Genomic DNA, 110,020 nt, shown 5'->3' on the forward strand with positions numbered 1-110,020 from the left:
AATCCAATTATTTCAAGGGGACTATATATGAAATTACAGATCAACATAAAAAAGGGTACAAGATTTCAGCCTAGAAAAGAGAAAGTCTTCACTCAGTGTTTGAAATAATGAACAAAAAACATCTCGCATCATTATTTCTTAAAAAGTTATCATACCCACCATTTTAGCTAAAGTCATTAAAAAAAGATGTGACACTTGTCTATGGTAAAGACCTAATAAACTTTTAAAAAAAACCATGAAAATATTTGGTGTAGTTTCAAGACCAGACTTAGTAGTATCTTCTGCAAACTGTGCTTGACCAGTGTCTGTGTGTACATCTGAGCAAAGGAGGACTACTCTGAATGCACAAATGAGTGTACAGTTCCTGAAACACTACTGTCTTGCTTTCTATTATTTAGATAGTATAATGTCTTTCTAATCAGAACTAATCTATAAATAATATTGACTCATATGGGTATGCTCAGTATATCCATATTCCACAGTATGAAGAAGAGACTGAGCAAGCTACCGTGCACTGACTAACGAATAAATAGCCTAAGGGCAGCCAGTCCATGCCGCAAGATCATACCCTACATGTACTGTACAGCACTCCGTTCACCTGCCAAATTCTTAGTCTCTTTTTGTGCCCCAGTTTCCCATCTGTAATAAAAAGAAAAGAAAAAAATAACCACACTCCTAATAATAAAATAATATTCCAATAACATTCCTACATCATTGATTTTTTTTACATTAATAATATAAATAATATAAGCAAGATTGAGAGACTATAAAATACTGCAGGGACACATTGCCTTAAATGGAAAATCCAAGCCAGTCATAAACTGTTCGCCTTTGCAGAAATTTGTTCCTATGCCCACTACCTACCTCATTATTTAATTATTCAAACGGCTTCTGACAAGAAGAAACTGAAATTGGGTACATTTGCATTGTATTAGCAGAGAATCTTTTATTTTCAAATTAAAATCCATTTTGATCTAACCCGTTGACACAGTTTGAAAACATAACACGTGAGTGGAAGACTTAAACTGCTCTGCTTGCTATTTCGTCATGGCCATGTAAAACCTATCATTTTCTGAATAAGCTTCCTATAGTTTAGGTGTTCAGCAGCCAATGCAATAATATAAGGACTACAAAGTCTTATTTCAATTGATATATCAAATTGATCTCATGTTTTATATTTTGTCGTAATCACAAGTTAGGTCAATAGAATACTTACCTAATTCAAAAGAAGATAAAATACCCCCAGGATAACACCCTCAATACCACCAAAGGAATAGGTTTTATACAAGCATCATCAAATCTCAGCTCATAAAATTCTCAAAAGCCACACGAGGAAAAGCTGGCACTGTAACATAACCCAGATGTTTAGTTTCTAGACAAGGACCAAGAAGGAACACAACTGCATACTTAGGGACTCCGGTAAAGTAAGACCACAGGGTGTGAGTGGTAGTTTGAGGCAGACACACAGCTACAGTTACTGAAACATAATTACAGCAGCCCTAACTATATTCTCATCACATCCAAAGAAACCAACATCACATGTAACAAGACCACTGAAGTTGCAAAGTCAAGGACTCAGAAATTAGGAAATAAAAATTAGGGCTATGTGCTCAATTTTAATGTGGTTCTTTTAAGCAAATGACTCGGATAGTAATTTTAAGTACAAGAACATATATGCTGTTTTCCATAGACTTCTGCTTCATTCAGGATGGATATATTCCATGCTCTTTTCAACCTTTTCCATAAGCCCTATTTTTTCTTTTACAGTGTCCTGTGAAACTTTGCACTTTATACTAAATTCACACAACTGTAGTGTTTCCCACAAAAATATTGCTCATCTGTAAAAAGAGAAAATACTGTTATCCTTGGTTTACCACAGAGAACCAAAACAAAATCAAAGCTAAAATTATTAAATATCAATTTCTGTGAAAAAAAGCCAAACTTTAATTTGTTGCAGCTTTCAATTGCTTTCTAGTATTATAGTTGACCTCTCTGTTGTTCATGCACTGGTGGGGTTTTTTTGCAAAGTACCTCTACACGCAGCTGCAGGTACTCATTTTGACACCAGTGATGTTAGGCCTGCCTGGGCAGCTGTTTTGCCACACAAGACCGTCTCTCCGAGTTTGTAGCTCTCTGCAGCAAGGTTTCATAGACTTTCTTTGGATGGATGCCATCAATTATGGTAGTGACGAGCAGGAGAGAGAACATCAGTGGCTGATCTTCCCTTTGTTCCAGCTCAGTGCTACTCTGAAGTCATGTATCTGTCCTAGAAACTCACAAAAAGGCATACATGCTTTCATGTGACAATCTCATAATGCGCATTACTTGCTGTTTCTTAACTGTAACGCGCACAACTACCATCCAGTTGGGCCATACTACTTAGCAGCCAGCTACTCGAGGTCAGCAAAATAGGTGGTACTGGGATAAGACTGGGCTTGAAGAGGACTTTTTATAAAATGCTCTTTCTGTTGCATCTCCCTTGTTAGCACTTTGCCATGTCTGCTTTGAGTTTGCTGACTTCCTTTTTCGAAATTTCCAGACAGGGTTTTCATCATTTGAACACTGACTCGATACCTTCTCATTACAGCAGTATTTAATTCACTAGGTATTCTGCATGTATTCAGTTATTTCTCCTAACAGTGGTTTGCCTGCTTGCTTCTCCTTCTTCCAATATTTCTTTGGCCTAGTGTGCAAGAGCTCTCCTTTCAAGTACTATCTACCTTACCCACTGAGAGTCACACTGTTCATTCTGCATTTAAACTCACATCGTTTCTGAGGACTCACCGCTCTCTTCCACTGCAGTCTCACTTGCCCTGACCATGTTGTCTCAAGAGAACCTTGCACCTTTTGTTTTCACTTTTGTGTAAATTAGCCTGCTACCTGCTATCTAACACCAGTTCTTCTAACATTACATTTTGGTGGTGGATTTAGGTACTTATAATTTATAGGTGCTTATGGCTTATAAACAACTGTAGATCTCATTTTTGTCTTTATTACAGTATTCTTGTGTAATAAATGTAGCTCTGTTAGAGTTGACAGGTTTAGGAATCTGACAAATAAAACGTGTCAGTTTAGTTGTTTTATCCCTACGGTACTATTTCCTCTACATGGTCACCATCAATCTGGCTTGAAAACGAGATTTCTTTTTTTTCCTTTTCTCTCTATCCCTTGCTCTCACTGATGCTTGAAATTTTAGAGCCAAGGTGATACCATCTGTCACGATGTACAAGATCTTTGATACTGAACATACCGTTCTACTTTTCCAGAGATGTGTTCTTGCTGCTAGTACCAAAGTTTTGGGAAAAGTAGCCTCTACTAACTAGTTTTCACAGTGGATTTCATAGAGGGTTGACACTACTGTCTACTGAATGGAGATCCACCTCTACTCTCGTGTCTGTAAGAGAAGCTGTTTTAGAAAGCTCTGTGGTTAGCTTTATACTCATGAAAGGCTTTCGATCTGTATCTCATGAGTAGTCCTAAAAAGATTTATATACATATATTATACCACTGTATATTGTTCCTTTTCCTGTATCACTTGTAGTGCTTAATAAAACCTGTAACGCGGGATTTCCTGTGCAGCATTCATGAACACTACAGACCAAGTAAGACTGCTGTGGCCAGCCTGGCCATCACACTTCCTAAGTTTGTGCCATCTCAGAAGAGCACTTTATTTGGTGAGATGTTAGCTTGAACACACAGTACTTTTGTCAATAAGATAAATGTGATAAACTTTATGTATTGCCAACACTTTTACAAATCACACTTGTACTCAGAAAACCTGTAGCTCATGCTAAGCTCTGTGGAAAGCCTGGGTAGAAACATTTCTCACTGATTTCTCACTGATAAACATTTATGCAGTGGACAGCGCTTTGTCCCTTCTGGGACTTCTCCGTCGCCGCTGTCTCACCAAGAGAACCCTTGAGGGAGAGGAAAGCGCTGCTGAGAGGAAAGCACTCCCGTCAGCGCCCCGGGCAGCGGCGGGCCGGCGCGGGGGGCCCGGGCTCCCGCTGGCCTTCCCCGGTGCCGCCTCACTCACGCACCCAGCGCTGCCACCTCCCACCTCGCTCCCGCCCCGGTTTCACCGGCCCCCTTTTCCCGCCGGGGCGCTACAGGCGACCCCGCTGCCGGCGGGCCCAGGCCATGTCCTTGCTCTGGTGGTGCCCGGGGCTGGCCCAGGCGGGTCCCCGTCCCCGCTCCCACCGCGCAGCTCCGAGGCCGTGCGGGTGGCGCCCACCACCTGCGCCCTCACGGCGGCGCGAGAGAAGCGGGCGGGGGACGCCTCCAGCTGTCCCGGGACGGGGCTGGCTCCTCGGCGAGCTGCCCAGCTCGGCAGGCGCCGAGGCCAGGCGGGACGGCCCGTGACGAGCACCAGGTACCGCCGCCCGGGGCTGCCCCTCCGCAGCGCTCACCTCAGCTCCCAGGCGGGAAGGCCCCCGGCTCCTCGCTCACTCCATGCCCGCGACGGACGGACGGACGGACGGACAGCGGCTGCCGACGGTGCCTGAGGCAGGAGACATGGGGGGGAGAGGAGAGGGGAGGAGAGGGGTGGCCCAGCTGGCCCCGCCCCGGGCAGCTCCGGCCCCTGTCCCCACCCCAGGGCGCCAGGAGCGCCGAGGCGGGTGCGAAGCAGCAACCCCCCGGCCAAAAGCCGCGGGCGGGCGGGGGGCAGAGTCCGAGCGCCGCGGGCCGAGCTCCGCGGGACGCCGCGCAAGGCAGCGCCGAGCGCGGGGATGGCCGGCAGGGGCTGCCCCAGCCGCCTGGCGCCGCTGCTGCTGCTCGCCCTGCTCTGGCCGGGCCGCGCCGCGGTGGCCGAGGTAAGCGAGCGCGGGGCGGAGGGGCTGGGGCGGCGGGACAGGACGGTGGCGGGGGTCCCGCGGCGGCTGCAGCGGCGCCTGGGGCAGAGCGGGGTTCAGCCCCTCGGCCCCCTCTGCCAGCGCGCTGCGTTTCGGCGGTGTCAAGTTGTGAGGAGGAGAAGGTGAATTGATTGTGTTTGAAATTATAAGCGTCATTCGCGCCAGGTCCATCGCTCCCGGGGACGGTGAGGTGCATCTCGCCCAGCCGTGAGGTACCGTTACCCTGCGCCGCTGCCCGGCGGGGAGAAGTACAGGCGGGGAGGCCCCCGCACAGGGCACTCGGTCACCGCCCGCCTCAGGTGCGAAGGGGAAGCAGAGCGTGTCGGCGGCCCGGCCGGGCCCGCAGGGCGGCTTCCCGCGCTTCCAGCTGGGGGGGTCCCGAGAGCCGACGGGGGGGCCGCGGCCCCGGCCCCGCCGCGGAGGCCCGTCCCGCGGCGAGCGCCTCGCTCCGCGGTAGGCGGTGGATGTGGACGGCGGGGCCTGAGCGGTGCTGGGTGTGGATGGCCTCGGAGGTGAACGCTGTCAGAGCAGCGCTTACCGTCTGGACCACCTGTGCTGCCTTCGTTACAAACTCACTTTACCCTTTGTCTTACAGGTTTAGTGATGAGTGTGTGGCACCGTTTGGTCGGTAAATTCTCCTAGGTCATACTGTAGTCTCTGCCGTTCCTTTCTCCTCTCTCTGGTTATTACATTTAGATTGTACATTGCCAAGTGGGAGAAGAGCAGTCAGCTGTGAGGGTAAATGGTTCAGTGTCTCTCTCAACATCTCTGGCAGTTGCCAAACAGAAAACTGCCAGTTTCAGTAAATTTCTGATAGACATCAAACACAGGAAATTGCCAGGTTCAGTAAATTCAAATTCTGTTTCTCCTGTAATAGTCAGCAGTGTTAATTTCTCCTTCTATGTAACACAGTACATCAAAATCCTTTACTGCCTATCAAAACATTTTGCAGTTCACCTTTATAAGGAAAAAATCCAGTCTTCTACATCATTGTTAAAATAGAGCCACATCCTGTTGTTATTATCTGAAGCAGATTAATTAGTAATAATGTTTCTTCTAAATTATTGCAGCTCTTTCACTCACTCATTCTGGATAAAGGGTCTGGAAACAGAATAAGCACCTCACCAAACATGTTTTCTTTCATGGCACTCTAACATGCCGTCAAGTTTAGTCATTTAACAAAGACTTAATTGTTTTATTTGTAATAGAATTAAAATACCTCTTGATTCTTATGTAGAACAGATGTACCAGATCTATTTGCAAAGCACACATTTTCTGCGGAGTTGTTTCAAGCACTGTCTAGATGTGATCCTTACTCTAAAGCAAGATGTGGAAGATGAATAAACTGAAGACCTGCCTCTCTTTTCTACCCAGTTTGCTCTTCTTTATTCCATTCTTCTTTTCATTTGCTGGTACCTCGCATCCCTTGCCGTTGGTGCTCCTAAGAGGTGGACATCACTGTGTCTGCTTCTGGATGGCTGTAAGCAAGCGCAGTCTGAGTACCAGGAACTCCTCCCCCTCTCCCATCACACACACACACTTTTTCTAAGCCTCTGTTCTGGCTGTGTTGATCTTGTCATCCTCTTTGGTGTTTTTATCCACAAAGGAAGCGAAAAGGAGGTGTATTGACAAGTAAGACCCGACATATGGCCCAGTAAAGCATTTCAACGCATTTTAGCAGCCTCAATAGGATCTAGAGTATTTGCCAGTCTTGCAGACTCACGTACCTTAGTTCATTAGCAGCCTTTCTGCTTCTGGTAGATCATGAAGCTCTGAGATAACAGCTTTCTAGAGTGTTGTCATTACTAGATCCCGTTTACACTTAGGTCTTAAAGACAGGGTTTGGGATGGTAAGAAGTGTCTTCTATAGAAAGCTTGCTGTTTAAGTGAAGTTTGAACACAATGTATTGGTTCAGTGGTGCTCTGAAAATTCAGTGCATCTCAAATGTTGTCTGAGATTAGTTTAAACTAGAATTGCCACAGTTAACAGATCAGTTTGACTCAAATATCATTGTCTCTGTTCTTGTATGAAAATGCTGCTATTTTTGAAAGAGAAAGTCTAAAAAAATTTTCTAAATTATGGAGGAAATAAAAACTTTTTTAAAAGCAATGTTATCAAAACTAATTAAATATTAGTGGCTAGTGTTAATTGACATGAGATGATTGATTAATAAGTCAGTGCATCTTGGCTGGACTATCCATTGCAAAGAAATAGGTACTGTTTGTGTTTTAAAATTGGTTTATACTTTCATATGAAAACAAATTGATATTTGACCAGCAAGCAATGTTTTTGCTGCATTCATAAATTAAAAAATGTTTCAACATAGAAAAGTTTTAAGTGTATGTCTCTTAATAACTCAATAAGTAGTTTATTCCCAAAGACAACAAAGAAAATTATTGATTTGTGCCTGCTGCTCTTTATGCAGCAAATTTTGGTCCTCACAGCCCTTCACAGAGTCCAAACTTCCCTGCCCTTAGGAGGCTGAACTTTCTGGCACCTGCTAGGGAGTATTATTATCTGCATTCTTGGCCACTGGCATGCTCTAATCTTCTGAAAACTCAGCAGAAGTAGCATCTTCCCATGTCAAAGGCTTTTCAGCTTGCTTGATGTATTCTTTCACTCCAAATACTGATGTTATAATTATTTGGATTTTCCCACTGTTCGCTTAAATACTTTAGAAGAATAAAAAAATTATCAATATATTACCTCAGGGAACAAGATCTTTCTCATTTCCGTTTTTTTCCTCTTGGAAAAAAGTTGACTTGCTTTCTCATTATTTCATTTTGTTTAACAGCACCTGGAGCTGGTACTGTCTTGCTGTACATATACAATCCAATTAATTCTCCTGAGTGTGTCCTATCTTTTGGTAGCATCTATGTACTTCTTGTATGTCTTGAAATTAAACACTATTCTGTAAATGTTCCGTAAAATTTGCTGTTTCAAAGGGCATTAATAAGAAAAATACCTAGGTCAAGTTCGTTTGTACTGAGTCAGTGCTGGTTCTTAGTGACATTGATTGTTTTTATGATGGTATCATGTTAGCCTGTGTTCAGAACAGGATTAAAGAGGGTTTCTACTTGAGCAAGTTAGCTGCACACCTCATGTTACTATGTTTTTTTGATTTGCATTGTAATACAATTGCAATATTTTGTTAGCTCACAGGATAAAGTTAAGTGCTCTATATTCTGTATTTGCCTCAGTCATTACTCTTTCTATTTTTTCATCACGTGCTGCTGGCAAAGGAGGAGAGACAACAAACTCAATGACTATAAGGCTTGAGATAATCTTTTTTGTATCCTCTTTCTCACTTATTGTCTGTGACTAGATGCAAGTGTTCATATTTCCCAATTAATTTAATTTTTTTACAAATGTTAGAATTTGCATGCAAATACTTATAAACTAGTCTTTTCTTCTTCATGCAATATTTTTTTCCTAATTATATTCAGACTACATTGCTGTCACAAATAGATCGTAATACATGGCTCTGGAAGGAAAAAATGCAATTCTAGCTCAGCCATGAGCATCTCCAAGGCTGGTAAGAATGGGATGCAGGCTGAATTGCTTTGTTTAACTAGGGATCAAAATGTTGGAGGGACAAACTGTCACAGTGAGAATTTTCCTTCTCTGCTGGCCCTTGGAAGCACCCAGGTTCTTTGTCACACCAGGCAGTGGAGAAGGGAAGATGTACACCTGAATATACAAAAGAGAGTTCACTGAGCACATTAGAAAAACAAGTCCTTTGTCAAGTGCTCTCTGATTTGGTTAATATGATCCCAGCTCTGAAGTCAATGGGGGTGTTGCTTTGATAATTGGGCCAAATTTATTCTAGAATGTTCTGATCTTGATTGCCTCTATAATTAGTTGTAATTCAGCCACCATCCCCATAGAGAAACAGGCCAACAGCAGAGCGCTGCAGAGCAATGCTTTCCCTACTGCATAAATTAGCAGAGTTGCCCTAATGTTTGTGCATCAAAAATTATGGAGTTCTGCTGTTTTATACCACATGGAGGCTTGGCCTGATGGCCATGAAATGTTCAACATGCTTGTGTGTTCGCTGCATCATGCAACTGAAAGATGAACCTGCTTAGATGATCTTGGTAAACATCCCTGAAACCTGAACTGCTAACACTTGATGTATAGCCTTTTTCTAACAAATCTACAAGGTAAATACACATTTAAGCAAAACTCTATAGTTCAAGTTATTTTGCTGACTGAATAGTATCATTAAAATGATCAAAGTAGGCAAGCAAACACTGGTTCTTTCTTCATTGCTTTGCATTTCATATAGATGTAACAGCATTTTATTTCAAGATCTGTTCTAGCAATCTCTTCTGCAGTACCTAGAGCTGGTTTAGCATAACATGTCTTCGAAACAGAATACTTTGCTATTAAATGCAACTAGTATGGGATGTCCGGTCATCTGTTTTACTGTCACATTCTCACCCTGCCACCTAACAAAGTAATACTAGAAGGCTCAGTATGTTGGCATGGATTACAGGAGCCTAGGAGGAAGGTGAAAAATACAAAAAGGCTTTTTTCTTCTTAACTGTTTTCAGCCTCAGTCTCTTATGCACACACTGAAAAAGTTCATTTTGCCACTCCTACTGCATTTTTAGTTCTATTTTCGTTGTTTGTCTTTTTTTTAAATTAGCAGTTTTGTGATAGGGTACAAGTCTCACAGGTTTACAGGTTTTCCATTTGGCCTGGCTCAATAAAGGCTTTTAAACTAGGGCTTTATGCTGCATTTTTCCACAGATCATTTTGGAGGAAGCTGCGAGAAAAAGTAACCTCATTCTTTTTTTTTTTTTTTTAAATCTGTGAAATCACAGAGCCTTTCAAAAAAAGGAGAAACCAAAACATGTGCAATAAGCTTTCTCTGAACAAGCTACTGTTGCTTTCATTGCTGTTTGCACCACTTAACAGAAGATGCACACCAGGAATGTTATGAATATACAAATATACAGGCCTGAGGAGACAACAATTATAGTGAATACCATTCCCACACTTAACAGTTGGGAAGAAATACAAATTGTGTGATGTAATGCTCACCATATTGTGGTAGGTAAGCAAAAATTCACTAGTTAAATGGGCTGTATTCTTTGTTACTAGATTGCTCTTTTAAGATGACCCTCTGTTAGGAAGGAAGAGCACGGATGAATAAGCTGATTAAACACCCTTAAGAGTTTGCTACACAAAACAAAATTCTGTGGCCTGAATTGCCTAATCTTTTTTTTTTTTCCTTGTGAAAAGGAAGAATACTTATTTCTTTTCGTCCCTGCGTCCAGTTCAAGGTCAAGAGAAGAAACCCACAGAGATGGGGTTTATGGGTCTGCCTTTGGAGATTTTACCCGCCCAAATATATTGTGAACGGTTTGGTCCAGTTTCTGATAGTCATCATCACAGTGACTTTCATCCTAGTGAGATTATTTGTTGAGTAAGCTGTCAGTCATTATAAACAGAAGTATCAAATTTTTCTGTTTTAGCAGAAGAAAGCAAACCATCATTCTCTCTGTTTAAACAGAGAGTAATTCTGTGCCTTCTCTTTAGAGACCAAAAGCAATTAAAAAAACCCAAAAACCAGAGATTCAGTTGAAAGCCTCAAATTACAGTTTTCCAAAACTATACAAAACATGCCATACACAGGTACTGAGTAATTTTAGGCAGCTTCTACAACATGGGCCTTAGCGGTCATCACTGCAGAGCTCAAACAATTCGAGTTTCTAAATTACAACATTTTCCCTATTTTATCCTAATGCAATGATGATAACATGCAGCCACAGTGAAGATTGCTAAGCCGTACTGTTCTCACACTCCCTAATTCTTTACTGTCAGTGAGTTGGAGAGAAGGGAGAAGCTCCATGTAATTAGTTGTACTGTATCTGCTTGGACAAACATATGGTTGGCACCATGGAAGTTGTATGTGGAACTATGAGCAAGGTGTCAGGATGGCATGCTTTCATAAGGATAGTATGAACAGCTATGTTACAGTAGTTTCTTGGAACTTCCGTACGGACAGGCTTGTTCACAGCAAAAAAAAAAAAAAAAGCTATACAGTAAGTATATTACAAAAAAAGACCTGCAGGGTGTTTTATGGATTTTTGGTTTGTGTTTTAGTGTTTGGTTGTTTTGTTTTTTTTTTTTCCCCAAGGACATAATTTATTCCATTTAAACATAGGCAAGAGATACCAAAGGTTCTAGGAAGTTCTAGGAAAATTTTGTTTCCATCTGTTTTATACTGTTTTACTTAAGGTTTTTTTTTAATTGAGATAAATATGAATAGTTATAATGAAGAGATATGGCAAACACTACAAAATTATTATACAGAGTTCTTACTGAACAGGTTTTTGCTTTAAAAGCTAAAAGAAGTTTTTCAAAATGGTTTCAAGCTCTTAAGTAAAAAAAAAAGTTTTTGTACACACGTGTCCTTGACCTAATAGGAAGTTGTTTAAATGTTCATCTGCAGCAGCTTCTTCCATTTCTCCATACCAGTCATTTACCATAGCTGGTTTGCAAATACCATTTTAAATATATCTTTATATTACATAAAAGAACAAATTCCTTCCAAAAGAACTCCTGGTAGTTTAAAATTAAGGATAGAAAGTAAGGAAATTCTTACCAAGTTCAGATAGACATGTGTTGTGTGTTCATGTTGTGTGATCACAAATTGTCTATCTCTAAGTTAGACACAAAATCCTGCTTCTGTGAAGTGTTATGAAAGGTTTTTCATGTGTTCATAAATGATTACGACTTCTGCACCTCGCACTCAAAGCAGCAGATAAGCACTAAGACAAGGTCTATGTTACCAAAGAGGGATATTGACTCAGTAGTTATTCCCTGAGCAAAGTTCCCATTACAAGTGTTTAATGGAGCTTATTCAACAACTGCGCTGTCCGTAGCGTAACAGTTGTCTTCCACTGTGTCTGTTGAGATCCTGTCTCCATACGTCAGACATTATTGACCAAGTTGTTTATTAGTTAAAGTTACAGGTGTATTTCTTTATAATGGAACGTCAAAATTAAGTCATTTTTGTCAGGTGCTAGGTATTCAACTGGTTGGCAAAATGCTGTGAATTCTGGTAGCATACATGGCTGTTAACAGGAGTCTTCTAAGGTAAGAATGTCTGGCTGCTTTCCAGTTCACAAGTGACTACACAATGTTTCAGGGTTTGGGAACTGACATATTTTCCTTCATCTCATCATCTCCTATTTCTGCTCTATGTTGTCTATACTTATTGAAGGCTTAATAATTTGGTTTTGTTGTACTGGTCCAGCACTCACTAAAAAAACACAAAGTTCTTCGTGGTCTTTGATAATTTTAATGAATTCATGTTTGATGCTTACAATGCATGAAAAACTTCCAGTATACAGATTGTAATTGTGAGACTGGTATTTTGTTTTGATAGCAATGTTTTGGAGCGAGGGAACTTCATTCTCCACTACCTTGTATGCTACATGGTGATTTACAGTTGTGCAACATGAGGAATGTGCTGCCAGGGTCATGTAACTACTGACCATGTCTAGATAGAATTACTGACTGTACTAGTCTAGCCAAGTATCCTAACACAGGTGCATCAGACTCAGAAAAAACATTTTCCTTATATAGACTTTTCCACAGTGGGAACTTTTTTCTATACAGCTGTGCTCTCAGATCCTCTGCTTGAGCAGGTTAGGATAAATTTTCAAAAATATAACTGTGTCCAAGCTAGAAGCTTTAGCTAGCACCATAGTGTCCTTCATAAAATGCAGCATTTCACACCTCTGTGCAGCATACCCACCCCAACATAAGTCTGTAGAGTAGCAAAATGTTAAAGCAAAACTTTCCACTTAGAGTAATCGTAATGCTTTACACCCACTTCTATCAGATGTAATAGAAAACATGTAGTAGACAACATTAGAGAAATGGGCCCTTTGTAGGTTTAAGCGCTATATTAGCATCAGCTATGTGAGCAATATTATTATTCTCTGTGCTCAGTTGTAGTTTATAGACACAGCTGGAATGTGTAAAATGATTGCTCTGCACTGAGCTCAGGAAGAATTCAGAAATCTCAGTGTGTCAGCAGCCCTTGAAAATTCATAACCAAGATTCTTAAAGGAGCTGGCTCACTGATATGTAATTTTTAATAAGTATTGGAATTTCAGAGAAATGACAGAAAACTGGGAATTAGCTGGTAATTTACTTCTGCTTAGACAGGACCAATGTGATGACCTGCATATTTGTAGGCTGCTCAGGATACCATTAATGAGCAGAAGGATGGAAAAGAAAAACAAAAAAAAGCGGTATCACAGAAAAATAGATCTCGTCCGATCTTGTTCTGTGTTTTGATGGGGTTCTGATTTAGTGATCCTTGAAGTTAGAAGATAAAGCCCTAATGGCAGGATAGACGAGATGCTAGAAAAAGTCAAGTTTAAATGAAAAATCAGGCTTGCGTTTTTAAAAATGAGCCTGATCAGCCATTAGAACCACCAATGAAAGTGACAGCTTCACCACCCACTTGACAGAAGACACCTGGGCTATTTTTACTGTCCAGAGTAATTAATGGATATCACTTGCACTGCTTTTAATTCATCTTCAAATTCCTCCTGTTGCACAGTCATCTTTCATTTATGTTAACCAGGATTTACCTCTAGAATCAGTGGAGTTCACCCATGAAATTAAAGATCAGTCAGGCCAAAAGTGTAAATTTAAGCCCTACTGCAGCCAGATTACTGTATTCCTGCGGAATACATTTAATTTCATCTCTACTTTCATCTGAATGCCTTTATTACTCATCCTGTGTGGTCTTGTAGTCTTCATCTGAAACATACTTAAAGAATACAGTGCCTGTTGCCTGCAGCAACACACTTTGCTGTCTCTCTGTCCTGGGTGCAGTGTTTTTAATACAAATATATATTTTGAAATCATAGCTGACCTACTCTGATCTTTTCTGGATCTGGAAAAGCGAACAAATACTCTGTCTGTTCCGTCATCATATATGTCATTCTAAAAGGAGATCAGTGGAGAAATACTGACTCATCACCCTCAGTGGTTCATTTAATCTGATCCCCATCTTTCTGCCTTTAAACCATTCCCAGTATGACTGTATTGCCCCACAAATGTGAGTGACAGTACTCAAATCCTGTGCTATTGGTAGAAGCGCCGATCCTTGTTTGCTTTTTTCTTTACATTAATGCTTTGTGATGTCCTTTGACATATTCAGGTTTGATAACATCCCTAAATACATTCTCTGACATCCTCCATATAACAGCTTTGTTGGCAAAGTGCCATGAGCTGTGTAAGATTCTCTCTGATACTCCAAATTAAGTTGCCATTACTGCAATGGTAGGAGTAGCTGTGCCATGCTGAATCCATAGTAAGCTTTGTGTAGGTGACAATGTAGTATGTAGTGTGTTATTTCTTCCTTCTTTCTTTGTCATTTCTTTGAGGGATTCAGTGAAGGAGGGGACTGGAACACTTTTTAAGCAGATGCGTAAGTTAATCTCTCAGTTGGGAGCAGGATGAGGTTAGAGCCCCATAGAATCCAATCCCATAGTGCAGGAAGGGTAATTCAGCATTCTAGATAAGGTTGCACCCACTGAACAAAACATTACCTGTGCTTCAGCGTGTACAACAGTTAGTTATTTAAAGAGCATGTAATACTACTGCTATCACTCAAAACACTTTTGAAAGGAGCTCCTCTATAAATTCCTCCAAGATACTGTGTTTTTTGAATTTTTGTTCATTGTTAAATTAATCTGACTTGTTATTCATCTAATGATCTGGCATCATCCTTTGGCCTTGATTTTTAGATCAAAAGCCTAGTGCCATCTACTGTATGTAAATATTTGAAATAAATGTGGTTATTATAAAAATCACAAAACTGAAAAACATGCCATAAACCTGTGGCTTTGTTAATGCATTTGCTTATGTGGATGTTATTGTAAGGTTTTTGCATAAACCATTAATAATTAATATTCAATTTCCTTGTCTTATAACTTGGCAATATACTATTGTTTTGTTATGATCCTCTGATAAAGCTGCTGAGGCATCTTGCAAGGATGTGGAAGCTTCCAGTAGTGTAAGTGAGCAATGATTTTTTGGTTCAAAGCTCCTTTACAGAAGGCATAATCTAATCTTACATAAAAATCATATGCCAAAACATTTAATATTATTCAGCTAACTGACTGTGTAATGTAGAATCATCTTTGGTCTTTTCAGTTTAGTTTAAAGTGATATGCCTACACAAAAAGACCTAAATTGATCTGAAGGCTTACTAATGGCAGATTAAACACAGTCTAAGTATTCTGACTTCTTGAAGAGCAAAGGCTCTTTTTCTTTAAATAGTTTAATAACCTTGATCAGTTATGTAGCATTGTAAGTCATGCATTTAACTTCACATTGGGTTATCTTGGATTGTAAGCTAAAAGTTTCTTCTGTATCTGTACATATCAAGTCTTCTGCAGATTGTATGTACTATAGAAGAGTAATTTTATTTCATGATTGCTCTACATGTCCTGAAAACTGTGTTTTGCGTGCAAATACTGTAAAGAATCTGCTTCTAGCTTTACTTTCACAGGTAGGAATAAGGTGCAACTCCATGAAGGTCTATAGAATTATAATGGTAAAGAACTGGTACTAGGCAGATTAGAAGCCAGCTGTGGCAGTTTCTCAGGAAAGCTGTCTGTGGTCAGCCAGGATATGCTCCCAGTTGCTCTGAAGAAATTCAGAGAATTTGGAATACTGTAAGCATTTTTTCCTCAGTTAGCAACACCTTTCCTGGACTCAGACATGTGCCTACTAAATCTGTAAGCTAAATCTTTGCTTCAGCAGTTGAGATTGTTGAGTAAATGGGTCTCATAGGTCTTGTAGTTAATTTACAATTTTCGTATGCAAGCTTTAAGAATGTAGTAGCTTGAGTCACTCATTAGCCCCGTACAGCAGTAAAATGCGGTGCCAGCAGTTTAAGACTTCTTCTAGTGTGTACTGTGTTTACAGCTTTCCTTGGGATGCTGAACATCGAACAGTTTTTGTACTGCTTAGCAGACATGTACCAATAACCTGTGTTACCTATCTTGAAGAGAATACTTTGGGATGGAAGGTACTGTTATTGAATAGGGAACAAGTCTTATAGACTATTCCAAATTTACGTTGAGATATGTGTCACTTTATCCTCTGGTATTTATGCTTAAATGCTTAAGATACCTATCATATTACTAACTTGGTGAATTTAGGTTGTCCAGTGCCATACTGGTAGACCTCACTGAGAAGAAATCAGGACACTGTTTGTTAATTCTGCACTAGTGTTTATTCATGTATCTCTAGTGATATAATCATATTGATTAAAGTAATAGTAAAGGTAGCATAGTCACATGGTTTCTGTTTTATATGACAACTTTGTTTTCCAAATTTCTGATGCCATACCACTTGAATTCTAGCCATCAGATCATGGGAAGAGAGACTCTTTTTTTTTAAATACCCAAAGAATTAAGTATTTAATGTTTGCATTAGTTTAAAAATCTAGCTTGAAACATCAAGTAATCACCTATTGATCTGTCTATAGAACACAGGCAGACACAATCATTTCTTGGGGGATTTGCTTTTCATGACCAACTAATTCTAATTTCTGTTTTGTTTTGTAAATGAATGTTTCAATAGCTGTTCACTTGATGAATACCCTCTGCATCTATTTTTTTAATTAATAGGTGGCATCATCTCACCTAACTTCAGCCACTTAAAAGTCAGGCAGCTACTGTCAGTAACTATCTAGTCCACAGAGAACAGAAAGTACTTGCAGCATCTTTCCTACTTCTTAAAAGAGGCACCTGAAGAGACTGGATCAGTTGTTCCAAACTAGATGTCAAGTTTCTTGTGTAGTCAAAGGAAAGAGGCGAATACAATGAACTGTGTAAGAAATGAAGGCAGCTGATACCACATACCTCAGTTTTGGATGATAAAGATCGAAGAGATTGATCTTAGCTTGTGGGAAGAAAAGATGCTTTTCAGTTCTGTAAAATGTTGTACCTGAACAGATTGCTACAGGAGAATTTAAATGTAATGACAACCTGACTTTATAATTTTAAAATGTAACCAAGAACGGTTTTTTCTGTCTTTTGTTTTCTGGTTTTTGAGAACACCACTGAATAAGTTATAAATTTGGAACAGTGCTGCTGTTGTATTAAGACCAGCTGTAGGGGTTAATTAATTCTGTCTTCAAGATCTAAATAGAAATTTCATATTGTGCAATCTTAAACGCTTTAATCTTGCAAGAAAAAATACAGTGCTTCCTTCTTTTCTGAATGTTATGCATCTTAGAACATCTTCATAACCAATATATAATAGTTGTCCCTTTCTTATTGTCTGTAACTATGACATAGTCTATGTTCCATCCACATATATATATAGTGATATCTATAGACTATATGTATATGGATATATATAATATATGAGGATTATTTTTTTTTCTCCTCCACTCCACTGAAACAGGATATGTCTACATGAACGTAGAAAAGTCATTTGCAGAGTTATCCCAGCCAGACTGGGCTAGGTCAGGTACTGAGTGTGTGACAGCTGTAGCAAGAACTGGGCACAGAAGGGTTAAGCGTTCTCATGTTCACCCAGGATTTCAGATGTGCTTTGCACCTTTGCTGGTCTCCCTGCTACCAGGACTGCCTAGTGCATGAGCTATCGACTTTAGTCACGCTGTCTATCCAGTTATGTGCTGAATATCCTTGTTTGGGTTGTTTGTTTGTTTGTTTGTTTTTTCACGTAAGTGTGAACAATAAAAACCTGGATATCTCTTCATACTTGATTAATCATTGAATTTTCCCGGATTGTAGTTATTCTCCCAGATAGCCATGCCATACTCTGGCAGTAGAGGTCACCAGACTCAGAGAGGTTTAGATGCTACAGTGCAACACTCAGCCCTCCAAGGAGGGCTTTGAACTCCAGGCTCACCTGAAGACACTGACATGCTGTAGCAGCCACAGCCTGGGACTTGCTGCAGGAGTGGGGACATCCCTGTGTGATGGCACCCACTGTCACACAGTGTGGCTCAGGAAACCTCCAGAATTAAGAAACAACAAAGCTGAGGGTCCTTTGTATTACGTACCAGGAGCCAGGGTCAGGAGGTGAATGCAGCTACAGAAAGTCAGAAAATTATTTGGTAATAGATTAAAATAAAAAGAATATAATTGTAGTCTAAAACGATATTGGTATATGTGTTTGTTTCTATAGGAAGTTTTTTAAAGAATCATCAATGTTTAGTCTTGTGAGCCCAAACTCTTGAATTTTACATTTCATATTGATATTATAACCCTGGTGGTGTTAGGCATGGCTTCTTGGCCTTTACCCCAATTATAAAATTAAACTAGTGCCCTTACCTTTCTCAAAAGACAGTGCAGAGGAATAATGAGCTCTTTTCCACTATTGAAAATTGCCATTCTTCACAAACATTTTTTCAAAGTTGTAGTATCTGTGAAATAATTACCTTGCTAGAACCACTGAGATCTCATTTGCCCCTCACCAAACAACACGATGAGAAAAATAGTTTTGTTACAAAGTCTTGTCTTTCTGTTTTTCAGAGCTGTGTATGCAAAGGTAAAAGGCCCTGCTTTTGTGATAGCATGAAAGGTAGTAAGGTAAGAACAAATACATTTTCCCTTTTTTAAGATTACCTTATATCTGGAAATTGTTCATACATTAGTTGAGTTGATACAGTGAGTGAATTTATTGTGTGATGGTATTCTGTCAGCAGTCTACTGAGAATTGTAAAAGGAATACATTACCTTACAAAATTCTGTTAAAATAACTCTGGGGACTGTTTAACTAAGAAGAGGTTTTTGTTTTTTTTTTTTTTTTTAAATGCATTGATTTGTTTACAGCATTGCATGATGTTTGAAGCCAAACAGAACAACTGTCCGAAGCACTAGGTCCCTTTCACAAACTCCTGACAAGTGCCCACAGATACAGTTGCCCTGGCAGCAGCTCTCCTGTTACAAATTTCATAATGCCACCAAGAGTGGCATGTTTAGTGCTTCCTTCTTCCCATCTTTGGACCTTGCCCATCTCCGCCCCCCCCCCCCCCCCTCCATTTTCCAGTTCGTGAAGGAAAGCTACATGCACTGTCATCAAACAGATCAATCTCCTGCAGACTGAGGATGAGTTTCTGGGTCCTAATCACAAACACCTTTCCAGCAGTGAGGGAACAGCATCAAAGCCATCAAAAGTAACAGAGCTGCAGCTCTGTCTGTTGCCAGTAATAGCTTGGCAGAGGCTCGGAGTGGCTTTTAGACGAACCTGAATTACACAAATGCCAAAAATTCTTTCAAACTCCTGCTTGTACTTGGAAAAACAACTGATTCACAAATGAAAGGGGTATTATTAAAGAAGTCATGCTTGTAATTCAGGCTAGCTGTGGACACAGTGATTGCCGTATTAAACCTTATCAATAGATTCCAGATGCCTATATAGACTTAGGGTTGTGATTAGCCCTGCTGATAGGCACATCTGGCTGGTAAAGAATTACTCACAACTTTCCTCCTGTACTTTTATTACCCAGAAAAAGTGTCATCTTGCACCACACTAAACACTTGCTTTAGGAAGCCGCATTTCAGTGTTGGAGAAAAGTTCTTTCAGAGTGAGTATGTTCATTATTAAAACATTTTCTTAAGTGGGAAAGGAGAATACTTGTGTCTTTAAGAAAATCTCAGTGCTTATTTTTCATGGTCTTAGTTGGTCTAATCTGACTTTGTCCTAACTGGTAAAATTGAGAGCAGTTGAAAAATGAGAAAAAAATAGGCTGCCCAGTAAGAAAAATAATTAATAAGAATGAGCACCTGTCTTCATCAGTTTGATGATAAAGCAAGTGAACAATTAGTAGTTGAGAGTTAATCACTGATTACACAGATGAAGTTTTTCAGGCAGCTTTGGAAAGTTAGGACAATTATATTAATCAATATACTTTGTTCAATGTTAAGAAATACTCTAACCTGAGAATCCTCCGAGTTGCTGATCTGTTAAGAAGAAAGCGTGGATAAAATTGCCTGTACTGTGTGGAGGGGAGTGAAGCTGTCAGGAGAGCGCAGTGCTGCTCTGTATCTGGAGAACACCCTGCGGCTTGCTTCAGTGAGGGGGCAGCAAGACCAGTGGAGGTCGAGAACGTCTTTCGTTTTCCTGTGCGTTAGTACGACGCTCCCTCCAGTGGCGCGTCTTGATATAGCAGTCTCCTTTTCTGCCTTTCTTGGTGGATGGTAGAAACGATTTGTCACAAAAAACTGTGCTGGTTTATGATACAGCTCTCACAGACACTTCATATTGCAATTCTTATTTTGATTTGTGTTAAAATATTATGGGATTATATTCTATCTTTATATATTATATTGTTCTTTTTTATTGTTTTAATTCAGAAGCTATTTAAAACCTGGTGCGTTTGTGGGATTTTGAGGTGTGAGAATTGTTGGAGGGACAAGCCAAGGTATTTTGGCTTCCCCTAGACTTCTTTTGGATCCTATCTTGTACATCAGATAATAAGAAACTGGAACTTCTGCACAGCAAAATCTCAAATGCTTTTTTGTATAGCTCTCCCCTGATAAAGCAATAGGAAAATTGACTCTGAGAGAATCGATAACTCCATCCTCTCCCTCCCATGTCATGCTGTGATGTAAAAGGTCTTGAATGCACAGCTCTTCACTGATGTAAAATTGAACATGATAAATTGCTGCTATCTAAAGAGCTGCAGCACCTTTTCTGAGAGTTTCTGGCTTGAAGCACTTTATTTTAACCAAGATTTGGATCTGCATTATATTTAACTAGAACACTGAAAATGCCCCTTCCACTGTGACTTAGCCTCCATTATCTATTTGTGTGGCTTTAATCTTCTATGTTTCTTTTACATGGTTTAGTTATTTGAACTTGACCTTGGAAAACATGAAAAAATAATTGGGTGTCTTCATCTCTGAGACTCAGAACAATTTTTGAAAGTTGTTGCCTAAGCGAACTTCTTTTATTCTATCTGAATGGTTTTGTTGCATCTAACTCCCACTGTTTCTTTCCATGGCTTGCATGAACCAAGGTATTGATGGTTTGGAACTGACCTTGCTGTACAGCAGCAGCTGTTAAGTTTGCCAATTACAAGTTAGGGCTGCTGTGATGGATTTGGATTTGTGTTGCTTGCAGGGACTAAACACAATATAGAAATATTAACAACCAATATGTATCAGCTGGTTGCTTAAACTTTTCATGCTGGAAATTAACTTCTGTAGTCTGCAAAATCTTGAGTACTGTTGCCTTCTGATATCTTCAGCCATACTTATGAGCATGTTACTTCAGTGGGACCGTGTGGCCTAGACAGCACATAGGCGGGACCACAAAAACAGGTTGGTGTGGGCAAGGGTAATGTATCTGCCACAGTAGGAGACAGATATGTAGTAATTAAGAGGTACTGAAAGTAATGAATACCTTAAAAATATGTTATCAAAAGAAGAATTCATGGATGTTTTAAGATCTTCATTCTCTTAATGTTTACAGGGTGAAAAAGGCTTTCCTGGTGTTCCAGGTCCACCTGGTCATAGAGGTTTTCCTGGTCCAGAAGGGCCTCCAGGGCCACAGGGACCAAAGGTAGGTGTGTATGTGAGACACAAACTACTGTGCTTGACTGTGAAAGGGAGCTATGTCTGGTAGGGAATTCTGTTTAAAAAAAAACAAACAACCAAAAAAACCCCAAACCCATTTCAGGGTTTCCTGTTTGGTGAGGGATGTTGGGTGGTCACTAGCTGCAATGGTTATTTTTGAGTGAGTCAAAGTAGCTAGTGTGAACATGGGCTTTTGTTGTCGGTTGCCCATTGGCCAGTGCTAAAGCACCTGGAGTGAACTGCCAGAGGCAATGAACATGGGTCTAAATAGATTTTAGCAGCATAACCTCGAATTTGTCTTAACAGTATACTCTGACAACTGTTGCTGGAAAGAGAGGAAACAAGCTACTACTGAGACAAATATGATTTGATCTTAAATAGGTTTAAAAAAATTTGAAGGGAAAGATAGTTTTTAAAATAAATTTTGGTCTGTTTAGGAAATACCTAGTTGCCTGCAGTATGGAAAGAGTGACTTTGGTGACATGGGCTTTCTTTCCTTTATGCCTAAACTGAGGCCGAATATGAATTTTCGGTGACTTCTGCATGAGAAGAAAAAAACAAATATGTCACTCATTAAAAACATTGTATTTGTCTTGAGGAATAGCATTCCTTCTGTTATCAATAAATTGGCTCTGGTGAATAAGTTATTTGTGTATAATGTGGCATGAACTCAGCCAGAGTATAAATCAGGAAGGTACTGCCACAATTACATCTAGGACCTGCACTAATGTGACTCCAGCACTTATCCATACCTTTAAACAAATGGTTTTTATAGTTTTAATTTGTTTGGGTATTGTTGCATTATCCTGTCCTATCTCGTTTTTACAACACTTTGTGGAACTGATACTCGTGGTAGATCTCATACATGTTGATGAGCCATTTATTTAAACTCATTGAAAAGTGTTTAGTAGAGCATTTTCTTTTTAATAAGTGATAATAATTTCTGCAAGAACGGCAAAAAGGATAAATTATCTAGCAAGAACATCTCTGTTAGCCTGAATGCCATCTATTGTAGTGTATTCCAGTTAGCTTTTCCTATTCAACACCTGTACATTATCTTAAACGAAATGTTGCCCAGGATTTTAGGACGTATGCGGTTCTGTACATTCCCCATTTCTTTTCTGGGAATGATAAAAGTTTCTTATTATTGGTAAAGCTCTAAGTATCTTGAAACAATTCTAGAAGATTCTGTCTAGACTGTGCTGTGGCATGCTTTGCTATCTTCTTTCAGCCTTGGTCTCCCACCCTGCTTAGCTCCCTTTCAGCCGTTCTCCTGACTTTCATTTCCATGCATAGCAGTGCGGGTGAGAGTGGCTGGTATGTGCATATCCCTGATCATTACATGGACATCACCCATATCTGGGAGCCTTCCATCTATTTCCTCACAGGGAAGCACATCTAGGTCTCACAGTTTGAACAGATCCATAGCAATTGCTTTCTCAACATACCCTGACTGTTATTTTTTGACCTATGATGAAATATATCATATATATTTCTTTACTGTGAGGGTGGTGAGACACCGGAACATGTTGCCCAGAAGCTGTGGCTGCCCCCTCCCTGGCAGTGTTCAAGGCCAGGCTGGATGGGGCTTGGAGCAACCTGGTCTAGTGGAAGGTGTCCCTGACCGTGGCAGAGCGGTTGGAACTAGATGATCTTTGAGGCCCCTTCTAACCCAAACCATTCTACGATTCTATGATATATCCTCTGTGAGCACTGAAAGGGAGGGCAAGACTCCATGATTTATGCAAGTTGTATTAAATGCTTGTTTGTTTTACTGTCTGTAATAGGCAAATCATGTACTTATTTATATAGTTTTGTGTGCACATGTTGGTATTGGTATTAAAAATGTTGCACGTCCTGTTGACAGTATGTGCTTTTTCTCAATTATATTGAAATACGTTGTTTTGTTTTCTGATTGTGATCTAGGGCTCTCCCGGGCTCACAGGCTTAGCTGGACCCAAAGGTATAAGAGTAAGTATTTCTATTTTAAACAAACTTGTGTGTATTAAATGTCATGTTAAATAACAACTTGGTTCAATAATTTATGAAAAATAAACCTGAAACATTATACATTATTTTAAAGTATTTTTAAAATTTGAGACACGGAGTATGCACATGCATTAGCTATTTTTTTAGAACTTTTGCATTTTTTGCTACACCTTATGTACAAGGTTCATGCTGTATGTATTTAGTATTGGGGTGTGCTATGAAAAAGTTAGACTAGAATTCCATGAAGAGTTGTTTTGGGTTTTTTTTCTGTGGGAAAAACCAGTCTCTGTTAACAGTGCATAAGCTACCATTGTACTTGGTTCACAGTCAGGAGGGTTAAGAAAGTAATGAATTTTTGATAGACCCATACTTGCATTCATTCTTCTTGTGAATGTGATCAAAAGGAGAACTGCATCATGAGCTTTTGCTTAGTATTTCTAATGTTATTCCTCTGGTTTTATATCATTAGGGACTCCCAGGAATACCTGGATTTTCAGGTCCCCCAGGCCTTCCAGTAAGTAAAAATGAAACTGATTTAACCATTTCTCTCTTACTACAGTCTTCAGTAAACAATTATCTTCAGCCAATGTGCTCACTGTAGTCTCAACATCAGTGTTGTCTCTGTCAGTTAGCCTAGAGATAAAAATCTTAGCATCAGCAATTGATACTCATTGTAATGATTTAAGAACACATTGTAATCTGTCAAGTCTCGTGAAACACTGCTCCAACATAAACTCTTTCAGTGTTGCTGTAGGGTAATATGAATGTGCAAAAACAAAGCTTGTGTCAATTTCGCACCTCTTTTTAGGGTGAACCAGGAGCTGTTGGTCCTCCTGGGCGCTTGGGTGTTCCAGGATGCAATGGCACAAAGGTACAAACCAAGCTGAATGTTACAGAGGTTGTGTTTGGCTATGCTTAGGAATGGTGAAAAAACATTCTGATTTTTTTCCCCCAATATACAACAACTTTGATTTGTTTTGGTTTGTGACTTTATCAACTAGCAAAAAATTGAATCATGAGGCAAGAGAAAGGAAAAATGCTGCCTTTTTGTGTAAGATACATAAATAATACACGTTAATGGCCTTTGCTAAAAAGTTAAGCATAATGTTTGATATTTTGATAGATAACACTTTTTTCGTTAAATCCAGAAGACCTAATCAGTTTTGTCCAATCTGTCCTTCTGTTGAAATGGGCTGTAGAAGAGACAGATAGTTAATTGATTTTATTTCACCAGTATCTAGCTTGCAGTTGACAATTTGTAAGTCCTGAAAGCAACTAAAATAAAAGGCTTAATGTTAAGTTACAGATTTACTAGTTCTTCTTTGCTCTATGAGCAAATGCTTCCAGTGTTCTGAAAGGGGGAATCAGAAGAATGCCTGCTATAGAAAAATCATACGTTTATAGTGAAACAGTGAACTGATCTGACATAGCTAATAAAGCCTGGTGTCTGGGATAAAAATCAAGACCAATACAGTGAGGCGGTGCCCTTTCTAGCAAAGATGGCGGTAATGCAACTCAAAATCTTTGTATGATAGCATGTAAAAACTTCTTTTGTAATCACATTTGCTGAAATCAAACCAAATAATAAATGCTAATGTGAACTAACAATCACTCGTACTACTTTCAGGGCGATCATGGTTTTCCAGGTCCTCCAGGTAGAAGAGGTGCTCCAGGCATGCCGGTAGGTGTCTGTGAAATTCCTGATAGTGTGCGTTTCTACCACATAAAGCCATTCACTGAAGGAGTGTAAAGCCTCACATCAGCTGGTATTGACAACAGTTGAAATATATAGGTATCCCCATTTCATTAATATGAAAACTATGTGGTAAAGAAACCAAAATTAAAAGCAATGCTTTATCGACTGCATGTTTGGCCTCAACTTCTTAGTTAATGAGTGCATGCACATTCATTGACTAGTGTTAGCTCTTTAGTGTCTCAAGGAATACTCATGAAAATTTACTGCTTATGTCTCTAAAGGTGTTCAATATGTTTAATAGATTGCGGTTTCAGTTCATGCCTAGATATCTTTGAGGATATGGCCTAATTAAGTCAATAAGAACCAGGAATTAAACCCAGAACTTCTCATTCTCAGTGCATTGCTTTGACCCTAGGATTCGTTTTTTCTCTGAAGAAATGTGTTTTTAAAAGAAACTTCTAAACAAATGGAAAAGGAATGCTGCCTGTCAAGTTCCAGTGGCTTCAGATTTAAGAACTTCTAAACATGAGCTTTACCAGCTCTCCTGGTCTTATTTATTTTATTTATTAAGATTGTGCTTCAAAACTGTTCTGCCTCCACTTGCAGAGTTGTAACTCTGAGACTGGACTATTTTTTAACAATATGCTCTTTCTTCTTAAGTTGAAGTCTGGCACAGTAAACATCTACCTGGCTATACACCGTGTCCGTGAAAATAAATCCCTTCAAGACCACTGAGCTTAGAGAATGTTTAGAACGTGCCATTTCATCATTGTCTCTTACTTTTCTGTTTTAATAATATGATTGTTCTTCTCCCTAGGGTATTGCTGGCATCAAAGGAGAGAAGGTCAGATATTTGCATCGTATGATGTGAAATATTTACTGGTGATCAATAATGTGTGTGTATGTTTGCTGCTGGAAAAGAGTTCTTAATGTCTTCATTCGTGGGAAATGGAAGGTTTACTTTCCAGAAGAAGCAACAGCAAACTTTGGTGCTTCGTCTGTACTAGTTGCATTCACCCGGGGTTACAAAAGAGTATTTAATTTTTTTCCCCTTTAACTACTGTTATTGCATGTAGGGAATTTAACCCTTTCAAGCACACAAAGAACTAAGGCCCTCCCCCAAACAGCTTATAAATTCATATGGAAATCTGCAGATGCATTGAAGGGATAAAAAATACCTGAAATAAATTGAAGGTCAGGACTATGGGTGAGTAACATAGGTATGTCTGACATGAAGACTGCTCATAACAGAGAACTGGAATGTCTGAAAAAGGTGTATTCTGCTTAGTAAAATCTTTTTTAAAGGTAGAACTATCCATAGCGGACAGTTGCCATTGTTACATAATTCTGAAGTTAAGCTTATTTCCCTACAAACTGTATTAGAAGATTTGTTTCATTACGGAGTTCTACAGCATAACTTTTTATCTTCCTTTTTATCTAATTGTCCAGGGGCGCCCTGCAGATGGATATAATCAAGGGTATGGTGAGAAAGGTGATCCTGGATTGCCAGGAATGCCTGGACTTCAGGTAATTCAGAATTAATTCAGACTGTAAGATACATAAAACATGTTATCTATTATGTACGTGTGTATCTGTTAAATTTATTTTATATTATATATAATTTTAATGTATTATATATTTTATATAGCTATAGTATTTTTTACAATTATCTCACTAATTTCTAAACCAGAAAATAATTCTGTGTCTTAAAAAAATTAACTTTATATAATCTGGTTAATACAATATATTCAAGTTTTTCCGATAGTGTCCATAATGAGTTAGTAAAGTGAGACAGGGAAGTCAGGTTGCAGACAAACACTACTTTAGAAATGGAGAAAAACTGGTCATAGATTTAGGGGTTTACCCCTACATATAGCATAGAATAGCATAGCATAGAATAGAATAGCATAGCATAGCATAGAATAGAATAGCATAGAATAGAATAGTTCAGTTGGAAGGGACCTACAATGACCGTCTAGTCCAATTACAAAAATTCCCCATAAAGTAGCATTGAACAGATTAGACTAGCTCAACTACTGGACAACTAACAAAGGACAGATGATCCATATTGAAAAAATGGAGTTTAACAGGAGAAGGCAGAGCAGACATTTCTTTTGATTGTTACAATAAACGCAGGACATTAAATTAAAAGGAAAAGAAAAATTTTTTATTTTCCATTTCTTTGAAAATGAAGCTTTAAAGTATGTAATTTATTGCATAGAATATTCAAACTATTAAAGGCTTATTAGTGCTATCAGTAGGACTATATGGATTATGATAATGTCCACGGTTAAACAGGCCATACATCCTCACTTGAGTAGTTTAGTTTTAGAATATGTGTTTTCTCATGTTTCAAAACATATGCCAACCAGTGAAGCAGTTAGGAAGAATTGCACTTCTGTGTTATGCTGAGACATGAAAAGCAAATCCAGAGGCAGTGCTGCTCCTCTGTTTGTTATTCAGTTCATTGAACTTAGTGCTGTGGTTTGCTTATAATCTTGCCAGGAGTTTTATTCGTGTTTCTTCTTTAATATGCAGGGTGCCCAAGGTGCTCAAGGATATCCTGGGGAACTTGGACCACAAGGCCCTCCAGGAGCTTCAGTGAGTATGAACTCATATCTCACTTGTTACTTTAACCTTTGATTTTTCCCAGAAACCTATAGAGTTACACAAATACAAGTACCTAACTCTCCCAGACTTCTTTGAGGACTAGAGACGTATATGCTAAATCCATATCCTTCTGTACACATCTGATTATTTTTTTATGTTTCTTTTGATTATTTTTATCCAATATAATTTCCGTGCAGAAAATTTCAGAAGCATCCTTTTCCATGTAGGCATAAATTTTGATTTTCAAATAATTGTCCATAAATTCACTTTAAATACTAGTGTGTATAACCAAGAGAGATGTATATGTTTGCAACTAGACGTATAGCCATTCTGTCACCCACTCACAACAAATTGCAGTTGTAAAGGTGGAAAAAAGAATAAAAATCATGATATAACTCACGTGAAAATTGGATACTTCAAAACACCAATGTTGGTGCTGAAGATTGTGATTTTTAAAAGTAAGGCTTTTTTTTCTTTTTTTGTAGGGCATGCCAGGGAAAACAGGACCTCCTGGACCTAAGGTAGTCTCAGATTGGTAATAAAAATGAAAACTTCCTATTATGTGTAACATCAATTAACTCATTTTTGTAGGTGTTTTTTTTTTAAAAAAATAACATCTGGGGATTTTTTTACAGGGTCTTATGGGACTAAAAGTAATAGGAACCAAAGGAAGAAAGGTAATTGTATAAAATGCTTAAAATATTTTTTTAAGTTTTGTTTCTGTTTGCTGCTTTTTCTGATATACAATGGTGAAATGTTTGGGGAATTAAGTACTGTGAAATAAAAATTTTCAGTATATATGTGGAAGTCTTTTATTGGAAAATGGAAACATGGCAATTAATATCTAAGGACAAACTGTTTTCACGTAAGAGCCAATGATGTAAACTTCCTGATAGAAGGGTAGAAACCTAAGAGGAGCCAGTAGTTAATATTTACTAACACATGGCATTAAACTCATTTATATATCATTTGCAGAGCGTTCCTAAATGCTTATCTAAGCATGTAAACATTGGTAAATATATAGCATCTGTACACGCACAACTTCTTATGGCCAACGTCTTTTCAGTGTCAGCCTTTATGATGCTAGAAAGCCTCCCAGATTTTGATTAAAAATTGCATTACGTGTCATCCATGTTCTTACTCTGTATCCCATATAATTGACATTAAGCTAGAAATTGCTGCTAATATGTACATTGTCTCTCAGGACCCCTATCTGCAGTTGGAGACCCAGAGTAGTCAGTCTAAATGTACTTACAGGATCCTTTCAAGAACTTGGGGTATCTCACAGTTATGCTGACTGACCTGCACAGATTCAGCTGTGAACTGAAGCAGCACTATCTGACAGTGGGATTGGTTTTAGCTTTGTAATAACTACTGGGAATATGCCAGAAGTTTCATGGGAAATTTTATGTAAATAGAATTGATTATTTGTTAGCATTAGCTCAGGTGACCATGGGGCATCTTGCTTCCTTATGAAAAAGTGATGCGTTCTTTGCTGTTATGCTGCAAGTGCATGTAAAGGCATTCCCTTGGCTTAAAATCACTGGAAATTATGGATGTTGTTTTGTTGAGCTCCACAGGAAAGATCAGAATCCCAAAATCACAGAACAGTAGGGGTTGGAAGGGACCTCTGGAGATCGTCTAGTCCAACCCCCTACTAAAGCAGGTTCACCTACAGCAGGTTGCTCAGGACTGTGTCCAGGCGGGTTTTGAGTATCTCCAGAGAAGGAGACTCCACAACCTCCCTGGGCAGCCTGTTCCAGTGCTCTGCCACCCTCGAAGGAAAGAAGTTTTTCCTCATGTTGAGGTGGAACTTCCTGTGCTCCAGTTTCTGCCTGTTGCCCCTTGTCTTCACTGGGCACCACTGAAAAAAGCCTGGCCCCATCCTCTTGACGCCTGCCCATTTATAAGCATTGAGGACTTTCCCTGTTCTAAAAGATCCTTAATGAAAAAGCGTACTGCAATATTAATGTTTTCAGTTAGGGACACATGAAAGCTAATTTTATCTGTCAGCACTGTGTTACAGTCATCTCTCTGTAATACACAGACTGCATTTCTGAGGATGTCACCAAAGACAGCTAAAGTATTTTATTGATTGAATTAATCAAATTGATTTAAGAGTTAAAATGGTTGTATAACTTCTAAACAAATAGTACTAAAAATTTAAGCTAATTCTAGATATTCTATCAGAAATCAACATACGCATTTTTTTTATTTCTCAGCTGCGAGAAAGTTGTCATAGCAGTCTTAAGTCTTCCATATGCCTTCTTTATTGGAAGATAAATAGCAAGGAAAGAGAAATATTAACTGTATTAATGGCTAAGTGTAATGACAGAAAAATGTTGATGATGTCAAAAGTATAGAGATCATTATTTGAAACAATAAAAACACACTGCTTTTAATTGCTCTGTTTTTCTTTCAAGGGTGACACTGGGTTAACTGGACCCCCTGGACCACCAGGAACCGTTATTGTGACATTAAGTGGACCAGACAACATGACGGTAGTAAAATTGTTAAATGTCACATTCAGATAAGCCATCTTACTAGGTTTTACTTTGAGAGAGCATTTTCATCTTTCACCATTATTCCTTTTACCCATCCTAACATTTTTCAGACTTGTTTAGTAAGATACTAAGCTGCTCTTAGAGTGTGTCTGTACAGTCAGCTCAGCTGAGTCTTGTGTGTTCACGTGCACATCTGCACAATGCCAGTGGAATGCTAAATGCTTAACAGTAAGCCACCTGCTGTGGATCTCAGAGTACATGAAAAGTAAATTACGTTTTGCTTCACCAAACCAACATGGATTTTCTGAATGGCTATCAAAGCCACAGCTGTGTTGACCTCTGGGCCTTGTGACTGAAAATATCAGGACTCTGAGCTACCAGAGTTTCACAAAAGCTTACAACATGTTCATGTACATTTCCTAGTTTTATTTTCTCATTGTGGTTACTGGAACATGAGTAATCATGGAATGAGTTGGAAAAACAATGAGTATTGGAGAAAGGAAATACTCTGATTCAGCTTTCATGTTCAGTATTGCTTTGTGAATTAAAATTTTTGCATTTTGTCCTTATAGAGAATTTAAATAGCGGTAGTTTATACACAGTTTTAAGTCTTCACATATTAACAGAACAAGTCTTCAACCTGTTCTTGACTCTTAACTTGTAGCTAATCCATGGAATTATCGAAACTCCCTCTCCATTATGTTCTAAAATAAAAAAATGAATTTTGCATCAAGACTGTATTGAGGAGGGAAGAGGAAGATCGCAGAAGCAAGGTCCAGCTTTTAGGCACAGCAGCTCTTCCTGTTTAAATTAAATATGGGCCACTTGGAGCACCTCCCAGCTCAGACATATTGGGCTTTGAGGCTTAAAAAACCCCTCAAAACTCCTTACATAAATAGTTTGAGGCATGAGTCTAACCAGGTAATAATTAGGCAGTCCGTAAACTTTGGCTTTACAATGACCTTAGGATGTGGCCTGATACATAATAGCTGGGTGATCTAATCTTGATCCCACAGAGGTGAGGATCCTGTGGGTGGCCACTGCATTTACGTATTGGAGGTAACTGTAGCTCCAATGAGGCAGCTAAGGTTTGTTTGTTTTTTGCTTGCAATTTGTTGCAGTTTCTGAGGTTATTTACTCCAGTCGCCTTGCATGCAATCACAGATAGGTTGTTTTGAATTCGCTATGTTCAGAAATGCAAGCAGAACCAGTTTCTTTTTCAAACATCATAGACTTAGGCAGGAGCGCTGATAAGAAGTTTCTGTTTCTCAGTCATTTAAGTAGAACCTTCTCTGCTTAAAGAAGCTTGCTGGTAACATAAGGATTTCCTTTTTGTAAAACTTGAGCATTATAGTAAGCACAGAAAAATTTAAGAGACCGTATTAAATTTTTATTTTCTGTGTAATAGGACTTGAAAGGAGAGAAAGGAGAAAAAGGATCGAGAGGACTTCCAGGGCCAATGGGGTTTACAGTAAGTGACCAGAAGTAAATCCCTTAAATCAAGTTGTTCAGGCAGCATCAGCTAGTAAATGCTACTCCTTAAGAGTCCAGTATTTACACTACTTATTCCAGCCTTTAATGAATAGAATAGAACAAATGAATAGAATGCCTATTAAGAGCAATCTCACTGTACTGTATTTTTATACTATTTTTTAAAGATAGCAAAATTATGAAAGATTTATTTAATTTAGAAAATGTGAGTTTCAAAATATGTGTATCTTGAGGGTAGTTTTTTCATAGGGGCCGATTGGTGATTCTCAAAGTGAAAAGGGTGACCGAGGAGAACCCGGAGAACAGGTATGTGCACACAATTGAATACACATATGTTGGTCTTTTCTGAAAAGCAGTTTTGCACTAGTGTTGCTCTCCAGTTTTTGTTTCAATGCCACTCAGAGCAAATTTTCTTAGATTCAAAAGCTCTTTCATCCAGTAAACCAGACTAGAGAGCTGAAAGTCAGATGACTGTTCTTATAGGCTGACATACAATGAGTACATGAAGTAAAGGTCAGTTTATGGTGGATGCATTTCTATTTGTTTTGCTGTAAAGGTTCTACTGTTGAAACTTAGTAGAAAAAAGAAAAAGTGCTCTTCTGAACATGTACTGCCCTTATAGTGCCAGTGGATATGTAGAAAATAATTAAAAACATTGGGTTTACTTGAGGCAGCAGACTTAAATTAGTATGTTCAACCAGCAGGTATGTGGAGACATGAAGAAGGTTGTCATAAGAGAGTTAGTCTGTTAGCAGGATAATATGAGAAAAAAACCCATATGTTTACTTTAAAAAGCATACCTGTTAAAACATAATTTACTTAAGTATATCTAGATTTTGAAGAAAATTTAATAGAAGGTTACCACTTTGCATTCAAATGGCTTTCAAGCTTTCAAATAAAAACTAATCAATGAAAGATGCAGGTTCTTAGTAACTAAACCTGTATGAATTCATAACAGTTCAGAAAATGTCACAAAACATTTTGATTTATTTGGTAATTTGTCGGGTTTTATGAACATTAGTTATGATTAGAAATAATGAACATTTAAAAAATAACTTTAGTGGCCTTTCGAAATTTATAGAGACCTAAAATACAGTTATATGCACAGCATTTAGTTGTTATGCTCTTTGAATGCAATGACTCATCTTTTGATCTTCTTAATTTTTTTATGTTTTTCCTTTGTAGGGTAAACCTGGAAAAGAAGGTGCCCCAGGTCCACCTGGCTTACCGGTAATGAAGGAAGCCTTCTAAACATTTTCTAAGTAATACTCATCTGTTTATCACGGTCATACCGTCCTGTCACAGCTTTTTCCCATTGCAGAATGTGTTTGAAAGTGTTGATTTGCATTCAGTGTGAAACATTTCCTTTCATTCAGCTGGCCTTGGGACATACCGTATCCTCATGGATTTATGCAGGAGGCAGAGGCTCAGTTCATACATGTTGTTCATAGGAGAGACAAGTCTTCTGTGTAAAATAAAAAGATCTTTTGCTTACTGCTGACTGTGTAATGAGTTTCAGACATGATCCAAGTTGCTCAAAATTAATTCTGCTGAGTTTAATTCTGGTTAGTCACACTGAAATTTTTGCAAAAGAGTTATACCTTCATTTCAGCATAAATCAAGCAGCAAAATGAATAATCTTTAATCACTAGAATCAAAGACATTCTTTTACAAAGAAAAGTTATTGTTAAGGTCACAGCTGCCTTGGCCTTAAACAAGATGACTGAAAGATATTAAAACTCTCATCATCATATAATTCTTAAAATGTGCCATTTTTAAACCAAAATTGTCTTGTTCGTGTACTAATTTGAAAGCTAAAGGTGTTCAAATGTATTTGGAATATTGTGTTCAATTGGTTAAATATCAATTCTTTTAGATTTACTTCACTTCTACTTTAATGACATCATTATGGTCACAGTGACCTAACAAATATCTTATCAAAATTCTTATTGTCAGACTAGCTCATTTCAAATATGTTTTGCTAAAACATCATCTTCATCATGCCAAAACAGCCTTTGCAGACAATCTAAACGTATTCCAGTTGGACAAAGAATGTGGAATGACAGACTGCAAAGCTCTACTGCCTCAGCTAACAGAAAGAAAACTTTCTGTCATGACAAAGACATGTCATTTCTCTGTTCCCATTTCAACTTTACTAACCAGCAGTGCACTCAACTGCATAAGCTTATGAGAAGTCCCTTTCCTTGCATGTATATGCTTGCAGAAAGCCTTAGCAGTGGTCTGTACTACTTCCCTCCTGGTCTTGCTGACACCTCTTGAGATCAGCACCATCAAGCAGACTGACCAAGTTCTGGGGGAAGAAGTCACTGAATGCGAGAGTCTCACATTGTGTTCAGTTTCTGACTGAACTTCAGAATTAATATTCAGAATAATACTTTGCAGAGGGAGAAAAAACCAGAGCCTCCTACACTTGTGCTGTCCAGAGCAGCTCCACCTTGGGATTGGTGGAGTGTGCCATTATAAAGGCAGGTTTGGATGAGAGATCTCATGGATGTGGAACTGTACCTCAAACTGAGCCTTTCCCTGAGGTTTCTTCCCCTGAGCAAGACACATTCACCCTGCCATCACCATGAAAGAGTAAAGCTTTCCATTTTAGATCTTAATGATGACATTGCTAAAAGATTAATCCTCATAAAATTGTGTACTGTCACTTGCAGGGACAAAAGGGTGAACAGGGCAAACCGGGACTGGCTGGCAGGCAAGGAGCTAAGGTATTGTCTAATGGTTTTGTTGTTGCTTTTTAGGATGAGGAGAAGGTATGTTTTGGGGTGGTTATATCATTTTATTTGTCACTGTGTATACAATATGTTTTACTTTACCTAACAGATGAGGAGTAATGATATCATGGAATAGGGGATGAATCAGCTGAAACAGATCATGTGTTTGAACTGGTGTTGACCTATGTCTGTAGATGTGTTCCTGTAGTTTTTGTGTACGTGGCTGAATAGTTGTGTAAGGAACAGAGACAGGGGTGGTGAAGGCCTGGTCAGGAGAATAAATTCTTCTTTAATGTTATGAGCAATGTACTGAAGTAACAGTGGGTACCCAATGTTGTGTAATGTATCGTTTTTAATAAACAAACCCATCTTTGTCCTCTGATGAAGGGGATGAAAGGAAACACTGGTCTGCCTGGAGCTTGTGGTCGAGTAAGTGTGTATTATTTTCATCATATTATTTTTCTAAACTATTAGAAAAAGAATAAGCCAACCTGACTATATGAGACAATAATGGATATCCCGTGGTGCACTATTTGAGGCGTGGCTGTCACAAAGTACTGATGTTGCTGGGAGTCTCACAGAGGTGGCATCTCCCTTTGTGTGGAGCTGGATGTATGATCAGGGCCTGGTTAGACCTTGTTCAGTTCCAGCAATTTGAGCAGGAGATCAGGCTGTCACAGAACAGTCACAAAAATTCACAGGAGTTAATTTTTAAGCCAATCTCTAGTCAGTTCCAGAACAGGTGGTGTTAATCTTAAAATCCTAAGAAGACTTTTTAAAGAAAGCAAGAGTAAAATTTCTCTGTCTAGTCATGCTGTCACACTAGAGGCTTTCTTAAAGACTCCATGGACACCCAACAGAAAGCTTCTGCCCAAATTGTTCAAAAGAAATAACTTTGTAAAAAGCTGAATCGTTTGTGATATTGACAGAGTACTAAAGAAGCCAATGCCTTTCAAGAAATCTATAGGAGAAAAGTAAAAATTTTGGACTTCAATTTTAAACAGTTTTTTAATTGCTTTTGAAATTAGTGCATTAGAAGTCAGTTTAAATTTCAGTGTGATGATTATATATCAAGGCACAATAATTATTATATTACCAATTTGCTAGTAGTGTTGCCCATGCAAAATAGTCCAGAAAAAGGCAAAAATTTGTGGTTTTTAAAAAAAAAAATAGAATTACAGCAAATTATCTTTTGATTTTACCTGTCATTTGTAGAAACTTTGAAACACCATAATATTAAACTTTAATAAATTAAGTATTAATTTTTTTGTGAATGGCTGTTTAATGCACATATGATTTAAGTAGTTGATTCTTGTCTGTGTTCATGTTTTATTATTTAAAAGAGTAGTCTAGATAATGGAATAGACAAAGTGATTCCTAGAGATTTCCTTCAAGAATATTTTCTATTTCATGCTACCATAATATTTGTGATTGGGTCTCCAACTTACACCTTGCCTGTATAATTACATCTGCAGGCAGAGGGGTTCTCTGGGAGTTCAGGAACTGAGCTGAAATCCCAACTCTGTCTATTTGTACAGGTCTCTTGCCATTATATGTGTATAACAATTACGATTTCATTTCTGGCTGCTTGTAATCACCATGTGATTAGAAAGGTCTCATGGTGTCACAACATCAATATTATGAATGAGATCATAACTTTGTTCTAACCTAATGTTCAATATGAAGTACTGTGCATCTCTCTTTGTGCTTGCTATTCATTCTTTTCTTACAATCTTTCTCTTAAGACGGAGTATTACAAAAGCGTGGTTGGTGAAAAAGGAGATGAAGGACCCCCCGGACCTCCAGGACCAAAAGGTCAACGTGGCATGCCTGGTGAGTGCGACATCAAAAGTAGAATCTTTTAGCAAGAGCTGTCCACTGAAAGGGCTTACTGCAGGCTAGGTTTTTGAGCACCCAGCAACCTCCTTCTACCTTCCCAAGGATATTTCCAAATTACTCCCATCAGATTGCAGAATTGAAATGTATCCCGAGACTTTGATTTATGGCCATATTTCGTCTTAAAAATAATGAAGCTGGCATGCTTCCATGTGAAGATAATTGAGTTAAGCACCTAAGCTCACTGACATCCCGTCTCATGACCTCAGTGGACTACAGAATCAGCACATTATTTGTATATGCCATAGACAAACCATCAGGTCTATAAGTCTCCTGTTAAAGGTCATGAACTTTTTTCACCTTTTTTTGATTTTTTTTGTAGCTTTCATAGTTTGTCTTATGCCATTTTTATTGCCTATCATTCCAAAATAATAATGATCTGTCTTCAAGTTTTTATTTTATTTATTCTGGCCATGCTGTAAAATTTAAATGTACTGTTTTATTATTTGAGCTATATCACAATATAACAAGGACTTGTGGTCTGAACTCTGAGGCAGCATCTTGTAGACTATATCTCATACTTGTCCAGTAAGTCCTTACCTTCCGTGTTTGATGTTTTAGTTTTATGAATATTTAGGTATCCAAGTGATTGTGTTGCATTCAGTGAATACATTTTGTTGTTGTAAATCTACTTACATAATTCCAAAGGCTGGCAACAGGAAAATTGAGCCTTGTTAAGCTGTTGTTAAGCAATGTTGAGCATTGTTAAGAGGTGGTATATTTACTAGAGCAAATGATAGTGGCAAAAAGAAGCAAGTTTGCAGGCCTGTAAGTCGTTCACAAGTAGTTGAGTGCATCCCCACCTAAGATAAATGTGGTGGATCCTATCCTCCCCATCGTAAACATCCGTATCTTGCCATGTTTCAGTGAGAATTGTCGGTATGCAACAGGTGCATAAGCAGTAGATGCCTGCTCAGCCAAAAACAAATTCTTAAAAGATAAAATAAGGCTAAAATGCAGAATCCCAAAGTTTGCAGTCAATATTATTGAGTAGTGACTTTGCGGAATATACAGTGGTTTAACTCTTATTTCTAAATATCTTGCTTTTGCAGGACCTCAGGGTCCTCCCGGAGGTGCTGGTAGACCAGGTATGTGTAATGTTCCAGTGCCAACAATAAAATACATTGTTCTTCCTGCCTGTTAATACTGAATCAGCTTTGTGGAATCTTAACTTCGGATGACTTTAAACATATCTCCAGGTGGTAAAAAATTGTCACCCAAAAGCTTTGATGGGTCAAGTATTTAAAGAGAGGTTAAAGATAATTTTTAAATGTTTTTACATTCTCATTGTGATTATTTAATATATTACAAGTTAAAAAAGATTTGTGGGATGAACTCAGTATGTTTGTGTCTCACTCATCCTGTTGAGTTTGCTTTGAAATTCCATTTCTTCTTTAACCTCATTTTTGTATTTTTTCCTCTTTGGTTAGGTGTGTCAATACCTGGTCTGAGGGGTCCCCCAGGATTTCCTGGGCCAAAAGGAACAAAAGGAGAGAAAGGACAAACTGGCTTGTGTATTGTAGGCCCTCCAGGACGACCTGGTATTACTGGCAGGCCTGGTTCTGTTGGATTACCAGGTCCTCCTGGAGAACCAGGTAGTGTTTCAGTATCGTATATATAATGAACAAGAACCAATCCAGACTCATCTCAATATCTAATATATGAGACAATACAAATACATTACTTATAGAGTATACTTTGAGTAATATGGTTGAATATAATTTCTCTTTGGAAATTTTGTTTTAGGCTGTTCATGAAAACACGTATGTAGTGAAAGTCTGTGTTTGACTGCTAATGAGATTCTGTGGAGAAGATTCAATGACTTCCCAATATAAAGATTTCTCACCTTTTTGTGTAACTGTGACTATAAAAATCTGCTACATAAAACCAGGAAAGACCAATAAGAGAAAATATGTTCTTGAAACTGATTCTTCTAAAAGTTGTAGTAAATCTGTAAAACTACATTCAGAAGGGGTTAATCTGAAAGCTAGAGAAATCATTTGCATGCCTCCAGAGGTCTTAGTGGGCCTTAGAGCAGGTTTGAAGTTCTGGCAGCAAGAAAATAAAGCAGTAGCAGTTCATAAAACTTCTGGAAAATTATTAACTTGGAATGCTTCTTTAACTAGGCGTACCAACAGCATCATGTATCTTTTATATGTAGTACGGCCAAAACAAGTTTTTCTGAACTAATACTAATGTAGTGTTTCTTTTTTCTCTCTTTGAAAAATATATCTACTCCCCAAATATATTACCTTAGGAAGAGCTTGATGCATGTTCTGTTCTTCCAAAGTAGTAGTAAATACAGCAGAATAATTCTGTCAGAGATACATGAACAGCATTAGTAGTTTAGGAATAGAAAAAAGTTTCCCTTCCTTCCAAAAGAAAGGGATTGTTGATTCAAATAAAATGGAAATACTTTCCCCAGAAGGGACTATTCTTTTTAAAGGCTAGACAGATGGATCTAATAGTCTGCTGAGATTTACTTCGGCATTAATTTATCCTCAAGTACTTACAGTTACAGGTGTTTTGGATTTGTCCAGGTAGTTCTGTCTTTTAAATGATTCATAGAATATCTCAAGTTGGAAGGGACCTATAAGGATCAGCTCATTCCTGCAACTTTTTTCTCTCTTAGCCACTAGAGAACTGTCTGAATAACCTGCTGATGTAATGATGCCATGCTCATTTCATTAACAGGTAGAGTAACATTTAGAACAGGCCTACCAGGACTTCCTGGAGAGCCGGGCTATACAGGACCTCCGGGACCTCCAGGAGATATTGGCATGAAAGGTCAGTTTCAGAAAACTGTCATTCAGAAGTAGACAGTACAGTCCAGTAATCTTCATGGATCTTCATGAAATTTTAAATTTAATTTACCTATTAAGCTATTTGATGAGTCCAGAGATTTAAGAAAATTCATTAGGGATAGCAAGATGTCTTCCTCCCCTTACAGTGAACAGCAGCTAAAAGAGCAGTGCATGTGTCAGTGCTGCACACCAGTTGTACTGCACTGCAGCAGGGTATAGATCTTCACTGGAACAAACAATTATTACAGATTATTAGGGTTTTCATGTTCTCATATTGTTATGTTCAGCACTAACAGTTGTTCTGTGAGGGAAGATTCCTTCTGCAAATTTCACCACAGGAGCTGCTGAATCTCTTTGCCACTTGCTAGCCATTAATGTCACCGAGGCCGTTATGGAGCCATGTTAGTTTGAAGTCTGTGTCCCTTTCTTCTGAGAGAATTTGACTTATCAGTAGAGTGACTGTATCCAACTAAAACTAGACTTGAAAAAAATCAAGTTATTTAAGCTGAATGTTCCTTCATTTTCAATTAAATGTGATCAGTTCTGATTTACTGTCTGACCACAGGTAATTTTGTACTGTGCCGGAAGTGATCTTCCAACAAAATTAAGGCCATGATTCTACCTCTCTCTAACCAGATATGTTAGCCATCCTTTATAACAAACTGTGTAACACATTAGTTAAGCTTGGGAATGACTTGCTGTGGAACATCTAATGAATTATTCTCGTTCTAGGTGATGAAGCTTACGTGTGTACTGATTGCAGCTATATTCCGGGAAAACCTGGTCTTCCTGGTTCTCCTGGGCCACATGGTCGGGATGGCATGCCTGGTAAATTATCTTGCTGTTTCTAACAGGACAGTAGGAGATACCAATGATTTTGCTTTTAGCATGAGAATCAGGTATAGGCATGTCTGCAGCATGCAGTCCTTGAACTAGCCCTGAGGTTGTGATGAGTGTGAGAGTCTGATGCAGCTCCATCCACTGATAGGAGCACAAGCCCTAAAAGAGGTGAAGTCAGAATGCTAATAGGCTTTGGTGCAGCCTGAAGCCAGGCCAGTCTATGATGATGCAGCCAATGTAACAAGCAGAAACACTCAATGCTGGGTGTGAATATCACAGCTTGTCAAAATCCATGCCCTTGTTTTCGTTTTTCTTTACAAAATACACTGTTTCTTTTGCAGGTAGAGAAGGAACAACAGGTCCAAAAGGTTCTCCAGGTTTTCCAGGAGCACTGGGGTTTCCAGGAGCTCAAGTAAGTTTTTCAGATGATTTTTCAGATCCCAAAAGAATTATTTCAGAGAAACGTCATGGTTGCTGTTACATGCAGTGTCATACTGGGTGATCTCAGCAGTTTTTCTGTAGTAATGAATGTGTCTGTGTGGGAGGCCTAGGTAGAAACTGTAATGACCTAGCTTTACATTGAGCCTGTTTTGCTCAGTGCAGCAAGAAGTTCAGCCCAGGCAGTGAGGCAGGTAAATACCTCTGTGATTAACCTGTGCTGCATTTCATCCTGATGGCTAGGCTGCTTCTTCTGCCTGGTACGGGTAGTTTACAGTTAACTTCTGTTCATCTACATAACTCTGTATAATCATGGAAGTGGCTATAAAGCATATATGGAGTTTTGTATGCTGTGATCTTCATCAGACTACTGACTTTTCTTGTTTCCAGCATACTCAGGACTTGCTAAAGCCTCAGCTGTGCAGAGAAACTTGCTTCTCATAATACCCTCTTCAGGGGTGCAAAGGACATTTCTTCTTGGGAAACATTATGAGGAGGGAAGGCTGACACCTGCTCCCACAGACATACCATTTGGTTGTTCTGAATTGTGCCTGTAGTAGTAATTTTTTAGGGGAAATTACAGTTGGCACTGTCTGATAAAAAAATGTCATGCACAAGTATTCATTGTGGTGGTTGCCATACGGATGTAGAATGAGTCTGCTAACAGGCTTTTCATCAGTCCAAGATCACTAGAGCCCAGTGGTACCAGTGTACTGGTTTTGACTTGGATAGAGTACCCACTTTGTACGCTGAGTGGGAAAGAAGGGAGACGAGAAGTTAGCTATGAACAGAGCCAACTGTGGGTGTTATAGTGTCCCTGGGGAGATACTCCTATGTGGAGGAGAAAGCTCTAGTTAGATTTTTAAGGTGCTTTCTTGTCCTTCTCTTTGTGCCACCAAATCATAACCAGGTAGCCAACAGTCTGATCCATTAAATGATTCTGCATTATTCCTGCTTATAGTAGCATAAATGAAATGATAATCAGGGCCCAAAGCAGTAAAGGCAGGAGAAAAAGAAAAAACAAACAAACAAAACCCCAAAACAAAACAAACAACAACAACAACAACAACAACAAAAAAACCCTGTTCATTAAAGTGCATCATTACAGCAAGGAGAGGTGGGAATAAAGAGAACCACTCTCAGGTATTTAATTTAAAAAAAGAAAACTTGGAAACAGTTGACATACATCTAGCACTGAAATTCTTTTAATTGCTCTGTTCCAGGGGCCTCCAGGTTTTAGAGGAGATCAAGGACATAAAGGATCAAAAGGTGAACCAGGATATGTGTATCCAGAAGGGCCAAAAGGTGAGCAAGGAGATCCAGGGGCCAGGGGAGACAAAGGAAGAAAAGGTTCAAGTGGATTTCTGGGACGACCTGGCTCTAAAGGATCCAAGGGTTCTAAAGGTGAAGAGGTGGGTATGCACTGTTTGCAATTAATATAGAATTCACGAAAGCTTAAGTCAGTATTTATGTCTTGTACAACAGTCTGTTTTATCTATTCAGATACTTTAACTGAATATTCTCTGCCTGACTTAGGCATACTATGCCTAACTATAGCAACCAATATGCATAACCATTATGCACGAAAGAATGAGACTAAATATTCTTATGTAATTCCAGAGAGAGTTGAGGCTAGTGTAGGTACAGGGGGCTGAAAAACCTCAGCAGTCTATTGTGGTGCTAATTTGGATACTTATATTGAAGCATTATCTTGGATTCCTATGATTAATAAGATTTTTTTTAAAAGACGGATTTCTTGACTACTTGAAATAATAATTCAAATAGTTCCTGTTCAGTCTTTAGGAGTTAATCTCAGTTAGGGCTGAGAGAAACCACAAAGGTGGGAGAACTGACCATAAAACTAGAATAGTCAGAGCAGACCTCTTTGGTCAGCAGGAACAAAAAGTAACAATTATTGTTGTGTTGTGTTGGCTGAGAAACTGTTAAAGTGATTCAGATATAAATGTCTCTAAACCTGACTACCCAGTTTTCAAGAAGAATCAGAGCTGAGGTGTTAGGTTTTTTTTACCAAACCTTTTTTAAAAAGAAAAAATGTACAGTGTAATGCCACAGCGATCGAAAAATCAAGCCGTTGTATTTATTTATACTATTTCATTCTTAATAGCCCTCTATTTGTAACCATTGATATTAAAATTTATGTTCTTCTAATCATAAGTAAGTCAGAGGAAAAATTCCTCTTAAATCAGCAGAGCTACTCTGTTACTAAACTAATGCAAGTTTATAGCCAGACAGAGAATCGGGCAATTTGTTACAAAAGCTGGTGTGGAAAGCAAGTAATGCTTGGAATATGCACGTGTAATCATTAATAGGGGTTGGCTGGCTCAAAAGGAGATAGAGGGTTACCTGGATTGCCCGGCAGTCTTGGTCTTCCTGGAGAGATGGGGCTTCCTGGACTGCCAGGATATGGACCACAAGGAATAAGAGGTTTCAAAGGCTCTAAAGGAATACCTGGTCCACCTGGATTACCTGGAGAAGCTGGTTTGTAACTTCCTATTTTACCATGTTTTACCTATGTTAAAGAGTACTTGATTGAAATTGCAGAGATAGATTGCAGTCAAAGACATAATTTATGAAACACAAGAAGTTTTTCTTGCAATGAGATTCCCACAGTGTTGCTCCAACTTTGGTGCCACTGGAGAGAATAGCAAAAGTCTAACAGTCGTAAGATAATTGAGGTTGGAAGGCACCCTATGAGGTCTTTAGTCCAAACTCCTGCTCAGAGCAGGGTCAAGTATGAGATCAGACCAAGTTAGTCAAGGCATTATCCAGCTGGGCCTTGAAAACCTCCAAGGACAAAGACAGCACATTGTCTCTGGGCAACCTGTTCCAGTGCTTGACTGTCCTCATCATGAAGAAAAAAAAGAAAGTCTTTAAATATGCATCCAGTCATCATCGTTAGTGTGAGTTAAGTCATCAAGGGAAAAATATGCAGGACTTTATAATTTTTGAGTGCTGAAAACCTACCAGTGTATGCACTTATAGGTAAGCATAATCTGGATCTCAAAGTTGGATGGCAGATATAGTCAAGATCTGTTAAAGAGAATACCCATTAAATATTTATGGAGTTGCAGATTAACCGTTTCTCAATTGCATCTTTTTCCTGCTGACTTTTTACTTCCTTTTCTGGATTTCCACTAGATTGCAGGAGGGCTGAGATGAAGCCTGCAGATGGGCTTGGTGTCAATAAAATTCTTTTGCTTTATGAAGCCAGGATCTTAAGGCTTTTCAAAGTCTGTTGAGGTTCGGAAATGTGGAAACTGTAGAATATTGTATTTTTTACCAAGTAGATTGATCACTAATATTTTTAAATTCTTAAGATTACATATTGCCAAACTATAAGCCTTTATAATCTTTGATTATGCATTTGCTGAAGGTCTGAAAGGAGAGACCATAAGGATAACTCCATTACCTGCGTTGCCAGGACCACAAGGACCAGATGGTTTACCTGGACCCCCAGGAGTGCCTGGTGAGTACATCTGCACTAAATACAGTAAAAATCAGAGATAATCTGATTGAGATTTCTCTCCCAGCTCTGGCCAGATAAAGCTGTTGGGTTACTTTGAAATAACTATAAAAAGCATTTCTGTGGTACAGAAACTATGGAATTAGCTGTGACATTCCCTTTCAAGAAAACTAGGGGAAGTGGATAGGAAGGGCACACACCATCATGTCCATGGTGTGCAGTACAGCAGAGATTCCAAGCAGTCCTATACTATGACTTGGTTCCTCCAAAAACCAGAAACACCTAATGCATATGCTGCAGCTTGTATATCCAGAAAGGGCTCTATGGCATGATTTTGACAAAAGCATATCGTAACTTATGCTAGGGCTGCTGCAACCTTCAAAACAGAAGGAACAAAATTAAGTTAAAACATTCTTAATCTTCCTGAAGCCCTTGGCCCTTCTTATGCTTTGCAGGGGCGCAGTCAAAAAAGTAACTGTATTACTAAGTTTCCTGGTTCCTTGTTGACATAATTGTTACTAATCATTGTTCTAAGACATTTAAGAACCTGAGTTTCCTTTTTTGGGTGAGTTTTGGGCTTGGGTTCTAGGTGGGGTTTTTTTGGTTGCTGGTGTTTTAAATTTTGCAGAATTTTGGATGCACTGAACGACATTACATGAGTAAGTGACATTTAGGCTAAGCGTAATGCGTCTTTCCTTTGGTTTTGTAGAACAATAGTCCTTAAAGCTGCCCTGAATAGCATAAGAAAATTTTTTGGCAGCTTTATGGTAGCTTCTGTTCTTACAGTTGCTTCTCTTCCAAGCCTAAACCCCGTAATGTGTGTTTGTATCTTCTCAACAAGTGGAAGACTTGTATGTGCACGTAGTTGTTCCTAGAAGTCTGAAATTTGGGCAGATTGCATACAAACCTAACTCACAGACTCATGCCTGCTTTGATATTGTGAACACAGTGAATTATAGGCTGCCCAAAGAGGCTGTGGATTCTCCTTCTCTGGAGATATTCAAAACCCACCTGGATGCAGTTCTGTGTAACCTGCTGTAGGTGAACCTGCTTTAGCAGGGGGTTGGACTAGATGATCTCCAGAGGTCCCTTCTGACGCCTGCCATTCTGTGATTCTGTGAACACAATTAGTATTTTAACTGTTAAAACCTGCTGTGGAGGAGAAAGAGTGTCTAAGTTCTAATATAATCTACAGTGGTGTCCCAATTAATAATGATAAACTATAAAACACCTAATCTTACAAGCTGATGTTCTGTTGTAAGATACATAACAGTTTACTTATCTTCTTTGTACAGGTAGGGTTGGAGCAAGAGGTCAGCCAGGTGATTCAGGACATCCAGGGCCAACAGGTGACACAGGATTTCCAGGGCTTGGGTTTCCTGGAAATCCAGGTCCAAAAGGTAAACTACTCTTTTTGATCATCATCTTCAAAAAAAGAAAAACCAAAAAAAATTCTATTTTTTTTTTTAGCCCACGTTAAAAGCGATCAACAAGTTAAAAAAAAATCGATGAACATTAGTCAGCCAGGCAAGTGTTTTTAGCACTTCTGTAATTTACTGCCTTAAGGCTTTAAATTGAAATTTTGAAATATTTTGAAATATTTCAGAGAATCAACTATCAAAGCTGGCAGTAGGAAAATATTTTAGAAGACATTGATGCTTCCTGGAATACTGCCCAAACAGGTGCAGCTCATCTGAGTGCCACACTTACTTCAGATGGAGTCTCTTTACCTGGATATGTGTTGCAGAGACAGAGCTGTATAAGTGTCAGTACTTAATTTTTGATCAGTTTTGGATATGTACAATGCAATACCTGCTCTAACGTGCAGGTAATAGAAAGCATTTTGTATACTGTGAATTCGGCCGTTCCTCATGCAAAGTCATATCCCCCCTTTGGACCCTAGAAATATTAAGAAATTTTCATAATCCTGTCACGACAAGGGATTAAAAAAAAAAGGAAGCTTTCATACTAAAGCTACTACCAAGCTGCTGGTTAAAGACAGTAGGGAACTGACATCAGAATAGCTTCACTTCAAAAAAAAAAAAAAAAAAAATCTTGTGTTACATAACTGGTTTGAAGCAAGTAACCAAGCAATGTTACAGTCAACATTGAGTCAATATGTAAGGAACAAGATGCAGTGTGTCACATCAACTCTGAAATCAAGATGCCGTCTTCAGCTCATGTGAGCTACTAGTGTCAGAGGCTCATAACTGCATCATTACAAATACCATTTGTAAAACAAAGTAATAACCATAGCATTTGTACTGCTGTTTAACTCCTTTGCAGGAGATAAAGGACTTGCAGGAGGCAGAGGGTCACCTGGTTGTGAAGGAAAGATTGGAGATCCAGGCCGAGCTGGAAACCTAGGACAACCAGGAAAAAAGGTTTGGTTAGAAATACAGCATAGACTTTTCCATAGGTCATTAAATTATTCCATAGGTCCATTCATTAAATGTGACACTGAGCAAATACGTTAAGAAGTGTAAAGAATACAAGAGTTCCTATATTTCCTGACCAGTGATGCACAAACTATGAAATTAAAAAGGGGCTCAAGCCAAAAGTTTAAATTCACATACAAGATTTCAGAACTCCAAGTGTTTGTGATGTTTTGGCACCTCGGTTTTCAGAGCACAGGGAGGGTATTGCACTGCTTACAGCAAAAAATTAAGCTTCTGAAAAGATGGCTATTCAGAAATTGCAATTAAGCACATATTTGATGATGGTCAGTGACAAGTAAGTATGCATTTAATTTAAGCAAGTGCTCTGCTGAATTGAAGCATAAAGGAAGCAGATTGGAGGTAATACTGCAGCCACTCTCACTGATTGACAGAAGCTAATCTACTGATGGCATATGTGAACGTAGGATTCTTGACTACTCTATAATCAGACTACTCTATAATCAGATTTGAACAAAATAACACCTAAATGTTTTGAAAAACTGGCATTTCTTTTTTTTGTGTACTCTCTTGTGCCATTATTTGTGTGTTTTTTGACATGACAAAGTGTGGGGTTTGAGGTTGTGGTTTAATTTTTTTTTTTTTAATTATTATTTAATCTGTGTTTGGTGCCACAGGACAGCTGAATGTGGAGTGGCCTTTGTGGTCCAAGTGTGTTATCAGGGACTGGTATAAGCTCAGCTCTACTGACCTGCTTTACAAACATACTGATTTACTGGTACTCAAAGCTAGTATTCAAAACAACCTGCAGCTCAGTCAGCCAAAAAAAAGCTAATTCAAACTTTCCATTCAGGGGGTAAACTTGGGACATTTGTGATAAAACCAGTCTTCATGGAAAATAATGTTCAGAAGAATAATTTTTTAAAAACCAATAACTGACTTTGAGAATTTGGAGACATATCTGGTTGCTGACCTTGATTCTTTAAATAAATATTTTGATAAAAATATTACTACAATCTAAAAGTAAAGGAAAAGTTGTATTTGCACAACCAAATTTTCAGATACAGGTCTAAAGCCTTTCACAGCTACAGCAAGCATCATAATGCAGTAAAGGCCAAATGGAGGAAAGTGTCTTGTGTTGCTCAATACCAGTTTCTTAGAGTTAGGAGACAGAGTACAAAACCTGCCTAGACAAATTGCTTCTCTGGTATAAAGCCTGCAGCTGGTCAATAAGGAACATCCAGTGGTCTGCAGAATTGGAACTATTAACAATTATAATGTGAAAGATCCCCAGGGAATGAAAAAAATTATGCTAATAAACAAAGTTGATTGATCACACAGCAGAGAAAATACTTTTGGCAGATTTGCAAAACATATTGGATTGTTTACGTTTCTCTCTGTGTTGCAGGGTGACCCAGGCGTGGTTATTCCTGGAGAGCCAGGTAGACTGGGTTCACCGGGAGGTCATGGCATTCCTGGCTCAAAAGGTGATACTGGATTTCCAGGACTTCAAGGCCTACCAGGGCATGCTGGACATGATGGTGATGAAGGCCTAAGAGGTACTGTTGTCAAACAAGCTCAAGGGGCACAGCAAGATATTTTAAAGAAAGGGAAGCCAAATCAAACAACGCTCACTCAAAGCCATGAAACTTCTACTTAAATCATTGTGAACCCAGTCTCCTTTCTTTTAGGAGATCGTGGCTCACCTGGAGTTCCTGGAGATCCAGGTTTTCCAGGAAAACCTGCTGAATGTCTTATTGGCCTGCCAGGTTTGCCAGGTGGCCAGGGAGCTACAGGCCCACCAGGTAGGAACTTCTGAATCAAATGTGCCATTTGGCTGGGTGGGTCTTGATTTTGTTTCTGGCTTCCGATGGCCTGAGGGAGCTGAAGTTGTTTCTGGATATTGGTTATAGGACAGTGTGCAAGAAAATGTGAGCCCATTTTAAAAGATGCACTTTCTGCAGATGGGAAGAAACACGTGCACTGATTAAGATTCAGATTCCATTGCACAGTATAAAGAGTAATCACAAACTGGTCCAAATTCCACAGGAAAAAAGAATATTTCAGTCACTTCGCCTATATGGGGCTGAACTTAGATTCCTTGGCGCAATACAGTTGATAAAGAAACAAAACAGAGGAAGAGCTTAGCTAGGAAGAAGACCAGTTTAGGGTCTCAAAAGTACCTGCATATACTGTGTATAATTTTCGTTCAAAAAGAAACACACTCAGGTACCCATACATATTCTCCTATATGTGATCTCAAAAGGATTTTTTTTTTTTACTTAGGTTTGGTTTTTTTTTAGGGAATGAACACAGAATTGATGTTTTCTTCATGTTTGGGTTTTTCTTTTTCTGAGAAAGAACAGAATTATCTACTCTCACCTTTTTTTTTTCCCTTTAAAAGAAAACCCCACAACTATTTTAAGATGTCCTGAACATGTATGTTGTCTTACACATCTAACGTTTAGCTCTCAAACAGACAGCGTTCAAGAAGAGTTTCATGTTCATGATTGCAAGGTAGAGATGAAGGTTTATTTTCCAGACAGATGTACCATACTACACTGTCATGCATTTTTCTTAGGAGGAAGAGGTTCGCAAGGTTCAAAAGGAAAACTTGGTCCTCCTGGCTTGAGTATCCCAGGAATCTATGGAAAGCCTGGGGAACCTGGATTAATAGGTCTTCAGGGAAATACAGGATTACTTGGTCCCAAGGGACAGTCTGGAAGGCCAGGAATTTCTGGTGTGCCAGGTAAGGATTCCTCAAATACTTGTTTTGATGTAGAAATTAAGTCAGTCTCTGCAAAAAAGGTGTTAGTCAAGCTTTTCCAAACTGAAGATGCTGAAATATTTTTCCATCAACAGCTTGAAAGCTTATTGATTTCTCTATGGAAAACAAATAAATCATCATTCCCTAAATGACGAGCATATCTTGAAGTTGTCATGCACAGCACTGAATTTTCTATAACAGCTTTCTGAGAACAGGGAGCTGCCTTACATTGGTTTTTGTACAGTAATGTCCTTGCAGTAGGACATGAAATAGTTAACATTCAAAGCAACTCCCCAGGATAATGGAAGTGTAAAGTGTTTTTTGTTCTTACTCAGCATCCGTTTTCAAACAGATAGCTAGTTAGTGCTATCATCTTTTTCCTTAAAAGCAAGTTCAGATCATGAGTCTGATGGAGTTGAGTCAGATCAAACTCTTGTCACATTACCAGAGCTGCTAACTTTAAGTAAGGTAGGTAGGTAATCCATGTAGTTTTGGGGTTTGGGGTTTTTTTTTCAGAAATGTGTTCAGATTGGATTTGTAGACTAAAAGAAATCAGCTATGTAATGCTTATTATGTCTAACAGATTTTTCATTACTATCAAATCTTTCATTATGCTGTGGGAAGGAGATGGTACATACCTTTTTATATATACAACCTATAAAACTAATGATAATCATGTAGCACTTGACTTGGTTATGGAAACCTAGACTTCTGATGTCATTTGAGGGGAGTTGGCACGTCCCAGCTGGCCTTCAACTCCTGAGCCAGAAAGCAATCTTTCCTATACATCCCATGACAGCTTTCCCTTCCCTATGTGGATATCTTGGATACGTTATCCTCAGTCAGTTATTTAATTCATTGATAGAAGCTGTTGCAGCCTACTAATCTAGGTAGTTTGGGGGTTACTCTGTGTGTAAGTGCTGTTCATGTTGTTAAAGACTGGAGCACAGGCTTGGGCAGTATGTTACAGAAATGGAGCAAAAAATGAAATAAGCAATTAAACACTTAAATGACAGGCATATGTGCAGTTTTCTGAAGTAATGTTCTGTTTCACTGATGAAATACTAACAAATACGTTCCTATTACTTCAATTCTGCAGGCTCAAGGGGAGAGCCAGGTATAATGGGCCTGTTAGGAATTCCTGGACCTGCTGGCATAATTGGAAGACCAGGCAACCCGGGTATCAGAGGCAAGTGGCCATAGTATCTGCCTTCATTATTACTTAGAAATAGGAACTTCCATGCTGAAGTAGGTTTGTGCTTCATCTTGATGTTTGTTATCATTCCTGAGTATGCCTGTCATACCAAGATTTCTTTGAGTCTTGGCAAGTCTTTGGCTTCTGAATATGTATATTTTGAATGACAGACTGATTGACAATATGATTTTGGGTTTTTTGCAGTTTTGAATTGCCACCTTTTCTGTTTCATTGGTATTTGTAAAAGTGGCTGCCGATTTGCTAAAGAGCAGAGAGCTTTTTTGCTCTAGTTTTTTCCATCCCATTCATGTTCCAAATATTATTATAGTATTCAGCAGATATGATTGCACATATATTCAGTATAAGAAATAATTACTACATTTTGCCATAATCTGTGGTCATAGATATTTTATTGGTGATTGGAGTAATTAAGAAGCTACTTTAGGTTGTTGATTTACCTACATGGTTGCCCTTGAAGACAGGAGTTCCATTGCTTCCTTTATGCTATCATCTAGTCAGGCTTCTTCAGAAAATTTCGTTATATTTTCTTGCAGGTTCTCCTGGCTTCCCAGGACTAAAGGGAAGAAAAGGGTTTCTTGGAGCAAAAGGCGAACCAGGTGATAAAGGTTTTCCTGGACCATCTGAGACCTTGGTTGATATGGGGAATAAAGGAGAACAAGGCTTAAAAGGTACACATTCATTGTTCTGTCACTGAAAACTAGTTAGGGTTGTCATCTACATTGCAGTTCCAGTGGATTCTAAAACATGGAAGAAGCTCACTCTACTGCTGAGAGTATTCACATGGCTTTGAAATAATTATTGCTGAACATTGTAACTGCCTTTTTATTTATAGGATAGTTGGATATTACACCAAATATTTATTTCCATTTTAACAAGTCCATGTTCCTTAGAAAGGCTCTTATTATAACGTTAAACCAGTAAGAATATGTCAGTAGTACTAGGAGGCTTATATACATGTACGTTAAACATTCGTGTTTTTACACAATTAGTAGCCATGAGCACAGAACTGGGTGTGCTTACAAACTAGATGCTGGATTGCAAAGAAATTAGGTCTGTTTAGAAATACTTGACTGTCAGAAGAATTCCTTTGTTTGCAATATTAATATAGACTCTCTGTATATGAGTTGTACATGCTTAATTAATGCCATCTGGCTTTTTGTGTGGACTTTTTCCTGTGGAAGCTTTCATAAACTTCCTTTTCTCTCCATGTGGGAAATACAGAAGGCCATTAACTGTGAGCTTGTGTCTTGCTTACGTGTGTTCACAGAATGAAAATCCTATGCTCCACTTCTGCTTCATTAGCTTTTAAGAGTTATAAAACTTTAAACTTTACATGAAACTATTGTTTTGTAATATTTTTTTAAATTAAACTTTGGTTTAGGAGTTCAAGGAAGAATGGGTCTCAAAGGAGAAAAAGGAGATGCCGGTGTGCAAGGTCCCCCAGGTCTCGATGGGTCTGAAGGAATACCTGGTCTACCAGGTATGGAGTATGTGTATTGAAAATTACTGTATCATGTGGAGGGCAGAGATAATACTACCTCAGTGCCAGCCCATAAACTCAGCTGCAGCAGCAGCAGTATGTTCTCTGTATTAACTCTGAAGCTTTCCTGAGAATTCTGAAACTGAGCAATTTCAAAAGCTGCTATTTGAAAGTCCTAGCAGCTACCATCAAAAGATTCTTTGTTTCTTCCAAATGTAGACCATTGTTTGGGGTGATAAATGGAAAATAATATTAGATCCTGAATAATAATAAGTTTAAAATCTAAAAGCTGCTGAAGCCAATGAATAATAATTGGTATTTATAAAAGTGAAGTTTCAATTCCCAATATTATTAAAAAAGTAAGAATTCTAAAATATGAACATTAGAATTGCACACAAAAATATTTCAAAAGCTTTTTTTATTTCAGATTGATTTTATTCCCTTTCCAAAGCCTGCATGTTTGGCTTACATTTTGAAAGTTACTAGATCTTCAGTGAAAAACAGACTTAAAAAGAACCTGTGTAAATTATAAACCTACCAAAGCTATTTCAAAAAGTTCACTCTGCCATTACCATAACTTCATACATGATGAGTAGGGAGGTGATCATGCCCCTGTACTCGGCATTGGTGAGGCCACACCTGGAGTACTGTGTTCAGTTTTGGGCACCTCAATACAAGAAAGACATTGAGGTGCTGGAGAGAGTGCAGAGAAGGGCAACAAAGCTGGTGAAAGGCCTAGAGAATAAGTCTGATGAAGAGCGGCCGAGGGAACTGGGGCTGTTTAGTCTTAAGAAAAGGAGGCTGAGGGGAGACCTTATTGCTCTCTACAGCTGCCTGAGAGGACACTGTAGAGAGGCAGGTGCTGGTCTCTTCTCACAGGTAATTAACGATAGAACAAGAGGGGATGGACTCAAGCTGCAGCAGGGTGGGTTTAGGCCTGACATTAGGAAATATTTTTCACCGAAAGGGCTGTCAGGCATTGGAATAGGCTGCCCGGGGAGGTGGTTGAGTCACCATCCCTCAATGTGTTTAAAGGTCGTTTAGATGTGGTGCTTGGAGATATGGTTTACAGGTGTACATGGTAGAGTAGGGTTGATGGTTGGATTCGATGACCTCACAGGTCTTTTCCAGCCTGAATGATTCTGTGTTCTATGTTGACCCTTGAGTGCGAGAATGCATCTGTTTTTTCAAATCAATGCTAATAAAACATCTTTACTTCTCTGTATTCTGTATTTTTGATTCTTTGAGATAACTTCTTTGTAGAAAACCACATAACACTATAATCAGATATATAAAAATGGTGACAATTAGAAATAATTTCAAACTTTTAATCAGAATGGCTCTTATCATGATGGCAGTTATCCATGATATATGTCATTATAGTATCACTGCTATATTCTGTCATTAACATCCTTTGTAGTCATCACAGTGTAGCCATCACAGGAAAAACTGCAAACACTCCACTACTCCTAGCTTTTTATGAAAGAAAGTAAGACCTCACCTGCCTAAATATTCAGGCATTGGTAGTACCCTGGAATTTAGACATCTGGACATTCTAGATGCAACTAAATCTTGTAGTCATTATTGATCTGAATGCTAATTTAGCTAAATTAAGGTAAAGATAAGTGAGTGGGGGGAAAAAGTGCCTAAGCCATATAAGAAAAAGCTCTTGAGTATACTAGTCATGAGAAGTGCGTAATGACTAAGTAATAATGTGATTGTGACATGCCCAGAAACCAGACTGAACTCAGGGGAACAATGAAAGGAGAGTCCAGTGCGTAAATGCAAATTCATGATCTTGATCAGAATTTGCAAAAGTATATTTCAGTTGCTGCCCCTAAGTGCTCTGGTCACAAACCTTTGTTTTAATATTGATACATAAGATGCTTGTTATTTCCTTGACTTTCTGACGATAATAATGATAGTTTTATCTGTCGGGCAAGAAGCTGCATGTTGATTTATAAAATAATAAGATATCTTGACAAAGTGTGTAGTAGAGGATTCTGTATTCATGACAGCTTTCCCAACTAGCCAGTGTCTAAAGCAAGCACGTGAAGATGACACTTATTTCTTCATCTTGCAGGTGTCAAAGGATTTATGGGTCTTCCAGGGATTCCCGGAGGGCAAGGATTCCCAGGTGCACCAGGAAACAAAGGGGATATGGGAATTTCAGGTAATTTTCTGTCAAGCCATATTACAAAGTCATAGAGCTGTATAGAAGCATTTGCGCAGATCGGAGTAGTTACTGTAAGTGCACTACACCATACTTAGACTTGGATTTATTCTTTGCATTACCTATAGACTTCTTACCACCCCAGCATTTGCTTGATGTGCAGAATGCAGTTCTCCCTCTTTCTAAATGAAATAGATCTTTAATTTTTTCTTGTTACATGTGAGAACCTCTTTTTTTAATGTGTTTAGAAAAAAAAAATCACTGGCTGTGTGAATTAATCTTTAATGAGGAATGAATATCTGAACATACAAGCAGTAGCTCACAAAACATGAGGTGTGGTATGCAATTATAATCCTTTTAAGAATGGTATTGGTTATCTGTATTTTTCCAGGTCCAAAAGGACAGAAAGGATCTCCAGGCTTTCCAGGACCATCAGGTGACCCTGGACCACCAGGCTATGGTGGCTTTCCAGGTGACAAAGGAGATCCTGGGTACCCATCTGCTGGGCCTCCAGGAGAACCTGGTCCAAAGGTATAAAGGCAATGGAAACACTGTCATATTAGACAAGAAGCAGAGTCTTTGACTATAGAAACAGAACATGTAAGCAAGAGCTGCAGAGCTTGCAGAAGTAGATGATTTGTTAGTGACAAGAAATATGAAAATTGGTGTGTGTCATTACTCAGGAGAAATTTTTGAGTTCACTATATTTCATTTTTCTCTTGGTGCAAGAATTTTGTATTTGTAAAGATGGAACATCTTGGAAATAACTCTTTTTCTGTGAAAGTTGCTAACCCATTAAGAACAAGGATTTGCACTTAAAAAGTCAGCAGTAGGAATACAGAAAAACATAATCTTAGCAAATGCAAAAGTTTTGTAATCTGAAATTGTACTGTTGGTACTTGACAGTCTAGTAATAGCATTACACAAGACGAATTGGTTTTTTTTTCCTTAGCCATACATATTACATTCAGTATATATTAAGTTCAGTAATATATATGGCTAAGAAAAAAAAACAGTATCTTTTAAGTTAGGTCAATTGGACCTTGTATTCTGGTTGTTGAACAGCTGGAAGTCTTTTTACGTATGAGATTATCTGAAATACATGGTTGAGGCTGTAAACTGTACTATAGCTCCTATAATCTGTCTAAATTATCTGTTTATTTTCTGTATTAGCTGGGTAGCCACAATGAGATTACTGTTGTGAAAGGCAGTAGGAATTCCTGGAAAAATACGCATTTCAGTATCTTGTATAGCTGCATACTATGTATGTTTGGATCAAACGAGGAACTGTTAGAATAAAATTGAAGGGAAATCCGTGTGCTGGTAAAAACAAGACTGAACTTGGCTCATACAGGTTAAAGAAAGATCTTTTTTTCTTAGCTGTGTCTAAAGGATCAGTGGTATTATGAGAAGACTACATATTAGTCTACTTTGATTTTTGTCTAAAAATTATAACAAACCATGATTGCACTTATTTAACCTTTAAAATTATGTGATTTTTCTATTACTCAAATATGGAATGTAATGTATTTAATGTAATACTATTCTTTACCTGTTTGTGTGCAACTGCTATTTCTCAGGGAGATCCAGGCCCCCCAGGAGTTTTGGGCAGCAAAGGAGAAAAAGGATACCACGGTCATCCAGGACGTAAAGGAGTACCAGGACCACATGGGATCAGAGGGCAAACTGGAGATGCAGGAATCCCAGGTATGTTTTGTTTTGGAGAGGTGGCAAGATGTTGACACGCTTATAGAAGATAATTTCTCTATAAACTACACAGGGTGCCTGTGGGGTGGCACATTTATGTTCAATGGCTGCAAACCTAAACAGCTTCTTTGTAGCCAGTGCAGCCAGGCTAGCTTATGTCAGCTAGAGATCTTTCACAGCTGTCTGAAGCAGAAATGATAGCAAAATTCTCGGACCAAGTCTGGATCTAATGATAATATCTTTTCTCCTCTCCCACACTCTCTTCTTACAGGGAAGCTCGGACTTCCTGGAGATACTGGTGTTAAAGGACAGCAGGGCTGCCCAGGACAACAGGGTGTTACAGGCCCTCCTGGTATGGTATATAGGAACTCTCCCAAATCACTGCCCCCTGGTTTGTTATTTTCTTTGTAACGAGGCAGTTGATGTTCTTCTGAGTGTGTTAGTATTTAACTGATGCAGTTGCAGTCTCTGTTAGTTTGAGGCTTTGTTTACTTTTTCTTGTTCCAGCTAAGGTCTTTAACAGCCTGTTTTCAATGGTATCAGTTCAGCTGAGGCAAGAGGTTTTAATTTTGTTTCACTATTGTAAAGTTTTTTGCCTTTTTTTTTTTCATCCAGAGGTCTCGAGATGCAATACCCACACAATTGTAAAAATGGCTTGTTCTACCTCCTAAAAGAGAATAACAAAGTAAGATCTACCTAGATGAGGAGAAGAAAATTAATTAGAGTGGAAAGAGGGGACAGAGCTGTTGTTAAAGCAACAGAAAAGATCAAACCATTCAAAATATACCTAAGAATGCTCTTATATTTAGAGACCCTCATCAAAATTATGATGTGGTTTTGCAGACTTTAGTGAACTTCCACTGACTTATCAGCGGAGTTAGCAAAGATCAGAATCTGCTTCCTGTTTAGAGAAACCTTGAATATGTAATAAAGCCAGGGAGGGAAACCACACTGCCTGTATGGATTCCCACCAGCATAGGTTAAATCAAAGGCAGGGTCCTAAAATGTTTTTAAAAGACAGGAAGTTATTTCCTGTGAAAATAGTAGGGGTGTTAAATCCATTGAAGTCCAGTGAGCTCAATAAAAATTATATGCTGCTCTTTACAAATGTTTATGTACCAACACAGTTACATCTATCTTTGAAGTAGCTGAACTAATTAAGCTTTAATAAGGGGGACTTGTATCTTCTCCCTTTGAAATGCAAAATAATAGAAGTGAAAATGATATTGTGGTCCACTGTAATTCACAGGTGCTGTTGGAGACCCTGGAAAAAATGGGCTTGCTGGTGAAAGAGGTAGTCAAGGTCAGGATGGCATGCCTGGTCCCCCAGGAGTAAAGGGAGAACCAGGTAAACCAGTCAAATATTTTCATTCTATTTTGCAATTGTTTTTTTCCCTAGTTAAACTGACAAGGATTATTTGGGAAGGACTAATAAGGAGCTTTGGCCAAGCCAAAGATAAGTTTATAAGTAGAAGGTTTTTCACTTTTACATCATTCACAGGTTTATCTATGTAATTGCTCATGCTGTCAACAACCCAAATACATATGTCACCGCTCTGTTATACATCTGACTTGTCATAATGTCATCTAAAAATGTTAACGTCTGCAAGAGCCAAAGCACTGCTGTTAACAGTTCTTACGTGTTTAACCTCAAAGAGATGAAAAGAACCAAAATCCTTTTAAAGGAGTCTCCTCTCTTACATGGAAATAAGATAAAAGGAATTACAGTGTTTACTTACATGAATAGTGAAAGTTTCCATGACATGGCCCTTGGGTTGTAAAACCTTTTATTTAAATGTCACTCGTGATGTCATCAACAACCACAGGTAGTTTTAGTCCTCCACTGAATTCTGACAGAAGGTGTTTTCAAATGTTTCTTTGCATATTAGTATAAAGAGGATACTGAGAAGGCACTCGTAGCATTTAGTACATGTTTTCATATTAAGTTTGAAGTAATCACAATGTATTTTCTTCTTCATGTATTTACATTTCTTCTTCTATTTTTCTTAGTAACTAACTTAAATGCAGATTTTTCTTCTGTTTTTTTTTTTTTCTTCCAAAACAAGACAAAGCTTATTGTTGTGGAATGTACCTCAAATATGATTTATCAATAAGAGTTCCTACTATAAAGAAAATCTTACAAATTTAATTTGGATTTCTGGATAGAAGAAATGGAAATAATCAATAAATCATGTTTTACATAGAACTAAAATCTACATTTTGATTCAGTGATTTTTGAAGAAATATATGACATGTTAGACAACTATGATGTTTTCTAACAATTATTCAGGACTTTGAGTATAACATGACCTAATATTTTATAGGAGCACCAGGGAGAGGAATCCCTGGGCTTCGAGGTATTCCTGGTCGTAGAGGTGAGTTGTCCTTTCAAACACATACTCTGTGTAGTCACATCATCTTCCCATCTTGACAGCTCTCCCCAAATGTAATACTTATACTTTGCAGGAATCAAAGGGGACATGGGACTGCCTGGTTTTCCTGGGCCACCAGGTATGAAAGGTCATCAGGGTGATCAAGGACCCATTGGACCTCCTGGCTTAGTGGGGTTACCTGGATTTCAAGGAGCAACAGGCATGGCAATTACTGGCCAAAAAGGGAATAGAGGTATTGCTGGTGCAGATGGAAGACCAGGTGTGTTGTTGTAACTCCTTATTTATCTGAAATGATATACTGATAATCAAAGGCAGAATTCAGCCTGTCCATAACTCAAGATTGAAAGGGGTCTTCCCCCAAGACAGCTCATAATTAAGCAAGTAGTTCCTTTACCAGTTAATGCGATACTACCATTGCAAACACCGTGATGATCTATGCAGTGTGACGTAAATTAAAATAACACTAAGCTCTGCAGTCCACTCGATTGCATTATTTTGCTTTCTTCCCATGCAGTCTGTAGGGCAGCTGAGATCCAACTTTAAAGAAGTGAGATGGCTTGAGTGCGTAGACATGGCACTTAGGGACATGGTTTTGTGGTGGACTTGGCAGTGTTAGGTTTATGGTTGGACTCGATGATCTTAAAGGTCTTTTCCAACCTAAATGATTGTATGATTACAGGCATAACTACAGCTGGAAGATACTTGAAAAACTGTAGTGCTATAGAGTACTGCAAGAACTCAGCTCTGATCTCAGATTAAATTAGCAGGCTAGTAAAAATGAGTTATTTTTTTAAAAAATGGGTATATTTCCTTCGGAATCACTGAGGTGGTAAACATGAGTACCATTATAAAGTCGTTGAATGTTGTATTGCATCATATGTAATGTATGTGAAATGCTGTTGGCAGTAGTCTTAACTTACTCTGATGTTTCTGTACAGGTGCTCCTGGTTTTCCAGGGCCTCCTGGTCTTTCCACTCACAGCATGAAAGGAAGCAAAGGTGTTAGAGGGGCAGATGGCATACCAGGGCCAACAGGCCCAGCCGGCGATATTGGTCCTCCCGGTCCAAAAGTCAGTGAAAGGAATATTGCTTGTTTCTTACTCCATTGTTAATTTGCTCTTACCATGAAAAATTTGCTCTTACCATCCTCCCCAAATACACTTGTAATAGAGGAAAGATACTAAAATGGATACGAAAAGTAGTTTTTATGGACTTAAGTGGACCAAAAAGAAATTATTGTGAATTTCTGGCATGTCATTTCCTTGGCCATTCTATTTTACAGAATAATTAACAATGGTATGACTACTTCTAACATGCTCACAAGTGGGGCAGATACTTCTAGTTGTAGCATATTCTGTGAACATAGTGCTTTGAATATTCTAAACAAAAAGAAAACGTACTTCATAGCGTGCAGATGCTGCTTCCTGTTTATTAGTGGTGTTATCTGATTTGCAGGGAATAGAAGGTCGATTGGGTTATCCCGGTGCTAGAGGGGACCCTGGATTTCTTGGATTCCCAGGTGTAAAAGGTATTCATATATTTATTACATACACTTCTGTGTGCCAAATACAATCACTTACGTGTTGGTTATAATAGTATTTGGTAATAGTACCAGGTGTGGTCCTAGAGACAGGAGGTTTTTCCATTAAGAGTGGGGTGTAGGTTAGCTATAAATGAAAGTGTTCACTAAAAGAGCATTTTCTTTGAGGTAGATTCTATGGGTATGTCCAAACTGATGTTAAAGTGAGGAAGGGCTGAAACTTCAACTGCCTCTGTTCCAGGCAAATTCAAAACAAGTTTGTCCTTACTGACTAATAATGTGTTAAGACTTTGGGACTGAGTCTGCTAATTAGAAGTGCCACACCACTGCTAGAAGATGTGACTTTTTGGCAGCCTCTTAGATACAGAACTCAAGAGCACTTAATCATAATAATAACACAGAGCACTGGGTCCTCTGTTTACCATAAGAATAGTCCCAATTATAATCTAATTTACCAGTTTATCAGCAAACGAACTTTAAATGTATTGACTTCATTAATTTCATATTCCTGAGGGTTAGTTGAATCAGTAGCTGGCTAAAAATCTTTTTAATGTAGACATGTTTCTAGTGATTTAACTCTGATACAGGTCTGCATTTACTCCAGTTTTCTAATTTTTCAATTGCATGATTTACAGTGACACAAAATTGTCACTACCCATTTAACCTACTGGTTTGTGTTCCATGTTAATTATTGTGTATTTTAAATTTCTTCTAATTTGAAAAGTCACTGTACAGGCAGTAATTTATGCTTTCTTAAGCAAAAAGCTCTCATTTCTTGGCATTACTCAGTCGAATCTCCTGACTTGGTGATAAAAATATAATTTTTTTTTTTATTTCCAGCTGTGGAGAGTAACCTCATATTTCACATAGTGAAAAGAATTGCTTATTAAGTTTCAAACACTTGAAAAACTATACAACCCTCCTAACAGCCATCAGCATAACTGACACTAGGGTTTAAAGGGAGTTGAACTGCACAGCATCACTGAAGGCAGCACTTGACCTGCAAACTCAGTGACAAAAACACATAAGGTAAAAAGGACATAGTCTAAAGTTGAGATTTTAAACTGGGTTTATGGGACCAGACATTATATGAAGATAGGCATGGAAACATCTTCTTATAAACTGAGTGCTCTTGGCCTCAGTAACAGTAACAGCAGAGATGTAGAAGTCTACTTACACATTTCAAATGAGTCTACAGGCTGTGTTGCTCTTTTGGAAGGTTGTATGGATCATGCAGGACTCTTAAATAAGCATCTGAAACTTTGACCATTGTTTTGACATTTTAAACCAGATAGACATACCTTCAATCTTGTTTTTTAGGAGAAAAGGGTAATCAAGGACCCCCTGGACCACAAGGTGTAGAAGGGCCAAGGGGACTAAAGGGCCAGCATGGTAACCAACCCTTCTCGTTCTAATACCAGCTGACTTAAGTTGATTGTTTTGGTTTGGTTTGCAGTTTGTTTGCTTTCTTTTAATATAAAGCAATAGCTCTTCATTCTGTTTTTGCTGCTAGGTCCACCTGGAGTCCCTGGGAGAGTATTCTCTGTCCCAGGAAGCAAGGGTCCTCCTGGACTGCCAGGAATCCCAGGAACACCAGGTGATCAAGGAATTCAAGGGATTCCTGGACCACAAGGTAGTTTCTATTTTTATCTCTTTACATGTTTGTGTCCTACTTAGTGGAACATTTTGGTTTTGTGGGAAAACATGCTTCTGCATAGAAAATTGATGTGTCTTTAAAAATACCTCTCCATATTTAAAAATAGTTCTCAGTCATAGTCAGTAAGTTTCTCCTCAACATAAACCTAAGCAACATAGTAACATGATGGAATAAAAAGTAAACTTGGATCAAAACGTTCACCGTTTTCATACAACCAGAATCACACTCAGGATGTTTTTCATTTGGGGGGGGGGGGGCCGCACGAAGCGGGGCAGGAAACTACCACGCGTAACGGAAGTACTCCACATGTGCTGTAAAGTGATTGTGTCTGTCAGCATCTGGGGGTGGGAAGGGAAAGGAGGGCCTGGCTGCTTCTCACTTGGCACTAGAAGTGATGCCTGCCATGGCTGCAAGGAATGGGGAGGCAAGGAGCAGGGAGGGTGAGGTGGATCTGCAGTGGGTATTTGGCCACCCTTCTCAATACACAGCTTTCCACCCCAGGAAGGGCGCCGCTCAGGGGGCAGGCTTGCCAGAAGGCATGCCCCACTCAGGAATGACAGTTGTCTCCAGCATAACAAAGCAGGCACTAAAGAATTGTTCTTTCACTTTACTTAAAGTTGTTTTACAAAGGAGCTGCATTATTTATAGAATTACAAACCATGACCAAGGTGATTATGGCTGTTACTATATTTTTGAAATATTTCTGTTGTATGACAAATGCTAAAAAAGCTATTTGCTTTGGGTTCTGTAAACATTTCTTATGAGAATAATATTTTTCTGCAATACATTCAATATTTCCTTGTAATCTTCCTGACAGGAAATACAGTCACAGTAACACTGCAAACAGCCTCAAAACAGTAAATTCATGCTGATGGTTTTTTTCTAACACAGCTACATTTACATGGGGATTTTAACTTTATTCATTAATAGTTATTAAAGTCTAGAATAACTACTGTTAAATGATTCTTGTTTTTTCTTGATTACGATTTAGGACCTAAAGGAGTAAAAGGTCTACCAGGAAGGTTTGGTCATCCAGGTCAACCAGGACTGCCTGGTCCAAAAGGAGACAGGGGATTTCCAGGACAAAAAGGTACAGGAAATCAGACATCTCTGTTGAGATTCAATCTACTATTGAATTTACAGATAAACTGTATTCCTGATTTCTGTAAATCCTTCTTCTTGCATTTATTAAGATTCTGTAACATTTACAGCAGCTTTAGGGCCACAAGCACATGCAAGCATATTCTTAGCTTTTAACAGATGCATTTTCACAACTGAAATAATAATTTACAAAAATATGCCTTGACTGTGCTCCTCTGTTCTTAACCACATTTATTTATCTACTTGAAATCCCTAGGTATCAGTGTGCCTTTTTATGACATCAAAATAGAACTAAATATTTTTATTTAGTCATCATAAAATGTTTTTACTTTACAACTTTTTTAGTAAAAATGGCCATGGTTCTTTAAAATACCTCACTATTCCATGAAACTATGCAAAGCTACCTGAGCTAGGTGTGAAGGAGTTAATATATCTAGCAACAGATACTACCAATTTTCACGTTGTATCTTCTTACTGATAAATTTTTTGTTAGTTTTCAAGCGCTTTCACTAGTTTAAATTAAGAAAAAAATCAAACAAAATTGTATTTGCAGTCATATTTCTTTCTCCTCCACAGGACAACCTGGACTGATTGGCTTTCCAGGTCTACAGGGGTTACCTGGATCACCAGGTGCTATCATTGCTCGTCCAACAAGAAGAGGTTTTCTCTTTACCCGGCACAGTCAGTCAACAAAGATTCCTTCATGCCCACATGGGACTTCACAGATCTATGTTGGTTATTCACTGCTTTTTGTACAAGGAAATGAACGAGCACATGGACAAGATCTTGGTACTGTATTTGTAAAAAAATTTTCAGAACATTTTCTTTAGAGTCCAGTAATGCTAAGTTGTCATGAAACCAAACTCACACTAAGGGTCTGAGATGAGTATTGGTTTCAGCCAGTCTCCAGAGTCGTCTGCTGCTCTGAGCCAATTCAGGAATCTTGTCTTGAAAGACACCTTTCTTTCCTGCAGTCCTGTATTCCCTTTTTGCTATCCCTGGACATTTTTGAGGAGGAATTCAGTTACTTAAGGATAGATGTCTAGCATCTGCATTACAACATCTGCACAGGACTGACAGTAATAACACAGGATCTGAGAGAGAGTCTTGCTTTTTTGGAGACCAAATGAAATGCTTTAGGGTGTCAAAATGGCACCAGAAGCTTTCATTTAAGCAGCTGAATCCCTGCCACTGTGTCAAGGACCGATACCATTCAAGAAAATGGTATTATTTTAACAGATTTTGTTCTTAGCCCTTATTTTTTTATATATACCATAAACATTTTGCTTTCAGGTAATTCCACTGCACAGACACTTTTCTCTTTACAGTTACCACTGTAGTAGATTGGATGCCATCACGTGTCTCTTCTGTTCGCTGCACTAAATATAATCTCCTGTCTGTCACAAACCTCTCCTCTTTTTGTCTTTTAGGAACAGCTGGTAGCTGCTTGCAGAGATTTACCACGATGCCATTCTTATTATGTAACACCAATGACGTTTGTAGTTTTGCTTCTCGCAATGACTATTCGTACTGGCTGTCAACTGCAGTAGTAATGCCAGCAGACATGGCACCGATTTCTGGCAGGGAACTAGAGCCTCATATAAGCAGGTAAGAGTATAAGAATTTTAGCTCTTCTGGCCTGGAACCACAAATACATCATAAATTGTTTTGAACAGCAAACCTTAGGCAAAGACCTGCTCATCTCAGCCAGTACAAGCACTGTTTTTAACTACCTGGTTTTTGATTAATCACCTGAGTATGTCAGATATTCAGTGATACTCTAAGAAAAGTTAGATTAAAGCTGGGTCCCACCACAGGGCTCTGTCTGCATAGCTGACATGAGAAGATGGCACACAATCCTACTGATTGCAGTGCTATTTTTTAAAAAAAGCTATTGTGTATATCAGCGGCAGACTAAAATGAAATAAAGACAGCCTCATTGTTTGGAATACAGTACAAATCAAGTTCTGCTTTCAATTATATGCGATACATTTACTGTAGTTGGTGAAGAACATTATAAGTTGGGGCTGAAGGTTCTCTGCTATGAAACATCCTTTTGTAAATGTGGCCCTTTCTAGCTGCTTTAAAACAGCTGAGAAGGGTGAAGAACATCTTAAGAGGAAAGGCTCTAAATGCATGAAACACGCAAGGATAGCAAAATCAAGGATGGGAAGGCAAGCTTTGCACTCTGTCTTCTAGCCTGCCCTACCCAATTGTTGCAATCTAGCAGCTCAGCTTCATAGTTTCTTCATTTAGGAAATAAAGATCATTTTTTCTAATCTTAGCAAATAACGGAACTTTGATCTAAACCATAACAATATAAAAGTAGTGAGCACATGAAGAAGGTAAAATTTAGCTTGTTACTTCAGTAAAGGCAAAATTAGGAAGCTAAAATGTTCTGAGACTAATTCCCATCTTATACCAATTTTTGTCTGGTGTTACTAGCAGAGATTGCAAAGCAATTGCAAGGTATTTGGGTTACCTTCGTTTTATTTATCTCCACATAAAAGAGAGAAAACCTGTGTGAGCTGTAACACTTGTAAAACGCCCTGCCGTCAGGTAGCTACTAATCCTAGAAGATACAATTTTTGTCTGCTTTCATGTTTTCCCTCATGTCTGCACTGAATGCATGTGCATTTCTTCTTACAGGTGTGTTGTCTGTGAAGGAGCTGCAATGGTAATAGCAGTTCACAGCCAAACAACTGCAGTTCCTGCATGTCCAGAAGGCTGGCTATCTCTCTGGAAGGGCTTTTCTTTTGTTATGGTAAGGATATAAAGACTTGAATTATTAATTTTATGTCCTCACTTTCATAGGTGTTTTCATCTGCCCATAGCTTATTTGCTTCTTAATAATTGTTAAATTCTTTTTCCTTTGACAAAAAGTAGGCAATAATTCTATTAACTCTTATTCAATGCCAGAAGCATAGGAACAACTATTGTGAGCTGTATTCAAAAATAGGTAGCAGGAGGAAAAGGGGAAAAGATGACAGGAGAACCATTGGGTTTTTAGTCTGACAAAAATAACTGCGTGCTCTCACTTTCATGTGTCATGCTAAGATCTAGGAAACAGGTTTGAGGAGTGGAGTGGTTAAAGCGGTCCTGAACAGAAGTACACAGAAATAACTGACCCACTTGCATGCCGGGCAGTTCTACAAATCAGATTTTGGGGCTGAACTCCACAGAAAGCTAAAATCAAAACAAATGCAGAATTCTGTCTACAAAAGACTGCCTCAACAATTTTGATGCCATAACGAGATACGAGTGAAGAAAGTTCATAATGTGACTGCAAATTGAGAACTGATTATGTGAAATTTGTTGTCTCTCCTGGGATTTGGCCTTAAGTGGTGGTGGTGATGATAATAGTAATGTCTTGGAAAAGAATGAGAGAATTTTTTGCAGCATCTGGTTAAAATAATTTGCTTGTTTCCAACATCAGCAAATTTAAATGGTATTTTCTAGCCAATTTTATACTGTCATAAATTATTTTAGAGCTATTTCTACAAGCATTTACCAACATCAGAGAGAGAAAATGCCTTCTTTGCTTTTTGTGTTTGGAGAAGCAATCAATGCAACAAAAAAATACGAACACATACAAAATAGGGGATTTGGCTTATTTGTAATTCAGTCGCTGTAGTCCTCAACTGGACAGAAGCCAGCTGCTTTCTAGTCTTTGTACTGGTTACAGTTTCATGCCTTTTCATGGAGCAGAAACAGGCCTTCGCAGGGACTTAAAAAATGCCTTAACTGCTTGAATTTTTGTAAGGCTTCTGTGCTTCACGGTAAACTTGATAAAACTAATTTGTGTTTATTTTGTTTTGTCCGAGATATACCACAGAACATATGGTATGTTTTAGAAAGAGACTATTTTTTTGCTTGCAGTTTACTAAAAGCTGATGGACAAGTTCTCATAAAAATGTATTGGTGGTTACAGTATACAAGTGCCGGCTCAGAAGCTTCTGGCCAAGCATTGGCATCTCCTGGATCTTGTCTGGAAGAATTTCGAGCCGTCCCATTCATAGAGTGCCATGGCAGGGGGACGTGCAACTACTACACAAATTCCTACAGTTTCTGGTTGGCATCATTAAATCCAAGAAGAATGTTCAGGTAAACTGTACTTCCCTGCACCCATACGCATCGCATCAGTGCTGCAAGTGCCCGAGGAGACAATAACTGCCTGCCTAACATGGGGGGGCTCCCCTAGTAATTCCCCTCAGTTTAGACATCCCCCTTTGTTAGGTTCAGGGTCATTTTGTAGCACAAAGAGGCCTTAAGCAAGCCATGGATTTCAGTGTTGTTGTCAGTAATTCCGTATCCAAAGTTTCATCATCTCTCCCTGTTTTTTAAAGAAAAAAGTAAATGTTTCTTTTCTTTCTTTTAGAAAACCTCTGTCACAGACTTTGAAAGCAGGAGAACTAGAAAATATCATCAGCCGTTGTCAGGTCTGCATGAAGAGACCAGTCTAAACAGTGGCCACTCTTGATGGAACATGAAACACTGCATTTATTACAAAGAATTGCCTAACTCTGAAGAGCTATAATTTATTAAAGTCCAACTGCATCTGGAAAGAAAATTATAAATTGCCAGTGCAGCACTGTAGTGAGGTAGGGCAACAGTTTGACTTTTGTCTTTGGCAAATGACAAAGCACTTTGTTGGAGAAGGCTTGTAATGGCAGTCTGCAGGGGCTTCTGCTGAACTATGTCATTTCTAAGCTGCATCTTCATGATAAAATTATGGCACTGCCCGATCTTTAATGAAAGATGTTAATGCTGCCTTGTGTCCTGTGCTTTTCAAACTGCAAGACAAACTAAAACATCTAATATCAGCTTACATATGTTCAGTGTTCAAAGTGGATATAATTTAAGAAGAAATCTAGCACTTACGAGAGATAGGGTTCAATAGGAAATATTTTCAGTGCACTTTTAAATATATAATGATTCACTTAGGGTTATTTTGTTCTGGTTTTCCTGTCTAATAAACAAGTATCTCCCCATTTACCTCACCCTTCCTCTGGCTGGCAAACAGGAATACAATCTGTTTTGTATCACTGCAGTAATAATAGTTCTTGACTAGCCAGAAAGGGAGGTACACCGTGCACTGAGCAGACAGTACAGTGGTGACATGTGATAGCTGTGTTCTCCAGGGTGACCATGGCTAAGGGCTGACTAATGAAAGTGTTGGAAAGTTTTCATTAGATTCTATGGCTTTTGACACAGATCATGAAATCTTTTAAATTCTTCAAAAGTTGATAGATCTATTATGATGCTTTTCTCTCTGCTGAAGAACAACTATTTACCATATGATAATTTGGGATTTTGATGGAATTAACAAATACTGTACGGCTCAAGGACTCCCATGGCGTTATCAGTTTATCACACACCCATCAAGATGTGATCTCTTTCTATTTTATTTTTAATAGATAACAAAAATTACAAAATTTGCATTTTATAATATTCCATATTTAAATATTTAACACACATTTCTGCAAATGAAGCAATTTATTCCATCCAGTTAAATGTATGCATCCAAAATTTAAAAAAAGACTGATATTTAAATTGTACCATCTAAGCACTGACTTATACAAGAGAATCCAACTGTAAATGAACATAAATACTTGAAAAGCACTTTCATTTACTCATATAACTTATATAAAATGGTAGCTCTGAGGGTTTTTTAAAAAATATTTATAACATTGCACTTGCAAGGCTATTTAAAATTGTAATGTTAACATTTAAAATGATAATATGTTTTAATACTTGCACAATCTATCAGAATTCCAGTATTTAGTGCTATAGAAGAAGCCTAATTCATCTGACTAGTTCTGTAAATGCATAATTTTAAATGTAGGGTCTAGCAATTCACTGAAATAACCAAGATTTCTCATTTAGATGTTTTTTAAGCCAGTGAAATTTTATATTTCTTCTGTTAAACTACTTGCATTGTGTTTGTCTGACTGTTTGAATTTTCAGTGTTAACCTAACTAAGAAAGAGTTTTGTCTGTGTTTCATGCCTGTATCTTCTTATGGAGCTAACAAGAAGATACCGTTTACGTGAACTGAATGGATATTTTAAAATTATTGTTTGCTTGAACAGTCATAGTACTTCTGTTTGCAAGGTATAATTGTGAATTTGCAGGTTTTTATGAAGAATCTCTATGCAGATGCACTACTGATAAGAAGGTATTAGTGTCAAGTTAATATTTAGTCTTCCATTTGAAACAGGTTTGGGGTTGAGGGTGTTTTCCTTAAAACAATCACATATTAGATTTTTCCATAAACTCTGAAGTTTGCTTTAAATACTCAAAGATAAAATCCACACTTGTTGCTTGTTAGGTTGTTGGGGTTTTGGTGTTGGGGTTTTTTTTTTTTCATTAAGGCTCATCACAGTCACCCAGAGGCGTTGTATGCAGTATACAATATACAGTCAAAGACTATGGAGACCCTCACATAAAACTTGCTAGTAAAATGCAGAATGTAAGTACTTGAGGTTGAAATCTGCTGGAAATGGTCGGTAGAGGATAAAGTGTAAGGAGAAGGGAATGGGTTGTGGTTTTAAAGTCTGAAGGTAAGTTACAAAAAGTTACAAAGTCTCGCAGCACATTAACTGGAAGTTATGCCTTGTTCTCTTTTGGATTCCGCTGCTCACTTTTTGTGTGGCCTTCAACAAGTTACTAAAGAAAGATTTTCATAAATAGCTTTAGATTTTGAGTGCTCAAACTCAAGTCTTTCTTTCAAAAGCGTGAAACACAACTGCAGGGACACATGTTCATCAAGCCTAGCATAATACAAACTGGACAATGAAAATCAAAGAAAAACTTGAAAAAAGTTGATCTTCTCTCTGCAGATGCAGACTGTTTACTTCCCTACTGCTAATGATTGTTGTGAGGATTAGTTAACTCATGTCTGTACATGCTTTGAGAGCCTTAACTGGAAGTGCTAACAAGGTGCAAGGTGTTAATATATTGTACTGAAAGAATGGAAGCATGAGAAATGAGAAATAATGACCAAACAATAGGGGGGGCGGGGGGGAGAGGAAAGCAAACTTTCTGCTAAATACAGCCAAATAAAAATATTTTGACTAAATAAAAGACCCATTTTACTTGTTTTTTTTGGTTCTTCCCAGTGCTAATGATCTTTTCCACTACCTATGCATAATATTATTTACCAAAAAAAACCCTGGTCATCTGATGAAAAGACAGTAGGTGGAGTTTGCCCTCAGAAAGACACTCGCTCTCTCCTACTTGGACTACATGAGAAATCTAGCACTTCAGTGTAGATACTCAGGCTGGATGTCTCTATGCTATTTTTCTTCCTAGACATATTTCTACATAGGATACTGTGATGGGCTGGTGACAGACAGTGGTTTTGATCTGGAACAACTCGGCCATGTTCTTCTCTTCTCCTGCATTCATTCATATTTTCTGCTGGATTCATATGCCTGAGCACAGGTGGGTGGCAAGCTGATGTTGACAGAAATAGTATGAGAGAAAGGGTTGTGATGGCACCGAGGAAAAACTAGTAAGAGGAGGAGGGCTGGTGGATGGGGCCCCAAGTGCACCCGGAGCCCCAGAGTGCACTGCCCAGCTTGTGCCCTCAGCACACAGGTCCAGGCGCTGCATCTGAGCTCCATCCTGAGCCTTGCCTGAGCTCTGCTGTAGGCAGGCTTATGGCCAGCCCTCTCCCCTGCTGCTCCCAGCTTCTTCATTTGTCTTTGGCCTGGATTCTGACTCGTCACCTTGTGTTTGCTGATGGTTGCTAGGTGGTCAACAGAACCTTTTCATGTCACCAGCCTAGCTCTGTGTTGCTATGCCCAGTATGGTGGGACTGTGCCCTTGTTGGAGAAACCACTGCCCTGCCTAGGCTGGGGTTGTCTTCCTCCTTGGAAGGAAGCCACTCTTGCAGCTTGCTGGCAAATGCCCACAACTTGCCTAGGGAACCACTGTAGCTCCAGGTTCAAGAAAGGGAAGGACTGGCCACTAAGGAAGTACCCAGAGGTGTTCTGTAAGTGCACATGGACAAACAAGCAGATTGTGTGCAGCAGGAAGCAAAGGGCATACCTAAAATGATTATCAAGGTTTCAGTGTGAAAATAAGGAAGATATAGCTGAAAATCAAACCGATAGAACAGTGTTGTATGCAGCATTCTTAAGGATGGCCTTTAAAATCACTGAACAAGAAAATCAAGGATATCTACAGAGAGATCTGAAAACTGTCAAAGAAAATTATTTGTGCTAGGACTTGCACACAATGGAAAAATGGAAGAAGCATCTTGAAAGGAATGCAGGTGCAACTACGGTACTGCCTGATGCAATTCTTTTTGAGACTTGACAGGATATACGGGGCCTGGACAGCCCCATGGTGTCATCATCTACAATTCATAACATGGTATTATAGCAGAAATCACCACCAGGGCTCTTCTGGAGAATTTCTTGTGGATTAGAAGAACTCAAGTGACTAGTCTGTGACAACTTTTACCATGTGACCACTCAATTTATGAACAACGGTCATATATTCAATGGAATAAAAAGTTACATAATTGATCTCAACATAAAATTATATACAGGGAATCATGGGAGATGGACCATATTTCTAGTGCACTTCAAGAACCAGTTTTTAGACTTCTTACAGATTTTCTTTTTTTTTTTTTAAAGACCAAATGCTATTGATAGTTTCTAAATCTTAGAGCCTGAAGAAGTAAAACTGAGGAAGACTATTGTACAGAATAATGGTGATTGCCTGGTAAGATGTGCTCAGGCCAACAATTTGTGTTTCAAGGAGGCCAAATGTAAGATCGTATGTCTAAAGGCGTATAATGTATAGTTCTCAATGTTATACAACTTTATTTTTATCTAATAAGAGATATTTCAGACTACTTGCCTCTGTAAAACAGTGCTGTTGGTATTTGTAAAGAACTGATTTAGCAAATTGCAGGCCTTGGATCAATATATGTTTCAATATTTCTGGTATCACTGCTCATTTCGACTTCCAGAACATTGTTGTGACCCTAAAATATAGGAAAAGCTCAGAGGCTACTTTCCAGTCTTTAAAAAATTATCTGCTATACATAATAGCATTTTTCATTTTATTTTTCTGTATGGAATTGGAAAATTGGTAGTTACCCACACCACAGGAAAACAGCTGCGCGTAGGCAGCCTCTGCTGTGAGCAAGATCTGGTTTCAGGAAGGGTCATCTAATGGGGCCCACGAGAGTTTTACCAATGCAAGGACGCCGTGCTCTGCCGCTCAGAACAGACGTGCGAGTCGGGTTTCAGTGGAGAGGACATAGATGGCCCTGTCAACCCTCTTTGCTGACAAACTTTATGTAATGCTGACAGGGTCGTGATTGAAACCACCGTTGAACAGGACAGCCTTTGTGAAGTGTACTAGCCGGAAAGGCATGAAGCTTAACAAGGGCTGGGGTTTTGTGCAGTTGCTTTTGAACAGGACCTAGGCAACTACCAGTCTTTCCGAACACATGCCCTGAAGTGAGGGGCCGTTTGCCTTTGCACACGAGGGCGGTACGCCTGGTTCATCCCCCACCCAGCCAGATTTTCCATCCACTTAACACATAGGTACATCTTCGCGTCTCGGTGTTACAACGGTTACAACGGCATGTTAATCCATCACCCCACGAAGACACAAGCAGCACACGGCAGCGCGCAACACCGAGCTCTGCTGCTTGCCCGTCAGCGCTTAACGGCCGGGCAGGCTGGGCGGCGTGCACTCAGCAGGGGCGAGCCCGCGCTGGAAGACAGCTGCCGTGAGGCGCAGCGCTGGGGCAGGCGCGGAAGGGAGAGCGATGAGAACCCCTGGGATCAGTCACAGCCGCTCCGTGCAGCGGCCTGCGCCGCTAACGGCCGCTCTTCACGCTCCAGCACAGCAGGCGGCCGGCGACTGCCCGCTCCCTCCGGCCCGCGGGTCGCCCTAACAGCGACGCTGCTTGCCCGCAGGCCGACGCCGGCTGCAGGCGCCCCCTCCCACCCCTCGCCCGCGGGGCAGCCCCGGACCCCGTTCCGCCGCCGGGCCCGCGCGTGACCTTGCGCCACGGCCCAGGGCCACCTCCCGGCGCGCCTGCGCGGCGCTCGTAGTCCCTCACTGAAAATGGGTGCCCTCCGGCTCCCTCGCACGTGAGGCACGAGCGAGAGCCGCTTCCGCCCTCTTTCGGTCACATGACCGGCCCGCCACTCCCTACGGGCGCCCGATGGGGACAAGCAGGCCGGCTTTGCACCTTACCTGAGGAGTGGGGCGAAGGCTCGTCGCGCGCTTGCGCCCCCCCCCGGCCCTCCCCCCCCCCCCCCCCCCCGCCCTTAACGGTAGGCAGCGCGAGGGCTCGGAGCGCGGCAGGAACGGCCCGGCCCGGCCGGGGCGGGCAGGCCAGGGCAGGGCAGGGCTGGGCTCGCCGGCCGCCTTCCCGCCGCTCTGGGTGAGTACGGGCTGCCGGGGCCTGGTGGCAGCGTCTCCGGGTTGTCCGGGGGGGCTTGGCCTGGCGGCGGGGCGCAGGCCTGCCCTCACCCCGCGCTCACAGCCCCCCGTCCCCTCGGCCTGTGTCTCGCCAGCCGCAGCCGGATCTCCTCCCAGCCCTGCTCGCGCCCGTGGCGCAGGGGCCCCTCTTGCCCCAGTCCCGCTCCTCTCCCCGTGCCTCGGCGCTGCCCAGTCCCCACTTCGGGGCACCCCTTCGTCTCCCCGGGCTGCTCTAGGCGCTTCTGCCCGTCGCCCTACTGGTGGCCGGCCTTTCCCTCCGCACGCTCGGTGCTCCCGGCATTCCCGGCTCTCCCAGCGTGTTGCTGGAAACCTTGCAGTAGCGGGACTGGCGACGCTTGCAGCCGCCTTCCACAGCCGGAGGCTGGCGGCGGCCCTGGACGCGTGTTATGGCAGCTCGACCCCTCAGGGGAGTCCCCAGCAGCGCTGGGGGCTGCCGCGACACTTGGAGTGGCGGCCAGCGAACGCCTGAGCCGGCCGAGGGCTCCTGAGCACCCAGCGCCCCTTTCATCCTCTGGCAGCATTGGCTGAGCGGGTCTGTTGCTGGATGCTCTTCATGCTCTCACTGAGCGATGAATGTTTGGGTGTTTCAGAGAAATGGTTGACAGACTGTGATTCTCCTTCTAACATTTCTAAGTATTTTTTCTATTAAAAAATAAAAGTGCTCTGCTTTAAAACCTCCAGCTGAAGTAAAACAAACCTGAAAGAATGCAGCCTTTAGTGTTTTGTGACCACATACCTTTGTTTGTGTTTAATAGATATTTTTTTGTTCCTGTCATCCTTGTGCTAAGGAAAGGGGGTAATGTATTTTGAAAGTTCAACAGATGTAACTGTACTATGCAGAGCAGCTTTCAGCATTTATCCTATACCTTGCTCTCCTTTCCCTCAAATTGTTCTGTTAGTGTTTTGTTATTTCATAGCTTCTGATCCCGAATGGCTTTGTAATATATGTTCTGACAGTTTTAGGGTGCCATGATAGGGTCCTTTGGGTCCTATAATACATGTCCTTAACTTTGCTTTAGGTCCTCCTCTTCCCTTTTTTACTTGTCAAAGGATATCTAGACGCTTGCTAAAGGAGCACTTTGCAGCTTATGTGCACTCAAACAGACTAGCTGTAAAGTAGTCACACCAGGAGCAAACAGTAACATAGCTGGAGAAGTTACAATTAGTTCAGTGTAGGTTATAAGACCTGCTCTGATCGCAGTGCTGGCACAGCCATACTGTTACCAGTACTCATCTTCAGATAGCTCAGATTAACTGGGACATCCACACTGTGCACAACATTCCCTGGTGCAGCACAGCTGTGGCTAGTGTCTTGATTATTGCCAGAATGCTGACCAAAAGTCATCCTTCAGATCCATATGCAGTGCTTCGTCCCCATCTCTTCTGTTGATGTTCTTGTTTAGGAGAGGGAGAAGGAGGTACCCCTATGTCTTTCTGAACACATAATTCCACTTACGTAACTTCTCTTGCTCTCTCTTACCTTACCCTCCTCTGGATTTTCTCCTTCATTTTTCACTTTCATTAAATGCCACTGATGTTCATTTGTACTTCAGCTTCCTTTATTTATCCTGTATTTGTGATCATATTTTTATTGTCTTACCATTCTCAGACTTCTTTTCTATTGTCATGCCTCTTTAGAGCTACTTAGTTCTGTAAATATAAATTGAAATCCTCCTCCTCCCTGATTTATTATTAATGTCTTCTGTGAAATGCTTTGTGTAACAAGAACATTACAGAAAACATAACTGTGATTTCTGGTCTCCTTAAATAGTTGGGGGTTTTGTAAACAAGCGCCATTTAAATATTTTAAGTTTTCTGTTGCAGAAATCTCACTGTTTCTTGTTTTGCTGTTCTTTTGTAAAAATTGAAATCACTTTGAGATCAAATGCCATTTTCAGTGACACAAAGTAGATGAGAAGTAGGCAAGAGGAGGAAGACATTGATGTATTGTATCCATAGGTCCTTGGCAAGTACAGCTAAACCCACAGGGTGCTGTTTAGTTTATAAATAGTTTATAAAGCAACTGTTCTAATGCTGCCCTTTCTTGTGTGTGTCTTACCTCGCAGCTGGAAGGCAGTTGTCAGGCAGACTCCTGTACAAAAGCAATGCCAAACTTTAGGGAAGCTGTGATGTAAACACTGCTGCAGTCTAGCAATACTTGATTACAAGGATTAGAGCTGCGTAGGCGTTTCAAAATGAGCAAGGGAACAAGCAGTGAAACACCTTTTGTTAAGTCTTGTGAGCAGTAACTATTCTCTAAGCTGCTGCCAGTAGATATCCTGGGTGCTTTAAGTTCTTCTTAAAATTTGGTCTCTTTATTGACATTACGATTTTTACTCCTGTTGATCTGACCATAGACCATGTTTTGAAAGGAAAACACCTTTTGGAGTATGGAGATGTCAGAAGAATCTGTACTTTATTCATATCACTGGCTGATGTAGCCAGTGTCTTGCAGAAGGGACAAGCTTACAATACCAAAGGACAGGGACCACAAAAACCCCACCAAAGTGAAATCTTAAGAATTTTGGAGCAACAGAGCTGCTTAAGCACCTCTTGAATGCCTATTTCTAATTAAATGGGTTGTTCCAGTTCCTCTCACTTGATACATACAAACAGTAAGAATTACTAGATGGATTAAATCTTCATTGCTTCAGATATTTCCTTTATAATTTTTTTTTTTTTTAAGATTACATAGAACAGAGACCTTCTTGCCTTCTCCCTGTCCCCCAGTTCTCCTACTGTGCTGCAGTCACACTTTGAGATGAATGAGATTCTTTCATTTGATGTATTGTGATAGGAAGTCCTGAAAATAACAGAGGATCCCAGGATAGATTGCCAAGTGGATCACATCTTGAATATACTAAATGTGTGCATTTAATACACCGTTAAACAACCCAGATCCTTCTATGTGCTTCTCTCTGTTGTCTGAAGGTTACTATTAGTTTGAGGTTTTATTGATAAATATGGGGAGTATTGCTTCTGTGTGATGGTGGCAGGACTGGCTTGTGGTCTGTCTCACCTGCCACATAGATGGTCTGCACTGAGGTGTTTTGTTCTCAAAGTTCTGCATGTTCAGCCTATGAAAGCACACACGCAGCAACAGATGTGGCCTTGCTGCCAAAAATAGTAAAATATTATAGTTGCAATTACACTGGCAAAACTTGCCTTTTTGCCAGGATAGATTACTTCATTTAGGGAACTACTTCAAGTAATACCACTAAAAGATTTCTTGCTAGCATAAGCTATGCTTCCCATAGGCAGATTTGCCAGGAAAAGTATATTTACATATTATGTGTGTACGTATGTGTGTAGAAATACATATTTCTCTAAATCTTAATCCTAGAACTAACCATTATCTCAGTCCAAGCTGTTGACAAGGCCCGCCAGCCATTGCCTGGGCTAAAAGTTTCTCACAACTGAGTATTCCTTGCAGCTCACAGTTACTTCTGGGAGCCCTGCTCCAACTGCAGCTCTAGGGTGTGTCTCTCCCAACTGAGCCCATGGCTATAACCTCTATCTGAGCTATCAGCAAGGTCCACTAGCCGCTGCCCAGGTGAACAACTTCTCCTAGCTAACCGAGTTCCCTTTCCAGCCCACCTGCAAGTGCAGCTCTAGGATTTCTTTTTCTCTTGACCTTAAACCTAACCTCAAAAAACCCAGTTATCTTGGTCTTTGTCTTCAGTACAGCTCCCAGCTATTACCTCGTTAGAGAGTTTCTCACAGCCCAGTTTCTAGGAAGTTCCCCTACTGCTTCACATGAAATTCCCCTCCTTTTCTAGGAAAATGTATGTGTAAAGTATTGGCAAACACTTTTAAGTTTAAATAAAGGCTTGTTCTCCCTCTGACCATCTTGTAGCTGTTCTGCGAAAGTAAGATTTTCTCTTACAGAAAAAATCAGAAGTGAGAAATTTACAGAATTGCTTCTGATTGGGAATGGGTTCTGAATATGCTAGGATTTCAAGCTGACTTGACAGGCTGTTGCTAAGGAACTTTGTCCTTGTAAGATGGAGTGAGATCTGGGTGACTGACAGCGAGCAGAAGGCTGGTGCCCAAGCCAAGCCTTTTCTTTTGTTCCCCTACTTCAACACGCGGTTTTTAAGACTTTACCCATTTTCTCAAATACCAGTGCACTGGATCTGTGTAAATGTAGATCAGTATTTCAGATTTTTTGCCAATCCTGAATAGATTTCCTACCAATTCTTTGGGGGTTTTTTGTTTGTGTCTCTTTCTTCTGCCAGCCAGTGCAGGAATAGTACATTACGTGCAGAATTTCTGTGGGTTTTTTGTCACAGCTCAATTTGAGGACCCCAGTGCAGCTTTGAGCGTTGCCTACAGCATCACTTTGTTCCTCTTTCATTGCCCTCAACTCTCAGTGCCTTGTGACTACGCTTCCTATGAATGTTATAACTTGTTTCTCTAAATAAGTCTGTTCAGTTAGGATCATCTACCACTTGCCTAATAATTAGAATGAAGAGTGTCCTTTACGCACTTTATGCTGGTTTCCTGTATGGCTATTACAGCTTTTGGTTTTCTTTTGCCAGAATGAGTGGGGCTGCATTCCCATCTCCAGCTGCCGAGATGGCAGAAATTAATCGCCTTCAGTATGAAATGGAGTACACCGAAGGCATCAGTCAGCGCATGAGGGTCCCAGAAAAACTCAAAGTAGCTCCTCAAAATGCTGACCTTGAGAAGGGCATCCAAGAAGGATTTCCAAATGCCAGCGTAACTATGCAGGTTCCAGAGCGGATTGTAGTGGCAGGTATGTCTGCATCTCAATAAAAGAAAAACAGGTGAAAATTTAAATTAGTTCCCCAAATTTCTGTATGGACAAAAATATGTATTGTTATATTTTTAAAAGAAAAACCTGTAAAATACATTCTAGTTTTCAAACTAGTTATTGCTCATCAACTTTGACTTAGGAAGCTTCTTAAATTCTGAAAATATTTTATGAATACTTTTATTATAGCTTGTAGTGGAGACAGTTAAATAATTAATTATGAACAGAAGGTTTAATTGCTGACTTTTCACCTTACTAAACACTTTCTGGAGAAAAATAAATAATATTTATTGATGTACACATGATTTTCTTAACCATAAGCTAAAGTAGCTATAACAAGTTTTGAGGATGTACTGTGTATTAGCCACGCAAAATGTGTTTGATTATAATCAGAATACTAATTATGTTAAGGATCTGTCTGTTATTGGGTGGAGTCTATCAATACTTCTTTAGTATTTATGGTCACGGACTTTACAGTGACAGACCTGGAACTGCTGAAGGCCTTACAATTTGAAAAATGTGTGACAAGCATATATTTTATGCTTTGAAAGAGCGACATTTTCACATCCCCAGTCACTGTATTTCTAAACAAATACATCTTTAATAGGACTATGTCTTGAGATTGAAAGTGCCCTCATTTGCAATAACAGTTGGTGTTGCTCAGGATTACTCAGGATCATTGTTCTCAGAGAAACTGCTCAAATGAGTCACTTAACATGGTCTTTATGAGATCTTTAACCATAGTTTTTAACATACAAGCCCTGTTAAAGAAAGGTGTACTTAGTTATTTGGGATAGTCACAGGAAGTAACTGATGTGATGTCTTTTTTGAACTTTAGCCCTCAGGCCTCAGAACAGCTTGCTTTCTGTTGACAACTGATGTTCTTGCAGGTAATAGCGAAGACATTCCATTTTCCAGACCACCAGACCTTGACCTCCTTCAGTCTACTCCATTCAAACCACTGGCATTGAAAACTCCTCCCCGTGTTATTTCTCTTAGTGATCGACCACTAGATTTTTTGGACCTAGAAAAGCCTCCACAGCAGACACCTCAGAATGAAGAGGCTAGTACTTATTTTGCTTTTTCCTCAGTTGAGAAGCATTCTACTAAAGAAAGTGAAATGACCAATGATTTCTCTAGTGTGGTGCAGATCTACTTGATGCTAACATAAGTTGGAAAAATGTAAAAATAATTTTATTAGCACTGTAGTAGTTCTAATTATGACTTTGAAGTTCCATATTTAACTGGCAGATGGTTAGGGGTTGCCATGCTCAGTAAGCTTACACGGTACTTACAAAAATAAAGTCATAATTAGAACTCCTCGAAATATTTTTAACAAAAAAATCCTTTTGATTGAAGAGGAAGCAGCAAGATTTTTTTAATTTTCACATTACCGGAAAATAAACTAAGATTCTTTCAACATGTGGAATTCCTGGTCAGGTGATATAACACTACATAGAATTAGTGAGTTTTAACAAAACTCTGAAAACTGACTTCAAAGAATGGTATAACATTGGCATCCATGTGGAAGATGGCAATTGACATTGTAAAAACTGAAAAATATTTATGAAGCTGCATATTCTATAGACTCATAAAATACAGTAGAAATATATTTAATCTCTGGTGATAGGAAGTAACATTAAACATAATACTGCTTTCTTACATATTCGAAATTCTATTTGTTCATACTTTTGGCATTAGATCACATGGATAGTTAACAACAGGATTGCAGTAAGTTTGGACCTTGGTTTTACATGTACCAGCATCAGATCCTGTTACCAGTTGTTTTCTTCTTAATCACTGTGAAACCCATGAAAACGTGCCTTTGTATCTGAGGGCAGATCTAACTTACAAATCTCCAATGCAAATTATGAAGTGTCTCCTGGAATACCCTACTTTTATTTCCCTCTTTCTCCCCTCTTACGCAGGTCCGCTCAGTGGGAAGACTGAAGAGAGAACGTTCCATGAGTGAAAATGCCACTCGACAGAATGGCCAGCTGGCCCGAAATGATTCCATGTGAGTAGAATCAGGGTGCAGGGACTTAACTTCAGCTTTGTTATATATTTCCCTTGTTCCTAATCTCCTTGTTATTTGTTTTTTCCAACTAATATTTTGTGTGGTTTTGCAAGTACATAATTTTAAATATTATAAGGCCAGCATTTTTCTTGATTTCTATGCTTTTTGTTTAGTGAGGTAACTCACTTGTGAAGGATTTTCTTGCAGTGGATGGATGGGAGTGTTTGTGGGCTCACGGTTGGTTTCACCAGTTATCACGAATTGTTACTTCAGGAGATTTTTCCGTTTCTGAGCTGGTATAATTTCTTTTTTTTTTCCCCTGAATGTTCAGGAAATTGAGTTCTTTGTGCATCAAAATGTTCCTGGTTCTCTCACTGTTGATTTTATAAAGGTTTTCATTCATAGAAGAAGGAAGAGGTGTATTTCCTCATAAATATTAGAAAAGTAATTTTTCTTTAGTGTCAATATACTTAATCTCTTGAGACCAAAATGGCAACTAGCATTTAGAATTGGAAACTTTGTCTGTTGTTACCATCTGAGATAGCAATTCTTATGTCTTTCTGAAGACGTACAGGTCTGTATATTTTTATTAGATATGATAGTCTTTGATTAATCACAGTTTATTCTAAGTGACAGCATATTTCCACCTGGCAATAACTGTTTTTGCAATGTAACACTTAAAAGTCATATATAAAAGATTCCTAATACCACTACCATAAAGGATGCTTTCCCTTGTTGAAAGGATCTTAAATCTAAGACCTAAAAGATGGGATTCATCTGTCCCAACGTAGACTGTATAAAACTATTGCTAAATCACCAGAAACTTAATTTTCAGTAACTAGAGGGAAATAAGGACATGACTTACTTAGGGTCTACCTATTTTTAGTCTAAAATAGATCAAGTGAATTATGTCCTAGAAATGTCTGTTTTCTCTACAGCGGGGGCACTATATCTGTCTACCTGTCAGTTGGTCTAAAACTGGTGAAATGTACTCTGATGCATGTTCCAGACATGTTACAATTCTCCTCTTCCTCCAGATATTCATGGAAATGTCTTCCTCTTCTTACTTAATCAGGCTTTTAGTTCATACAATCTTACAGATTGCACATGTCTAGGTACTGAAGTCTGCTGAGTCCTATATATTCACCAAGCTGGCAAAACTAGATTCACGTACTTAAGCTCCCGATCAGCTCAGTCTCCAAATGTTCTATCGGTCTACTGAGTGCCCAAGTTCCCTGTGGTATTGATCATCCAGTTACGTCCTTCTGGACTGGACATACTAGAATTTCACTGCAGGGATGGCCTTCACTTGCTTGTCTGATAGTTTGCACATGATGCATGCTAGACCGTCTAGGTCTTCATGTGATGGGAGGTGCTTGTGAAAGAGTGAAAAGGAACATCCCTTTGATGTTACCAGCTCTGCTTTGCCAGTCTTTGATGTATTGCACTTAAAGGAAAAACAGATGGTACATGAATTCTTGCCATTTCTTGAAATCACTTTATCCTTGCTCCCCAGGTTAGTCTTCCAAAAGTCATGGGCTGTATCTGCCCAGCCAGCCACCTGAGAAACTGGCAAGATCAGCTCTGAATGGATGTATCCAATTGCTGTCAGATTTCTCACACGTTTGGACTTTTGAGTCAGAAAATCCTGAACCTGTAAAGCTCACCTGTGTGCTTTGCTATCACTCAGTGGCTATTAGAATTATTGGGTTTAAATGGTCTGAATATTGTTTGCTCTCTCAGTTTATTAATCTACTAGTAGTCCTTCAGAGGCTTAGCAATACAATATGCATCTGGAATCCTGTAAGTTTAAAAAGAATGTGATCAATGAACATATAACAGATAGCTTGAGTGACTCAGTTTCATTTACAAAAGCCAGGAAGTTATGACAGATCCGGAGATTAGTTTTCCTCTCTTGATGTCCATGCTAGTGCCTGCATAATGTCTGTCAAATAAATCAAACATCTGATGCCAGGCAGTTTCCATGATAAGTGTCTTCTAGGAAAATTTTATAAATTTTAGATTGATCCAGGATCTCTCTTGTTTATATGAAAAATTACAGCTAGCTAATATTGAGCTTGCTGTATCGGCATTTTCTGCTGCCCACGTGGAAGAAGTTATCTTTCTTCACTGCAGCATTTCATACTGGCTGACCTGCAGATAACATATTTTAGTAGAACCTCATTTGTCTCTTGTCCTCCCAAGTGCTTCTTTTCTTATGACAGAAATTATGCTGTGCCTAATGTTAGGTCATCTGCTTTGAAATCATTGAGGTTCCTAGAAGTTGTTTCTTTTTCTGTCATCATTGCTTCTTCTGACTCAGTATAATCCAAGAAAAGAAGTCACTTTGAACATGCTGTGGCACTCTCAGTGATGCTGAGTCTGGCATTTCTCACTCATCCAGGTTTTGTCAGTCTCCAAGTGGAGAATGTGACCATGTACCTGGCTAACTCTGAGGAGAATGTTCTGTGAATTCAATTACAAAAATATTGTGTTCATGCTGGAACTTGCGTGGCTTGCACAAATGCAGGAAAGCCAAGCCCTTTCTACTTGGAGAAAAAGGTATCGCTTGGTTCTTGTTTCCTCGCAGTTTAGGCCCACAGGACATACCTGTAAACTGCAAAAAAAAAAAAAAAAAAAAAAAAAAATTGCAAGTTTCATATAAGTAAAACCAGAAGTAGCAATTCTACAAACAAAATCGATAACATGGCATTCTGTTTTCACTGTGAGAAGCTACTTAGAGAAACTACCCCTGTAGAAGTGTTATTGTATGGCTCAAAATAGGCAATACATGCAAACAAACCTGCTTGATGTAACTTTTGCTACCTCAGATGGTACTGGGTATCACCTAGCTCGTAGGCTATTTCTGTTAGAGGTTTATAGTAAATGTGATGTGTGTCTTCTATGTTAAGCTTCCTTGTTGATAAATTAGACCATTTAAGTAGATAAATTCTACTACAAATGTAGAATATATAAATATATAAATATATAAGTATCACACTGAAATTTCCTTACCATATAGAAATACTATTTTTTTCTAGTGGAAAGACCGCAAGAAACCAGCTACCCCTAAAGTTCTTATTTCCAGTGTTGTTGGCTGAAAAAAAATAATCTTTGTTCTAATTACTGTGAATACGTTGCTGCTTCATCAAAAGTGGCTTGACTTTGAAGTTTATATCATGTCTAAATAGTTTACTTTTGCAGAAACAAGTACTATGGTATTTTAACTTGACAAAGATCAGCTCTTTATTCCTATGCTTGTGCGAGTCTGGCTCACATCTTCAAATAGGAAAGAGTCCACGTTTTATTTAAAATATTTAATTCCTATCCAAAAAATACTTTTTTTTTTTCTTAAATGCTTGTTTCTCTTACCTCCTTGATTCAACTTCCTGATAGACATGATGGTCTACTTGGATGCCGTGATGAGGACTCCATTGAAAAGGCACATGGATAACTGCCTTTTAAAAGCTTTGTTTTCTAAAGAGAACTGCAATATTCAAGTTTTAATCTAGGACACTGTTGTCCTCCTTATTCAAAATGTTCAGACATACTGTGCAAAATTCCAGTGCTTGACCTACAAAGTGACAAAATTAAACATTCTGGAATAGATTGTCAGACTGAAGTGAGTCAGCTGGACTCCCTATCACAGTGTTCTCTATGTAGTACAAATAGTTGTTTCTTTTCTGTTGTCTTTCTCTTCTTGTCATCCAGTTGCGTGCAGAGACAGTTCAGAGAATTTTTCATGAGTTGGGCTTCACTAAAGACAGTAATTCTCAAATGCTTTTAAAAAAAATGAGACTAACAAGTAGGCACCTGCCTGTACAATAACCATCTATCTATGTAGCTATAATGACAGCTCTCTAACTTACAATCCCACTATTTATACGGATGCTTACTTAAGAGATTACAATTATTATTCAAGGTGGCACACATCAGATACTGTCCCAAGAAATAAAATGCCACGGTTCCAGTCACCCATTTCGACTAAGGATTGCACGTAAGCCTAAATGTTACCTGGTATATATGAAAATCAAGAGTGTGTTTAATTATATAGCTCTCTGCAATACTAATTTTCTGACTAAGTATCTGTAGTTTAGAATATAAAATTTGAAACAGCCTTTGCTACACTGAATGTGTTGGTTCTAATTTCGCTTCAGGGTTTCTCAAACTTGGCCAAATCATTTCCCAGTGTAAAGAACATAGGGAAAAATACCTGACAGCAAATGAAAGGGACAGGTTCAACTAAGAACTGATTTGTAAAGAAAAATTAAATTTCAAAATAGCTTTAGTTTGTTTGATTCTTTGTTCTTTGGCTTTTTCTGGATAGTTGGAGGCACAAAGCTTTTTGGCTATTGCCAGCCAATGTTGAATGCAAGGATTCCACTTCTGCATCAGAAGTCAACAAACCACCAAGAGCGCACGGGAAAGGGGACAGCATTTAATTTTTTTTCTGCTCCAGCCTTTCCCTTAGAAAAACACATATCTCTAGAGAGTTCAATTTCACAGTTTGAGAAATTCTGTTCTTCATGCAAGTCATGGGGGAAAAAAGGTGATGGTGTGCCTGTCTTTAATGAGAACATAGTTTGTCTATGTGGTTGAATTTAAAGTAACCTTAATTAGTTAAATCTGTTTACCTCTCATTTGATACTTCCAGAACTGTAAATCAGAGAAATATCTGAAATAAACCCTGTGTACATCACAAATACTTTGTGAAGGTTTAGGGGAGATTACTGCTAAGCCAAAAACTCTGCATATAGTAGAATGTTACTGTGCTCTTCCATAGTAACTTCTGTAATTCCACGTTGTCTGTTTTGGTTCCAAACTCTGGAACTGACTGGAGTTTGTAACCAGGGAGTGCTGAAATAAGTAGCTGGAGCTATATATAAGAACTCTTTTCAGAAATCTGAAACAAAATTTTACCTAGGACTAAGACCATTTAACTAGAAATGTAGGAGAGAAGGGGGATAGCCACAATCTCTAATGATAAGTAGCTGTACTAGATGTTAGAGAATTTTCTTTGTTAGAGATTTTTTTCTTATGTCATCTTGTCTGATTTGTGTATCAGATATTTGCCTCATAACTTTTCTTCTCCATGGTCTCTGGCATAGTCCAAAGGACTACCACATGTTTACAGGACAGCAATTTTGAATCCTGAAAAAGGAAGAGAGTAGAAAAATTTGGGTTTTCTCATTTGTTTCCCTCCACCCCCTATTCCTTGATCCTGACATTTGAGCCCTTCATAGAATTACTCTCACTTTCAGACAAAAAGGAAGAAAGAGGTCTCTCTCAAACTGTGCGCTTTAGAAGGATGTTAAAATTAGCAATAGCCTTTATGGAGAAAATTTGAATAATTTCATGTAGCTGTACAGTTTAGCTCATATCCAGGAGCAAATAGATTTAAATAATCTTTTAAATAATTCAGTCATTTAAGAAACTAAATATTCTCTTAAGTAATTGAGTTAAATAATATCTTAAAATGACTGAAGTAATCTCTCAAAACTGCCTTTTCTTACAAACCACCTATAAAATAATGAGCATAAAGTAGTCCAGGGACTAGACCATGGGGTTAGGAATTACCTAGTTTCCTTGTTATATACACTTTCCATTTAATCAGCACATGTAACTTTCTTCTGGAGAATTTTGTACCTTTTTATGTAAATAGTTTTTTTGGGATTTTTTCAGTATCTACAGAAGACTTTGTGTGCAAATAGCATTACTGTGGTATTTACAGTAATACCGTTGCGAACAACAAGAATTCCACAATATCTCCAAGTTTGTAATATGTCTAAACACTGTTTGTAACCTTTTTTAAGCTGTCTTTCAGCCTATTCTATGAATCTCTGAAGCAATGAACAGGAAGAATTACTTTTAATGTAAAACATACTATGAGTTCAAGGCTTCAGCTCTTCCCTCATTTTCCTCAAGCCAGCAAATCCACAGAGGAGTAGAAATTCTCATAAATCCACTTTAGTGGCAATATTTCTATACTTGCCCCTACTTCTTGGTATTTTTCTGGTGAATATTGGCATTCGCAATGCAATTCAAAAGGAAAATGTGTGGTGTGACTACTACCATTGATTGCAAAGTAGACGTGATCATAAATATAAACCAAAGATGGATTCTACAAGTCTTGGAGAATGATAAAAGCTGTAGAGAAGCGATGTAAATGTTTATTGATGTCTCCTGCTCCTGTTTACTTTCTCTTGTCCAAATGTACTCTACAGCAGCATGAAGAGATATCCGCAGTTTAGGTAATACAGAATGACCACTATCAGTCAAGCACCAGCCACTGCTGTCTTTGCATGTCTCTTGAAGCACAGGATGGCAGAACTCTTCTGTGGGTGAAGCGACATCTGTGTAACATGCTTTGAATCTGTCTTTTCAAATGAATTTTCTCTCTTACTCAATTTTGTGATCTTGGTGCCCTCCAGTTGCAGAGCAACTCCATTCAAGATAAGAGTACCCGTAGAATTATGACACATCTGGAGAATGTGCAAATATGAAGGCAGTTTCCAAGCACTCAGCCACTAAAACTTTGCTTAATTTCTTAGAAATGACAAAAGCAGGAAGATTTGCATTCTGAATCCAAAAATCTGTTGGAGCAAAGCACAAGTGGCAAGATCAAAGGAAATGTGTTGAATTATGGATGCTAATTTTGGAATAAAAACTATCCCAAGTTTTAAAGGGTACAGTGACTTGCACTTGGCTTGCATTTGTGTTAATATTTGCAATTAACACTAATTACTTCCTATTAAAAAAGCATCTCACCTTTAATTAAAAGTTTCCTAATTTAAAAAATAAAAAAAAAAATAAATAAAAATACCTTGATGTGTGAAGGAAAATGTAGATCATGTTAGGTTGAATGTAAAGAAACACAAGCAAATCAAAGGCAGTTTCTAATTTCTGTCTGATAGAGATGAGGCTTGTATGATCCAAGTGGTAATGTTTGAGTTTCAGTCCTGTGTATTTTAAGTATTATTTTTGCATCATAGTCAAAAAAGTCAGATCATGTAATTTCTTGTCACTGGGGTGTGAATTCTGTGCTTTTTTTGGAATTTCTTACAGTTGCCTTTAAAGTTTGTTCACGTGTAAATCAAAATACTATCTTGATCTTTAGTCACAGCTTGAAGAACAATTTTTGCTGAAGAGGCTCTATGTGAGATTCTCTTTATTGAAAAACGCTTGTGTTTTGAAAGTGATTATGTGTAGGATTTTTTTTAAATGCCAGTGCTTATAAAAACACTTTTCTCATTGTTGTCAGTGAGGACTTGAATGTTGACTTCAACAGGTACAGATTTAGCTGGACAAGGTCTTTCTACAACTAACTTGTGTAACAGATCAAAACTGTGTCCTTGGATTGTTGCTTGTGTTTGTTTCTGAAGAACATATGTAAATGTAGCTCATGATCCCTACGCTACTAGAATTTGGGACTGTTGCCTTATAGTGGTGGGAGAAGGGTAAAACAGAAGCAAGCAATAAGCAGTTTGGAATGGAGTCTATCTGAAAAGCTTTTTTAATCTGACTATAGTATTTCTCTCTTCATTTACTATGCTTGTACGAACAGTGTGACACCATCACTGCAACAGGCTCGTGTCTGTCCTCCCAATATGTTACCCGAAGATGGAACTAATCTTTACTCTGCTCGTGGCATTTTGTCGTTTATCCAGTCTTCCACTCGTAGGGCTTACCAGCAGGTCTTGGATGTGCTGGATGAAAACCGCAGGTGATTGGTTGTCACTGATTCTGCCAGCTTTTGCTGCTTTTTTTTCTTTTCTCCTTTCTAGTGGAGTTTGGTTTCTGTTTACAAAATAATGAGATGAAAGTATTTGCTTTTGCTTTCCTTTGCTTTCACTATTCATAAGCAATTTAATTGTCCAAAATTCACATTTCAAAATGCTCCTGTTTCAGTCAAATATAGCATTGTTTTGGTTTCCTTCCAGATAAAAACCAAAATAGGAAGCATTAGTCTGTGACTGCAAGGGATTTTGCTGTTCCCAGATTGTCAGTGTTTTCTGCAATTAATACTTGACCCTGAGCCTGCAAATTTATTAGCCTTGCCTTCTGCTTTTCTGTTGGTGAGCAATCATGCAAATCAATAAGATTGGGTTGATGTTGTCATAAAGCATTAAAACAAATGTGCAGAAACGGGGTAGAATATTATGCAAGGCATTGTAGACACTGCTTTTGATAATATGTCAGGACTTTAGGCTGTTTCAGTTTATATTGGAGGATAGTTATCTCTGGTTGATGCGTGACTGATGGTGACCACTTTGTGGATGCTGAGAGCAAGAAAGGCAGTGTATACTGAGAAGCTGGTTGCTCCTCTGATTAATGCTGTCTCTGGTTTTATAGATAAGCTGATACTGGGAGAGGTAATGAGCCAAAACAAGCCTCATGGCACTCATTGTATAGTATTTCCATTCTCTTCAGTGGAGTTTAGGGCTTGCCAAGAGGTCAAATTAGAGGACGTACTTGGCAAGAACATTGGGAGGAACTGCTCATTCCTCCTGCAGCCCTTCAGTGTGGCCCCTGCTGGGAAGTTCTTTGAAATTTCTCATCTGCCGCTGGTTGCTAATACCCCAGCAGTACTCTGAATATTTTGTAGTGTGGTTAAATTATTTGCTTTCTAGTTGTTTTGGTAATAAAATGTGACTATCAAGCCAATCTTATTGTGAATGTCTGTGTGTTTGCAGTCACTTTCCGAACTGGCACCTCCTGTAGCTCACCATGTTTGCTGACCTGACAGTATATAAATGCCCGTATTAACATTCCTGAATCGTAGAGAACTCCCGTCTTGCTGGCCTTTTATGTTCTTAAACTGGGACCTAAAAAAACAAGACAAAACAAATGTAGCTACAGAGTTCCCTTTGAAATTCTGCAAGTTGTGTGCTTAAACCTGACTTAATCCCATGAAATTTCAGGCTGTAGCTATTAAAATGTTGATGCCTGTCAACAGTTGGACAGCAATACCTTTTTTTCCCTTATCAGTATTAAAAATTAGATGGAATTACAAGTTTGGGGTTTTTTTACAAAATTGAAGTTCCCAGATAAGGAGGAATTCTACTGTCTGTGAATAACAGCACTTACGGATACTGTGCCAAGAGTCCTTGTTAAAATATAGACTGAAATTCTAGCCCTTTCCCCAGTCTGCAGTGAAGCTAACTGGTTTTATTCCTGGCTTCCATTAGGCATGTTCTTGCCTATCTTTTCTTGGATTCTGGAAAACATACAGATATGCATACATACACTTTCAACTTTCTTTAATTATCGGAAAATTTCTAGGGTTCTAATACTTAAAAAGCTGCATTACTTTTCCTGATTTGGGTTAATTTTTGAGTTGTTCTTACTAATCTTCCTAAAAAATGAGAAACCTGTTTCTAGTCACCTATGAATAAATAGGTGCCAAAATAAAGAACTTTTCAATAAGGTGAAAGTGTATTCTTTGTGGTTGGGTGTTTAGATACCCACCATTACTCTGCAGCTGGCGTAGGAATGTGAAATTTGGATGATCCACTTGCATGGTTGCAAAATATTGTTCGTTTTAAATTGCTGCAAACCTGCACTCTGTTCTTTTGCTCTGTGTAATGTGCTTTCTATCTCAAAACCGTATCTATTTTAACATTTTATGCTTAATACTAGAAGAGATCTTTTAAAATGAACAAGATCTGACTATGTGTTACTCACTGGAAATATTTTTAACTTGTTTCATGGCTTGCCTTTTTTTTTTCCCCCCCAAATATTTTCCAGTCCACTAAACTGCTAACGGTAGGTGCTGATTGTACTGCTGCAGGGAAAGAATTATGCCTAGTTTAGCCAGCACTGCTCGCATAATAGGTTATTTAAATGGGCATCAATATAATGATCACTGTTTACACTGTCTGTTTACTCTTGCATTTCCTTCAGCTTGGACAAGGACAATAGGTCAGTTTTGTTTTCCAGTTCTAACCATTTTTCTATTTCAATTTCTGTCACATGACTGTAGGGCCTATACCTAGTGTCTTTGAAAGACTGATCTTTTCTGCTCTAGGCAACAAAAAACCCCCCAAAAAAACCAAAAACCCCTTGCATTTAAGGAGATTTTAGTGATATCTTAAATGCAAGAAAAAAGGCAATTTCATATCTGAACAGTGTTGAAGTCTGTACTTTATCTGAACTATTCTTCACATGTTGGGTCAATACCTTTTTATGTATGAGGAAAAAGTATGGAAATTTATTACTGTTTCCTTTCTTCAGGATAGCACTTTCTAAAAAGCCAGTATCCTTAAATGCCAAACTGCACCCCTATAATTGTATCCTGAGGTGTTATGAGATCACTTTTTATATTGATCAAGTTAGTGATATTTTTCATGGTAGAAATAAAAAGGGATGTGAGTTAAGACTATTGAAGAGGGCTACATATACCCCACTGTATTGGGGTAATACAGTGCAGAAGAAAATGAAATGAGTCTGTAAATGTGAAGGAGCCTGGGAAAAGCAGTAGTCTGTTCCTTTGTTGAAGTAAGCACTTACAGCATGGAGACAAGCAAGGAAAGCAGTTTCATCCAGTCGCTGATTCTTCAGTCACCAATCCTCTGTACTTTAGAAGCTGAGCTTCTTACCCAGTTCACATCAAGAACGTGTCCTAGTGCCTGTTCTTACGGCCTTTCTGAGATTTCCAGAGGCGTTTTAAAGTCGCAGTGAGAGGTGATCATAGCTGCTGCCTCTGCTGAACAAAGAGAGTGTGCTGGCCTCAGTCCCCCGTGTGCATGCACAGAAACAATGGAAGCTGCACCCAGGTACCTAGATTGTCCACACCTTGTTGTTTTCCTCCCAGACCACGTGTGTATGATCGCATCATCAATGTGGTATTTCCTTTGCATGCTCTGCTCTGAGCAGCGGAAGACAGACCAGATTCATTTGGTCGTTGCCTTACTGCCTCTCTTCCCACTGTTACTAAATTGTATTACAGTGCATTCCCTTCATGATTCAGGCTGCTGCTCTATTAGCAGTGAAATAGTTAAGTGTTGAGTATAGCTAGCCTCAGAGTTATGGCTTCTTCTGATCGTGTGTTAATGTTTAGGATGGAATTGACAGAAGTAACCAGAAAATTGAAAGTTTTAATGTACTCTTACTCCGTTTTTTAAAAAAGGCCATGTATTTAATGGCATATACTCATGCATTCTGTATTTACCATAAAACTTGGTGCTGATTTTGGGGTAAAGTGATCTCATTATGAGGCCACTGTGATCTATATAGATATAGATATAGTCGATATATAAACCCAAGCAAGTAAAAAGTGTGGGAGAGGCAGGGGAATATTCTGGTGATCCTTTTGGGTCCGCCTGTAAAGAAATAAAATGTGAACTGCAAAGAAAAGGAAGAAATCATGTGCAGCTTCTTAACAGCCTAGCTGTGTTGGGAAGTGGGATTAAAGACATGTCTTTAGATTAAGTTCCTGATTTGCCCAGACCCCGGAGTGCTCTAGTTTTGTTCTTTGCCATAGCCCTCAGCTGCCTCCAAGCCTGTGGCCTTCCTTGGGAAGGGTAGTGTGAATTAGTTAGCACTGGTTAGTTTTACAACAGCTGTAAAACTTTGCCACAAAATACCACAGAGGCCAAGAGTTTAGAGAGCATTTGAGACCTACAGTTCTCATGATACAAAATCTGAATGCTGTTGTCCTGTGTCAGATGGCCTGGGAATTGCCTGCTGGACACTGACAAGCTGGCATTTACATATCTGCCAATTAATTACAAGTGACTTGTTACAGAAAGTCTACGACCTTTTCCGTAGCTGCTGTTTGCTGAATTTCTTATGCTTCCTCAAAGTATTTCATTCTAGCATCTGTCAGTCAAAACTTTAGACTAGCTGAATTATTTCTCTGATTAAAAAAATAGGAGTACCTTTTTTGATAACTTTCTACGAGACCTCATGCATTTAGATAAGAATATTATTTTGTTGTATGTATTTGGAACAGGGGTTTCTGTTTGTAAAACACATCATGCTGGCTTATCTGATGTGCTAGATGGAAAAACATTGTGGCGTGCACTTGTGGTGCTGACTGCAAGAGGACCTAGTCCCAGGAATTACTGTATTGAGTAGCAGAGTTTGCTAAGGCTACTGGATCTTAATCCTTTTAAAGAAACTGGTGGTTGTGATATTTTTGTATGGTTTTTGCTCATTTTCAGGCCAGGCCAGGCCATAGAGTTCTGCCAGACACATCAGCACCAAGCCTCTGCCTCCTACATGTACACCTGCTGTAAAGATCTTCATACCTAGATTCTCTTTGTCTTTAATTTTATAACCTGGAGGACACATGGGTTAAGTGCATGGTACAAGTACCTCTTGTTGGCATTGGGGAAATGGAAAGAACCGAAAAAATATTTCAGGATCTTGGAACAGTTTGTCACACATCGTAGATGTGGAACACTAATGCCTCATTACCAGAGGTACATAGTACTGGCTTTGTCAGAACAGTACTGCGGGTATTCACATCTTCCGTAAACTGGAAAACAGTAACTTCTTACTGCAGAGTTAATGTGTATCGTATAGCTGCAGGAATTTAAAAGGCTATACCTTTTCTTCCTCTCTGCATAGAGAGAAAAGGAAAAGAAATCGAAAGAGCACTGCTTACAAGGATGTTCATACCATCTGCTTGAAGCTTTTAGTCACTTCTTCCTGGAGAGATCTACCTCTCTTCAGACTGCATATGGTCCTTAGGCTACTAGCCCAGGTTTTCTGAATTACATCTAGCACAGGTGAATAAAGAACAGACAAATCTCCCCTTTCCCTAGAGAGAGGAGAGGATGATGAAAAAGGCTTTTATAAGTAGTGTTTTTCATTGTTGTTATGGGGGGTGTGATTTTTTTTTTTAAAAAAAAAAAAAAAAACAGACCCTGAAGTTTCCCATGGTTGTTTTATAAGGCTGATAACCTCCATCCAAATCTCTGTTCCAGCAGTTTGTCTTCCACAAATGAAGCTGTATCATCAAAAATTTGCCTACATGTCTTAGCTGCATAAATATTCAGTGTTATTAAATTTGAATAAGAGAAATATGAAAGTGCAATTTACAACAAAATAAATAGATACTGTATTGTATTGAAACTTCGTACAATATAAGTGGAAGTATTTTGATGTTCCTTTGTTCTGTGTTGTTTACCTTTTATTTCTGTCGTTTCCTGTTTCTGTCTTGTGCTTTCTATCTACAAAACCCTGCTGTAGGCCAGTGTTACGTGGTGGGTCAGCTGCTACCACTTCCTCTAACCCTCATCATGACAACACCAGGTAAAGAGTGTTTTTTTGTTAGTCATGATCCACTAATTTAAATTCTAAGATTTGGACTTCTGATTCCCTGTTTCTGGTGTCCTTATTTTAAAAGAAAATGCTCATTTCTATCCTACCTTTCAACTCTTGAGATATTTCAGGCCTTTGTCCCTTACCCATGCAAGTCACCTGCAAAGACCTCACTTGTCTAATAGATACAGCACACTGCAGAATTCTGACTTAGTGTGCAAGGCGAGGCTCTTAAGTGTCATTACCAGTATACTTAAAGTATTTTCTATTTAGTAGTAGTTTCATATTTTTATTGCTAGAAAATTTGGCCTTGCATCGCCTTATTTTTCCAGATGTTCTCAGTAACAGGCCTGTGATTGTTAGGTGTAGCTGGATGCATTTGCACTGCCGTTATCTTGGCAGATTTACATCATTTCAGTGGAACTGGATATAAGATTGACACAAAATCTCATGGTCAGGATGAAAAAAAAAAAAAATAGTCCCTTCCACATCTGGTTTTCCCACTTGCCTCTACACTTTTGTGTTTTCATTGAAATGGAGATTACGTTTGTGCTTCAGTAGGGACTGAATTCAACCAGATGATTCTTCTCTAACTCAGGAATTCAGGTTTTGTAAGGGTCCAGGAGATTATCGCGGGGCATTTCTTGATTTAACACCTGGAATGGTTTGGAAATTGGTAGCGCAGCAGTGAAGTACTGTGACTTTATATTAAACTTATGTGACCTGGGGGGGAGGTGTGCCCATCTCACTGAAATGATGAGCCTCTCTGCTTTTCCCAAGAGATGGTGAGGGACAACTATGCTGTGGATCTGCTGGAATTTTCTGAGTTTTTTACCATCTACTACAAATTAAAAAATGGCTACAAAAAGGCCCTCCTTAGAAATCTCTTTGGCTTTCAGAGGACCTGTATTAGAAAGGAAAACTTGGTTTATTTTTGTGTGTGTGCAAAGCTTCAGACTTCTTTTTTTTAACAGTAGAAATGTTCAAATTGGTTTATAACTAACTTACATTTGTTTTAAAGTAACTTTGCTGAGTTAGCTATGTGAGCTTCACAGCACTGAGGAAATAAAAAAACCCCAACAGTTTCAATCTTTTTAATATTGCCCAAACTGAAAGAACTACAAGTGGTAAATGGGATAAAAAATTAATAACCTCCTTAGGATAAAAAATTAATAATAGCCCTAAGGAGAAAATCTTTTTCTCACAAAAGGAGTTGCCAAAGCTTTGTTTTTTTCCTTGTCTCATACTGTGTTTTTAAAACAGCTATGATTCTGTTGACAGACTATTGCTTATTTGACTATTCCCTTACTAAAAGCGTAATTTTATTCTGATCTCACCTGGAGAAGGTTTCCCTCTCCCTGTACCCTTCAACCCCCAAAACCACAGGTAAAAACGTAATTAACATCCTGTCTTTTATACAGTGTTGCTCAAGGGTCTCATTGTTATCAAAGTCCAGACTAATGAAACTCTCATCTAAGCAATTCTTACTTAGAAACAATGCCTTAGTGAACAATGATACAGGGAAGCTTTTGACAAGTTGTCTGTCGGCTGGCGGGAATCTTGCCTGAGCTGAGGGTGTGCTGTAGAAGTTTGCTGTCAGTGGTGAAAGAACACGCAGTGCAGAAGTGGTGTCTGCACTTCAGGGCTTTCTGCAAGCATCAGGAATTCTGCTTGTATTCACATTAGTCAAACTTGACCATTAACTGTCATTAAATGCTAAACATTCTTTTGGGTGTATTTTGCCATGCAGTTGGTAGCTTTGGCATTATTTTGTTCAATCTCCTGTTTGCAGCAGTATCCTAATGAGAAAGCAAGTCAGGGGGAACTAATACTGGAAACTGAGGTTTTAAGATAGGAAGTGAGAAACTCAGTGGTAGGTGCAGCGTCAGGAACTAATTTTACCTGTTAGTTGTTGGAAAATAATCTGGTGAAGAGGTAGTATTTGGGTGGTAAAACACGTACTTTATGTAGACTTTCTGCCACTTGCCAACTGATCATGAACATGCCATGTTTAATTAACTTGCCCTGGAGTTACAATAGTGCTTGATCTGAATCCGTACATTAAGAAAACTGAGAAGTGCTCTGGGAACAAACTTTCTAACGCATGCAAAGTTCAGCAGGCAGTGACTCAGCACTAGTCTCTTTTATTTGCAAGGTTCTCTGTCTACAATGCTGAGATTAATGTGGCTGAGATCATTAATCTTGGTAAGTGTCACTTGGGATATTTAAATAGGTACTGAGCATGAGACACCTAATTCTTTCCAGGTCTTCATTTGGTTATTTCTAATCTGTTGCCAAGTGTCTTGTAACTTTGGCATTTTTAGCTCAGGCAATTTTCAGGTTTCATTAATCAATTAAATAACTGGAAACAGTCTTTTGAGAGACCAAGTGACAGCAAGAAGTCTTGTCTGCGTGCAGAATCTCCAAAAATATTTAAATGTGGAGAGCAATAACCCCAGATTCAGTCAAGCACTTACCCACTTCACATGTGCTTGGGCTTATTCCATTAGGATCCTATTGAAATAGACAGCTCTGTAAAAGCTGGAAAAAAAGTTTTATCATTTTTCTCTCAACCACCACTGAAAAATACATCTCCTGGAATGTTGATAAAATAAGGTACTGGCTAATCTTTGCACGGATGAGACAGCTAAGCTATCTCCCTTGTTTGATAGATACGGTCTTTCCAACTTGGATACTACACTGGAGGGAACACCAGATGACATGACAGTTGTAGATGCTGCCTCCTTAAGAAGACAGGTATGTAAAGCACAGTCGTTGATAATACTAAGAAAAAGTGGGAAAATGGGGCCACAGCTTTTCTGTGTGGCTGCAAAGGCATCCCTAACAGATACAGTGGGGGATCCCCTTTGCACCCCTGCTGGGCTGCCCTCGCGTGTCCTGTGTTGTTCTGGGAATCTGGAGAGTCCGACTCCATTTCTGTTCCTACTTATCAGGGACAGCAAGATCCGATCACTAGCGATTGAAGATAGAAAGTCTAATTACCAAGTGTTTAAAATCCATCCCTGAGATACTAAATTTATATGGCTATTTAGGAGCTTCTAGAACACCTGGCAACTTTTAATGAAGTACTAAAAGCTTTGATTTATTTTCAGATAATCAAACTTAATCGCCGTCTACAACTTCTGGAAGAAGAAAACAAAGAGCGTGCGAAAAGGGAAATGATCATGTATTCAATTACCGTAGCTTTCTGGCTACTCAATAGCTGGCTTTGGTTTCGGCGCTAGACACAGCTCTTGGAAAGAGTTAGTAGTTGAAAATATAAACAATTTGCAAAATTATTTGTTTCTGTTTCCGAATTGTACGCTGTTTTATAATTCATACACTGGAGACTTCCACCACAGATAAAGGCTATAGAATTGCAGTGTTAAAGGGACACCTCGTTGTTCAGTTACAATGTATTTAATAGTTGTGCATTGCAAATACTTGCAGTATCCTCCTTTGCATGCTTCAGTGTAAATATGGGTCAGCTGATGTGAAGTTTGCTTCATGAATATAAGGACAGTGATGTACAGGAATAACCACTGGATGTTTTGTTGTGGTGGGAAGAGAACAAGTGGAATGGGTTTGGAAAAAATTAAAAACAAAGGAATAAAAAATAGGTTTTTATTGTTCTGTTGTTAGATGCAATTAAACATGATGGCACTAGTTTTTCTTTAGTCTGAGTAGTTTGAGGTGTGCCATATTCAAGGAGTGTATCCTGTTTCATAAGTATGTTCCTTGTTTAAGCACATATCTGGATCAAATAATAAAAGGAATTCTTTGCTAACATGCAGATTGTCCAGAGGTGTGTAAGATGTATTTTTTTTTTAGCTTTAATTTTGCAGATGTTTTCTATAAATACATTTTTAAGCAAGTCAATCTGTGAGTGATCAAAAGATTCTGGAGTACAAGATACTGATGTAGTATATTTAATAAAACTCTCTCTCAAAAAAAAACCCAAACCATTGTTTAATATTATTTTAAGAAAATTTATTTGAGGGTTCATCTAAGCTATCAGTCTGAAGTTCATAGTGATGGGCTGCACAACTCTGAAAGCCTGCTGCAGGCTCCCAGCCCCTGTGTGTTGTGGCACGCTCACGGTGTGTGTGGTGAGTACGTGGGTGCGGGAAGCTGGCCTGGTGTCCCCACGTACCGTGGCCAGTTTAAACATCCCCTGTTCAGCCCCACCATCCACCACCTTTTTTGGTAGATCCTGTCTGAGGGAGTCCCGAGCTGCGCACAGTGCTGCTGGGGAGACCTCAGCCTCCCTGTGTAGCCCTGGCTTCCTGCCCCTGTGTGGCTGCAGCTTCCACATCCACTCCGTGCAGCGCTGTGGCAGCCACAACCCCCTCCCTGGGGGGGGTGTGGAACAACCGATAGTGTCAGAGAGTGAGAGAATGTGCCAAAACACAGCTTCAAAAGGGACCTTTCCTGGAGCAGTTAGACCTAGGCCACTGTGCGGGTCTAAGACCACCTTCTGGGCTCTGGAAGTGCATGGACTGGTGGGGAGATGATGGTAGCCAACAGCTGCAGAAGAGAAGGACATGAGGCCTCTTCCAGCGCTGTCCTCGGCTCACCCTGCAGCAGCAGAGCTCGCAGAACAGGACCAGGGCCACCTTCCTGCAGAGAGGTCGCTGTCACTCCTGCGTGGCTGGCGGCTCACACTCGGGGCTGTGCCCCAGCGAGCACAGGCTGCTCTGGACGCGGTAGCGTGGAGCCTCGAGGCCTTGGAGGTGGCGGCTGGAGCGCCTGCTTGGGGAACGCCGCTCTGGTACGTTCCACGCGCGACCGCGTGAGGCAGGGCGCTGCACGCGGTGTGACGCGGCTCCTGCTCTGCTGTACCGGCTGCCGCTGTGCAGTTCCGCGCGCCCTTCCATGTTCGGCTGTTGGGTGGGTCGGTGTTAATGGCTGTTCACTGTGCAATGTGACTTCGTTGGGCTTTTAGGGCATCTGCTGCGCATGTTGTCTTACCGCGAGTGCCACGGCTGCGTGCCTTCATCTCTTTGTGAGAGACAACGCAAGGGGAAAGGCCTGCTCGGCGCATTGGCTGTATTTTCATTGGTGTTATACCATGGCCTTTACGCTGAAGATGCACCTCGTGCGCTCTGATGATGCAAGCGGGGCTTGCAGCTGCTAGGGATTTTATGGGGCGTTGGATGGGTAAGAGGAAACAACAGAGCTCCTTCTGGAGGAACAAAACCAGGCTGCGTCTTGCAAGTGGAAGCCGAACCCAAAGCGCCGGCCGTGAGACCACCTCCCGCCGCGCGCTGAGGGCTGCCGGTGGGCTCAGTCCCTGGGGCCAGCACCGCCTCCGTGCGCCCGGCCGCGCTCCGCCGGAGCCCCCCGCGCCGCAGCGCCCCCTCTCCCGTCACCGGGGCCCGCCGGGCCGGAGGGGGCAGGGGGCTGTCCCACGGCGGGCGCTCCCGGCATGCAGCGCGGCGCACGGCCCGCCGGCGGCCGTAACCGCGAGGGCCCTTTCCGCTGGCGGCCCGCGCGTGCCGTCCCCGGCCAGGAACGCTTCCGCCCGGAACCAGCGGAGCTGGGGCCGTGTTTCCCGGGGGGACGGATCTTTCCTCCACCCGCACCCGCCGCCATGGCCGCCCGGCTGCTCTTGCGGGCGTCGCGGCGGCTACTGGCCCGGGCCGGGGCCGAGGCCGGGCGGGTGGCGGTCAGCACGGTGCCGCGTCCCGAGAAGAAGCGGTGGCTCCGCGCCTACCTGGAGCAGCAGCGGCTGGAGGCGCCCGCCCGGCGGCGGTGAGAGCCGGCCCGGCTGTCGGGAGAGGGCGGGGGAGGGCAGTGTCGGCGCGGCTCGGGGACCGGGAGCGCCGGAGGCTGAGCGGCAGGTGAAACCCAGCCGATTGCACCTTCTCCTGGCGCCTCGGAGCAGAACGGGTTTAGCTCGGGGAGTCGGCGTGACCCCGGTTCTCCAGGCGGCCGAGGGCCCGTCCTGTGGCAGGCAAACGGTGCGCGAACCGCCGCTGCCTGACAGTGGGGTTTTTAAACGCTGGGTTTTGTCTTCAAAAGCAGTTTTTCATTTCCTTTCGATCCTCTGAAACGCGTGGTGCTCGCCGTGCGGGTAACCTCTCGTTCTCTGGCTGAATTTGCTGTCTTTTCCGTGCCTAGGTCAGAGAAGCCCAACTGGGATTACCACGCAGAGATACAAGCTTTTAGCCACCGGCTGCATGAAAATTTTTCTTTGGATCTTCTCAAGACTGCATTTGTTAATTCTTGTTACATTGAAAGCGAAGAGGCAAGACGCCGAGACCTCGGGCTAGACAAAGAAACGGTTGCTCTTAATCTACAAGATAATAGTAAACTTGCTGAACAAGGGATGTCATTTTCACGTTCCTACCTGACGCAGTGCTTTGAAGGTGCCTACCCAGATTTACCTGCAAAGGGGATAGGAGCACTTGTTGATTTTCTTACCAGTCAGGAACTTGTTTCTTATGTGGCTCGAAACCTGTCTGTACAGGACCTGACGCTGTGCAGGGAGTTTCCCGTCCCGCCAGATGTGCTGCAGAGGACGTTCTTTGCTGTAATAGGAGCCTTGCTCGATAGCAGCGGGCCTGAGAGAACAAGGATCTTTGTCAGGGTAAGGCATTACTTACCATGTTTTTGTAGCAGCAACAATAACATCTAAAGGTCTTGGAAGTTACAGGGGAAAAAAAAAAAGGACAAAAAACTTAAATACTGTTTTGTACCTTGATGACCAGAGATCCAGAGAGTTTGGCAGAAGTTTGACAATACCTGTAACAAGACAATTTAACAACAAGGTCTATTGGTTGTTGGTGGTGATCGGGTTGGGGTGTGGGGACAGTTGGGCTTGTGAGTTTTTTGTTTTGTGGGTTGTTTTTTTTTTTTTTTCGTTAAGAAGCACAGGCTGGTCAAGTAGGTAAAATCATATAGTCCTGGTTTATAATGGTGTTATTCTAGAATTTGCTGACACATGCTAAGGGTAGGTGTTATATTCCATGGCCTATACTATCAAATAATGAAATTATTCCATGTACAATCACATATATCTTCAATTTTTAAAAAAATGCATTTTGTATAAAGCAGGGGCTGAGTGTATAGGTTTTGCATGTAAGAGTGCAAGCGCCTAAAGATATTTTGTACAAAAACATTCAATTAAAATGCAGTGTAACAAAGTGGTTTTAGCAGCTACTGCCCTTTCAGTCACCCTTCTCACTTACGTCTAGTTTTGCAGTGGAGAAATGTTTGTTAAAATCTCATCTGTGATACAAGGCCGTTGAGAGGTCTCTGTAAGAGCCAGCAGCAGTTAACAGGCGAGCGAGTGATCCGAAAAGGTGAAAGTCCCGTGGGTTTGCACGCTCCCTTCAGCCTGTTCGCAGAACTCTTCTGATGGGCAGCTTCGTGCCTGGAAGCAGCACGGAGTTGCTCACCTGGCGTGACTCCCCTCTAGGGCAGTGCCCCCCCTGCCCCGCGTCTGGGCGGTTGGCTTTGCCCAAGGCACACGAGCTGTGTCAGTGGCTAAGGCAGAACCGGAGCTGCCGAGCACAGCACACCACTTGGCTGTGCTGGAGCGCTGAGGCCGTTTCACCATTCATTCAGCAGTTTGTTGTCAGCTGTATTTATGGCTCTCCGGGTTGTGTCTTTGTTCGGAGACACCAGAAGCTGGAGCCTTCATTACGTTTCCCATTAATTGTAACTCCTAAATATTCTTCTTTAGGATTTTTTTATTCCTGAACTGATTGGAAAAGACCTGTTTGAGATCTGGGAAGTTGTAAATCCTATGGGCTTATTAGTGGAAGAACTGACCAAGAGGAATATCGCTTCTCCAGAACCAAGAATTACCAGGCAGCTGGGAGTCAGCACGGTCCTGCCTCTGTACTTTGTTGGGTTGTTCTGGTTAGTACAATTTTAATTTAAGGTGAAATTGATAGAAGCTGGGAGAGAGAGGAGGGAAGATGGTCTTTTCTGCTAGTGCACTTTGGTCGAGTTAGTACAGGAAAGACACCTTACAGTGACTTCCATGTAAAACCAGCCATTTAAGCATCGGCTGTATCTTGCTGTAATGATGCCTAAGAAGACAGTCTCTGACTAAAGGCCTTCCAAGTCTAACTGGGTGTATGTTTGGGGTGACCCGACAGGAACTTTGCGAATAGCACAGCTGAATGGCTGTGGAGGGACCACAGCTGTATCCAGCTTAGGGAAGGTTAAAGAGACACAGACGTCAAGGGAGGTGGGATTGAAGAGAGAGTTCTGTTCCAGAGAGGCTTTGTAGTTTTCAGTCGGGGGCACTGTGGACTAGACAAGAGGAGTGTCTCTCTCCAGACAAGACTTTGGAAGTGCCAGTCACCCCTGGTACGTGTGTCTTGGATGTGGTCAGTGCATGTCCTGATCCCTTGCCCAGGGGTAGCATTGCTCCTCTGGAGCCGGACAGGACCTTCTTCCACCAAAACTCACGTCATTGTTGCTTTGCTAAATGATCTGCAGATGAACACATGGGAAGGTTTTCTTGTTCTGAATTATCATACTTTGGTTTATATGCCTTCTAAGATTTATTATCTTATATAAAAAAAGGAACTTTGATTATTTTTCTTCTGGAATCCCTGGTGTCCCTTCACAAACTATTCCTCTTCAGTGCCTGTAGATGTTGATTAAACAGAGCTGAGGGCATTCTTCATAACATAGAGAACTTCTCCATGAATCCTTTTGAAAAAGGTTTAGAATGCTTTCTTACCAGAGGAGGAGAACAGACAGAAGCATTTCACTTCTTTGTTTAAGCTAACCGGAGTAACGAAATTGCATATTTTTAACAGGGCTGGCAAATTGAACGCTGTAAAGAATCAGTGATATGTTAGGAATCTAAATTAACAGAGTAGTGCTCTTCCAGGAAATGGATGCATTTCTGATTTGAGTTTCCATTGTTGAATATACAGTCACTTATCTTGGCAGAAAAGACCAACGAAAATGTTTACATTTGTGTGTGTATATGGAAATTGCCTTCAGTATTCAGACATTGGAGAAAAAAAAAATTGAGCAGCCCTTATTCATAATACACAGTGGTGCTCAGGATTTCACAATGAAAATGTTTTTCATTTTATTTTTTTTTTCCCTCCAGTGATAAGAAGATTATCGCTGAAGGTCCTGGCGAAACGCTGCTTGCTGCAGAGGAAGAAGCTGTCCGCGTGGCGCTGCGGAAGCTGTATGGGTACACAGAGAACAGGAGACCTTGGGATTACTCAAAACCCAAACAAGGGCTGGCAGCTGAAAAGGCTATCAGCAGTAACTAGAAGATAAAAGACGTTTCAGGTTTCTCTTAAGAATTAATGGCTTCCATGCTGAATATAGATGTATTTAGGAAAGCCAAACTTAGTTTGGTTTTCTGGTCTTCAGTCCTTGAAACTTTCAAATCAAATACAATATTAAAATAAATGAAGTCTTTTTCTTTCACGCAATGTCTAACATTTACTTGTTTTCCCAAACATAACATTTACTTATTTTCCCAAACGTAATGAAAGTACTCTTATTCTGAGTTTTTGCCTTTTGGCTGAGAAATTTTTCCATACATCACAGGAGATCGTATTTAGTTATGTTTAATAATGTGTGACAAAATCTCACTGTATAGACAAAGGTTTCACGAACGCTTCCTTGGAGATTGTTTTGAGGGTATTGTTAATAAGGTGAGTTGAATTACATACACAGCAGCGGTCTTTGGATTGCATCTGGGTTCATTTGTCCTTGACCTCCTGAAAACCTCAAATGTGATGTCGATGGTACCGACACTGTTGGTGATCCAATTTAAAAAAAGAAAAGCACAAATGGCACTTTTGAGGTCTTACAGCTTGCGTACAAGTTTTGTTTGCCATGCACAGGTTTCTGTTGTTGCACGCTCTGAAAGAGGGGATATTTTTAATTTTAGTATTTGTAAAAATTAGAAAAAAATTTGCAAAACTAGAAATAAGTGAAAATAAGGATCGTGAAGGCCAGAACCCAAAGAAATTGGAGAACATGGTTTAATGATAAGGCTGTAGCTTACCTAATAGCCTCTCTTTTCTTTTTTATCTCTCCCCCCCGCCCCTTTTTTAGTACTTTTCCTGTTTAGTCCAGGTACTTCATTTGTCTCCTGTCTTTTGGCACCTTAATTTAAGCAGTCATGTATTGGATTCGGTGAAATCGGTGTTTGTTTTCTTTGCACCATCTATAGCTGTTCTCACGTAACTCCAAGTAAATGGAAAATCACTGAGGAATAACTTGGGTACCTGCATGATGTTCCTATTAATGTCACAGAAACGTGGTATGTGTACCCAAAGGCATGAGAAGATGCATGAGGACTGTGACTCTTTTGGAATCATTTCCTTTAAAATCCAGTGGGAGTCTTACAAACTGGGACTGAGCCCTCAAAGGAAGAGAGGGAGAAGCTGAATGTAGGACGGTGGTTACAGGAGTGTTTCCTGCCTGATTGATCCCATTGTGAGCACTGGGTGTAAAAAAAAAAAAAAAAAAAAAAAAAAAAAGAGAGAGAGAGCAGGTAAATGTGCCTGTGCTAGTGGGGCGGGGGAACATGGCAGCAGCCTTTCGCCCAGGTTTGATGCAACTGCCCATAATGGCACACCTCCATCGCCCTCGGCCCCCAGGATGGGTTTGTGCGAAGGGCGCAGCAGCGAGAGGAGCCGGGCCACAGCCGTGGCTGCTGCGCAGCTCTGCAGTGCAGCGCCGTGGCGTGTTCCCCGCTGCCCCGCGTGAGGGGGAGTCCTGACCCCGGCCCGCCGGGTGGGAGCAGATTTGTCGGTGCATACAAGTCCAAGAACTTGTTGTCTGCAGTTCGCGTATGCCTTCGGTACTGGGTGCAACCCGCGTCTCCAGCATGTAGAAATGCTCGTGTGGCTGGGTAGCAGTGAAACCTTTCTTCTGCTTTCTGGTGTGGGAGGTGATGTATGTGAAAGCTTGAATAAGGAGAGGAGAGCAGAAATACACACAAAATTGCTTGTGTTAAGTGAAAAATTCCAACTAGGCAATCTATTATCACTTACATAAGCAAAGCCAATAAGGTCACTATATTTCAGGGGAATAATAGCAAGATCTGAAAAGAGGATAGAAATTACTCATGCTATTTTTAGTTTCTAGATGAGGTATTTCTCTTACCTTTACCTATTTTAAAAGGACAATAGTGAAGGTGGGGTTTTTTTACATTCAAAGTTTGATCTACCTACTATTTTTTTATATACATATCTATGTATTTTGAGAGAGAGAAAAAAACAGTTTTCTGGCAATTTACCTTAACAGAATATTTAAGACCTGCTTATCATGACTTTACAGTTTGGAATATGGGCATAAGTCCTAGGAGAAGTGGATTACTAAATAGAGTGCTGGAAAAAACCTGAGTAATGCAAGATAAATCAATTGATTGTGTAGCACATGTACGGAATATCTTGAGCTGAAATGGACAGTTCGGGAACGTGGAAAGAAAGGACTAGGTTTTTATAGAGATGTGAGTGAAAAAGCAGTGTTTTTAAGAAAACGTGTCCTATTTGCAAGCATCCCAAGGTCAGAAAAGTGGTTTGTGTGTATTTGTACTTTAATTTCTGGCACTCAAGCATATATTTAAGGATTTACCGTTGTAATAGTGGGATCATTTACATACTTCAAATCACTAACTTCTTTTTTTCTTTTTTTCTTTTTTTTTTTCCCTGAATCAGTAGCCATAAACAATATCTAAGTGACATTAAAAGACTGGTTAGAGTTACAGAAATCAGTATCTACAAAGTCTGGTGAAAACGGCAGCTTTTCTTCTGCTAGCTACATGGTTCATGAAATTCCGTGATGGTTTGTTGTCTGAAAAGTACTTCGTGAGCTACTTGCATTGGTTCTCACCCAGGTGCCGTGTACAAGTGCATTTGCATCTCCCAGTGGTTGTTCCTTTCTTAAACCACGTTTTATTTATCTTTCAGAGAAGACAATAGATCAAGCAGCATGTCTATAATCGACTGACAGAAAGGAATCGGGACAGTTTATTCTTGCAACTCATTGCACATTGTTATGAATATTGTTTGTAAAGTCGCTGAACAGTAAGAAAGGCTGTGTTCTTTAGCATTTATGGGATTTTGGAATAGGTTTACATCATCTCAAGGGTCAACTTTGATTATGCTTTTCTGTATGCTACCTTTTAACCTAGTCTGATGGCGATATTTGTTACTGTATTTGTATTTATCCTTCCCTTAACTCATTCAAACCTTATCTCACAATCAAGATTTTTTTGTTAAGTGAAAATTATAATTGGTAAACCAGAACACAAATAACAATATTTCTGCACTAATTTAAAATATGACATCATGTGCATACTAACAGCTGTGTTTTGATGAAAGTACAGTACTATATGCTAACCCTTTTTTTACCTTTTTGATCTTTGTATTAATTTGCATAAGTGTGCTAATATACTTGGACATAGATATAAGTCAAATTATGAAAGAAATGGACTACTAGTCATTAATCCATTAAAAGCAATGGCAGTTTTGCTATTGATTTTGGTCTGGTTTACTCTAAATGTTAAATTCAATGTGCAAATAGTCTTGGATTACTCTCTGTCATCTAGATCCTTCATCTTTTTCTTTAAAGTGTTAAAAAAGTGATTTTATTTTGAGAAAGGTAAGAAGTTCTACTGTATTCGTCCCAGCTAAGTAATTGGGGAATATGTTTTCATGCACTTTTATTAAGTTACTTCTGTTCTCAGTATGTGCTTTTGCTCAAGCTGCTTGGTCACCTGTCTGAACACTATGTTATCTCCTTCTTTTCAACTGCAGCTTCTTCTGGTTACAATAACCAGGTACTTTGCTGTAATTTTATCTTAAAAAAAAAAAAAGTCCAGGAATAATTCTTGTGTTAATCGTTGCAGGAGATGAAAATACAATCACTTTACAGTTACCAGTATGTTAATTCGGAGTTTGAAATTGCTGGTGAAAAGTTAAAGCTTTTATTGAAATTTCTTGTACCAAACTCCTTTGGTTTTTATGATAAATCAAAAATTTAAATAAGCTGCTCTGGTGTTATGTTGCTATAAAAAGCCATGAAGAATTCAAAACATCAAAAGATGTGTTGTCAATCTTTTTTGCAGGGCAGGGGAAGAGGGAGGATGCAGTACAGAAACATTAGAAGAGCCCTACTTTTTCTTGTCCTTTCCTGAGTGCTATGGTGAACTTTAAACAGGCTCTAAACTATTTGGTTTCTCTTACATCTGAGCTTTGAAGTTTAATATTAAGAACTGTGTGTAGTGTAGAGAAGCAAACATCTAAGGACAGATTGTTTTCATCTTTTCAATTTGATTCCACTGATCTAATGGCACTAGTTTTGTGCGTTCACCATTTCAGCTTGTCTAAGAAATTGTTGATAAATTAGGAAGGTAAGACGGTTGTCAGTTGGTCAGTAAATAGCCACTGTCATAGTGCAGAGTAGCACAGTGGAAACACGGTGGATCTGCGTGACAGAATCAGAGCATTGAAGGCTGTCAGTGATTCTTTAAAGCACAGGGCATCTGCAATGCAGCTGTTGGTGGTGCACCTTAAGACTGGGGCTGGTCTTCTTTGGGAAAAGGGGCTCTAGGGAGAAGGTAAACGTTGTCATCCCTTTCTGGTTTTGTGTAATTAAGTGTAATGTTTCTGCCAGTCTGCAGCACCTGTGCTTGTGGCTGTGCTCCCGAACTTGCACTTTTGCGTTCAAACAGGTTATCTGCACTACTACAGTGCAGGTATCGGACAGCTCTCAGGGACCTCCTGGATCATCAACACAATCCATCACCATCATAGCTATGTCATAGATCCTTTTCCTAAACAGACTGAGCTCCAGTTTAGAAGCATTAGGTCTTTTGCTCCAGCTGGGGACAATTACAGAACCTCACTGTTCTGATACGGAAATCAAAAATTATGCCTTACCTCTGTAAGTATTCATTGCCAGTTGTGCTCACTTATACCAGTGTTCGTTATCAGAAGAAATCTTGGTTTTATCGACATTGGGAGAATTTTGCATTTAATTCCAATGAGATGAAAATTTCATTGAGTTTCAAACATGCTTGGGAGTTCCCCTTTATCAGGCATCTCAATAGCTCTGCGGACCAGTGTTTTCCCATAATTAGACTGGGATGCTTATACAAATCAGAGCAACATTTTTTTTAATAACTTCAGTAACATATCTTTGCCTGACATACGTAGTTTAATACTCTTTATCCTGAAGGCATGATTTTGGTTTAAAGTACTTAATTTTAGTACTTTATATATGCAACAAAAATTAATTGCATCAATAGGTAGGTGCATCTATTAAAAAATGGTATTCATTCAAATTACTTGGGAAGTTTTTATGCAGCATTTCTAAATCTTAAAAGCATGCATACTTGCAAAAAAACAGTTCTGAAAGGATGTTTTGATATCCAGCTTCAAAGAAACTTCTTAACACTATTTAATGCAAGTTGTTTCAGTAGAAAGAGACAATAGTCAGCTATAGTCCTTCGCTTCTGGCACCATATTCTATAGTTTCATGATACACATGCATTTAGATAAGTATTGAGTAAAATCTTTGGTTTTGTGTGTTTGTCTCTTTCTGTCAGCTGTGGCTAGTGCATAGGTGGGGGGCAAAAATGTGCTACTGGCAATTTTTCCACCTTATAGAAGTGAGAAAAGAAACTTTTGACTGAAATGGGAGATAATTTCTAGGTTTGGAAGTTTTAAAATGTTCTGCGCTTGCGTATTTGACCATTTCTAGAGAATGATGCCATAGTTTACGTAGTACATAGTAAGTGATAATAGACCCCCTGCCACATTGAGCTGAGAGTTTTGTGGGCACATATCTAGATTTGTGATTAATATCTCTGAGGTAATGCAGGGGATATTGCCAGATCAAACAAAAAATTAAGCCTAGTTGAATGAAAAATTATTACGTGTTCCTTGAGGCTGAAGGAAGCACACTGGTGGAGCACCAGCTGTCCTACATTAGACCTAAACCTGTAAGAGAAAATTCAGAGTAATTGGAGTTCAAAGATACTATTCTCCAATCTGTTCTTGTGGAGGATCTCCTTCATCGAGGCAGCCGTACGTAATTAAGAAAATACTAATGAAACTGAGGAAGTGTTACAAAGTCATGTAAGAGGAGGATTAACCAGGTGGAAGCATTTCCACTGCTAGAGAGCAATAATTTGTCTAAAAGCTCTGGCTTGATCCAATAAAGAAATTTGGTTATGTTAATGATAATTTCAATAGAAAGAAACAGGAGGCGCAGCTTTATCCTCTGAATCATTGGGAACGATATCAGTACTTAGGATGACAACATAAGAAAATGGTATGTAGAAATAATTCCAACATCAGACAATGTTTAAGGAGGGAAAGAGTCCAGAGAGAGATGGCTTCATTTGTAGAGTGCTAGTTGAATGCTAATGGAAATTATTCCCTTAAATTTCAAGTGATAGGAACTGAAAATGTTTACAAAATTTTTTTTTATAGTCCATTAGAAAAAAAAAAAACAAAACTGGTGGATAATCCTAAAGTGTACATCTGAAGGTTGCTTATTCCATTACACAGACCTCCTGCATCAAGTAACGACTGTGGCAATGAGCTTAGTAGAACTACTTTTATAATTTGATTGGGCTTGCATCACTAGAGGGTTAATGGGTTTAGATTGGAGTGATTTACCTATCATTTTCTGTATATAATATCAGAGTATAAATAAATCATAAATAAAACCAGGCAATTTAAAAATAACAAGTTTGAACATTTTTTTCTTGACATGAGTACTACACTCATCATTTCCTAGTAGCCAGAAATATCAGGGAATAGATAAAAAAGAAAACCAAAACAACAAAAAAACCCCATAATAAAGTATGATGAAATTTGGAATTAGCTTCAAAATTTTCCTCTAGAGAAAAAATCCCCCTATTGTAGAAGGGATCTGCTGCTAGTGACAGAGTCCACTGCTGAATTATCTGACTTTTACCAGATTCTTTTTGAAAGCTGCAGTGAATGCTTTTCATACTTCAACATAATTTCTATTTTTGAAGCATAACAATACATCCTTTCAACATGAAGATGTCATTCCAAAGAGTTCACGTTGACAAATGGTTATTTGGATTTCATTATACAAGGGGATGGAACTGGTTGTAGAGAGGACCAAGAGCAATTGTTTCCGTTGCGTGGCAGTGCTGAGAGGCTCTAGCAAAGAAAGAAAACAGAGTACTTCGGAGCAAAGCTGAGATTGTGGTTATTACTCTGAAAATTCATCAACTGTTAGGTGCTCAGTTTGTAATGAGGATGAAACAGAAAGAATTAAGCCCTTTGACAGGGGTTTGTACAGTGATCTCTATCAGCAATGGGAAGAGTAGGCATGTAAAACGAGTTTATCCTGGCAAAGGTCTAGGTTAGTAACAATGGAAACTTTTCATTAATTACTATGAACCCTTTCTCTGTTAATCATTACTTTGCTTAAATTGTTTTATTTTTGAATGATTACACTCGTAATACAATGTTGTGGTCTGCACCTAGAGCCTACTGCGCAGCACTGAGCGGCAGCTGGCAGCTAATCGGCACCATACCTCCTCTATCTCTTGCCTGCATGTGTTGACATTGCAGTTGGGCAGTTATCTGTGTGCACGAAGACACTCGGAGGGGGAGAAAAAATAAGATGAGGGGTAGTTTTGGCATCAGAGCCATATTTATAAGCTGGCTATGAATACATTGATCCTGAAATTTGGAAAGCTGGACCTTACGCAGTAAAGCATAGAGGTCTGAAGCAGCCCACACAAAGAGGAGCAGGATACAAAATCCCCTATGTATTCATAAAGTGGACCTTGACAATTTAGGAAAGTCTGGGTAAACTTGGAGAGCTCTAAGGAAATTATAACAACAGTGTCACAAATCCTAACGGTTAGAGGAGACTTGATTAAAAGTCCTAAGTTGTAAGAAATACTGCTTACCTAACAGCTTCTTTTGTTACCATATTTGTGATGATTTATGTCATGTTTTAACCAACAATTAAGTCAGGTCCCTTTTCCCTGCCAATTTTCCTCATCCGTGGTAGTCTGGAGGAACTAGGTTTTTGGGTTTTTTTTTCATTTGTTTAAAAATCTCTTGCACATTGGAGGCTCTGTTTCTCAAAATCCTATG

At 39.5% G+C, this 110,020-nt stretch overlaps 3 protein-coding genes across 7 annotated transcripts; all 3 read left to right on the plus strand.

Annotated features, from left to right (window-relative positions):
• Positions 1-11,938: 11,938 nt before the first annotated feature.
• COL4A3 (collagen type IV alpha 3 chain) lies at positions 11,939-66,840 on the plus strand. Its single transcript, XM_086468588.1, has 53 exons — positions 11,939-11,964; positions 15,826-15,928; positions 18,411-18,467; positions 21,355-21,444; positions 23,385-23,429; positions 23,917-23,961; positions 24,256-24,318; positions 25,075-25,128; positions 25,961-25,987; positions 26,593-26,670; positions 27,682-27,744; positions 28,239-28,274; positions 28,389-28,430; positions 30,177-30,254; positions 31,666-31,728; positions 31,998-32,054; positions 32,934-32,978; positions 34,427-34,480; positions 34,874-34,915; positions 36,232-36,319; positions 37,435-37,470; positions 37,813-37,977; positions 39,077-39,169; positions 39,919-40,014; positions 40,368-40,438; positions 41,688-41,876; positions 42,795-42,963; positions 43,859-43,951; positions 45,244-45,348; positions 46,235-46,332; positions 47,753-47,903; positions 48,036-48,149; positions 48,926-49,093; positions 50,211-50,300; positions 50,861-50,995; positions 51,709-51,807; positions 53,891-53,980; positions 54,372-54,511; positions 55,561-55,687; positions 55,959-56,039; positions 56,937-57,035; positions 58,012-58,062; positions 58,154-58,339; positions 59,019-59,149; positions 59,535-59,607; positions 60,940-61,011; positions 61,133-61,252; positions 62,268-62,366; positions 62,954-63,166; positions 63,808-63,985; positions 65,027-65,141; positions 66,309-66,481; positions 66,756-66,840. Exons 1-53 carry the CDS (start codon positions 11,939-11,941, stop codon positions 66,838-66,840), a joined length of 5,061 nt encoding a protein of 1,686 aa, XP_086324714.1.
• Positions 66,841-72,769: 5,929 nt separating this feature from the next.
• MFF (mitochondrial fission factor) lies at positions 72,770-96,711 on the plus strand. Of its 5 annotated transcripts, XM_086467726.1 has the most exons (10): positions 72,770-72,796; positions 77,397-77,614; positions 78,523-78,695; positions 79,561-79,649; positions 83,572-83,646; positions 87,214-87,372; positions 89,553-89,570; positions 92,847-92,909; positions 95,591-95,675; positions 96,032-96,711. In XM_086467726.1, exons 2-10 carry the CDS (start codon positions 77,398-77,400, stop codon positions 96,161-96,163), a joined length of 1,011 nt encoding a protein of 336 aa, XP_086323852.1. In that variant the 5' UTR covers positions 72,770-72,796; position 77,397; the 3' UTR covers positions 96,164-96,711. The 5 variants fall into 5 exon arrangements, with proteins under 5 accessions (XP_086323852.1, XP_086323853.1, XP_086323854.1 ...); XM_009956134.2 differs by lacking the exons at positions 72,770-72,796; positions 89,553-89,570 and adding an exon at positions 75,051-75,088; XM_086467727.1 differs by lacking the exons at positions 83,572-83,646; positions 89,553-89,570.
• A 1,800-nt stretch (positions 96,712-98,511) lies between these two features.
• On the plus strand, positions 98,512-102,335 carry MRPL44 (mitochondrial ribosomal protein L44). Its single transcript, XM_086468208.1, has 4 exons — positions 98,512-98,672; positions 99,042-99,510; positions 100,609-100,787; positions 102,004-102,335. Exons 1-4 carry the CDS (start codon positions 98,512-98,514, stop codon positions 102,173-102,175), a joined length of 981 nt encoding a protein of 326 aa, XP_086324334.1. The 3' UTR covers positions 102,176-102,335.
• Positions 102,336-110,020: the final 7,685 nt, after the last annotated feature.

Source organism: Leptosomus discolor, chromosome 7, assembly GCF_034619465.1.
Source record: "Leptosomus discolor isolate bLepDis1 chromosome 7, bLepDis1.hap2, whole genome shotgun sequence".
Classification (NCBI taxonomy): Eukaryota; Metazoa; Chordata; class Aves; order Leptosomiformes; family Leptosomidae; genus Leptosomus; species Leptosomus discolor.

Excerpts from the sequence above, each read along its gene's own strand:
- COL4A3 (XM_086468588.1), top strand. The coding sequence starts at position 11,939 with ATGGCTGTTAACAGGAGTCTTCTAAG. Across the intron at positions 39,170-39,918 it reads AGGAGATATTGGCATGAAAG|GTGATGAAGCTTACGTGTGT; the intron begins GTCAGTTTCAGA and ends TTCTCGTTCTAG. Across the intron at positions 47,904-48,035 it reads TGGTGATGAAGGCCTAAGAG|GAGATCGTGGCTCACCTGGA; the intron begins GTACTGTTGTCA and ends CCTTTCTTTTAG.
- MFF (XM_009956134.2), top strand. The coding sequence starts at position 75,051 with ATGAGCAAGGGAACAAGCAGTGAAACACCTTTTGTTAA. Across the intron at positions 77,615-78,522 it reads AGAGCGGATTGTAGTGGCAG|GTAATAGCGAAGACATTCCA; the intron begins GTATGTCTGCAT and ends ATGTTCTTGCAG. Across the intron at positions 79,650-83,571 it reads CTGGCCCGAAATGATTCCAT|GTGGCACACATCAGATACTG; the intron begins GTGAGTAGAATC and ends TTATTATTCAAG.
- MRPL44 (XM_086468208.1), top strand. The coding sequence starts at position 98,512 with ATGGCCGCCCGGCTGCTCTTGCGGGCGTCGCGGCGGCTACTGGCCCGG. Across the intron at positions 98,673-99,041 it reads GAGGCGCCCGCCCGGCGGCG|GTCAGAGAAGCCCAACTGGG; the intron begins GTGAGAGCCGGC and ends TTCCGTGCCTAG. Across the intron at positions 100,788-102,003 it reads TACTTTGTTGGGTTGTTCTG|TGATAAGAAGATTATCGCTG; the intron begins GTTAGTACAATT and ends TTTTCCCTCCAG.